The sequence below is a fragment of the Anastrepha obliqua genome, chromosome 5 (assembly GCF_027943255.1).
Source record: "Anastrepha obliqua isolate idAnaObli1 chromosome 5, idAnaObli1_1.0, whole genome shotgun sequence".
Taxonomy (NCBI): Eukaryota; Metazoa; Arthropoda; class Insecta; order Diptera; family Tephritidae; genus Anastrepha; species Anastrepha obliqua.
The window spans coordinates 35,142,351-35,251,404 of record NC_072896.1 but is presented as its reverse complement, the minus strand read 5'-3'; the positions used below and the strand labels follow the sequence as shown (position 1 = coordinate 35,251,404).

The 109,054-nt window shown below is 37.2% G+C and overlaps 2 protein-coding genes across 3 annotated transcripts; both read right to left on the bottom strand.

Annotated features, from left to right (window-relative positions):
• Positions 1-1,704: 1,704 nt before the first annotated feature.
• Positions 1,705-10,572, bottom strand: LOC129248356 (uncharacterized). The gene is made up of 5 exons (XM_054887882.1): positions 10,351-10,572; positions 10,095-10,233; positions 2,589-2,674; positions 2,326-2,479; positions 1,705-2,232 (listed from the first exon to the last, which is right to left on the bottom strand). Exons 1-5 carry the CDS (start codon positions 10,423-10,425, stop codon positions 1,778-1,780), a joined length of 909 nt encoding a protein of 302 aa, XP_054743857.1. The 5' UTR covers positions 10,426-10,572; the 3' UTR covers positions 1,705-1,777.
• A 33,260-nt stretch (positions 10,573-43,832) lies between these two features.
• LOC129247835 (cyclin-dependent kinase-like 1) lies at positions 43,833-106,314 on the bottom strand. 2 transcript variants are annotated; one of them, XM_054887168.1, is made up of 8 exons: positions 106,177-106,314; positions 55,457-55,512; positions 55,268-55,398; positions 49,761-50,046; positions 49,234-49,484; positions 45,005-45,100; positions 44,515-44,853; positions 43,833-44,333 (listed from the first exon to the last, which is right to left on the bottom strand). In XM_054887168.1, the coding sequence occupies exons 2-8, from the start codon at positions 55,491-55,493 to the stop codon at positions 44,199-44,201; spliced, it is 1,275 nt and encodes a 424-aa protein (XP_054743143.1). In that variant the 5' UTR covers positions 55,494-55,512; positions 106,177-106,314; the 3' UTR covers positions 43,833-44,198. The 2 variants fall into 2 exon arrangements, with proteins under 2 accessions (XP_054743143.1, XP_054743142.1); XM_054887167.1 differs by lacking the exon at positions 106,177-106,314 and adding an exon at positions 74,232-74,436.
• Positions 106,315-109,054: the final 2,740 nt, after the last annotated feature.

Sequence of the window (109,054 nt, the reverse complement as noted above, 5' to 3'; positions counted from 1 at the left end):
GAAAGGGAGAGAGAGAGCTATACCTTATATATTTTCTAGTAATTTCTTGTGAGAAATAACACTGCCTACTTTTTGGTGCAAGCTTGTTGGAAATTTATTTGTGGTGCCTACTTTTTGGCGATCTATTTCCTTGGTGCCTACTGGTTGAGGCGTTTTGTGGCCCCAATTTTTTTGGCGGTTTTTTGGTGCCTACTTTTTGGCGCTTTTTTCCGTTTCCTGGCTAGTGCTTGTGCGTACTATAAAGTGCTATCCATTTCGGCGTCGGATATATTGGTATTGCCTTGCGGTAACTTGTGCCGTTGCTGCAGTCCTAGAATCGCTGCGTTTGTGCGGATGGTAAACGATCAGAGTAGTGCGCGTTGTTGCCACGGTTCGTGTCCGGCGTTTACCTGCACCGTTCAATCCTCCTCCTCGGTTTTTTTTAATTTTGTCTATGTGTATTCTCTGCAAATGTTGTGAAATTATTTAGATATGTATTCTTTCTCTCTCTCTCTCTCTCATTCGTACTACGCTACACGCACTTTTTTTTTATGTTTCAGATAAATAGAAGAGCCAAAATGGACAACACCGTCCAGGTCCAATTTTTCGGGAGGGTCAACTTCAGCGCCATTTTTTAAATTATTTAAACTGAAAAAAGTTAGGTTACAAGAAAAAAAAATGAAAAAATATATTTAAATTTTTTATGCTTTTTTGTTAACTTCTTTGACATACAAAAATTTTTTTTTTTAAGTTGGGGGATTTTCAGGAAATTTTTTTTAAATAAAAAAAAAAATGAAAAACGATGTTTAAATTTTTTAGGCTTATTAATTATATTTTTGTTTTTTAAATTTTGTTTTTTAAATATCGTTTTTTTATTTTTTTGTGTTGTACAAAAAAATTCCTGAAAATACCCTTACTTTTCGAGCTCTAGACCATCCTAATGTTTCCAACTATAAGCCCATTTCCCAAATAGTCAGTTAGGTCGTTCAGGTACAGTATTGTAGGGTTCATAAATTTTATTATTTTAGTTGTATTTTATTTATTTTAATTTTGAAATTATGAATTCAATCTGTTTCCGCTTTTGGTTTTGATTGTCAAGGTGGCCTGTTTCTTTGCTGCTGCTTGTTTTTTTATATTCTCATGGAAATTTTGACATTGGGACTTACTTTTAAGCAAATAAAATACTTGTGAAAGTTGTTGTTGCTCAAGTACTATCAGGGCATTTAATAGATTTGCTTCGTTTTAAATCAAATACAAAATATTTTTATTATAATTTTACTTTATTTTTTGGGACTGTTGAATATTTCTAAATACTCTTCTAATTTGTATAAATTCTTATTTATATAAATTAATAATACCTGCATTTTACAGTGCAAGCGCATAGTAATATTTTCGAGGTGAAAAGTAATCTATAACCGACTCAGGAAATTCCTTTGCCTGCTAGTGAAAGTCTGAAAGTTAAATTTAGTTCAACTATTTTGCAGATTACCGAGCCTGTGAAGAGACGGAAACGGTATTAAAAATGGTCAGCTTATGATCTCTTCCACTCCCTACAATATTCGAAAATAATTATTATTTTTTTAATATTTTCAATTTATAGACTGCGGGACCGAGTCTATCATAGAAATGATAGGTAAATTGTTATTAATTAACAATAAATTTTATTCTGCTTACACTATCGCATAATATGTATTATTCACTTAAGTATAATTATCATACAAAACACTTAGAACCCTGTTAACATCCGTAACAGTCTTAAACTTTCCTTGTATGCCAATTTCTGCCTCTCATCAATTCCCTACAACAGCGCCTTTCGCTGTCTACCAACCATCAATTCCGACCACTGCCAATTACCGAATTCTGCATTGTATTCATTTTGCTCTTTTTCACTTCTCTGATATTGCTGTTGTTGTTGGAAACTATTCATCTGCTTGCTTTGCAAATGTGGTCCATTATTATTTACATAATTTGCCGGTAAAACCGCGATCACTGGCTGAGTTGGAGCCTTTACCGCTGTGCGCTGTGTTTGTCGTTGTTTTTGCTCATCAATATCCCCACTACGCGGTGTGACCAGCACACGCACATTCTCCACAGTACCGTAACTATATTGTGGTGGTGAAGTGTATGAGTAGTTCGGTGGTAGTTGCGGGTGAAAGGGATCATCGCCGTAGAGTTTGCGATAGCGTTCGGTGTGCACGAGTTCGATAATTTGAAATAGAGCAACGCTGGTGGCCCAATTGTAGGCTAAGTATACTTGGTGATGAAGAGAAAATGGGAATGTTTTAATTACTCGAAGTGAATGAGTTATTCATTATTAAAAGTGAAAGAAATGAAAGGAAAACTTACGTAATATGAAACCGCCCAACAAGGTGACGGCTATCAGGAGGCCTAAATTAAGTTTCTTCTTTAAAATAATCATAAGGATTATATGGGCAGCAAAGTAGAAGCTCACGCGTATGAACTCGTGGATTATGTAGGGGAGCAAAAGCCACTTTTTGAGCTGCGGATGGAAGAAAATATTTCAGTGTTAGAGGTTTGTTTTTTAATATTGCTTTAATAGGTGCTCCATGCAACAACAATGCGTAAGTAGATACAAACACATAGCCCACCTTCAACGCCCCGAGTATGGCAAGGCCGCAGCAAATCAAATGTATCGCCAAAGAAGTCAGTAGTGTAGCTATAAATGCTTGGGAATCTGCAATGAAATAAATAAAAGAAAATGTTCGTATACGTACAGTCAAAATAAAAGAAGCGTGACCGGAAAACTTCAAACTTAGAGTTTCGTTATAAAAAAAAAATCTAAGTAGGAATATACTTTTCGCAATATGCGTTGTGCAATTTGTAATTTAGTTTTGTAAGCAACTTAGAAAGCGTACATTGCTTTTACAAGAGGAATTCCGCGTATAAAAAATGATTTCAAACTGTGTTCCTATGTACACACCATAAAGGTTCAAAAATATCACGTGCACTTGCAGCAAAATATTTCAACCAGTTGAAGACGTTCATAGATAAATGGGTGCAACGGTATAACGAAGTTAACAGCGTTGACGATTTCCTCGGACGAGACCCGAAAAAAGTACCTCTCAAAGCAAGATCATTGATTTTTTTGTGAAAAAGTCGAACTTATCGGTGCGTGAAGCTGAGGCAGTTTTAAGAAAAGTAGTGTTAATATATCTAAAAACACGATTTGAGAACGTGGCCTGCTCGTAAGACCTCACAATTGAAAAAAAACCGCTCCTCTCATTATCACACATTGAAGATGGCCTAAGCAAACTCAGAACGGAATTGGGCAAACGTAATATTCACGGCTGAACCTTTCTTTTCGGCGAATAGTTGAATATGTACATCGATTCTGGTCTACAATTTCAACTAACTGCTAAGCATCCAGTTAAGGTTCAAGTTTGGGGCTGTTTCTCCGAAAAAGGATTAGGCACTTCATTAGTACCTACCGTCACTGGGAATGCAGTAATGATGCATACAGTTTACCAAAAAATAGTATTACCGTTAGCTACAAAGATGTTTGGAAGATTTAGCACACCTTGGATTTTATAAGAAAGCAACAATTCCACTCATCGAAGTCGAAGTTGTGTAGAGTGGAAACAGCAAAATGGGATTGAAATGTTGGATTGGTCTTCACTGTTGCGACACTGTTATTTTAGCTAACATTTCGGCTGGAATAGCGGCTATTTCCTCACGAATGTTATTTTTGAGCTCTTCTATGGTCTTTGGCTTATTAATATAAACCTTTGATTTTAAATATCCCCACAAGAAGAAGTCAGGTGGCGTTAAATCGGGCGAACGCGGTTTCCAGTCAAAATCGCCATTATTCGACATCAAACGACGAGGAAACAATTTCTTCAATAAATCGATTGTGGTGCGAGCTGCGTGTGGTGGAGCGCCGTCTTGTTGAAACCAGAACTGCCTCATACGCTTTCGACGAATAATTGGCATCACAAAAGTGGTTATCATATCGCGATAACGCTCCCGATTGACGGTAGCAGCTTGATAATCTTCATTTTCGAAGAAATCGTTTCGCATTAACGCCGCACCAAACAGTGACTTTTTCGTCGTAAAGAGGTACCTCTTGAATTTCGTGAGGATTTTTAGTGGCGTAAATACGGCAATTTTGCTTGCTTACCGTCCCATTCAATAAGAAATGAGCCTCATCGGACATGATGATTTTGTTCCGAAATTGCTCGTCATCTTCAGCCATTTCGATGACTCTTTGGGCCCATTCCAATCGACGAGGCCTGTCCGCAGGCAAAAATATTTGCGTCAATTGAATTTTATGCGGGAATAAATGCAAATCAATGCAGATAATTCGTTGTAAAGTGGTTCGAGCAATGCCCAACTGCTGAGAACGGCGATTTTGGGATGTCCTTGGCGACGCCTTGGTCGGTTTTGATTTGGCCTCTTTGGATTAGAAAAAGCATCACCAGTCGAAAACCTTTCGCCCAAACGTTTAATGGTTTTTTTTTAGAAGGCGCACTTTCCACATTATTTAATTTTTTATACACACGTTGAGTTTTCACAATTGAACACAATTCAACTTTTGTTGAATGCAAATTTCAACAATTTGGGAGCGCTCGCGTGGCGTATACTGTTCCATGGTAAAAATCTGCTTGGACTGTAGAATAGCCTGTAGAATAGGTTGTTTAAAAAGTTCGGTAAGAAATTGTCAATTTACAAATATTTGTTGTAATGTAAGAAAGGAATCTATTTTCCCAAAAAAATTTATTTAGCCATCTATGTACATTAGGGTGGTCCAAAAAAAATTTGTATGCTGCCGCCCCCCAAAATAGTAAAGAATGAAAAATAAAAAGACCCGTATTTTTTTTTTTTTAATCAGACCACATTTAATGGTGCCGCCGGGGCTTTGAAATATCCCATGTATTTTGCATGGGAAAAAAATACTTTTTCGTAGATTTTATGTAAAAACCTGGAAAATGAATATATTTTAACCGGATAACTCAGTTTCTCTTCATAATTGGTCAGGGAATAACAACCAATTGTGAAATAATTAATTTTTTTTGTATTAACTATTTTCATAAAAGTAATATAAAATATTGTTTTTCGATTTTTTCTTAGATTTTCGTTTTATGGGGGCTTTTTGGGGTTCTATAAAAAATAGTTAATACAAAAAAATTAATTATTTCATAATTGGTTGTTATTCCCTGACCAATTATGAAGAGAAACTGAGGTATCCGGTTAAAATATATTCATTTTCCAGGTTTTTACATGAAATCTACGAAAAAGTATTTTTTTCCCATGCAAAATACATGGGATATTTCAAAGCCCCGGCGGCACCATTAAATATGGTCTGATTAAAAAAAAAAAAATACGGGTCTTTTTATTTTTCATTCTTTACTATTTTGGGGGGCGGCAGCATAAAAATTTTAATATAAATTTTTTCCCATGCATTTTTGGACCACCCTAATGTACATCTATAGTACATATTCCAGTCCTGGGACTCCGTCATCCCGGTGTTTTCCAGACCCCGAGATTTTGCTTGTGTCAAATATGAAATATATTTGTAGCGGCTTGAAAGATGTAACGACTTTCTTATTGGAAATTTTGATTAAAATTCAGTAGTAGGGGTAACATAGGAAAAGGTGACGAATCTTGGATTTGTCCATGTATGAGTATTCCAAGACGAGCTTAAAACCAGGCAATTCTGAGTGGTACAGAGCTACTGGTTTTCCTGAAGTTTTCAGAGTTTCGGTTTAAGGCAAACTAACCGCCAAAGACGAACCATCCTTCACTAAATCAATGCGAGCCGTCACGTATCGGCTCACACAAGAGAGTTTTTGAGTACTCAAAAGATCGAATTAATGAGCCAGCGGCCTTACAGACATCATTTTGCATTTAATGATTTCTTATTGTTTTCGAACATTAAAAATATAAACCGAGGTGAACGTCTCTAAAGTGGCCAGTTTGGATTTTCCGACGCCTGATGAAACTGTTGAAGCCTTCAAACTGCTCATTATAGGGGTATCCCCTTCTGAGTGGTAAAATTGCTTTAAAACTTGGAGGTGTCCGATTAAGCAAGGTGTCCATTAGGACAAAGTAAACTGCATATGTAAGATTGATAGAATATCAGTTTGTGCCTAATTTCTGTATTGATGTCGCTGGTTGGATGGTTTTCGGAAGGCGCCACCTTCTGTATAATTTACACCTTGCTGTATGCATGTACATATAATATATGAACAGAAAGCAAAGATGTAACCAACCTTAAACGGCAAATTGACTCTCCTCGACTTTGAAGGAATCAGCTGAGTTGCTACCGTAATAAGGGAGATGTTTGTTATGTTTACAATATACGGCAATATAATCCTAAGCATCTCGCAGATGTTATAATTATGAAGGAGAAAGTTGTATGGGCTTTCAAATCTTTTTCACCTTTTAAATCACCGGGCCTTGATGGGATCATTCTAAAGATGTTACAGGAAGCCCTAGCTAGTGGAAATGTTCAAAATGTGTTTAAACTTAGGCCATATTCCAGATAATTGGAGGCAAGTCAAGGCCGTCTTCATAATCAAAAGTAGGTAGAAGGGGACATGAATCAGAGAAGGATTTTAGACCGATTAGTCTTTCGTCCTTCTTTTTAAAAACTTTCAAAGGGCTTTTAGATATACACCTAAGAAAGTTAGGTAAGCTCAACTCTTCTGCTATAGGCTGTGGCTTCAGTTTGAACTCACGTAAAACAGAACTCATGCTTTTTACCACTAGATACATGGTACCCAATTTTACCCTACCACTAATTAATGAACTATCTCTCTCAATACCATCCAGCGTAAAGTAGCAGTAATCTTGGACTCCAAATTTAGCAGGAAAATGAACATTGAAGAACGGGTCAAGAAAGCAGAAATTGCTCTGTATGCCTGCAAACGTATAAATAAAATAAATAATATGCGCGTACATTTCTGTTAGGTGTTTGGCCGAGCTCCTCCTCCTATTTGTGGTGTGCGTCTTGATGTTGTTCCACAAATGGAGGGACCTACCGTTTCAAACCGACTCCGAACGGCAGATATTTTTATGAGGAGCTTTTTCATTGCAGAAATACACTCGGAGGTTTGCCATTGCCTGCCGAGGGGCGACCGCTATTACAAAAATGTTTTTATTAAATTTGCTTTCACCGAGATTCGAACCAACGACCTCTCTGTGAATTCCGAATGGTAATCACGCACCAACCCATTCGGCTACGGCGGCCGCCTGCAAACGTATGCTTGGAAGAATATGGGGTCTTCATCTTAAATGTACTCAATGGCTGTATAAGACGCTTATACGGCTCGGTAGATATTCTGCGCGTTTAGCATTGGGAGTTTGCCACATTTGTCGGCCGATTTTGCAGTATGGCTCGTTAATCTAACTTTCGTTACAACGTTACTTACAAATTTCGAAAAAATAAGTAGCTTCCTATCTGTCTACGTACTCGTTAGGCAGATTCAAGCAGAGTCTCCTTAGTTTATCGGCCCTAAAATTCCCTTCGATGTCACAATGGTCGGGTACCTATGTTAGGTTAAATTAGGTTAAGCTGGTTGGCATTAAGGGATCTTTTGGTCCCTAGCAATACCAGATAGAGACTGACCTCTATGAATACTGAAAGTAGACATCATGTATGATGCCAAACCTTTTGGTGAATCTAAGCGGAGCTAGGGGATCCACTCTGTGGGGCTCCCAGGCATTTTAAACGCGTTTTTGATAATGCCAGACAAACGCACAGAAGGTGTTCTAAAGTTTCCTCAACATCCTCTCTGCATTTCCTGCATTTGTCCCTGCTAGCAATTTCTATTTTATGAGCATGTGCGGCCAACATATTATGACCTGTCAGTATACCTATGATAGTTCTGTAGTCCTTTCGCGAGAGCGTAAGTACGAATTGAGTCAGTTTTTTGTCGTTAGCTCTACACATGACTTTTGCTGTTTTGCTTGTGGTCAGATTGGTCCACCTGGCTTCCCTTTGTTTTTTCATGTAGTCGTCCATTTCGCGGTTTTTGTGTGTCGTTCTCTTGCTCAAAAGTAGTCTAACAGCCCTTTTTACTTTCTCATCTACTATTTCGTTTCCCATAATGCCTTTGTGACCAGGTACCCAATAGATGTGCAGCCTTCTGTTTGCGGCTAGCCTTTCTATGGTCTCCCTGCTCTGTTGAATATTTTTTGACTGCCCAAATCTATATTAATTATTGAGTTATTTCTTGTTTATGTGTAGGTCAGTTCCGCGGCTTTCCTCACAGCAAAAACTTCCGCTTGGAAAATACTGCTGTGGTCTGACAGCTTGATCCCTAGTTTTGCGCAGTAAATGCTCGCTCCCACTCCGTCTAAAGTTTTAGAGCCGTCTGTAAAGATGTGAAAAGTTCTATGGCCAGGCTTCATGCCTTTGTGGCATCTCTCCTCTTCGATTGTGGTGCGAAGCCTTCTCTCCCAACTTAAGTACGGAGTCATGTAGTCTGTGTAACCTGCGCTTCACTTTCCTATTGACCTGTGACTGAAGTTTCTGCAGGTGAATACTCCAGCAGCCACCAACTTCCTCGCGGTTTTCGCTGCCAGGTTTTCCGCCATAAGGTAAATAGGTGGCATGCTGAGAATCATTTCCAGCGCCGCCGTTGGATTGGTTTTCATTGCTCTTGTTATGCACAGTCCACCATACTTAAGACCTCATACAGCAATATCGGTCTAACTACTGCCGTGTAGCACCAACGCATTAGTGCAGGCGATAGACCCGAAGTACCGCCCAGCATTATTTTACATGCGTACAACGCAGTAATGGCTTTTTTCACCCTTTCCTCAACATTCTACAGCAATTTACTGTCCAGTATTATTCTGAGGTACCTCGCATGATCTTTGAGAAGTAGTTCGTTGTTGTGTAGCTTCGGGAGGTTCCACGGCGGGACCTTATACTTCCTAGTGAAAAGTATCATACCCGTTGTTTCCGCGTTGATCCCTAACCCTGCGCGAGATGTCCATTGGTGTATAGTTTTAAGTGTGTTGTTTGTCACATTAGTGATGGTGTTGTCCAGGTACTTTCCTGTAACTGCTATAGCCATGTTATTTGCATACGCTTCTAGTTTTGGTGCCCCTCCGTCAAATTAATTAGGCAATTACCAATGATAGCGGTCATAGTACTCCACATTGCGGAGTACCTCTGCATGCATATATGGTAAGGCTTGTATCGTGCACTCCGCTTTTATGTTCCTGCTAGCTCCACAAATAGGAGGAGGAGCTCAGCCAAACACCCAAAAAAGGTGTAGCTTACCTGCTTTATCCATTGATAAACCGTAGGTTGCACATTAAGTGACTCTAAGCTATTTAAAATAGCCTATTTCGTCACGTTGTTAAAGGAACCTCTGCTACATTTGGGCGAAATAACTCAGCCATTTCGTTAAGAGATGTGCGGCATTTCGTGGTTACCTTGGAGATTGTCGACTGCTTTGTGATGGATTGCATAGCTTTCTGGCTGTCAGTGGCAATTGTAGTTATCATTTCACGGTTTCGCATCACATTTTACCAGTGTCAGGGCTTTTATTTACTAATGGCGACTTAGCCTGAAAAGCACAGCAGTAGTCGGACAACCGAAAGCTGAAGGAATATGCGCCTCCGCTCAACCAGCCATCGAGCTTTGAGCCATCTGTGTAAATCTTTTACAATTTCCTGTTGCCACTCTTCCCTTGAGTGTAGGTGGGTCGCATATGTTGTGCTGGCAGTTGCAGGTGGGAGTGCATAGACCACCATTCCTTGGAGCTCAAAAATATCGGTCAGGATTTTTACGTGCATGCAAGCCAAAAAATGAAAAAATTTTGTGAATAGTTGACTTTAGATAACGTCCAAAAAAACTTGGATCACTTGAATCACATGAAATTACTGCAAAAGGCGTAAACATTTTTGGGCCACGGAAAATTGATATTGTGAAAATTAACAAAGAAAATGCCGTATATTTTAAACAATTTCGATAATCCGAACTATAGTCAACTTTTCATAATAGAAGTAGAAGGAAAAAAAAGAAAAAAATAAATAAAAAAAGTAAAAAAAAATAAATTAAAAAACGTAAAAAAAAGTATTCAGAACTTTTCACTTCAACTATTACTTATAAATATTATTTTCTCAGCTATTGGACTTACGATTCTCAATCCAGTTCAAAGTTGTTTGCACTGTAAGCATTTTGCCATATTCGTCATCATTTTTGAAGAGTTTTATTATTGGATCCAGTGCGTCCATACCCATTGAAATTAACAAAATTGCCGCTATGAATACACGAACCTACAGAAATATACAATGCACACATACAAACATATGTATATAAAAGTGTATATGTATTCGTAACGTAAACATTTGACCTTCAATATTTGTTTACAGAAGAAAAAAAAAGTCACTCACGAGTCCCAAAGCTGCCACTACAATGAGGCCCAAACGCACTGAAAAGCAGGAAAGATATGTTTCCATCCATAGCATTTCGATTTGTTTATAAAATTTTGGTTTTTAAAAGAACCGGTACAAATTGCAATAAATTTTCTTCGTACACATTTTATTTACATTTATGTTCATATTTTTTGCTTATTTAAATTTCCGGGCTCATTTCTTTTCTTCGCGTTCTATAGATTTTACGCGCTCCCTTAACTTTACTCAACTAAAACGAAATCAAGCTCGGAGTTACACCAGCGCCAAGTTCGGAGATTGGAATACCTGCACTCCTACATATGTGCATGTGTGTGTAATATGTTTGTATGTGTATACTGATTGATTAAGTGAATGAATGAATATCCGCTAACGGTACAATACTATGCATGCGCTGTTACGCGAGATAAAGATCAGCTGGGAGTTTGTTGGCCATTCGTGAAAAACATGGAAAATTCATTTGGCTTCGAATTGTTTGTATATCTGTATGTAATATACTTTTTTTATTATTCTTGTACGTACGGCGGCCGCTGTAGCCGAATGGGTTGGTGTGTGATTAACATTCGGAATTCATAGAGAGACCGTTGGTTCGAATCTCCGTGAATCACCAAATTTAATAAAAACATTTTTGTAATAGCGGTCGTCCCTCGGCAGGTAATAGCCAACCTCCGAGTGTATTTCTGCTATGAAAAAGCTCCTCATAAAAATATCTGCCGTTCGGAGTCGGCTTGAAACTGTAGGTCCCCCCATTTGTGGGACAACACCAAGACGCACACCACAAATAGGAGGAGGAGCTCGGCCAAATACCTAAAAATGGTGTACACGCCAATTATTTATATATATATATATATGTACATATGTGTGTATAAATATGTATGTGTGAAAAGTTTGTCTCATAATTATTTTCACAATGTAATATTGAATAGTGTCATTACTTCCTTAGTACATTCTGTCAAAAAAATATCGGGAATTGTTCATTTACAAAGCGCGTGTTATACATACTTCAATGTCTAAATTTTTTTTCTGGAATGTTGGTACAACTGTCTTCTATAGTGTCGCAGAGCTTGAGCGCGATTTGTCAATTAGCTTGTTTTTGGCATTTCATTATATCAGTCAACCGCAGGTGTGCTCTGCGCTTTTCACTATGGATAAAAATACCGAACAAAGAATTTGTCTTAAATTTTGTGTTTGGGACAGGATTTCGTATGTCGAATCGTTGAAAATGTTGCAGAAAGCCTATGGCGAATGTGCTTTATCAAAAACATGGGTCTACGAGTGGTATAAGGCTTTTGCAGAGGGCCGAGAAGTGGTAGAAAATTTGACCCGATCTGGTCTCCCATCAACGTCTCCAACGGATGAAAACGTCGACAAAGTCAAGGAAATGGTGCTGAAAAATCATTATTTAAGTTTGAGGGAGGTAGCTCGTGACCCTAGTGTGTCTAATGCATCAATTCGCAACATTTTACACCATCAATTGGACATAAAAGGCCAAGACGCTTGGCTGCTCGACTTGTTTCAAGAGCGTTGAATTCCTTTCCTGGCTGAAGACAAGGCTTGAGCAAGTGAATATGGACACAACGTTTATACTGCGCATCATAATAGGTGATGAGACGTGGGTGACAATGGCTTTTTTCAGCGCCTCGAGACTGGTGAATCTTTTAATTCGGACTTTGCTCTCCAAAATGGCCCAAAGAGAATAATTCATCGGATTCGAGTATGGTGAATTTCAGAGCCAATTTGTGGACGTGGAAGTTCGGAACGTTGCTTTTTAGCCATTCTTGGTTCACTCGAGCTTTGTGAGACGGTGCCGAGTCCTGTTGAAACGTCCATGGTCTGCCACCGAAATGTTTGTCTGCCCACGGCTACAAATCAACCTCCAAAATACTCTCCCGATCATATTTCACATTTACCTTGACGCCAGGCTCGATGAAAACGAGTACCATCCATACATCCAATAACAAAATGGAATTTTCTCGGATCATTTGGAAATTTTCCATCACGGTTTGCTGATCAGTAACACTGGAGCAAGAAATTTTACTTCTGAATCTGTCCGAATTGCCTTTATAGTTTTAGGAAAGAATTTATGAGTTGTTCCTGTGCCCTTACCGATGCGTTCAGAAAGGTGTCGTTAAGTTACCCACCTTGAATTTGCTAAGTTGCCACAAAGTAATGTTTAAGGACAGCTGCCTTGTATACTTAATACACATCGTGTTCGCAAAACGGGATTAAGCGTCTTGTAACTCCTAAATAAATTTAGTTTTAAGTTATTAAACAAACACATCTATACACTCGAAGTTATTAGCTTACAACAAATGAGTGCCGAAAGTTGGGGAAAAGGTGTCATTAGCATATAACTCGAGAGTTTATGAAAATGTTGCATATTTTTACAGCTCTTCACTTACAGCCTTATTCAAGTAAACATCTTTTGATCTGGTATATTTTTTTTCTACTTTTGCCCATATTTATCAAAAAAAAAAAAAATTATTACGGCGTGCACGCCCATAAATTTGTTATTAGCACTTTTAGTATTGTATTTTATTAATTTTTTTTTAACTTCCACATCTGTTCCCTTAATTCTAACCGGTAAGACTTGAATAGTAATTTCTATACAAAAAATAACTAAAAACTAAACAACTTGAAAGAACTTTTCCAAATAATTAGATTTCTGATTATTGCAGGCAGACTATGCAAGTTTCCGTTTCGATTGATTGGAAGAATTTTGTTTTTGCCAGTTGGCCGTCGCCGGGAAAGTAAAAAAGTTTGTCAGCAAAATGTATTGTAAAAGCACTTTTCTTGTCATGTCTGAGCGCACCTTAAACCTTTGTATCGTTTTGTGGAAAAAAGCTTGGAAAAGCTCCTGCACCATTGACTTATACCCGCCGTAAAGCTTTTTTACTATTTCTTAAAACAGTTTGAAAGGCACTGAACAGCCTACACAGGCTTTACGCTGGAACTGCATACGCTTTTATATTATTTACGAGCGCAATGCTTCGAGATACAGTTGAAAGCAGTTTAAGACAGTTTACAAAGCATTTAATTTTATAATCAAAACAAGTACGGAAGACTAAATTCGGTACGAAATATCTCGCAATGTTAGGTAAAAGCCCTTCGTGAGTAGTGTCAATCGGAGTAAACGGATTTCGCAAAAAATCATGAGAAATATGACCAAACGTTTTGGAACCAAGTCATACTTTCTGTCTGATTAGTGTAAGTTCAGTATCTGTGGATCTGATGGCTGTGAAAAAGTTTGGAGAAAAGTTAACGCGGAATTGGATCCAAACAATATGACCGGCATTGTGAAGCATGGAGGGGGGTTTGTGATGGTTGGGGATGTATGGCTTCGACCGGGGTTGAAAACTTGTTATTTATCGAAACTATTAGGGACCGATATGGTTATTTAAATATTTTGAAAAATATTTTAAAAGAAAGCACTGCGAAATTGGGCCTTGGAGGAACGTTTATCTTCCGGCAGGATAATTACCCCAAGCACACATCCAACATTGTACGAGAGTGGCTGTTATACAATGTGCGAAAACAACTGAAAACACCGCCACAGTCCACGGATACCAACCTAATCGAACATTTATAGGAACATTTAAAGCAGCAAATACGTAAACATCCGATTAGAAATAAGGAACAACTGAAAAATATCCTTCAAGGGAAATGGAATAAAATACTATATAAGTTAACACCACAGTTAACTCGCTCACCTGCAGCAGAAGCACACCCGTGTATTGAAATATGCTGACAGTGCGTCTGCTTAATGCAACGTGATCCACACGCGCATCCGGCAGACAGCAACTTCACCCGAAATACACAACATCGTGGGAACCGCTGTGTCAACAGAGTTAGGGTAGGAATAAGGCTAGTTTTAGTATAAAAGGTTCTGAGTGTGCCGCCGCGCGGGCAGTCTTGAACCAGTGGGCATTAACCGGTAATCTTCAACCAGCTAGTATACAATAAAGTAACTGTAAAACACTAAGAACAGACAATTAATTCCAGGATCCCGAAAGTAAGTATAACTTAACGGGCCAAGTGGTTGGCCCGCAACTTTAATTTTTTCAACGATGTCCTGCGGGACACGTTAACTGGCGCCCGAGCAGGGACCCCTCTTTTTTCAAAAAGATGGGGTACCTAACAAGGATCTCCACAAAGGAGTCCTTGTAAGTGTAAAGGATCCGCAAGGAGTCCTTGTAAGTGTAAAGGATCTCCCCAAAGGAATCCTTGTAGTGTAAAGGATCCGCAAAGGAATCCTTATGGTGTAGTGGAAAGGGAAAAAAAGTGAAAATAAAAAAGTGAGTGCGCCGTGTCATAAAAAAAAAAAATGTAAAATAAAATTTAACTTGATGAAATAAAATAAATCAAATTGTAACTAAAATTAAAATAAAATTAGACAAGAAACCAAAATTGAAATCATAGCAAAATTTTTTAATATAAATTAACACAAAATAAATTAAGTTCAAATGAAATTAAATTTAATAAATATATTAAAAATCGGAGTTAACGAAATAAACTAAAATTAAAAGTGAATTTGAAATAAATTCAAACTAAATCAAATTAAGTGTTTGAAAAGATTCACGGCGCAAAACGAAAAATCACTTGAAAATTCCCTTCCACAATGTGAAGCCGCACTTGTGCAAAGTAACAGCCGCAATGCGAGCTTCACAAAGGATTCCCTTGTTCAGTAAGGGAATACCCGGCAAAATGGAGCGGAGTGCGACGATAGTTTTGTGAGGTGCAGTGAAAAGTGAATGCTTAAATAAAAAATTAATTGTAAAACGAATATGAATCTCGAAGTAAATTGCTCAGCGATTCACCACCTACGGGGGGACCCTCCTGGCAATTTACTCACGAGGATGAAAAAATTTTTCTAAAAATTTGTAAATTAAATAAAACATTATTTATAACTGCACTACTGCGATAAATAAATATAAAACTCGGAGGATATTGCTCAGCGATTCACTACCTACGGGGGGACCCTCCTGGCAATTCACTCACGAGGATAAAAGCAGATGGCTAAAATTTGTCAAAGAAATAAAACAAAATGTTACTTGTTACTGCACCACAGCAATTTTTCGTCCGCGCTCGGTGACATTAGAATTGCCACAGGAGGCCGTATGCCTACGCCTACGAGGACGGTCTCCTACGACTATAATGTCGGTCGGTTACAGTCTTGTGTGCCCGCAATAGTAGTCATGCTACACCTTCCACATTGGAGATTGCATGGGACCAAGTACTTGTTAATTAACTAAATGCCTTATTTAATAAAAAAGGCTGCAAAAATAAAAAAAAAAAAATTTTTAAAGATAATAACGCAGAAAATTATATTAAAATCCCTGACAAATTGGTGGGCACTGTGAAACATTCATAGTGCAAGGTTCGACTCCTCGTCAGAAGGAAAGAATATAAAAAGAATAAAAAAGAATACAAAAAAGATGCTTGAGAAAAATTACATATTTTAAATCTGTGGCGAATTGGTGGGTGCCATTGGCACAAGGTTCGACTCCTTGCCCGGATTCGTAAATATCAAAAAAAAAAAAAGAAGAAAAATGTTAATTGGCTAGTGTAATTACAGCCATGTTAGAATATAAAAAGAATAAAAAAGAATACAAAAAGATTCTTGAGAAAAATTACATATTTTAAATCTGTGGCGAATTGGTGGGTGCCATTGGCACAAGGTTCGACTCCTTGCCCGGATTCGCAAATATCAAAAGAAAAACAAAAAAAAGAGGAAAAATGTTAATTGGCTAGTGTAATTACAGCCATGTTTATAAGTAAATTGGGTAACGTCAACGATCTCGGCATGATAAAGCAGCTGCAGCCAGTGGACTAGATACGCCCTATCTGGGTGCACGTTGTCGTTCACATGGGAACACGCCAACTATTTCTGGCCTCTGGCAGCTAAATTAAAAGTTGTTTAGACTTTCGAGAATCGTGTGAAGGAAGCGTCCTAAGTAGGTTGCCTACAATCTGATTGTAGGACGACTAAAAAGGGTTCCCGCGTCCCTTCCGTGACCTTAACCAATAAAATAAAATAAAAAATAAAAAAATATTTTACAAAATACTAATACTTTCGCATTTCTAGCTCAACATTTTGGATATCTCGATGCAATCAATCAGCCTGTGAGTTGAATAAAGCAAAACAACAAGTGCGATAAAAATAAGCAGAAGAGAATAAATTGACAGAAGCAGCGAAGGAAGAGGTTTGAAAAGGAGTAAAAATAAAAGTCGGTGAGTCAATTTACTTAATTATGGATTCCTTAACCCAATCTGTTACTGAATTAAATGGCTCTGTGGGCGCGCTCATGGCTGAGCTGAAAAAAGCCGAATATCGCATTCGCCAGCTTGAGGCAGCGTCCGTGGGGGGACCCGTGGCAGCACCAATTGAAATTCCTCTACAGGGGCCGGTGAATGAGGACGACTTAAGGGAGATTGGTAGATTACCGGATTCAGTTAGGGATCTTCAGGTGTTTGAGGGAAACCCTTCCCAATACGTGTCCTGGGTGACATCAGTAGAGGGAATCCTTGATGATTATAAAATCATCAAGGCAAGACCTCTATATAGGGCCATCCTTAAAAGTATTAGGGGGAAAGTTAGGGGAAATGCTGACTCTGCTCTAATTTCGCACAATATTTCCGAGGTCGACTGGCCAGGGATTAAAAACTGCCTGTCGCTACATTATGCAGATAAAAGGGACATACGCACCTTGGAGCACCAGTTGGGCCAGTTGACGCAAGGTGGTCTCAGGTTAGACGAATTTTATGCACGCGTAAACCATCAGTTTTCTCTAATAATTAACAAATTAAAAACCGAGAATTACTCTGCCGAAACTGTGGGTGCTTTAATGGAAACGTACCGGAATCGAGCGCTGGATGTCTTCATAAGAGGGTTAAATGGCGACCTTTCTCGTATGATAATAGTCCAAAAACCGCGATCGCTGCCTGAAGCGTACACGGCTTGTTTAGACATACAAAATCTGAATTTCAGGAATCAACCTGTGCATGGAGCGGTAATTAGAAATACGGTGACTGTTCCCATGAATACCATGAGTGGGAATTCTAAGCCTCACCCATCTGTTTCGAAGTTTAGCGGTAACTTTCGACCCACAGGAAATAGTAATAAGTTCGGATTTAGGCCGCAGAGTGGTTCCTTCCAGAACCGCACATTTACCCGAAAACCGGAAATATATCGACCAGTGGAAAAAATGGAAGTGGATCCTTCTGCACAAACTCGTCGGAGTTTCCCGAATAAACCTCAGCAAGGATTCTCGTTAAAAAGGAAATTCGGCTCAGATAATTACCCCCAGAAACAGCAGAGGATGTTCCATATGGAGGCAATTGATGAAGAGTATGCTCAAGTAGCAGAGGATAATGTGGAAGACCAGGTGAATTTTATGACAGGAGCCTATCCAGCTTACCTTACATAGAGTACGTGAGTAACGACGGTACTCCCTTGAAATTTCTTGTAGACACTGGCGCAAATAAAAATTTCATTAATTCAACCCTTTCCCTAAATAGTAAGACACTTAGGAAGCCTTTTTTCGTATGTTCAGCCGGAGGGCGCATAAAAATCACTGAAGAAGTTACTGGCAGATTTTTCCAACGCGCGGGAAACGATACCTTTATAACATTTTACGTACTGCCGGGTCTCGTTTCCTTTGATGGTATTATTGGCGATGATACCCTAAAGGAACTGGAGGCTATAATAGACCGCAAGGAAAATGTGCTAATTTTGAAACCTAATATTAGAATTCCACTTTTAGAAAAACCTTCCGGACAAATTAACCAAATTTCCGATAACAACATTTCAACTAGGGCGCAGGAAAAACTGCAACAGATCATTAAAAATCACGAAAAACTTTTTGATCCAATAAGTGACAGGGAAATTGTGGATACTACAGTGAGGGCGGAGATTAGAACGACAACGGCAGAGGCAATTTACACCAAGAGTTACCCATATCCTGCCTGCATGAGAGAGGAGGTTGAAAGGCAGGTCGAGGAATTGCTTGAGGAAGGCATTATTCGTCCTTCGAAAAGTCCATACAATTCCCCAATCTGGATTGTCCCCAAAAAGCCAAAACCTTCGGGAGAAAGGCAATACAGAATGGTGGTTGACTTCAAGCGCCTAAACGCCGTAACAATTGCCGACACATACCCCATACCGGATATAAATGCAACTCTTGCCAGCTTAGGTGCTGCAAAATACTTTACAACGATTGATCTAACTTCCGGGTTCCACCAGGTTCCGATGAAAGAGTGTGACGTACCAAAAACTGCGTTCTCAACGATGAATGGAAAATTTGAATTTCTTAGGCTTCCATTCGGACTAAAGAACGCCCCTGCCATTTTTCAACGCATGATAGACGATGTTCTCAAAGAATATATTGGGAAGATCTGCTACGTGTATATTGACGACATCATAGTTTTTGGAAAAAGTGAAGAGGAGCACCTAGAAAATGTTAGCACGATCTTTGCAAGGCTGCTGAGTGCAAACCTAAAAGTTAATCTGGAAAAAACCCATTTCATGAAGACTAGCGTAGAATTCCTTGGTTATGTTATCACTCCTGACGGGATTAAGCCCGATGCAAAAAAAGTAAGAGCCATTCAGGAATTGGATCCTCCCGAAACGCTTAAGGATCTGAAGCGTTTTCTAGGAATGACGTCGTACTACCGAAAATTCATTCGGGACTATGCAAAGGTGGCTAAGCCATTGACAAGTCTAACCCGAGGAGAAAACGCCCAAATAAAGGCTAACCAGTCGAGAAAGGTAAAAATCAAGCTCGAATCCGCTGCGTTGAAGGCGTTTGCTGATCTAAAGGAGCTACTCGTTTCGGCTGATATTTTGGTTTTCCCGGACTTTCAGAAACCTTTTAATTTGACTACGGATGCTTCTAACTTTGCAATAGGCGCTGTCTTGTCCCAAGGTGAGGTTGGAAAGGACAGGCCAATCGCGTACATCTCTCGCTCGCTAAGCAAGACAGAAGAAAACTATGCTACAAATGAGAAGGAAATGCTGGCCATTGTATGGGCATTGGACAACCTGCGTTCCTACTTATATGGCGCAAAGAACATTAAAATTTATACCGATCATCAGCCGCTGACCTTCGCCCTAGGAAACCGAAACCATAACGCGAAGTTAAAAAGATGGAAGGCCCGGATAGAGGAATACAACCACGAGTTAATTTACACACCCGGTAAATCAAACTATGTGGCAGATGCCCTATCCAGGATCAAAGGTCGGAAACAGGACACAACAGGACTTCACGTGTTGGCTAGTGGCTCCGATACAGAAACGGCTAGTGAAGGAGCAACCGATACATCCAGAACAATGACTGCCGCTAGGGGCTCTACCACCGCGACCGCAAGTGAAATAGAAACTGTCCACAGCGCTGAACAAGACGCCTCCGATCTAATAATTCACGTCGAGGCACCCTTGAATGTTTTTAAGAATCAGCTCGTGATAAGAGAGGGACGGGAACTCCTTAGTGTTGAGAACCCACACGAGGGTTACACTCGCCATTATGTGACTCTAGCCGATATTAATCGGGACACCTTAGTAAGGATATTGAAAGAAAGGCTACGTCCAAATATAATCAACGGTGTCAAAATTCCCGAGAACCGGCTACAGCTTCTCCAAGATGTGTACCTCGAACACTTCCTTTATTACAAAATTAGGGTAACGCAAAGATTGGTAGAAGATGTGGCGAATGAGGAAAGAATTTGTAGAATAATAGAGGAAGAGCACAGGCGGGCTCATAGAAACCCGGTGGAGAATAAAGGACAAATTCTGGAAAGGTACTACTTCCCCAAAATGGCGAGCCTGATAAGAAACTTCACTAAAGCGTGCGAAATATGCCGGGTAAATAAATATGACAGACATCCTTTCGTCCCAAAATTAAAAGATACACCAATACCCAAACATCCGTGCGATATCCTGCACATTGATATTTTCGAAATTAGCGGGGAGAAATTTTTAAGTTGTCTAGATAAATTCTCCAAATTTGCGAAGTTTTTCCACATTAAGGACAGGTCGGCCGTACTTTTGCGAAAAAAATTTGCAAAAGTAATTCACTATTTTACGGTTCCGCGGATGATAGTTACAGACAACGAACGAGGATTCGTCACCCCTCTAGTATCCAATTATGTAAGAAGTTTGGGAATCAGGCTTTACCAGACCCCCATTCAAAAAAGTGAAGTAAATGGACAGGTCGAGAGGCTTCATTCCACTATTATTGAAATATACCGCTGTTTGCAAAAGGAACTACCCAACACCAGCCCCAAGGAGTTACTATACATAGCCGCTGATCGGTACAACAATTCAATTCATTCCATTACAAAGCATAAACCGAGCGACATATTTTTTAACAGGGTGCAAAGAATAAACTACCAGGGGATAAGAAATTTTCAGGAAAAGGTTTTCAATGAGGTAAGGGGTCAAATAAGGAAAAATCAGGAATCAAGAAATTCGCGAATTAATAGAAAAAGGGACCACCCTAGGGAATATTCGCAGGGCGACGTGGTGTACGTAAGAAATAAGCAAATAAAAGCAAAACAACGGCCACTGTACAAAAAGGAAGTCGTAGGAAAAGATAATAGGGTCACGGTAACAACGAACAATGGGAAAAGGATCCATAAGACTCAGGTAAAAAATATATGAAACCGATCTTTCCTTTCCTTTTTTGACGGATTTTTTCCTTCGCTGGCTCGTATAAAAATGGGGTGATAATTAAAACCCTTTAAAAAAAGAAGAAAAACAAATATTTTGAAACAATTTTTTATATTTACAAAAAAAAAAACAAATATTTTTATATGAAACAGAGAAAGAAACTGTTAATCAAAAAAGAAAAAAATACGCCATACGCCAAATATATTCATATAATCTAAGGCGTTGTAAATTGTACAAAAAAAAATATATTTTTTTGCCAATATTCAAATAATGTAAGGCATTGTAAATTGTAAAAAACAAAAAAAAAAAAATATTTTTTTGCCAATATTCAAATAATGTAAGGCATTGTAAATTGTACAAAAAAAAAAAATATTTTTTTGCCATATATGTAACGCTCCTCTTTTCCCGAAAGCCACTTGTTTTAATATAAACGATGAAATGCTTTTTCTCCCTTTTCCTTTCAAAGGATATTCTGATTAGGAACAGGTTGCTTTCAAGAAAAGAACACGCGCAACTGGCAATATTAGCTTAAGGCTGAAACAAGAAGTTACCGATTTTTGTTATGTTATTTTATTGCCACACTAAGAAAAATTTGTAAATTTTTATTGAAAATTTTATCAAGCTAGATTACTCGTAATCCCCTGCGTTTGCGGATTCAACATCTTCGGCTACGATGCCCCATTGGTAGCGATAAATCAGGGTCAAGGCTGGATAGTAAATGGCCATTTTAAATTGATACATAAGATTGATTTGAATCTCTTCAGTGAAGCATTGGAGAAATTCGAAAAAGCTGCAAAGGGCATGAGGAATGATGTCGCAAAATCCTTTGCGGCATACAACTTGAACCACATTAGCCAACGCCTCGCCGAACTTCGGGCCACTAAACCCCGTAAAATCCGGTCAATCAATTGGCTTGGATCGGCCTGGAAATGGGTTGCCGGATCGCCTGACGCAACAGACTGGGACACAATCCTCAGAAGTCAGGATGATGTAATCGCAAACAGCAACCACCAATTTAAAATAAATGAGGAACTCTTCAATGCCACTCGGGAATCTATGAACCAGATCAATCAGATGACACGTTACGTGAACACCATTGGGAAAGAGGTTGGCACTACGGCTGCTGAAACCGTACTGCTTAACCGCATACAGATCCTCAAGGAAGAAATAAGTGAGGTAGTACGCGCATGTCAAATGGCAAAGTCGGGCATAGTCAACACCAACCTCTTAAACCCGGTTGAGTTACATCAGCTAATTTCTGAAGAAGAGGCTTTACCCTATCAAAATGCCATTGAGGCAATTGAATATGCGAAGCCCTCCTTATTTTCAAACGGCTCTCTGCTGCTTTATGTACTCGCAATCCCTAAGGTCAGAACAGATGAATTCCGCTTTCTGATGACAAGAGCTGCGGTTCATGCAGGTATGAGGGTAGTGGCAAACTACACGAAAATGTTGGTCAGCAAGGAAGAAACGTACGGCATAATAAGTGAATGTCCTTCGATCAAAAATTCAACGATCTGCGAGATGAGCCATCTGCAAAGATTACCCGAAGATGGATGCCTGGCACGTCTAATTAAGGGAGGTGATGCTGAATGCCACTTCGAACCTGAAAATGGAGAAACTATCGAATTAATTAGTGAAGGTACATTATTTCTAACCAACTTTCAGGGGACTGTTCGTAATGATAATCGCAAGAGCGTCCTTAACGGCACATTCCTCATCCAGTTTAGCAATGAGACAATTTGGGTAAAGAACGAAACCTTTTCTAACAGAGCATCGCAGAGCTCGCAGGTATTGCCAGCAGCGGTTACCAACGTGAAAAGCCAAGGATTTAAACCAAGTCTAGAATACGTTCACGAGTTGAGCATGACGAATATCAACCATCTGGGCAAACTGGGCCAGAGATTCCATGTCTCTTTGGCTGTTGACGCTTTTTTTATTTGCATATTGGCCGTGGTCTCCTACTGGATTTGGAGAAAGATAACAGCAAGCCTTGACCTCCCTCCGATACGCCAACCTACCATTCCGATGCCTGTTGCTACCTACGCAAAGGAGACACCCGACGATTCCCGGAATACGCATGTCAATCTGCGGGACGCAGATATTTAGAGGGGGGGCAGTTAACACCACAGTTAACTCGCTCACCTGCAGCAGAAGCACACCCGTGTATTGAAATATGCTGACAGTGCGTCTGCTTAATGCAACGTGATCCACACGCGCATCCGGCAGACAGCAACTTCACCCGAAATACACAACATCGTGGGAACCGCTGTGTCAGCAGAGTTAGGGTAGGAATAAGGCTAGTTTTAGTATAAAAGGTTCTGAGTGTGCCGCCGCGCGGGCAGTCTTGAACCAGTGGGCATTAACCGGTAATCTTCAACCAGCTAGTATACAATAAAGTAACTGTAAAACACTAAGAACAGACAATTAATTCCAGGATCCCGAAAGTAAGTATAACTTAACGGGCCAAGTGGTTGGCCCGCAACTTTAATTTTTTCAACGATGTCCTGCGGGACACGTTAACTTATATATTTCAAGATGAAATAAAACGTATATAATTTAATGTTATGGCCAAGAATTTAGCTTTATTATAAAGATAAGGGTTTGCCATTATGTTTTAAAAATGATTTCGGGCAAGTGGCCGCCGCGGCTGGCTCGAATAAATTCCAGCCGAGAGGCCCAATTTTCGACCACTTTTTGCAGCAATTGGGGCCGTATGCCAGCAATAACGCGCCGAATATTCTCTTCCAAGACGTCAATCGTCTCGGGCTTATCTGCGTAGATAAGCGACTTCACATAGCCCCACAAGAAATAGTCCAGCGGTGTTATATCGCACGATCTTGGAGGCCACGCCACAGGTCCACAGCGCGAGATAATGCGCTTACCAAAAGTTTCCTTCAATAAATCGATTGTTGCGTTGGCTGTATGGCATGTAGCGCCGTCTTGTTGGAACCAAAGGTCGTCCACATCAACATCGTCCAATTCAGGCACGAAAAAGTCATTAATCATGGCTCTATAGCGCTATCCATTGACTGTAACATTATGGCCGGCTTCATTTTTAAAGAAATATGGACCAATGATTCCCTCTGCCCATAGAGCACACCAAACAGTGACTTTTTGAGGATGTAACGGCGTCTCAGCAATGGCTTGTGGATTGTGTTCACTCCAAATGCGACAATTTTGCTTATTGACATACCCATTCAACCAAAAGTGAGCTTCATCGCTGAACAAAATTTTCTTGTGATGCGTCGCGCGAACCGAACCATTATTTTCGTAATAAATTTGTACGATTTGCAAACGTTGTTCCGGTGTAAGTCTATTCATTATGAAATGGCAAACCAAACTGAGCATAAATCAAGTGACAGCTGTCAAAAAGACCATCTACGAAAAAAGTAGTGCCAACTTGAAAACCTAACCTCTAAAAAAAACACCGTTTACCAGCTGTAACTGAAAACTTGGTGAATTCAATGCCATCACGACTTAAGGGAGAACACAACTGTGACAACTTCAAAAAATCGATTTTTTGAAAACCATCTAGAAAAATTTAGAATACATTTAAGAATAGAATGCCGTTTGTCCCAGGTCGAAAAAATAATTATTTTCGGAGATATTAAATATTTTGTGGAGCGGTGCAGCGCAATTTATCGCATAACTTCAAACTTTGAACACGTTTTTCTCAAAACCACTTTTTTGAGTGCGGCACGCAGTAGAACTCGAGCAATTCTTATCCGATCGACTTCAAATTTGGACTGCATCGATAAAACTAGATTATCTAAAGAAGTACATAGGGTTTTTTCGATATCTAAAAAAAAAAAAAATTATACCCTTTTTTCGAAGAGAAATTTTGCTCGAAAATCGACCTTAAATTTGAAAAGCGTTCCAATTTTTTAAAAATCCATATTTTTTCAAATCCCTATGTACTTCTCTTCAAAATATCATATTATTAACGAAAACACTCGGTATTTTTTTTCAGATCGACTTTGAAGACAGTTCTGCTGCGTGCCGCGGATCACTGCAGAAGCCACAGCACCTGACGCGGGAGCTTCCCCAGCGCCACCATCGGGGTTGAAAATTTTGAAAAAGTTTGGTATGTATCTTTAATAAACAACAAACAAAACAAAACAAAAAAATTTGAAATATCTCTTTTTTTTCCCACAAAAAAAATTCTTGAAAAACGGCATAAAAAACAGGGGGTCACAGTGGTGTTCTCCCTTAAAGCGATTGTAAAGTCTAATGGTTATCCTACCAAATACTAGGATTTGATTTTATTCATATTTTTGATTTCACAAATTAATAACATGATGAACCGTATACTTACTTTTGAGACATGAATTTTTATAAAGTTTAATATAAAAAGCTATAATTTTGTTCCTTTTTAAAATTTTGTCATTATTTGGATTAAATATGATTTTTGTATTTCATTCATGTAAATACAACACAATTTTGTTATAACTTAGGTTGTTTGAAGGAATCGATTGGGGGTAAATTGAAAACGTATCCGGTGTATACTTACTTCTGTTACTAACTGTACATATAAGAGCTTTAGCTTCTCGTAGGCAATAAGAGTTATTTTCTCTAACATCAGACGGAGGGACGGAAAATTAGTCTTAATATATGTGCATGTAATTGCTAGAAAGTAGGCGTAAACCGGCCCATTTTTTACAGTTTCATTTGAGAATTGTTTTTTTTTTTTGGCCTTATTATTCGCAAAAATTTTTTTTTTTTTTTGAAGATTACCGTTATGGTAAATCGATTATTTTCATCATTCTGATATAAATGCAATTATATGTCTCAAGGCCAGTCCATATAGTATTTTTTGTTTTTAATAAAAAAATTCAAAGCGGATAATTTTTTTCATTATAACGGGTGATTTTTTAGCTATTATCTTTTTAAACGGTTATTTAAACAGCTGACGCACGTTTCGTGTTTTGTTTCACTGTCAAACATCTTCAGTTTGGTCTATAATTTAACCATGAATCGTCTTACAAACGAACAATGCTTGCAAATCATTGAATTTTATTATAAAAATGTGTGTTCTGTTAAGAAAGTTTCTCGCGCGCTTCTTCAAATTTATGGTCAGTTTAATCGACCCACTGAAGCGGCTATTCGAGCTATTGTGACTAAATTTAGAACCAAATTTACATAATTGGACATCAAACCACCAACCACCAACACGCTTACGTAGAGTGCGAACTGAAGCAAATATCGCAGCTGTATCGGCCAGTGTTAATGATGACCATCAATTATCGATTCGACGCCGTTCGCAGCAATTGGGCCACTATTACTCAACAACGTGGAAAATTTTGCGAAAGGATTTAGGTGTGAAGCTTTTCAAAATACAGCTGGTTCAAGAATAGAAGCCGAACGACCTACCGCAATGCAGAATTTTTGGTGAATGGGCTCGTGGAAAGTTGGCCGAAGATCCACTTTTTTATCGAAATATTGTGGTCAGCGACGAAGCTCATTTTTGAATCAAGGGTACGTAAATAAGCAGAATTGTCGATTTTGGAGTGCAGATCAGTCAGAAGAATTGCAAGAGCTACCAATGTATCCAGAAAAGGTTACAGTTTGGTGCAGTTTATGGGCTGGAGGTATCATTGGACCGTACTTCTTCAAAGATACTGCGAATCTTAACGTAACTATGAATGGTGAGCGCTACCGTGAAATGATATCCAACTTTTTTTGCCCAAAATGCAAAAGCTTGACTTGCATGACATGTGGTTTCAGCAAGACGGTCCCACATGCCACACAGCACGCGTAACAATGGACTTGTTGAGAGGCGAGTTCGGTGAACATTTTATTTCACGTTCGGGACCTGTCAATTGGCCACCCAGATCGTGCGATATAACGCCTTTATGTTATTTTTAGAGGCAAGCCTGCTTCAATTAATGCATTGGAAGACAACATTAAAGCATTTATATGTGAGATACCGGCCAGACATTGGAAAGAGTATGCCAAAATTGGACTAAGCGGATGGACCATTTGAAGCGCAGTCGCGGTCAACATTAGCATGAAATAATCTTCAAACATTAAATTATATGGACTGTACTATCGATTTAAATAAAAATTACATGAATTTTTCTGAATTTCGCGTGAGTTTTTTTTCAAAAACTTTCCTATAGCTTTTAAAAAATCACACTTTATTTTTTTTCGTAATAAAAAAAAATTACGGATAATTTTTTCATTATATTATTCGTTTGAGCCCTGCATGTCGAGCTTGGAGGTAAAAAACGTGTATAGAATTCAACGGGGTAGGCATGCACGCATTGAAAATTTTCGGAAATTTTGCTTTCATCGTATTTACATCTTCGTATGTTTATTCAAGCTCGGCGCTCAACAAACGACTGACCAAAGAAAAATGCCCGCTTAAATGTCAAAAACGCACAAGGAAAGCCGCAAACAAAAAGAGATCATGTAAATGCACGAAGATTTTCGAAGACTTCTGTAAGAGAGAATGTGCAAAAAAAAAAATTGGATCTTTGAAAATAAATTCTCTCAGGAAGCTGCCTCGGCTGACTTAGCTGTAGCCACCCAGTAAGCTCAATTTTCCAAGTCTTTGGAGACGGTTTCTGGCTCTATCTTATGCATGGCTTGCTCTTTATTCATTTCAAGAGTCATTTGCATCATAGTCTCATTAGAAAGATTGATTGGATTCGCCAAATAGATTGAAATGACTTGAAAAGAAATGCATAGTAATAGGACTGGGTAAAACTTTCCTGGGCACCAAATTGGAACTCTGTGACCAGCTAGGGAACTCATTGTAAGAGCGCCCAGTCTAAGTCAACCTAACCTTTCACTTCCAGTGCTCCAATACGCTGTTTTTATTCTAAAGCGAAATTTGGCTGCCAAGAAAACTATTTTTATGTAAAATATGCTTAAGGGGGGTTTCTTCCCTCATTCTTAGAAACATACGGTGTACTAGCGTTATTATTTCTTCTTACATGAGAAACTATCTCTCCCACTTTTCTTACATTAAATCGTTTTTGGCTGCCATGTGAGCTAAGAACTCTTAACCATTACCGACCATCACATTCAAAATTTTTTAAGGCATGCAGTTCTTCCTAGCATGTGGAGAGGAGGATGAGACGGTGGACCACTTTCTATGCATCTGCCCTGATGTGTTAAGAAGCGACCACCTTGGCCCTTTGGCCCCACAAGATCTAGTCAGATTTCTTTGGATGCCGGGTAGATATAAAGAAAATTAAAAAAGGAATCCGAGAGCAGTAAAACGGACTTAATGTTGTCTGAATGCTGTACCTGCTAGTCTGTTTCGACAAAAAAAAGTCTTTTAGTCTTAAAAATTCAATTTCGTGTTATTTTTCAAAAAGGCCAAGGGAAAAGTCCAGACATTATTCGGTAAAGAAACCATATATATTGCTCTCTCAGCTATGGAGAAATCGACAAAGGAAAGGTGTTTCGGGCTGTTGCCAGAATACCCAAAGGTCAAACGCCGCGCCCAACAAACTTTAACCGTCCGGTTTTGGAAAAAAATCAAGACAAACCGGTACCCTTTCTGGAAGCATTGGCCTTGTGGCAGTTGGTGGAGGAGTCACTTAAGAGCGTCAGTGTCAGTGTCTCGTGAATAATTACTTTTCAACCCCCCTTCTACATATTGAAACTAAAGGGTTTTTCAATAATAGATGTTATTTTGAATAGCCCGCTATTTCGGTAGATGTCACTTTTGAAGCTGTCATTTTTTGATATTTCACAAGTAGAAACTACGCCATTAACAAAAATGGAACCATACACTCTTAAACAACGCATTCAAACTATGAAAATTCACTATAAAAATGGTGAAAATTTGGCAGAGACGGTTCGTAAAACTCGGAAGCTCGAACATTTTTGGGTCATCGTGAAGGCCTTGTGGGACGCAATAAAGAAATTGGTGAAAAAATTCGAGCTGTGAAAGAATATTGCTGTTGTAGCCGAAAGTGTTGAAGAACACCCAGGTGTGTCCATTACTTGTCGTTCTTTGGAATTAGGCATTCTACAAATACCGTATTTTGGATAAAGATTTGAGTTTAAAGGCTTATAAAGTCCAGTTAACACAAGAACTCAAGTCGGCCGATCATCAACAACGTTGTGTCTTTGCTGATTGGATCGTTGAAATGCGTGAAAATGATCCGGAATTCCATAGAAAAATCATCTTGAATGATGAGGCCCATTTCCACCTCGGAGGCTTCGCCAACAAGCAAAGCCTCTCTATCCTCAAAGTGTGACTGCTTGGTGCGGTTTATGGTCCGGCGGAGTCATTGGACCTTACCTTTTCGAAAATGAAGCTTAAGCAACAGTTACGGTGAATGGATTGCGCTATCGAGAGATGATTAACAATTTTTATGGCCGTAATTGGATGGTATTGATCCGGAGCTACGTGCCACACAAGCAGCGAAACCATTCTTTGAATATAAAAATAACACCTCTTATTGGAAAACCCTTTATTTTGGATATTCTATGAATTTACAGATTTCTTCCATTGCAATTCCTAATAAGTGTGTTAGCTGTCGTAACATATGCTAGGGCCCTGGACATACACAAAGCAAATACTGACAAGTTTTCTCTCTATCTTCCAAGTGATAGCTGCATTAATTTTTTTTAATAAGAAAAAAAAACCAGCAATGCACTCACAAAAGCGGAACTAAATATCGAATGACATCAAGCAACTATTGCAGAAACGCTCTATAAATTTGACGACTTCACTTAAGTAAATAAAAATTTAAGTTGATACTCGTAAATCTTTTCTTTTTAAATACTCAACTCATGCGCCTATCAATTTAGCAATCCATTGCAGAGCGCCAACAACTACAACTACATGCCAACTACTCTCAAATAAAAGGAAATCATAACCAATTTGTAGGTAAACATTTCATAACTGAATGATTCGATAAGGAGAATCGTCTACGAACACTCGATGAATAGCCTCAAAGGACCATCTCGTCCGTTGGTGTATTTCACCCATTGAATTTATGCACTGATGCGAAATGGCGCTTGAAGAAAGGGATCGGCGTGAGGGTAGAAGCTCGTTGCCATTGAAAAGCGATTTGGATATAATAACAGCAGTCACTAGAATTCTCACGAAGGGTTCCCAAACGGCCATTGAGCGCTGAGTTGCATTCACACATACATATGCACCTAAGTGTATACCCAATTTGCATTGTATTGCCTACTTACAGGCACCTTATGTGACCGGTCAAGCAGCTTATCGGCCTGCTTGGAGTGCAATAACTTCGCCCATTTGCATAATGCTTTTAAAGGCAACCATATTTTAAGTGGCTTGAAATGGTGTACGGGAGAGATGAGTTAATTCTAATGCAGTAAATTAAATTGTATGCAATTTCGGCAATAGATTTGACGTTTTTCGTGTTTTTAAATAAACAAAAAATAAAAAAAATAAAAATAAAAAAATATTAATATTTTTATATTTTATTTTTACCTTAATAGAAAAAAGGATTTACCGACTGTTAGTATCAGGATAAATAAATAAAAAAATTTCGGTGGTCAGTCGTCAAAATGAAGAGCGATTTTATGTCAGGTGAACCAAGTTTTTGAAATGTTTTTTATGGTACGCAGTAAATTGGCTTATAAAATTTTAGTAAAATAAACGCAACTTTTCGCCGGCTAAAAAATCGTTTGAATTTTTAATGATTTCCTTTTCTGACGGCTGTTTGCATTTAACTCATAGCAAAAAAAAAATTTATTTAAATTTTCATAAATGCGCTCATTATATGAAATAAACAGCAAAAGAAGTAAAAAAAAACCAAAACACTTTTTTCAAAAATATCAAAAAAACAAAAATTTTGCCAAAATATTTTACATACTTTTCCAATACATTTTTTTAAATTTATTTTATCTAAAAACATAAAATACAAGTTTTTATAAGCAAATGGAATCGCACCTATTTAACTTTCGAAGCCCCTAATACAAAAAAATAAATAAAATAAAAAAATGATTTTAATAAAAAATAAAAAATGTATTGCGTATTAAAAAATGAAAAAATATTTATATAAAAAACTTAAAAAGAACCGCAGATACTTCATTTTGAAAACCTTATAGCAAAATTTTCAACGTTAAAGAAATCTAAAAGTTAGAAAAATCGACGACAAACGCAAGCGCCTAAGAAATCGATTGGATTTTTAGTCATTTTCCTGCGTTTTATTTTCCATTTTTTTGCATTTTATTCCTTACTAAAATTAGTTTTTCCTTGTGGAAGAAAATGAGAAAGCGCCAGAGCAAAAAAAAAAAAATTGAAAAAGCAGCAACAATTTGCATAAATTGAGCTTATTGTAGAAGCAAAAGAAGACATAAAAATTTTTTTATTGTAAATTTTTTTATTGTAAAAAATTTTTGCCATAAAACTTTAACAAACAAATAAAATTAAAAAAAGTGGTTTAATAAAAATAAAATATTTTTGCAATATTTTTGTTTACTTATTTTGTCCTAAAGAATTAAAAGAAAAAATTATACAAAATTTAAAAGAATCGCAGATATTCTCTTTCTACATCAAAAATTTCAACATTTAATAAATTTTTAAACTTTTTGCAGTTTTCTTTATACCAAAATTTTGAACATTGAATAAATTTTAACATTTTTAAATTTTTTTTCGAAACGTTCTCAGTTTACTTCTTATTTCACTCAATCCCACAAAATAAACCAAATTTCAAAAAATCGACGAAAAGCGTAAGCGGCTAAAAAACCTCTTGGAGTCTTAATATTTTCCTGTTTTGACGTGTTTTTGCATTTATTTCACACAAAAATGAATTTCTTGTGAAGGAAAACAAGCTTAAACTGCGCCTATTATATGAAAAAAAAAAACACCAAAGGAAGCCAAACAAGAAAAAAACAAATTTTTATAATTACAAATGACGAAAGAAAAATTTTCCCGCTAAAATTTTTAACAAAACAAAAAGAAAAAAAAAATTAATAATATAAAAAAAGTTATTTAATAAATAAAAAAATGTATCCTATATATTTATAAAAAATGAAAAGCATCGCACTTTAAAAACCTCTAACAAAAAAAATGATAAAAAAGAAAATAAAAATAACAATAAAAAAGGTTATATAAAATTTTTTTTAATAAAAAATGTATTTAATAAATTTTTATTTTAAAATATGTAAAAAAATAAAAAAAACCGCATATATTTCACTTTAAAGACCTTTAACAAAAAAAAAGATTTAAATTAAAAAGAAAATAAAAAAATATGTTTAATAAAAAAAAAAAATTTGGAATGAATTTTTATTTGAATTTTTAATTTATGTAAAAAAAATTAAAAAGAACATCAGATATTTCACTTTAAAGCAAATAAAATATAAAATAAATAAACAAATTGTTTAATAAAAAAAATTTTTTATTAAAAAAAATTGTAAAAATACTAAAAAGTACCGCAGATACTTCTCTTTAAAAAACTCTACATCAAAATTTACAGCAGAGAATAAATCTCAAAATTATTAAATTTTCTTCAAAATTCTATTACACCCAATCCTACATTTAAGCCAACTTTCAGAAAAATCGACGACAATGTCTACGATACTTGGAGCTCCTTATAATCCATATTCCTCATATTCTATATTCTATATTCAATATTCTATATTTCATATTCTGGGGTTCAGTTTGTTTATACGTTTAACCAAAGTCTTCTTTTTTTCGAGGTATCTGTACAATGATAAATTTCCACTTTCCCCCTAGATTTTGTTTGCTTTTCGTGACATTGTTCTCTTGTGTCTATCATAGACGAAGTTTGTTGTTGTTCCAGCTATTATTTTACTTATTGCCTCTATTACACACTTTCTTATTGCTCTTTTCGATTGCCCTCCACTTGCATTTTTGCTTGGAACTAATAGTCCGAAGAATTGTACACGAAATTTGAAATTTGAAATTATATTTGTTGGCACTTTTGCTGTGCTTGGGCAAGTATACGAGTAGAATATCCTTCCAGCAGTATTGCGGTTCTATTTTTCTTTTATTTCTTAAAATTCTTTGCTTTTTTGCTATATATCCATCCAAGTAGTTGCAAGACTTTTGCTTCACATATCCTTCTGACCAATACCAAGTGTCTTATGATGTTGGTTGCATGCTTTTGATATCCCAGCAGGAAAATTTTGTGGGATCGTTGACTTAGGTTTAACTTTTCTCTCTACGTATGCATGTAGGGATATGCAATAAAATAAATATATAAATATTTACCATATGTGTGTATGCCACTCATGTACTAAAATCTCGGTTTAGTTCTGGTTTCACACAAGCAATCCAAATTACATAGATTGCCTGCAGCCACATTTGCTTTTGAGCTGAACAAATTTATTGGTTGTTTTATTCAGCTGCTTACTGTTCGTGGCTACATATTTTTGTTGTTGTGTACTAGCAATTGCTTTTTATGTCGATCACCTGCAAGTGTTAGAAAGCAGAAAAATTCCAACTAGGGACTGGTGAAAAAAAATTAGCAACCGAATACGCTTGTAATATCTACATATGTATGTGTGTTTGTGTCTACGCACAGATGAGCATAAGTGTATGTATATGTGTTCTTACGACAAAAGAAGAAATTAAATTAGCAAAACTTTTTGCAATAAGCTGGGGAATGGTGTTGGAAGAGCAATCATTGCCTCGAGTGAGAACGAATTGTGAGTAATCGGAAGTGTATACATATATACATACGAGTACCTCAATTTCTTGATTTGATATACTTGCACAATGAATTTTCGTTATAGTTTTATGATAGATGTTTCCCACTTGAACAAAACAAGAGACATATGAGCTAAGGGGCAGAATGTTTAATTGAAAATTTCAACAGTGCACAAGGGGAAGAGCGGTACAAAATTGTTCAAATTTTTTAAGAGTTTATGTTCCTGTTTGTATATGTATCTGCTTCCACGAACTGCGTCGAATATTTTTAGTTTTCGATGTCATAAAAAAAACACACAACACATCAACTAAAATTTAATGTCGAGCAAAACTCATTCATCGCCTGATATGGTTATTCTAACTAGTGCCTTAGACTATCCAATGGATATTCTGATGGAGTTGTTGTTTTTGAAGTGGTTGAATATTTCTACTGAAATAATCTAATTGGCGACCAGCACCGTTTTACTTCCATGCTCTCGTGTGATGATGCCTTCTGTTTTTTTATATAGCAGCAAATTCTTTATCTCGATGTCTGAAATCTCATTAATTCGCTGTAAGAAAGGCTTACCAAAGGAGCAGAGTCGTGCCCTGTACATTCACATAAGTAGTGGAAAGACTTTCCTGAGTCTAGCTGCATGATCCCTACTTTTCAATGACCTGTAAGGGTTGCAGTGATGCGTGAAATGTTTGGTCGAAAACATCCTAACGGGTGATTCGCCCTTTGGATTTTGTACGACGACCATGTGTTTTTTGTTGTAATACATGTAGTTAATTGCTTCCATCTTATTTCGGCTAAAGCAAGATAGTGTGAAGTTGTGGATGCTTTTAATGTGTTCAGTAGGGTGGAGACTGCCACCGCAAGGCAATGACTAAGCAATTCTAGTTCCTCTCTACACTGTGAGACTTGTTTGGATGAGATGGAATTGGAATCTAAGGCCTTGATAGCTGCTTGACTGTCTTGGTCCCACTTCCTTGTAGAGTTTTAGTAATTTACATGCTTCTTTGATCACTAAAAGTTCTACCTGCAACACGCTGGCATAGTCAGGAAGTCGAATTGACTGAGATAGGTTGAGCGGCTCCGAATGGAAGCCAGCTCCCACACCACAGTTAAACTTAGAACCATCAGTGTAGATTCCGATATCGTGTATTTCAATCCCCTTCCTTTTGCCCCATTCGGCTTTCGATGGATAACGTCTAGTAAGGTCTCTCTTGAGGTTAAGGTCTGATTTGTTTCTGAGCAGTGAGGATCCCTGTAGAAGGATCTTGCTGTGACCGTACGATCTTGTTGTGTCAGCTTCCTATATCTCTGCGTCTCACCGCGCTGTAAGTCTACTGGTAATAGATGTGTTAGGACATGAAGCGCTTCAATAGGACTGATGCTAAGTGCTCCAGTGGTGAAGATACACGCTGTTCTTTGTATCTTGTTCAGCTTGAATTGATCGTATTTATTTTCTATTGCGGGCCACCAGACTAGTAGCACATATCTGATGGAGTTAGTGAAAATGCTTTAATATTCTATGAGTACGAAGTTTGTGGCACACCAAAGTTAGTCATATTAGGTGACACTTTCTCTCAGTGCTAAGGAAAGTTACTTTAAGCATCCGTTGGACACCGTTTTTAAAACCTTCGGTTTGATCCGAGCCAACTAATGCAACGTTATTTATATGCAAGAAAGTTGATGGGCTCAGAAAAAGTGATGCGTGATGAAATTTTTTGACGACCTTATCGAACACATTGGACCTTGCAAACATCGACCACCACCTTTCACCACTCGTTTGGGTATTTGAAATCATTTTTCAGCAAACCAATCACTTTCGCTCGGAATATTGTAGTCAACCAACCAACCGGAGCCAATACACTCACAGCGAAGAGAGATTGTCGTCTTTATCTACAAGGAGGCGAAAAGCTTCGTCGAAAAACTCGTTTCTGTTGTACGGTATGTAAGAATCCAGTATATCAACAGCACTCACAAATCTCTTATAAATTGTTTGCTTGCCTTCCACCGAATCCATAAATAAATATCATTTCATATTTTACCATGAATTTCATTGTAATCATGTTTTTTGCTTCAACCTTCTTCGAAATTAGTCAAAATAAAGAACAAAACAAAAAAAGTATTCAGAAAGTCATTAAAAAGATTATATCCATAAATCGATAGCAAATTAATTTTTGGGAAACTACCTGGAAGCTCAAATCGTTAGATATAATTGAAATATATTAAATTTACGTCCAAAGAAGAAAAGATCTGGCCAGACCTGGGTTAAAAGCCCTTCTATAAATAATCGTGTGCGTCGTCCCTTTGGAGCGATTCCAAGTTATGTGATTCAAGTTTTGGACAATGTTCGTAAATTTCTCTGAAAGTAAAAGAAGAAAGTTTTGAAAAAAAAAAATGTTGAGATTTATTAATTGTCGAAAGTTTTTTGAAATTAAATATTCTCACGATTTTTTTCATTTTTATAATAAAATTTTATTATTATATTATAACAAAATTAGCGAAAAAAATTTATAAAAAAATATTACAAGAAAAAAAAACAATAATAAAATAATTAATTTTTTTCAATATGTTTTTCAGTATTTAAAATTACGGTACAGAGTTTTTTAAAATGAAGTATTTTCATGCTTTTTTACATTTTTTTAATTTTTTCGTTATTTTTTAGGATAGAATAAATTTTCCAATTTCCACTGTATTTGAGAAATAAATGGAATAATTTTTTTGCTCAAAATTTTTTTAAATATTAAAATGTATAGAGTATATAGAGTTTTTTTGAAAAGAAATATTTTCATGACATTTAACATTTTTAAATTTTTTTTTCACTTTCATAAGATAGAAGAAATTTTCCAAAAAAATGTATTCGAAAAAAAATTGTGTTTTTCAAAACAGAAAGTTAAAGTAGAGAGTTTTTGAAATGCAATTTTTTCAAGACTTTTAACATTTCCATTTTTTTTTAATTTATAGGATAGAAACAATTTTCCAAAAAATTTCATTTGAGAAATAAAATTTTTGTTGTGCTCAATATTTTTTTCAATACTGAATTTTATGATATACAGAGTTTTGAAATGAAATTTTCATGACATTTTATATTTTTGTACGTTTATAGGACAGAAAAAATTTAAAAAAAAATTATTTGAGAAAAAATTGTGTTTTTCAATACTGAAATTTAAGGCAGAGAGTTTTTTGAAGTGAAATATTTCGATAACTTTTCACATTAAAAAATTTTTTTTAGGATAGAATAAATTTTCCAAAAAAATTCGTTTAGAGAAAAAAAATTATTTTTGATATTTAACTTTCTTTTAATATTGAATTTTATGTTACAGAGGTTTTTGAAATGAAATATTTCCACGATTTTCTACAATTTTATAAACTTTTTTTACGCTTTACAGGATAAAATACATTTTCTCCAACAAATTCTTTAAGAAAAAAATTTTATTTTTCTGTTCAACATTTTTTTTTAATATTCAAATTTACGGAAGAGAGTTTTTTGCAATTACTTTTTTTTTTAAGATTTTCTACACTTTTATACATTAAATATTAAGTTTGAAAGAATAGAATAAATTTTCCAAAATAAATTCATTTGAGAAAAAATTCTTCAAAATGTTTTTTCAATATTGAGATTTATGCTATAAAGTGTTCTGAAATGAAGTATCTTCTTGACTGTAAAACATTTTTATAATTTTAATTTTTAACATTTTTTAGGTTAAAATAAAGTTTCCACAAAAACTTCATTTGAGAAAAATTTATTTTTTTGTTCATTTTTAGAACAAAGAATTTATTTCATTAATCGTTTTTGTTTTTTATAACAGCTTGGATTATGCTCTTTAAAAGAACTAGTACGACTTAGGGATCCATGTGTTATTAATTCGATCTAACCTAGGAATAACGGTACCACTTCTGAAGTACTTATATATTATATATGCATATATTATTAATTACTGTCCCCTGATAATTCAACATTTTTACTAAAAAAATTCTTTTTTTTATTTTTTCTATACTTTCCTATGCCATATTCCTCCTACTTGATTGCCTACAAGAACAGATCTCATGACCTCTCCCATGCCTATTTAGACATACTTACCCTACTTAACCCTATAAGTTTTCCTCCTTTTCAGTTAAATTTAAATCCATCCACACATTGGCATAAATACTTACTACTTAATATAATAATCTACTTTTTATGTTCTACCTTGGTACGCGACATCATTTACCATAAAAAATGCGACGTCACTTCGCTCACACATTACGTGCTGGTGATTATCACACCACACTTAACAGTATGCCAACATACTTTTAGGCGCTGTCAACACTGTTGATACCAACATTTTTGCTCTTGCCATCTCTCCTTGTTCTCGCTTAGCCTGGCGCATGGCGTACGTGTAGGCATTTATGCTAAGCATTTAAGTATGTAAAAGTGGATATGAATAGTTGGTTGAGTGGTGCGGTTGACTTAAAAGGATTTACTGGATATTACTTTTTCAACTACACTGCCATTTGTAAGTGAAGCACTTGAGATTAATGTTGGAATGACAGAGGAAGTAAAGATATTAAGGAGGTTTATAAAAAAAAAACTCAAAATGTCACAGAGGCAATAAAACAAAGTAGAACTCTTGTCAGTGAGTGGTTTAGATCATAAAAGGAAGGAGTGCGAAATCTGATTTGAATTGAATTGAATCGTTCGAATGAAGGGATTAGCGCACGGAATAGTTAAAATATTTTTTAAAATAGTTCATGGATTAGAAAAAAAGAAAAGTTTTGTCACAAAAGTTCAATGAGTGCTTACATTGATTAAAAAATTTTTCCAGATTAACGAATTTTGTACAAACAGTTAAATTTTTTTTAATAGCAGGTGGCACAAAATTAATCATCCAATTTTGTTTTTGAATATCTGTCTTATTAAATAAAAAAATTTTGAGTGATGAACAGCTTTATTTTGATCTTTACGCGCTCCATTGCTTGTCTGTTTGTACATATACAACAGCTCTTTAGTTCACAAGTGTCAAATATGATGCCATCTGCAAAAATTTATATTTAAAATTTATCTTCCGATAGGGAGTTTAATTTTGCGCTACATGGAAGAATTATAAATCTATGGAAAGGGTAATTAATTTTGCGCCGCCTCGAAAAATTATAAAAATTTCTTGCGCCACCTGAGAAAATTATACATTTTTCGATAGGGTGAAAAATTTGGCGCCATCTGCAAGGATTATAAATCTTTCGAAAGGGTGATTAATTTTGCGCCACTTGGAAAAATTATGAATCTTTCGAAAGGGTGATGAATTTTGCGCCACCTGGAAAAATTATAAATCTTCAGACGGGGTGAATAATTTTGCGCAACCTGGACAAATTATAAAACTTTCGAAAGGGTGATTACTTTTGCGCTACCTGGAAAAATTATAAATTTTTCGAGAGGGTGATTAATTTTGCGCATGGAAAAACTATAAATTTTTCGATAGGGTGAAAAATTTGGCGCCATCTGCAAGGATTATAAATCTTTCGAAAGGGTGATTAATTTTCCGCCACTTGGAAAAATTATGAATCTTTCGAAAGGGTGATGAATTTTGTGCCACCTGAAAAAATTATAAATCTTCAGATGGGATGAATAATTTTGCGCAACCTGGACAAATTATAAATCTTTCGAAAGAGTGATTACTTTTGCGCCACCACATTATACATTTTTCGAGAGGGTGATTAATTTGGCGCATGGAAAAATTATAAATTTTTCGATAGGGTGAAAAATTTGGCGCCATCTGGAAAAATTATAAATCTTTCGAAAGGGTGATTAATTTTGGGCCACCTGGAAAAATTATAAATTTTTCAATATTTTGAATTAATTCTCGCCACACTCTCAGCCTCTCAGCGTCAGAATGAAGTGTATGCCTCTTATTGAAAAATTTGGATTATTTATTTATAAATTCTTTGGTTTTAAATATAGTGCATACTACCACTAAAAAAGACTAACGCAAAGTTTCATGCGTCGTCTGAAACTTTTTAAAATTTGGAAAATTCTAACTAGAAAATAAATTCTCCAAGTTCTCCTTATTGTTTTAAATGGCAGAAAATGCGCATCACCTCTGCGAAAAAAGGTGTCAAAAAACAAAGCGAATATTTGGCCTCATAAAACTTGTACTTTAATGCAATAAAATTTAATGGGGATTAATACTAAATAGCCAGGATTTCTCTAGAAATTCTGACTAAAAGGTTGAAACTTTAATGAAAATTTGCCGACATTTTGAAAATTTTGCTATAATAAAAGTTTTAAACTTTCCATTATATGATTATTGTTGTGGTATGAATAATATTTTTATTGATTTCTTGACGCTGACAGTGCGAGGCTCGTTTGAAAAGTCACTGTAAAGTTAAAGCGATGGCACTACTGGCACATATCGAGGTTATATTTTGTTTTTGTTAGTAGCATTTCTTGGAAGAACAAACACCAAATTTCAACCAGATCGGTATATTTCTTTATGATTGGCAGTCATTTGAATCGTGAAAGTCGAGTGATTTTCCTTTTCCAAAATTAATGGAAATAGAGTTCCAACTCATTTCACTCCCCCATATTCTCCAGAAATCGCTTCATCTGATCCCTCGGACTATTCATTTGTTCACACGTTTGAAATGCTTGGCAGAAAAATTATTTTATTCAAACGAGGAGGTGATTGCAGAAACGAGTGGCTATTTTTCAGACTTGGACACATCCTATTATTCGAAAGGGATCAACAAACTAACACAGCGTTAGAGGAAGTGTATAAGCCAAAAAAAAAGACCATGTCGAAAAATAAAAAGGATTTACGATCCTTGTATTCGGAAAGCGTTGCCATAGCGCAACCTTTAAATCATGCCAAATGTATGCAAATTAATAAAAAAACAATTATTAAAATACTGGCTCAGTTCTGAATTTCGTCGTGAGACCTTCGTGGCTTCAGTGCGTAGGCAATTCGTCGCAACGAGGAAAAGCTTGAACGTGAATATACTACAATATTTTTTGCCCTAAATTACCAACTATATAGAGATAAATGTGAAGTAAAGACAATATAGCCGCCATCGCAGAAAACCCGGCGATTTCGCTGCGGCGCTATCAGCTGAGCTGACCATCGCTAGGGAAACGATCCGGTTTATTTTGAGATTGAATTTAAGCCAAGATGGTGTTGGCGCAAGAATAAGAACGAAGTGACCATAGCCTCAACGCAGTGAGTTCGCTAATTAATTACAATATATAATTGGCCGAGCTCCTCCTCTTATTTGTGGCGCGTGTCCCCGATGTTCCACAAATGGAAGAACCTACAGATTTTGGCAAAACAGAGTTTGACAAAAAAAAAAAAATCATCTGCTCATATGAATCCCATTTTTGGTTCAGCAGCACAAGCGTCATTTTAAAGTGACTGTTTGATGCGGTGTATGGCATGGCGTCATCATAAGAAGTTACTATTTTAGAAATGAAGAAGAAGACACCGTTACAGTCAAAACTCTACGGCCACAGGCCGCAGCGATTTAAACAAATTTTCTGTGGCTAGAGCTCGACGACATCGATATATACAAGCTGCGGTTGTAATAAGGTGGTGGGCTGCGTGCCACACAAGCAACGAAAGGCTTAAAGTTGAGAAGCTGAAATTTGATGATTGGGCCATCTCACGGTGAGCATTCGACAATTGGTCTCCGCGATCGTGCAACTTGACATCCCTCAATTGCTTTATTTGTGATTACGTCAAGCCTCTTTGACTTGGTCTACGCAAGGAACCCAACCACTATCATGCATCAGCATTCGAAAGACTATTACCAGAATAATGGCGCACAAATTACATTGGAGGGAGACTTCAAAAATTGAATCGCTTAAAACACAACCAACGAAACCACAGGGGTCATGAATGTAGCTTCAAAATAAAGATGGTAAAAAATGTTGGTCTCTCTCTTTGTATAAACTTATTTTCCCATTGTTATTATCTGGTCCCTCATCATGCTGGTCTCCTTGCCGCGGGTATGAGGATTGAGTGTTGAGATAACCCTCATATCATGGGCATTAATTCCGCCGAACGGCTGAATTGGCAATCCAAACCCCATGCGGAGATCACCGTAACGACGATAGTCCCCCTATTGTTCCTAATCCTGGCATCACATCATATCCTTCCCTTACTCCCCCCCTAATCCAGGGAGTTATGCGTTACCATGTCCACTGGATGGTTTGCGGCCAGAGATATCAGGCTGTATTTTAACGACGTTCTCCGGAAATCGGGTCACCTCAGGAGGTAAAATGACCTTGCCATGGTCGATGTTTCCCTTTTACCTCCTAAAAAGTTTAGTCCACCACGCTTGCCATGTCGAGCAGCGCGGACGATCATGAATAATGAACAAAAAAATCGTAGCCTCGCATAAAGGCACAAACAAAACAAGACCTAATCCTACGGGAAGGTCAGGTCTTTCGTCAAGAAAGGCCACAAGAAGTGGTGTCAAGCCTGTGGCTAAGCCAGGGTCCAGCTCTCACTCCGTCCCTTCGGGAACTGCCACCACGGCATCGAGGCCTATTACTGGTTACCATCCCAATCCTGTCTCAAGACAAGTTGGTGATGACATCCCATCAACGTCTGGTGCCAGAAGTAGACTCCTTCGCAACTAAACCCTCGAGAAGCAAGGACGGCCCTGTCCTAAGACAAGTTGAGCTTGCTGTATCCGTCACTTCAGATGACACGGGAACTCTAGAAGGAGTAACACCCCTGATAAGTCTGGCGGCATAGGACCACATGGCTCAGCCAATGATTTCTGGAGCTCGCTCTTCTGACATAATCACTGCTGTGTTTCAGAAAGGTACTACCGTAACAAGCGTTCAGCCTTCAGGATCCTGGAGAGACTGAAGGATACCAAACTAGAGGATCTGACGGAGGAACAGCCAGACTCCAAGGCGTGGGCTGAAGCTTTCATAGCCGAGACCGGGAGAAGGCTAAAATGGATTCTGTGCAAGGGAAGCGCAAAAGATCGAGTGAGGGGACATCAGCAGAAGCCAAAAGCACTAAGGCGTTCGCCACGAAGGCATTTTTTTGCGAAAGTAGCGAAAGTAAGCCGCACATAGGCGGTGATTGATCGCAATTCCCCTGACGGTGCGATCACGCAAGCAAACTGGGACCTGATAAACAGGAGTATCTGGAAAGTTTACACAGACATCCGGCAAGAAAATCCTTGACATCCAGCCAGTTGCTCGGACGCGGGTTGGTTTCAATCACGCGTCAAATTAATTAGGTACGCTGATCAACGATCGGTGGACCTATATAACCTGGCGAGAAGACATCCCCATCGGCCAATATCTAAAGACTGGATACAAGACTTCCTCAACGACCCAGAGGAAGTGTTGGAACTGCTCAAACTAGGCAACCCTGAGCTACTTACCAATGATTGGATAGTAGCAAAAATTGGTGAAGTGGGTAGCAAGAGAAGGCTAGCGGTGATCATCTTGAATGAGAAATCACTGGATCCACTCGCCAACCAGAAATGGTGCATGGTGCACTGGGAAACGCTCGAACAAAGAATGCCACGATCAACAAGGAGCTCTAAATAGCCCAGCTACACCGCGTGAATGAGGCTATTTCACTGAAAAGACCTGATAGATATGGTCAAATCGTACTTCTTCACGACAAGCCGCACCCCAAGAGCTCGAATGGGAGGTCTTTCAGCAACCGCCGTATTCTCCGGACCTTGCACTGACTGATTACTATCTCTTCTGCTCTCTCAAATCATATGAAGGGTGTCTCCTCCGATAACAAAGAGGTCCTTAAAAACTGACTAAGCAACTTCTTTGACACCAGACCAGCCGATTTTTGGTGGACCGGCATCAACAAATGGGTCGAGAGATGGGAAGAGGTTGGAAACAGCAACGGCGAATATATAATTGATTCACTTATTGATATAATTATTTTTTTTTTTTAATAAAAGTCCTCGAGAAAAACGCTATTTATTCCCCAACAAAATAAAACAGCTATAGACGAAATGTATAAGCCAAAAAAAGGAAACTATGTCGAAAAATAAGAAAGGTTTCCCCTAAACACTTAAGAGGTTTTTATTTTTGCACGAATCCTCGTACATAACCAACTCAAAATTTCAAACTATGCAGGTTTTAAATTTATAGAGTATTTTTGAATTTTATTTTTTACCACTTAATATTACATTTTATAATATTATCTTTGTATTATTTTATTATTATTAGTGACATATACAGTTTTTGTTTTAATAAAAAAAAAAATACACATACATATGAATTTAAATTATAATTAATTAAATAAATGAACGTAATTAGTAAAAATAAAATTTCGTTCAAAAAACTTAGCTCCATTCCCTTTGCCTTTAAATTCCCCAATTAAGCTCTGCGGCACCACGGATATTCTTATCAATCACAAAAGAGTGCAGTTGCAACAGGCTGATGGTCGCCCACCGTCCAGCATGAGCATTGTGCCACATTTGCCACACCAGTATTACCACAGCAGCCTGCCAATCAGCCAAACAATCGAACGGCCAGCCAACCAACCAGCCAGCCTAGTTGTCACTTATTTGCTACTAAGTCACGTTGCGCCACACTATATCGTTGGCAAATGGTGTTCGGTGCGATGGAGCAATGTGGCATTCTTATTAATCGGTTGCAGCTTCACGTAGTCCTGATGATGGTGCGACAACTGAGTGTTGGTCAGCAATGGAAGCGATGTATTTGAAGTCTAGAAAAGAGAGATATGAAGGGCGTTAAAGGAAAATTAAAAAAGATGAACAAAAGAAAACATAGTTGAGGCAAGAAGAGCCAACAGCCAAATGCATGCAAATATTTCGAGAAGTGCGCAAAATTGGCAGTTAGAGTTGGAATGTGGCGTTGTTGCTGTTGTTGCGAAATTGTTTTACTACCTTTGATTTGTCACGCGCCGCTTGCGCTGCCAGCAGCAGTGGTGTGTGTTGTTGTTGTGATAACTGCTGTTGTTGTTGCTGCTGCTGCTGCTGCTGCGCCTGCAGTGGTGTGTGCTGTTGTGATTGTGGCTGCAATTGTTGGCTATGCGGTTGCAGCATCAAATGTTGCTGCAACTGTTGCTGTTGCTGCACAAATTGCTGTTGACGTTGGAGTGCGGCCGCCTCTAGGCTATTAACATGCTCCAGTTCACGCTGTTTGGCAACGTAATCATCGAAGTATGAGTGTTTGATGAGCTTTTCGCAGGACCAACGCTTGGCCGGATCTTTGTCCAAGCATTTCTGCAAAGGCAAATCAAAGCAATTGTTGGTTAACAGGGCTTGTTTCTCTTCTACGTCTTCTTCGTCGACTTTGCTTTCTTCTGAATTTCATTTACTACTACTGTGTGTGTGTGTGAGTGTCGGTGGATGCATGTATGTTTGTGCTACTCACTTTGAGAAAGTCAATGGTGAGCGGATTTTGTAGGGATTTAGCGGGCATTTTGTCTTCTAGCGGTTCGAGCGTTGGCGGTACCGGCAATGTGATACCCTAGAGGTAAAAGAAAATTTTCAATTTATTTTCAAGTTACACATAATAAAGTTTTAGGTATGACCGAATGTAATACAGAATTATTAAAAATATTACGAGCACAAAATGTATGAAATAATAGAAGGGCTTCAGGTTCGAATTTTCCTTTCAGATTTTCTACGAGGGACAGTCAAAATGAGCCTAGCTACCTACAGTAAATAGATTTCAACCTTAAAAGGAATCACTGTAAAAACTTATATAATTACGTCATATTTTGTGGAAGCCACATTTTTTTCAATACATGCATTTGACGAGTTAAAATTAGAATGGATAAAAATTAAGGAAGCGCCATCATTGAGTGCCTCTACTGCAAAAGAATTTCAACGAAAGAAACACATACCGACTTAGTGTAAGCATTGCGGAACTCTGCCCTATATCATTCAGAAGTTTCAAGGTGACTCAAGTAGCTTAAGCTAGACAGAAGATCGACTCAAGGCGAACATCACTCCGAGAACTCATCCACGTCCCATAGAGCATAACTAAAAATAACCGAAAAATGGTACTAACCAAATGGCGAATGACCAACAAACATTTGATTGATATCTCAGGGATCCCACGTGGTAGGTGTCTTCACCGAAAATTTTGGAGTATATTTTCGCGCGGTGGGTACAGAAAGGCTCTCATCATGACCGTCCCAACGTATCGCGCAGAAGATTGGACGATGACAATATCTGACGAGGCATCCCTTGGAGTTTGAGAGAAAGATTTTGCGGAAGATTTTTGGACCTTTGAGATTGAGAGTTATTTCCGCAATTAAATGGTTTAGGTGCGATTCTTCTCTTCTACTTAATTGGCGCGATAACCGCTTACGCGATTTTGGCCGAGTTTAACAAGGCACACCAGTCGTTTCTTTCACCACGTGAAGCCAAGTCCTTCTCCACCTGATCTTTCCAACGCAGAGGAGGCTTTCCTTTTCCTCTACTACCACCAGCTGGTACCGCATCCAATACTTTCAGAGCCGGCGCGTTTGTATCCATTCGAACGACATGACCCAGCCAATGTAGCCGCTGGATCTTTATTCGCTGTGCTACGTCTATGCCGTCGTAAAGCTCATACAGCTCATCGTTCCAACGCCTGCGATATTCGCCGTTGCCAAGGTGCAAAGGTCCAAAAATCTTGCGCAGAATCTTTCTCTCAAACACTCCAAGTAAAAAATATGTGAAAATAATACGAAATTAAGAATCACTTTACTTTTGCTCGATAGAACCTTCATTTGTTTTGACTATGGCCTTGAGACGGTCCAGAAACAAATCGTACGCTGCCCGAATGTGACTTGCAGGTATTTTGGCTCACACGCGGACAATGGCTTTTTCAGCGCCTCGAGACTGGTGAATCTTTTAGTTCGTACCTTGCTCCCAAAATGGTCTAAAGAGAGTAATTTATCGGATTCATGTCTGGTGAATTTCAGAGCTCTTGTGTGGACGTTATGATGTTCGGAATGTTGTTTTCTAGCCATTCTTGGTCCACTCACGCTTTGTGAGACGGTGCCGAGCCCTGTTGAAATGTCCATAGCCTGCCACCGAAATGTTTGTCTGCCCACGGCTTTAAAGCAACATGCAGAATACTTTCCCGATAATATTTCGCATTTACCTTGACGCTAGGCACGATGAAAACGATTGGAGAGCGGCCATCTGGGGTTACAGCGCCCCAAACGGGCGGATGCTGCCTCCTGGCAGCCAATCGATGACTTGAATTTTCGTGTGACCGCTCGGTCAAATAAACCCCATCGTTTTGGGAGTTCACGAATTGCTCAATTTGAAAAATTTTCTCGTCAGAAAACACAATGTTCGGAAATTGACCGTTTTCGGCCAAGCGATCAACTCTTTCGCTCTCTCAAATCTGACTTGTTGCTGCTTTGGTGTGAGATCATGCGCCTCTTGGATCTTGTAAGGCTTGACTTTGACATTATTTTTCAGTATGCCGTGGACGCCACGAGCAGATATTTTCAGTTCTTTCGGTTCAGTTTTCAGTTCTTTGATTGGTACTTCGTCGGGGAGTTGCCTCAAGTCGCTTCTTCACTTTTTGAACCATTTCACGTAACGAACCTCTATGACGTTTCGCGATGCTACCAGTGCCATTGTAACGAGTAATGTTGCGGTAACCAAAACTTTATTTACTTTAAGGTTTTCGAGCTCACGAACACTGGCTGGTTGTGATTTTCCAGCCAAATATAATGCAAACACACTATTACGTTTGAAATCCATTACTGATTTTCTTTTTTCGAGTTTACTCTCGGCAAAATGCTTCTGCGCGCTTGTAAACAATACTCTGGACTGTCATTTAGCCAACTAACAGACAGCTGATGTCCGTTTTTATTTCTTGAGCTATTGTGGGAAATTTGAGCTCACGGTGGTAGGTAAGTTCTCTTCCATTAGAAGGTTGGTAAGAACTGCCTGAAAGTGGGTTTCCCACATTTCCAACTGCTCTTCATCTTACATTAGAAGTTTCCCATTGGTGTCTCTCACTCGTCGTTCCTTGGTCGTCTTATTCTCCGAAAGCTGCTTTGAGCTTTTCTGTAAGGTTCTGGTGTCGCCATTCATCGCATACGCCTCTGTCGCAAGTTCAATCCGGTCTATAAGGTTCCTTTTACCGCTCTTAACACTCCGCTTTACCTCACCTTGTTTTTCGCGGTAAATTGATAGTACTTTGCATTTCGGGTAGGAGTCTTATATCGTAGTCAATTGAGTTTTAATTTCGGAGCGGTCATTGACCAATGTCCAGGTCTCCTCTGACATCCACGGCCTGTATCCTTGCGAAGGCTTTCCCACTTCCGCATTACCTGCTTTCGGATATGATTCCTTGATACGCTCCCATTGTTGGGAGGCATTATTTGAAGGTGTTAAATCCATTGTTGGCTTACGCTACGAGCTGCATGAACTAGTCCGCTACTTCGGGATTTTCAATCGTTCAGTAAAATAGGTGTTTGAGCGCATCATTCGGCTTGCGTTATTTTTAATGGTTGCGGTCCGAAATCGTAACTGGGCAATCAACAGATGATGGTCGCAACACTACCCAATATCCGCACATCTTTTGTTACGTACATCTGAAAGGCATCCACGAAAACGTTGAGTGATTGCAAAATGATCGATTTGATTTTGAGTTCGACCTGTCAGCGATACCCAGCTGACACGATGTCCGAGGCTTAGTTGATGCTTCGTTGGCGTAAAGATTTTGTGGAAAACTGGACACCAGCCTATCACCTATATTCTGGTGGATGAACTTGTCTTCCTTATATACTCCAGGCAAAAAGAGATTAGGGTTGGGAGCTTCATTAGTAAGGTACTGTTGTTGAGTGTGTCAACAAATATTGGGGGGCGTTTTAGAGTTTTCTTCACGGGGTTTAAATTTTTAGAGCAGAAAATCTATTCTGGGTGGGCTCAAAGCTATCCAGCCAATATTCATTCGATTTAATTTGCTTTTGAGAGGCTTTGAGCTGAACTTACCTAGGCTATCGAGTTGTCTCTTTTTCGACTTTATAGTTGGTCAATCGTTACCTTCTAAAGATTTGCTTGTTGAAGGTCGTGGGGAGTAAGTAATTAATAAACAAAATTTTTTGACAAATCTTCTTCTTATATATCATATATCTTTTACAAAATAAATCGAAAATTCTTACAATATATATTTACAAAAACAAAAAAAATTAAATTATTTTTATTAACTTTCAGATATTTGAAGTTTTTTTTCATCCACTTTCTTTTCTTTGATTTAAAACCATCATCTGGTATCTGGAAAACCACAAAACAGAAAAAAAATTATGTCGATTTTCGGACTCAGCGACCGATTTTACAAAGGAATTAGATGGTCAGGCTCTTGCGTAAAAAACATTAATCACTTGTAAACCAGTGATACTGAACCACAAAACTTTGATTGTCACGCAAATCACCCATTTCGAGGCCGATGAAAGATTTACATACTTGAAACACAAATCAAATGGGCTAACGACTTCAAAACTCGACTAGAATGAGGAGACAGTCTGCTCTTTAAAGACAACTTAGTGTGGCCTGAGTCGCGGAAACTGAATTACCACATCTCCTAGTTATTGAACGACGCCATATGAATATTTATGTTCATTTCTTCTTCTCACTAACACTCACCTTGAAATACTCATTTTGTGAGAAAATTTGTATGTGCCTTGACAGCAGGTCGCCCAATGTCTTGCGTATCAAATACAGCTGATCCACATCGCTGCGACCCGGCCACAACGCCTCGCCGCGCACCAATTCCGCAAAGAGGCAGCCAATTGCCCACACATCCACTGCAGTGCCATATTGCGTATCGCCGACTAGCAGCTCAGGCGCACGATACCAGCGGGTGGCCACATAGTCTGTGTAATTCTCGCCAGGACCTGCAGGTGTCAAAGTACAAAAAAATCAACAAAGCCCAGTTATGTTGTTAAAAAGAATAGACTGAAATAAATAATGGAAAATATCGAAAGTGTATGTATGTATGTATGTGTGTAAAACAGGGAAAGATAGCAACAATAACAAAAGCAATAGCCCCTAAATAACAAGGGAATGCACTGCTTTGCAGTTTGGGAATTTTGTCTTTAATGCTATTATTTGCTTTCCTTCACTATTTTCGTTGCTCGTTAGTGTAAATTTGCCCTCTTCCTTTTACTCACTCAACATGCGCGCAAAACCGAAATCGCACAGCTTCACTTGTCCCTGCGCTGTCAACAGTATATTCTCTGGTTTGATGTCACGATGCAGGCAACCCTGTTTGTGGCAATAAGCCACCCCCTGCAATGTCTGGTAGACGATCTGTTTGGTTAAATGCTCCGGACAGCCTTGTGGATGTCGCTCCAATTCGTGCAACACTGTCAGCTCACAAAATTCAAATACCAAATGCAAACGTCGTTTGCGCCGGAATACCTCCAGTAGTGAGACCAGATTTGGATGTTTCAGATTCTGGACAAAAAAAAAACAAAAAACACCAAGAAGAAATAAACAAAAAATTAGAGGAAAGTGTAAAATAGAGTTGAGTAAAAAATAGAAATCTGAAAATGTTCAGATGGCAAACATGTGGCGCTGCTCCAAGATGAATGTGACTTCGTGAATGCAAGTGTGTGCGTGTGTGTGTGTGTTGGTATGGGTTAGTAAAATGCGTACATATGTGTAGCTGCGTATGCAAAACTACGGCCTAACAGCCACTTTCGGCAGTTATCTGTAGATTTTCAGCCGAAATTTGCCATCACAGCTTTTATGTGACTTATATGTCTTCAGAGCTTTGGTTTTGTATGCGAAAATTTGCCTCACCGTTTATGCTCGCACAGAGCGCATAAGCTCTAAAAGGCACTGGCGATGATTTGTATCACTTTTCCTCATCGGCAATTTCGAATAGTAACGTTGCACAGCGGCAAGTCTGTAGATGAGTTTTGGCAATTAATTGGTGCAGGTTGCTTTAAAGTGGAGACGCAAATTTGTTTCTGAGTATGAAAATTTAACACTGGCGGACAAATTTCGATCACAAAATTGCATAAAGAATCACAAAAATAAATTCCCCAAAGGGGTTTGTGGATTTAAGATTTTAGAATATTTATAAAAATTATTCTATTTATTTATTGAAAAAAGTATTAGGTTCTCGCTATTTTTTGATGAAAATAAAACTTTATTCTGAAAAAATGGTTACAAGTGAATCCTTGAAAGTATTGCCCATCGCTGGCTACTACTTTTTTCCATCTTTCTGGTAGATCTCATATACCGTCGTGGTAGAACTGCTCATATTTTGAGGCTACACACATATCAAGCTATTTTTTGATGTCTTCGTATGAATGGAACTGCTGGTCAGCTAGACCATGTGCCATCGAACGCAACAGGTGATAATCGGACGGCGCAATATCTAGAGATTATGGTGGGTGGGTGGGATTTCCCATTTCAGTATTTCCAGGTAGGTTTTAACGGGGTTGGCAACGTGAGACCGAGCGTTGTTATGCTGTAGAATCACTTTTTCATGCCTCTCCGCGTATTGCGGCCGCTTCTGGCGCAGTGCTCGGCTCAATCGCATCAATTGAAGTCAATACCGATCCCCAGTAATGGTTTCGCTTGTTTTTAAAAGTTCATAATAAATAACACCAACTGGGTCCCACCAAATATATAGCATAACCTTCGCAGCGTGAATATTCGGACAAGACGACGACGTAGAAGCATGACCGGGCAGTCCCCATGATTTTCTTTTCTTTGGATTGCTGTAATGAATCCATTTTTCATCACCTGTCACGATGCGGGGAAGAAAACTCTTCCTTTTTGGCCGCTGGAGCAGTTGTTCACAGGCGAAAAAACGACATTCAACATCCCTTGGTTTTAACTCATAAAGAACCCAAGTCCCCTGTTTCTGAATCATTCCCAATGCGTGCAATCGCTTGGAAATGGATTGGCGGGTAACTCCTAATATTGAAGAAAGCTCTCCTTGCGTTTGACACGGATACTCATTGAGCAATGCCTCCAATTCAGCGTCTTCCGAGGTTTTTGGCCTTCCTGCACGCGGACGGTTGTCATTATTAAAATCGCCGCCTTTGAAGCGACGGAACCAATCTCGGCACGTTGTTTCACTTAAACCAGCATCTCCATAAACTTTTTGTAGCTCTCGATGCGCTTCAGCCGCCGTTTTTTTCGAATGTAAGAGGAAACTGACGATTATTCGGCACAAAATCAGACATTTTCACAAAACCAAAAGTATATGATACCAAAACAAAATCACTAATGTGTCGAAGCAGTTTGTTTACCATATGTCTAAGCTCGGTTTATGATGTTTAAGTTATGCTAGAATCGACTAACACACATTGCTGGCGGCATCTATTGACAAACAGCGGCAACTTAGTTGCGCACCTAATAATAATTCGGCTATATAGTATAAAAAAATTAAGTTTCTAGAACTTGCAAATCTCCCCTAATTTTTAATCTTAAAAAATAATAATAATAATAACCATGTTTTCGGCATAAATTACTTAACTCGAAAGATTGGAATTGTCATTGGTGTGCTAAGCATAACGTCTTTCTACCGTGCAAGTATTGCGTGCCTCCATCAGGTGAAGTTAGGTTGATGTGGTCGTCGATACGACCAACTGACTTAGACCGTGCAGGTACGTTATGATACCACTGTGCGACACGCGAACCTATTTTTTTCTTTGTGAAACCATTTGGTGGCTCTTATGTAGCGCGGGCTTGGTCCAATACCTCCGCCAGGCAGTTCTCTATGATAATTGAAAAAGTTTCTATCTAGAAAACCTGCTCTGATTTTAGCTAAAGCTGGACAATTTCAAAAGAAATGCCCAACTGTTTCTTCCTTCTTCTCATCCCTGCTACTTCTACAATATTCATGGCAGAGAATTTCTAGTCTCAAGTAATCACAGCCAAATAGTCAATGACCGGTTATACAAGCCACGATCTTCAGGATATCCTCTCTTGAAAGGCTGAGCAGTTCCTTTGTATTTTTCTTATTTATTTGCGGCCATCGTTGTCTAGCTGTTACGTATTTGTCTTCATACGTCCATGCCCTATTGGCCTCTTGGATGAAATTGAAATTTGAAAAGCACCGAAGCACCCAGACATTTGGTAACTCCTAAAGCACTCAGCCTGAAAAACCCATTGTATGTAAAGGTATGGAAAGTGCAAGACTAAATAGTCAAGGAGGAAAGGAGAGAAGTACCAGAAGAAAAAATATAGGATAGAATAGAGAAATAGAGGTAGTTAGAGCTGTGGAAATTTTCCAGTTTCTTTGGTAAATCTGAAAATATCCTCCAGTTTGAGAGAACAAATTTTACTCGTACTCATGACATTGGAACCCAAAATTCGCAGCCTTGTTCTACCAAATATAGGAAACTCACAGCAAAAAATGTTTAGTGCTATCCGCCTCCTCTAAGCAAGGCAGGCAAATTGGGTACTCAATGATTCCAATGGTTGACATATGCTGGCCTCATGTGATGTGTCCTGTAATAATGCTGACCATCAACCGAACGGCTTTCCTTCCAAGTTTTAGTAGAAAGTTTAACAGTTTTCTATTCGGACTTGCCACAAAACACTTTGCAGTTCTACAGAGTTCTAGACCAGGCCATTGATATCTATGTAAATTGCGTAAATAATTAGCCTCTTAGATAATGTTTTTCTTAATTATTAGTTTTCTCGTGGCCTTAGGTATCCCAATGGTACTTCTATCACTGGCTAGCTCATCGGCTGTACAATTTCCTTCAATATCTCTGTGCCTTGGAACCCAAATAAGGCAGACATTGAATACGACACTAATATCACTTAGGGCTGCTGGGCATTCCTGTGCAATCTTTGACCTTAGTATAGCCGCATTCATTGATTAAACGGTTGCTATCCGATAACATATTTCTTTGTAGTTTTTGTTACAGGATACATACGTAGCCACTTCTTGTTTAGGTAGAGCTTCTGCCTGATAGACGCTTCAGTAGTTTACTAGTCTAACGGATAGTTCAAGTTCTATTTCTTCCATAAGCAACCATATCATCTAGCCTGGAAGCATCTGTATAGGTATTTAATTCCCCCCCCTTATCCATGAGCTTGGTGTTTGCCAGTTTCTTCTTGACGGTGTGCTTGCCTTGAAGAGGCTGTCGAAGGTTAGTCTAGAAATAGAGTAGTCCATTCCTTGTTTGTGACTATTCAGACTAGCGTGTGGCCACACCGCCAGTCTTTCCATAGCGCCATACATTTAAGTCTAGGCGTCGAGGCGGCGGCGACATGCTTCTCTACAAACTCATACTTGGATTAGTCGAGGTTTACACTCTGCCATACTTTTATGTAGATACATTTTCTGGAGTTGGAATGAAACCAATCTAAAATGAAAGTGCTAGGGTCATATACATAGTAAAACCCTCACAGCCGTTTTGGGGGAATCTTTTTGTATGGCCTAAATAGCTTTTAAATAAAGTACGTTAGGAAAAAGTGTAAAAACGCTTAAAACACCTATATGTGCAAAATACCTAGCTTGCTCATATGAAGTAGAATTTCACAAGAAATGTTTCTGTAGAACATTTTAACCCATTATTTCCTACAAAATATTGCCGTTTCGACCCTTTTTCGAAGAAGTTTGCATAACAACGCACTTAGAAGGTCGCTAGAGGGTTAAAATCTTTTAGAAAATTATTCCTCGGAAAATTTCATTAGGAGTCTTCCCAGACAAAATCTGCACGAAAAGAACATATAAGAGTACATGGAGTAAATTATCAAATATTTATTACCAAAGTTGCCTTAAGATATGCAACACTTTTTAGCCTTTCTCTCCTATTCACTTATATGGCCAATAAGAATTGCACTTTTAAGTGACTTAGAGAAGGGTTTGCTTGTTGTTAACACCTTTTTCAGAATGTTTGTTTTTTTGTGCCCAAATTCACATAACTACTGGATCCCAGAGCTACTGGACTTAGCTTGGCTACTGGCAAGGCTTGTTGCAACGCAATTCGTTTGGAAGCAACTCAGCTCTAGAGATATTTAGAGTTGCACTCTGGAAAAGTCTGGAAACTAGAATTTGGAAATTGGAATTTTAAAAGTAACTGGTATTTGAAGAAGTAGGTTTGGAAATAAGCAATGAAGACACTACTTTAAGGCTAGTACTAACTTCACAGCTGTGGAACTTTGCCAGTAATGTGAATTGTCAAATGAGAAGCAACGTCAGAATGAAAATTGAAGAAATGTAAACAAACAAATTTATGAGAACCGCCCAGAAGCAATTGGCAAATTTTGGTTAGAAAAGTGTTTTTAAACAAATTTTTCAATTGATGTAAAAAAACGATGCTGGCTTGTTGCGTGAGGTTTTCGTGGCGTGAACTGAGTACTCTTTTGCGGTGAGAAACATATGAAATTTCACGCATATTTCACGGCAATACAGTTTGTATGAATATTAACAGCCATTTCACGTGAAACGTGAACTAAGTATTATACTTTATGCAGAAGAATACGACGCCTGAGACAGTATGCCTCCAATTTAAAGTGGGGTCCATTGCAGAAATATAGAAGGAAGAAGTTTGATAAGATTTGCAGCAGATGTGCATCTTCATATTGTAAGTTATTGTTATTAAGTTTCCATCTCAGTATTTGATCATTAATTATACTCTATTTTTAGAAAGATATTCTAAAAATAATTAATCAGTAGTTAATCAATTTTCTCACCCACCTTTAACAGCCGAATTTCACGTAAAGCTATTTTTCTAATGGCCGGATCATCTTCGGATTCCACAAAACGTTTGACTGCTACCAAGGCACCTGTTTCGCGATCACGACATTTGTATACGACTCCATAGGAACCTGGGAGAAAAATTGTATTATTTTATTGGCTTTTGAAAATTCTCAAAAAATTGCATACCCTCGCCAAGCCGACTTAACTTCTCATAGCGATCCATTTTGCTGCTGCCCTGAGGTCTGCAAAAAAAAAGTTCAATTAAATTATTCAAATTATTAGAAAAACTAGCTTTTATACGGCTTGCGAGAAGTATCTCGAACATCTATTATAATTCAGTTACACATTTGTATCTTAATGCTACTAAAAGGATGAAGCAAAATGAGGTGTGAATGGCTAATGCAACGGTGCCTCATGAATCACGTGTGGATTGCTTTCTGCCCAGTAACACATATTTTGCTTGTTGACAAAGCCATTGAGCCAAAAGTGAGCTTCATCACCGAAGATGATTTTTTGGAAAATCATGCTCATAAAGTAGCAGCAACAGAACGATTATTTTCATACAAAATTTGCACGATTTGCAATCGTTGCTCAAGTGTGTAGCGTTCCATGATGAAATGTATACTAATGAAGTTTACAAATGACAAGCGAAAAATAAAAAATATTACGTCGTTCGCCCTCCCTATCGGAAAAAAGTTGAAGCGCACCTATTGAAAAACGCTTTACTATTGACGACATCAGTAACAGATAGGCACAATTCCGAAAAGAAAAACTAATAGAGGGAAAACTTGAATTCAAGTCCAGGGTCAGTCCAAAAAAGTCAGCAAATAAATTGATGGAGTCTATGGCTGAATTCGTACATTTACTGTTAAAAAACATTATTTGGCAATGTCGATTAAGACTTTTCTGATTTCAAGAATTGCCTTCGAGCTCAAAATAATATTTTCAAAATTCAAAATGTAATTTCTGTATAAGAACTTAAATTCATTTAAAAGGCACTTAAATTTAGAACAATGAGTTGGGCCACCAGACCTTTTATATAGTTTGCAACATTTGTTTTTCTGATTCCTTAGATACCTTAGCAGTTTAGTATGCCAAAGTGTCTATAAGTTGTTTAATATCTTATAATAAATTAGAATGTGCCTCGAGCACCGCTCAAAAACGTTAGTTTTAAAGAAATAAAACACGAGGTAACATCATTGTCATGGAAGGCATTATCTCAATCAATACTATATCAATAATATAATTAATTAAGTCTCACCACTCCACGAATACTATTGGTTTGTTAAGAGTTTATTTCAATAAAATTTTTATGCTTTTCTTTGGCCTGTTTTTTCTACTTTGGTTTCATTAACCCTAAATAGCATAAATTCACTAATGAACTAAAACATTTGAAATAGTATCATATGTGAATATATATATATATATATATATTGAATATTGAAGACCGCGTAGATATCATAAAAAAGATATTATTTTTATCCAAGTAAGTCAATTTTTATTTCCCTAGTGGTCAAGCGCATAATCTGCGTACAAGCTTAGAATTGTCTCGCTCTGACAAGGCCAATGATTTTTCGCGGTTTTTCTAATTACTCATTTGTCATCTAACGTATTACATTTCGATTAGCGCATGGTCTTCAGTTATCGTACAATTTCAAAAATTACTGTAGCGTATTTCAAGTTGAGAACCACAATTATAGCCTCAGTTCTATTGTGAAAAACTTTCGGTAGTAATGGCAGCGATGATTCACTTGCTTTGAGTGCGGCAGCGCATAATGTAACTAAATGGTTAGAGACGGATCACTATCTACTGTAAGCCTCGGCAGTGTAAGCTTTCTTTTGCCCGAAGTACTAAAATCATGCTCCGCGCAGAGCATACTTAATAAACATAAGCTTGTGCATTGCGAATAAAATCTAGGGCCTCCCTCCTAACAGAATTTCTTGCTAGCATTAGGGACTCTAAAATTCAATTCTGTTTCTTCTTTGCTGCCACACGCTTATAAATATTTATAACAAGAAAACGTATTGCTTTTGGCGCCCATGGCACTCTTTTCAGAAGTAATGGGAAATATTTATGATTATATTATTAATATTTAGTAATACATGATTTACTTTAAATGACTGCCTAAACTTGTCCACCTACGCAGCAATAAATCTAATAGAAACCTTAAATAGTGGGCGCGCTGTTAAGCACTATGGATCACATCAGAGATCCCAGTGCATTATGAACCAATAAAAGTAATCTATAACTGCATAGATTTTGCGAGCATGTACCATACACATTTTGTAAATAAATGAAGCAATTAATTAATTTTGATTTCGTTATATACATGGCACAAAATTAATCACCCTGGCGGAAGATTTATAATTTTTGCATGCACATGGCGTAGTACGTCAATCATATTTGACACGTTTGCACTAAACAGCTGCAGTGGAGCGCGTAAAGGTCAAAATGAAGATTTCCATCACTCAGAATCATTTTGTTTTTATTTAGTCGAAAAGTTATTTCAAAACAAAATGAAATGATTAGTCCTTGGCTGGGTGTTTGGCAGAGCTTCTCCTCTATTTGTCGTGTGCGTTTTGATGCTGTTCCACTACAGTTTTTAGCTGACTCGGAACGGCAGATGATTTTTATGATAAGCTTTTTCGTGGAAAAAATACTCTTGGAGGCTTGCCACTGCCTGCCGAAATTTGAATGTTATTAGAAAACCACTTAGTTTTTCGTGCCCGAGGTTGTAAGTAATGCTTTTCATGTTTATGCCAGCCTAAATATTAACCTAACCTATTAATTTGTACCCATATGAATTCTTTTCATTTAAATTTGCATTTCAAATTAAAAATACTGCAAAATTGTAAACACACCATTGTTATTTTATGAAATTATATGTATATAAGTAATTTATATTACAACAAAGGGTTTCAAGCTTTGTAAAATTAAAAAAAAATTCCAAATTCCATAACAACTTACAGCTTTTTAACCAGATTTTTTATAATTTTTCTGGGTAAGAAATTTAATAGCACATTGAATTTTAGCATAAAAAAATGCATATTTCAAGTGACTACAAAATACCGTTGATTTTCGACAACTGTTTTTGGCTGAGGTGACACGGATTTTCTTCCATATACAGCACCTGGTTGAATTTTTTATATGAATGAAAAGGCCACAAAAAAAAAAAATTGTCAAAAATCTACGATATTTTTTAGTTACTTAAAACTTGCAATTATCTCTTTAAAAAGTTGAAAGTTTGGATGAAATTTTGAGAATTCTAATTAATTCAAATCAAGCACCTTTTTTGAAAAAAAAGACACTATAAGAATTTTTTCACTGCACAATGGGATTTGAATTCAAGTCCAACGAAATATCCAATGAAATTTCTAGTTAATATGCCATTTAAAAAAATATGACCTTAATTACCTTAAACTTAAATTTGGGCCACGTAGCAAATTGGCACGCCGGGTAGGAAACTCTTTGCGTGGCAGCATTTCAAAAGGACTCATTAATTAATTTTATTTATTTTTGTTTGCGAATTTTTTTTTTAAATATGTGAAACTTTCGTTTAAAAAGCGATTGATGCAAATATGTATATTAAGGTGAAAAAAAGAATACTCATGCATTCCAAGCGTTTTTGTGTATATACAGCTGATTTAAATGGCTTCAAAGTAATGAATAAAATGTGCCAGTTGAAGCGTTGATCTGGATGAGCGCAAGGCGTGATTATGCATCTGAGTGAAAATAAGTCAATTTTGTTTGTATCGGAAAACGTAAAAAAATATTTATATACATACAAATAGGAGATGAGAGAAAAATCTGGTTAAGTGTTTGGCGAAGAAAAAATGTGTGGTTGCAAAAGTTGAAAAGTATTGCATATTCAATTTTTATGTGCTGCTCCGAAAAGCTTGAGAGCTTTTGTTAACTTTCATTTTTTAAAAATGCATCGAAAATATTGTAATCCGCTTTCGTGAATTAATTCCTAGTTAATACTTTGGCTTACACATGCACAAAAGCGGGCGCACACCTACATAAAGACAGACGAGAGCAGACGCTGCCTTTTATATATTATAATATGTATGAAAATACAACAACAATAATCACACTTATGCTAGTACTAAGTATTTTTGGTTTTTTGTTGTTTTATTAACACAAACAGCTGCTAGCTAAAAAATCGATAAATGCTTTTGCTTTTTTTTGTTTTTTCTTCTTTTTCATCGGCACCACGCAATTCGTGAATCACATATGGCTTTTCGGCATTTCAATGTCGTTGCTTTATATCGAACCTTCGAAAGGTTATTGAACTACGCGCACTGCCCATTGCGCACTGCCCACTGTAACCGCAGTGGTAAGCAATAAAATAATTCTATTTTAATTGCGCGCTCCTCTTGCGCTCTTCAGCGTCACTTTGGTTCACTTGTCCACTTCACTTGGGTCTACTGCACGACAGTAAAGTTTTTCTTTCTTCTCGAAGTCGATAAACTAAGTTGTATTCGCAACTACACCACACAGCTGTTGTTTGATTTGTACTGCTGCTACTTTTGCGCCTGCATGTATGCTACACCTTTGCCTTTACCAGCTGCGGTCGCTGTAATATTCAACCCATTTTATTGTGTACATAAGTATTATCTAATATATATGCTTTTATTGCTATTGTCCTTTATTTTACTGTTATGTTTTTGCTTTGTTTTGTTTGTTTCACTCGCCAGCGACGCGTATCATAGCAATCGTTGCTGTGATCGCTAAAACCACAACAAAACGTTTGCATTGGGCGGTGGCGCGGTAAAGTGAATTTTTGTGACATGTGTGTGTGTTTTAGTGTTAGTGTGCCCTGCTGTATGTGTTTAACTTAGAGCTATTATGTTCGTATTTACTGCTTGGTTAAATGTGTTAAATATTTCGACGAAATGCGCAGTTGTTTAATGGAAAATGTGGGCAACTTTAACAGATAGATTTTTAGGGTAATGGTAATTTGTTAGAATTATAATTTTTTTCATAATCTTCATAAATCTCGTGCATTCATAATTTTCTATGTATTTGTCACTAGACTTTGGAAAAGTTAAGGGGCTTTGCTTAAAATTTTTATTTGACTATTAAAAACTGAAAATGCATTCAAATGTACTTTAACTAATACAGGAATAAACTTCAATTAAGATTCGTGAAATCATACTGTAATTTACTTCCTTTACTTTTGCAACTTTAGTTGTTAAGTTCATTTCAGATGGATGATATCATCATCATCATCAAGTAGTAATTACAGCTCAGAGTGAGCTTTAGCTTCGTCCACTATACTCTTCCAATCTGCACGGTTCATTGCAATAGACTTGCAGCGCTTAACTCGTAACTTTTTCCAGTCGGCTATGACTTGGGTAAGCCATGTTAACCTTGGACGACGTCGGACCTGCGTCGTTAGAGAGTTTATTGTTAAAAAGGATTTTTGAGGGCAGCTATCCTCCATGCGCACAGTGTGTCCTAACTATCGAAGCCTTTGGGACTTAATGTGTTTAACGACATCTTCTCCTCGGCATAAGTATTGGCGTAAGCAGCGGTATAAGTAGTGTATTTGGAACTTTCCATCGTGACAGCGTATGGGGCCAAACACCCTTCGGAGCACTTTCACTAGAACGCACTTCAGATTATTTTATCCTTGCTTGTCATTGTCCAGCACTCGCAGCCTTACGACAGCACCGGCAATATTATTGACTTGTAGAGGCGGAATTTACAGTCGCGTATTAGCAGCTTAGACTTCCGCAATTTAGTGTGGGCATAATATGCTTTATTGGCTACCAATATTCTGTCTTGTATTGCGTCATGACTATTCTTGTCATTTTTGTCTTTTTTTTTCCTTGTTCACTCCTCTCGAGAGCATAGGGCCTTGACAATACTCTTCTATCGTACAAGGTTCTGTGTTGTTGTTGTTTTTGCACCGTTAATATGATGTCGGGATCTGCAAGTTCGCGCAACATCGACCTTCTCCAAGTGTTTTTTGGTCGACCACGACCTATGCTCCCTTGCGGGTTCCAGTCAAGTGTCATCCTCGTGATGCTATCTGGTGGTTTTCTTAATGTGTGGCCTATCCATCGTCACTTTCTGCATTGGATTTGCCTAAGGATGGGTTCCTCGTTTGTTAATCTCCACAGTACCTCGTTACTGATGGTGTTTGACCAGAATATTCTGCAGATGATGCGGAAGCATTTGTTGATGAAGGATTGTAGCCTCTGTGTGATGGTGAGAGAGACCAGCCATGTTTTACTTCCGTACAACATACGAATTTCACGCATGAGCAGAATATTCGTAGTTTAGTGCGCCTGGAGATTTGCGAACTCCCCCATGCTGTATGCATTCGTCCGAATGCCGTCCTTGCTTTGGTTAGCCTGCAGCTGACATCTTCATCTGCTCCACCATCTGTCGTGATACTGCAGCCGAGGTGGCAAAAGCTTTCGATAAACTCCACCAGGCACCCGTCAACCTTTAGATGTCTTGCTTTATTCTGGTTGACTCTCATATCCTTCGTGTTGGCTATGTTGACCTCCAGTCCGACAGTGCGTGCCAGCGCGACTAGTTTGTCCGCCTTCGCTTGCATGCCAGAGAGTTTGTGAGAGAGGAGGCAGATGTCATCGGTGAAGTCCAGGTCCACAAGATGTCTGATGAAACTCCATACGATGCCTTTTTTGTGCAGGGTCAGTCGGCTCATGACGTCATCAAGGGCGAAGGCGAAGGGACGGAGCGACAGAGAGCGATCTTGCCTTACTCCTGCGTTGGTAGTGAACGGATCGCTAATATCGACTTTGTGAAGCCATGCCAGTTCAAAGTTCTCGTAGAGGCGTGGTTATCTTGGCGGAAACTCCCTTTCTACTCAGTGCTAGCCATTTTGCCTATCGGTTGATAGTGTCAAACGCTCTCCTAAAGTCTACGAACAGCATGTAGAGCGGGGAGCGCCACTCAACTGATTGTTCTACTATAATTCGAAGTGTGTTGGCGTGGTCAACATACCTTCGGTGAGGTCGAAAACAAGCTTGCTCGTCTCGTCGATATCTTTTAGCCTGTTTTGTATGGTTACGGCTACAATTTTGTAGATGGTGTTAAGTAGGGTTATTCCCCACCAGTTGCCGCAGTCACGCAGGTCGCTTGTCTTGAGCAGCTTCACTATGATGTCTTTTGTGCAGGATGGAGGCAATTTTTCATTGTTCCAGACGGCGGTGATGTGGGGATGAAGAATTTCCGCATTTTAATTAACACTCCCAAATATTTGAAGTTTGGAGGTCCCTCAAAGGTAAATGCCCCGATTTCGTTGGTTTTAGGATTTCGCCTCCCCTCGCTGCGCGAGATCTTTAGATATTCAGTTTTGCCTTCATTTATTCTAAGACCTACTGCTTTTGCACGACTTTCATTCGTACAAATAGATACCTTATGTTCCTTGCCACCAATGCGATATCGTCCGCATACGCGATTGTTATTCCTGAGCGACTAAGAAGATTTCCAAACTTGACTTCATTTCTTATCGCATAGTGAAGAAGAAGATTATAGACAAATGTAAAAAGCGAGGCGCCTTGTTTTACGCCACAGAAAATTTCAAAGGGCTTTGACACGGTTTGATGCACAACTACTTTTCCTTAGAGTTAGTCAGACTTGCCATTACCGACTAAATGAGTTTTCCGTTGACGCCAAAGTCGGCAAGCGCTTCTGGGATTTTGTCTCGGAGAACACTGTCAAAAGTTTGCTTGGAATCGACGAGTAGGATGTGCACGTCTAAGTTGCATTCATAGCATTTTTTAATATTTTGCTTTAGCATACAGATTTGGCCTGCTGTTGATCGACTTTGGCAAAAGCCGCCTTAGTATTCCCCCACGATTTTTTCTGCTGCCGCAGTTAGCCGGGAAGCAAAGATGATTTGGTATGCCTTTCGAATTATTAAAATTTCTAAGGTATAAGCTTTTTGGCTTATCCAAATACTTCTTTATTTTAATAATAGGAATGAATTTTTATTTAATTGCGGATTTATGTATGAAAAGGAAAAAATGAACAAAAACGAATACTCAATCTAAATATTACAAATAATCCTAATTATATCAGTGTCAATGTTTGATAAAAAAGAAGAAAAAACGGTCAGAAATGGACCTTAAAAAATATAATAATTGTTTAGACTTTTACTTAGTAGATTCCCAAAGTTGAAAACATTGAAATATCCTTAAACTGGAGCTGTTAACAGCAGAGCTCCGCATTAAATGTTCAACCCGATGAGATTAACTTATACTGACTTCCCTTGTAATGCCCATAGCAAAACCTAATTGGTCGTCATCCCAGACTTGGCCACGATTTAGGTTGCTGCACAATGATTTAATCACAACCTCTTTCGGTTTTTGTTCTCATATGCAGCCCATTTTTCCCCCATCGGTTATCATCCGTTTTAGAAATGTCAACTTCAATGCGTTTCATTAATGGATCATCATTAGATATCGAAATTCTTTCTGAGAACAGCCGGCTCGAATTTTTTTCCAATTGCCTTTGAAACTAATCTTTAGTTCCTTGACGTGCTTGTTGACATGCTGATCCACATTTTTGGTGATTCATTGACAGAACGTGGGTCTAAAAAAGACACAAGAAAAAAATTTTGGACAAATTACCAAACCGATACATTTGTGGAAGTCTTGAAATCTCGTCGACTAAGCAAAAAATACAAGAGAACCGTCTTCGCTGGTATGTTCGCGTCCAGAGGAAGTCTGAATCCGATATGACAAAGACATCGTTAAGGCGTTGAGGAATCTAGGGCAACCCCAACATATTATATGTAAGTACATAAACGAAGCAGATCGAAGGCGACATCAGACGTGCGAATTTAAACAACGAGACGAGACGAGATCGAAAATTTTGGCAATTACGAACCAGGAGAGCTGACTCCAAGTAAGACGAGACAGAATCAAGGAAGAAGAAGAATAAGAACGTGTCTCAAACTCTATGTCCATATTAGTAGACTGGAATCATTGGAACCATTGCGGAAACTGTCAAAGAGCTTCCTTAGAAAATTGACCAATGCGTATGACTCGATTCAATTTATATATGATGAGAAATAAAAAAGGATGGTTCCATGTGTAGAAGTCCACGCAAGTGGGGAAAGTTACTGATCGCCATTCACTTGGGAGTGGCCAGGACGATTCTTCTACATATGGTTCAAGCAGCTCACAACGTCCGGGATTAGCCCACGTATCCTCTGGTTAGCTTCCGAACACCCGTTCGGGAGTGAGCTAAAGTGAGAAGGCGAAGCATCCCAGCATAGCTGGTTGTGCGCTGGGTTTGGGACCCGCCATTTAAAAAGCCCCCCCAATGAAAACAGCAACAAAGCCTCGGATGAGAACTTCCAACACTGATGACGACCCCTGCAAACGAAATAAGGAATACGATTTGAGGGCATGCACCTGGAATGTCCGGTCCCTTAATGGGGAAGGTGCCTCTGCCCGGCTGGTTGATGTCCTCGTGAGAGTAAAGGCTGACATCACTGCCATCCAAGAGATGCGATGGACGGGGCAAGGTAAGAAAAACATAGGACCTTGCGACGTCTACTACAGCTGCCATGTAAAGGAGCGCAAATTCGGTGTCGGATTTGTTGTGGGAGAGAGACTTTGTCGCCAAGTACTGTCGTTCACTCCGGTGGACGAGCGTCTCGCAACAATCCGCATCAAAGCGCGATTTTTTAACATCTCGCTAATTTGCGCCCACGCCCCGACGGAAGAGAAGGACGATGCGACCAAGGATTCTTTCTATGAGCGCTTGGAACGTTCCTATGAGCGCTGCCCCCGCCACGACATAAAAATCGTGCTTGGCGACTTCAACGCCAGGGTGGGCAAGGAGGGAATTTTTGGTCCCACAGTCGGAAAATTCAGCCTGCACAACGAAACATCCGGTAACGGACAGAGGCTGATCGACTTCGCCGGGGCCCGAAACATGGTAGTCTGTAGCACCAGATTCCAGCATAAGAAGATTCACCAAGCTACCTGGCTGTCTCCAGATCGAAAAACGCGAAACCAGATCGATCATGTTGTGATAGATGGAAGACACGCTTCTAGTGTATTAGATGTACGTACGATCCGAGGACCCAACATCGACTCGGATCATTACCTTGTTGCAGCCAAACTGCGCACACGCCTCTGTGCAGCAAAAAACGTACATCTACCTACGCAAAGAATGTTCGACATCGAAAAGCTGCAATCACAACAGACAGCCAGAAGATTCGCCACTCGACTCTCACTCCTGCTCTCGGAGAGCACTGCCCAACACACCGGCATGTGCGAGTAATGGAGCAACATTTCTCGTTCCCTACGTACCGCCGCCGAAGAAGAAATCGGATTCCGGCGAGCCCGAAAAAACAATTGGTACGACGAGGAATGTCATGCTGCCGCCGAAAGAAAAGATGCCGCCTATAGAGCCACGCTGCGATCGGGCGCAACGCGAGCCGTGTGGGATCGTTACAGAGAGCTAAAAAAGGAAGAGAGACGTATTATCCGACAGAAGAAACGAGAGGCCGAAATACGTGAGTGCGAAGAGCTTGAGATGCTGGCCAACAGGAACAACGCCCGAAAATTTTACCAGAAAGTTCGACGGCTTACAGAAGGTTTTAAGACCGGGGCGTTGTCCTGTAAGAACAAAGACGGCGATCTGGTGACTGACGTACAGAGCAATCTTAAATTATGGAGGGAACACTTCTCGAACCTGTTAAACGGTGACAGCTGCGCATGTCATAGAGAATGTGAAGATCCCGATACCCCAATCGTTGACGACGGAATTGTCGTTCCGCTACCCGATCATGACGAGGTGAGAATAGCGATATTGCGGCTAAAGAACAACAAAGCCGCGGGCGCCGACGTACTGCCGGCTGAGCTATTCAAACATGGCGGCGAGGAGCTGGTAAGGTGCATGCATCAGCTCCTATGCAGAATATGGTCGGATGAAAGCATGCCTGCCGATTGGAATTTAAGTGTGCTCTGCCCAATCCATAAGAAGAGCGATCCTGCAATTTGTGCCAATTACCGCGGGATTAGTCTTCTAAATATCGCCTATAAGGTTCTAGCGAGCGTATTGTGTGAAAGGCTGAAGCCCACCGTCAACCAACTGATTGGACCTTATCAGTGTGGCTTCAGACCTGGAAAGTCTACCATCGACCAAATATTCTCAATACGCCAAATCTTGGAAAAGACCCATGAAAGGAGAATCGACACACACCACCTTTTCGTCGACTTCAAAGCTGCATTCGACAGTACGGAAAGGAGTTACCTGTATGCCGCTATGTCTGAATTTGGTATCCCCGCAAAACTAATACGGCTATGTAAGATGACGTTGCTCAACACCAGCAGCGCCGTCAGAATTGGGAAGGACCTCTCCGAGCCGTTTGATACCAAACGAGGTTTCAGACAGGGTGACTCGCTGTCGTGTGACTTCTTTAACCTGATGTTGGAGAGCATCGTGCGAGCCGCAGAACTTAATCGCTCAGGCACAATTTTTTATAAGAGCGTACAATTGTTGGCGTATGCCGATGATATTGACATCATCGGCCTTAACAACCGCGCTGTTAGTTCTGCCTTCTCCAAACTGGACAAAGAGGCAAAGCGAATGGGTTTGGTGGTGAACGAGGACAAAACGAAGTACCTCCTGCTTCAAACAAACAGTCGGCGCTCTCGCGTATCGGCACCCACGTCACTGTAGACAGTTATAATTTTGAGGTTGTAAAAGACTTCGTGTATTTAGGAACCAGCATTAACACCGATAACAATGTCAGCCTTGAAATCCAACGTAGAATCTCTCTTGCCAACAAGTGCTACTTTGGACTAAGTAGGCAATTGAGCAGTAAAGTCCTCTCTCGACGAACAAAATTAACACTCTACAAGACTCTCATCATGCCCGTCCTAACGTATGGCGCAGAAGCTTGGACGATGACAACATCCGATGAAGCGACGCTTGGAGTGTTCGAGAGAAAGATTCTGCGTAAGATTTTTGGACCTTTGCACGTTGGCAACGGCGAATATCGCAGACGATGGAACGATGAGCTGTGTGAGCTTTACGACGACATAGGCATAGCGCAGCGAATAAAGATCCAGCGGCTTCGTTGGCTGGGTCATGTCGTCCGAATGGATACAAACGCTCCGGCCTTGAAAGTATTCGATGCGGTACCAGCTGGTGGTAGCAGAGGAAGAGGAAGGCCTCCTCTGCGTTGGAAAGATCAGGTGGAGAAGGACTTGGCTTCACTTGGTGTGTCCAATTGGCGCCGGTTAGCACGAGAAAGAAACGACTGGCGCGCTTTGTTAATCTCGGCCAAAATCGCGTAAGCGGTTATCGCGCCAATTAAGAAGAAGAAGAGAAATAAAAAAAATTGACTGTTAGGAACAGAGAAAACTATGGACTAAAAGATTAATTGTAGCTCCCTCTTGGAAGTCGCATTCTGAACAGTCATAGAATTCGCTATTTTTATTCTTTAATATTGCTTCAGCTCCAGCAAATGAGGGAGATTCATATTAAATGTATTGAGATACCTAAAAACTTCAGAAGTATTCCGTCTCAGTTCGCGGAACCATCTGACGTAGATGCAAGTGCTTCGATTATGTATGGTGTGGTTACCTGTGAGCAGTCTAAGGTCGTCCTACTCAACCAGGACTGCCTATTCGCACTTCAATACCTACACTGCTCTGATTATATATAATTGGCTCTTACATACTGTCTTGGATGTTTGGCCAACCGCCTCCTCGAATTTGTGCTGTGATCGGTTTGATGATCCTCAATGAGTCCCTCCATAAATGGAGACCTGCAATTTTATGCTGCCTTCGAAAGGAAAATGATTTGAAGAAAATTTCTAGGGCAGAAATAAACTCGGAGGTTTGCCATTATCTGCCTATTAGCGAAAACCTTTCTATGATTTTGTGTTTCCTGCCCATAGTGAGTTTCAAGACCGGGCCCTGCCGGATGGTAGTCACGCCACGGTAGCAGACTTACTCTTAGTATATCCACTCAGTTATTCGTCTCCTAGGCTTAGCCAACTAAGACTATAAAGTTGTTCCGGTCCCAGAGGTTGAATGGTTGATTCTCTGGTATAAATGAAAGAAGGCGTTAAGATGTACCTTAAAGTATAACTTAAGGTATTCGGCCGCCGTAACCGAATGAGTTGGTGGGTGACTACTATTCGGAATTCAGGGAGAACGTAGGTTGGAATCTCAGTGAAAGACCAAAATGAAGAAAAAGCCTTTTCTAATAGCGGTCGCCCCTCAGCAGGCAATGACAAACCTCCGAGTATATTTCTGCCATGAAAAACCTCCTCATAAAAAATATCTGTTGTAGTTTCAAAATTAATTGTATGAATTTTTAACATATTTTAACTTAGAGACACACCAGTTTTGAAAATGTGTGTAATTTATGACAAAAAAAACCTTCTAGAAAAGATTAGTTACAAAATACAAAGAATCGAATGCAATTTAGAGCGACTGGTGGCCGAAGTAGCGAGCGAGGCTATTAATAGGACAGGTGGAACATCCGGTGCTATGAAATACTGCGCTGTAATAACGCTGAACATAATGAATGCTTTCGACTCAGCAAATTGGACGCTAATTCTTTCAGCACTCAGCAGTCTTGAAGTGCCTTCGTACTTGCTTCGGATTATCCGGAGCTATTTCGATGGTAGGGTCGTTGAATACGACACCGACAACGGACCTCAGAAATACACAGTGACTTTGTGGAACGCAATGTATGATATATATAAATATATAATTGGCGCGTATACCCCTTTTGGGTGTTTGGCCGAGCTTCTCCTCCTATTTGTGGTGTGCGTCTTGATGTTGTTCCACAAATGGAGCGACCTACAGTTCAAGTCAACTCCGAACGGCAGATATTTTTATGAGGAGCTTTTTCATGGCAGAAATACACTCGGAGGTTTGCCATTGCCTTCCGAGGAGCGACCGCTATTAGAAAAAACTTTTTCTTCATTTTAGTGTTTCACTGAAATTCGATGCTACGTTCTCTTTGAATTCCGAATGGTAGTCATGCACCAACCAATTCGGCTACGGCAGCCGCCTCAAAATGGACCGCATCCCCAAAATGGGGCTGTTCATGAATACAACACTGGTGGGGTACGCAGACGATATTGCGCTGGTTGTACGGGGGAACCATGTCATTGATGTGGAACTCACCTGCAACGATGCGATAGCGAGCACTGGATATCCGAGCACTTGAACTAAATCGTCTCTATCCAAGGTAAGGCGCAAAACCAGCAAGGTACTAAAAGTTGGAACAGCAAATTGCGTCACTTAAGGATTGGCAGCGAAGATGGAATCCTTTTTCTAAAGGCCGCTGGACACACGAACTTATCCCTAACCTTGCTATGTGGTTACGACGAATACACGGATAAGAGGATTACTTCTTCTCTCAGATGCTGAGCGGACACGGCTGTTTCCAGTATTATCCACACTGTCCTACCTGCCCAGAGAAGTTTGAAGATTCGCTGCACGTACTCTTCTATTGTCTAAAATTCGCAAGAGAACGTGAAGAGTTCGCCACGATCCTTGGAAGCCAAATGAGACAAATTTAACTGGCAGTATGTGGATTTCAAAACATTCTTGGGCTGCTGCATGCAAGTTTGCCAAGCAAGTATTGCGTACACTACGCAAGCAGTAGCGGTAGACAGAGAAAAATGATATCAATGTTCTGGGTTGCGTCTGATTCCATCGAACTTCTCAACAAGTGCTAAATTTAATATGAAACAGTGTTCCAGAATAGATATACTGACGTCGTTAGACATACTGACGACAATTACAGACGCTTGAGTTCACGACTCACGACCATATCATACTCAGGCAAGACATCACATTACTTTAAAAGTTCTATTTACTTCATAACGAAACTAATGGTGACTATCAGCAACGTATAACCTTCATACGTTTTAGGTAGAGAGCCTGGATGCAGATTTATTTTGTGATTGATATCCACAATCACGTCTCCAATCTCGATTTTGTGCAAATGCCATTCCGGCGTGGAAGTTAGCCGGAGTGAGGGGATCTGTTTTAGTGGGTGAATGCCCCACAAATCATTGGCGCGACGGCATCAATCGAATGTTTCCGACATTTTTAACCTCCCTATCGCCAATAAATCTGAATATCATATCTAAATGAGCCCAATTAGCAAAGCCACATAAATGACGGTCATTTGGCTCCAATTCTTGCACGAGCTCTATTTTATAGACACGTCAGTCAAGATCTTTCCAGAAAATTTTCCACATGAAAAATCCTTAATTCCTTTTAAGGCTGCCATGTGACACTTCAACTAATCACATTCAATCCGGAAACGTTGCTTTTTAGGTTGTAAGGTAAAAGTTTACAAATAATATATTCTAGCATACCTTCTTCCAGCTCAGCTCAACTTTCGTCCAAGCCAAGGAGGATTTTGTCGCATTATTTCTCAAATTTGGAATCTGCCAGCAACGGGTTAACTATTTGCATGCCAATCTAAGGCATATAAAGACTCCGTCTTTTTCCTCGCTACGTTTCCTCCGCGGTCAAAAACTTCAGTGCTTTGAGCTTTTTAGTCGTACATAAATTATTTTGCCTTCAATAGCTATAGAATATGGACTTATTGAGAAGTTTTGACAATTTATTTAATTTTCATTTAATTGTAATAATTTTTTTTGGAAATATAGTTTATTATACCAAAAATACTACACACACTACAAACCATTTAAGATTTGCACAGGTTTGAAAAAAATTCAAAAAATGTTCATCAAAATTTCACACCTTCTATTCCGAATTTTTATAAAAATTTTGGGTATAGAATTTTATAAAAAAAAAAAAATAAATAATTGGCGCGTACACTTCTGTTAGGTGCTTGGCCGAGCTCCTCCTCCTATTTGTGGTGTGCGTGTTGATGTTGTTCCACAAATGGAGGGACCTACAGTTTTAAACCGACTCCGAACGGCAGATATTTTTATGAGGAGCTTTTTCATGGCAGAAATACACTCGGAGGTTTGCCATTGCCTGCCGAGGGGCGACCGCTATTAGAAAAATGTTTTTATTAATTTTGCTTTCACTGAGATTCGAACCGACGTCTCTCTGTGAATTCCGAATGGTAATCACGCACCAACCCACTCGGCTACGGCGGCCGAATTTTATAGTTCATTGAATTTTGGTACAGTGAAGCGCAAGTTTCAAAACGTTCACCATTTTTATTTACTTAAAAAGAAGCAGTTTACGATGTTCATAGACAGAAGTGTTGAAAAAAACCAAAATGCGGATTTGTCGTCTTTTTCAACTTGTTGGCCTTTGTCATTCGACTACGTTAAAAATTTTACGGATCTTGGCTTAAAAATCGTGCAAGAATTGAAGAAAAGGGACACTCCTTTGCAACGATGCATTTTGCTGACAATTTTTTTTACTGACGGTGTTGGGTGTTTTCCAATTACAAAAAAATGTTACATGGAAAAAATACACCAAAAAGCCAGGAAAAAACAAAATGCTAAAACTCAAAGCGATTTTTGAATCACTTGAAACTTGCAGCTTGTTTTTTGAAAATTTATTAGGCTATAAAACTGCATTGTCGAAATTTTTCTGATCAAAATATATAAACTTTTATTGGAAATTTGTTGAGTTCTTCTTAAAGCTACATATTGCTTGACCCTCGAACTTATATTGTTTTTATAGGAGAATGGACTTTTAAGTTCCACAAATATTGCGTTGATTTTTTACATTTTTTTCCTGAGTGTTGGGTGTTTTCCCTATAAAAAACTTCTTGAGCATTCGTTATATGAAGAAAATGCCAGAAAAAAAATGTCCAAAATAAACTTGAAACTTGCAGCTTGTTATCGTAAAATGTAATAGACAATAAAATTGCATTCTTGAAGATTCGGTAAAAAGTTGTATTAAAAATTTTGATTTTTTTGAAGAAAATTTGTTGATTTTCATTGTTTTTTTAATTTGCAGCTTAGTAGCTCAAAAGTAAATAGACTTAAACTACATTCCCCAATTTTTTCCAAAAATTGTGTATATCATTAACTTTTAAAGGACTTCCGTGTAAATTTACGTTATGTTTGAACCTTGAATTTGTATAGTTTTTCAAGGAGAAAGAATTAAATTTGCAAAAAAATTACTAAAATTAACTAAGAAACGAATAAATTTTCAAACTTGTCGGGTATTCTTAGTGTTAGAGATATTTAACGCAGGGTATGACAGAATTGTTTAGAACTTTGACTTTTCAAAATTCTTAAATTTGAATAAATTAAATTATAAACCTAAAAAAAGTTGTAAATTTAAATAAATTTAATTATAAATTTACTTTAAATTTATTATTAAATTTATTTAAATTTTAAGAAATTTAAAAATTTTTAAGAATTAAATTAAAAAAAAAAATTAAATTTTAAAATTTATTTGAATTTAAAAATTTCAAAAAGTTAAAAGTTTAATTTAATTTGTTTAAATTTTTAAAAACTAAATTAAATTAAATTAATTTAAATTCTTAAATTTTTGAAAGTTTTAAATTCAAATAAATTTTAAATTTTTAAATAAATTAATTAAAATGGTATAATTTTTAGGTAATTAAATTAAATGAATGTAAATAAATAATAATTTTTTTATTAAAATCTAAATTTAGACTGTGTCGAGCCTGAGTGCTTAACAAAATTTTCAAATTTTAAATAATTTAATTAAATTATTATAATTTATTAGATAATTAAATTAAATTAATGTAAATAAATTATAGTTTTTTTTATTAAAATCTAAATTTAAAATTAAAAAAATAAAAATTTTACTTAAAAAAAATTTTAATTTTAAATAATTAAATTTAATTATTATAATTTATTAGATAATGAAATTAAATTAACATAAGTGAATTATAATTTCTTCTTATTAAAATATGAATTTAAAATTAAAAAAATAAAAATTTTAATTAAAAGAAATTTTAAATAATTAAATTAAATGAATTTAAATTAATTAATTTTGTTTTTATTAAAATCTAAATTTAGACTGTATCGAGCCTGAGTATTCAGCAGGACCTCACTTGCCCGTAGAATTTCTCCAATTCCCTGCGGCTACCCAGGTTCTGCAGCAAATTGCACAGCAAAATTGAGGCACTTTTTGCTTTGTAGTAACAGTTAATAATCTTGCGAAATTCCCTTTTTTTGAAACTTCACTGTCTCCATAGGAAATTCAAGAAAATAATAATAGATATTCCTCATAAATACATGTAACTGCATCAGCAAAGCAAAACAGGTATCTAAAAACTTCAGTAAGCGGCTTTTTTTCTATAAGGCAGCCGATTGTTAGAGAATATAAAAGTAAAGATTCGCGGGAAATATAAAAAAAATTTCAGCAGATTTTCCTCATAAATATGTACATGTAACTTCATCAGCAAAGCAAAAAAAAGAAACTTCAACAAGCGGCATTTTTTCTATGAAGCAGCCGATTCTCAGATAATATAAAAGTAAAGCTGCCCACTTACTTCACCTGTTTATTACTAAGCTGATAGATTTGCTCTTATATGCAATCAATTTTCCGAGTAAAAAAAAAACAAAAACAAAAAAAAACAAATTGCATGAATCTGATTTTGTTGCAGCACATTCCACACACTACAAAACATAGGCACATAATACGTGATTTTATATTGCATATAAATCTTCGATTGCACAACCTTTTCTTTTTGCACTGGCGAACTTGTGTCATTAGTGGCAAATATTTTTATGCTGACAGCTTTTCAAATAGTCACTAAATCACACTAAATTAATTATGCACGTAATTACAGATGAAAAAAATCTATTCAACACTGATTATGTCAATCAAGATCGGAACGATAAGTTCTAGCTCTGCCACGGGTTAAACGGTAACTGTGAAAGTCAGCTGGCTTATTACCTCATTATATTACGGCATAAATTAGGCACTAACTAAGTGAGCACATATGGCAAGTAAAAAGTATATGTAAGCATACGCATGTTATGTGATTTATAAATAGCTATTTGCTTACCGTCTCAGCGAAAATAGTTTCGAGAGCTCAAACATTTTTCGAAATTTGGAACTTAACAAAGTGTCTTATTACAAGCGTGCGCCTACGCAAATTACACCGAAAATAACAATTGCACCACCGTCACCAAAAATTTAAGCAAACTTGCGACGTCAGAATTAGTATAGCATATAGCATAAAAATATTTATAGAACGCCCGACAACGCAACCCAACGACCGATCAACTCAAGACGACTGCATAGAATGTCCTTTTTGTAAAAGTCCAAGTGTGCTGACGTCGTTTGTGGTGCTGCCGCGCACTTAGGTAAACACCTTCATACACTTATATATGTACATATATATACGTACAAATGTACCTACACACACAAACATAAATGTAATAAAATATATTACATTTTTTTTTCTAAATTGAAGTGAGAGTGGTGGACACACAGCGCGTGGCATGTTGCGAACGTTGTGGCATGTGCGGCGTGTAAGGTTTTGTAGCGGTGATATTGGGATGTGTGCATCATACCCATGTGCATGTGTGTGTTTGTTTGTGTGTATTTGGTGTGGTGGCGGTATGCCGCATACATGAAATTGTTGAATTTCAATTAGTACAAGTTACTCATACGCTATGTAGCACCATGTTGTGGATGGCCGCTTACGTACGGCGTGCATACGAGTACATACATATATGCATGCGTACATACATGCATATGTACATATAATAATCTACTTACATAAACATGCATGCTCGTACATGTAGGTATTTGTGTACTTTAAGACAATTTTGTGCCGCCACTGTTGCAATCGAAAACGCAGTGGTAGTTGGCTACAATTATAGGTAGCGGTTGGCGTTCACATGCGTGACTGGCATTAAATACACATTAAAAACATAATGCGAAAGTTTAAGATGCGTGTTTCTGCTTTGTATTTAGACTTTCTTCTTACTTTTTTTGCCTCTTTGTTTTCTTCTGCCTCATTACAAGTTGAAAGCGTGAGAAAGTGCATGCGATATTTAATGGTTGCACGCATGTGAACTAACTTGGTGTGCTTAATTACAAATGGGGGAAGTGAGGTTTGAAATTCAAATGCAAGTTAAGTTAGCTGTAATAATAACTAAAAAACTCTCTGTTCCGCCCAAGCGGAGTTATTTTGCGCCAATACGAATTTTAGAGATAAATCAACTTCAGCGCCACCTGCTGGTTCTGTTTTATTCAAACGTAATGCATAGTGAGTTAGTTAAATTCCCTATATAAAATTTATAAATAATAGGTATATATATACTCAATCGTCACCCTCCTCTTGCTTAGTCAATAGAAAGGACGTAGTTCGCAAGGCGTATAAATTCTAATTCGGTTTAGAGTCGAAGCATGAAAGGCAAGAATTTGCTAGGCATTGAGATCTAAAATTGTTCAGAAACCGAAAAAGTGGCTTTGTGTTTTTTATTCGGTATTTGGCCGAGCTCCTTCTCCAATTTGTAGCAAGCGTATTGGTGTTTTTCCAAAAAGGGAGGGACCTATAGTTTTATGCCGCCTCTGAACGGTAGATGCTTTTCTATGTGTGGTTTTCTCATGGCAGAAATGCATGCGGAAGCTTGTCATTGCCTGCCGAGATGCCAGCGCTATTGGATAAAACGTTTTCTATCATTTGGTGTTTCATGGCCAAGCGTTGAACCATGCACTACTCACTCACCAACCCATTCAGCTGCAGTAGCCGCAATAAAGAACCTAAAACTTAAGTAAAATTTAGGGCACTTCATTGTACCTACATCATCAATTATTTCAAAGGCGAGTCGCTTAAATTCACAAATATTTCGACTTTTTCTGCTCATGAGAATTACTAGGCCACACTTTTATTGCTAAAGTCTGTGAGATCGATTTCGAATCCTATTCTGGCAGAAGTCAATCTTAATGTCCTCTCTTGAAAAACTAAGCACTTCAGGCCTTGATTTCATAAAACAATGTAAGCTGAGACCTATGATTAGAAATAAAAATGCGTGGAAAACTTTAGTTTCTAAAGAAGTATGGAATAAATAATAAAATAATAATGTAAAATTAATTACGATATGAATGAACAATTTTAATGTTTCATGATTTTAATTTTCATTCCAGTACTTCTGATATATCGAAGTCGCCTCATATCGCTAAGAAAAGTATAAAAGTATACCAGCACGTTTGACGAGAGATCTTCCCTCATAAATATAGGCCTCGAATTTTTTATTCTGATGATAAATCTTTCTAGGTAAGATCACAAAAGTTATTAAATGTCAACAGCAAATGATTTAAACAATTACACATGCACATACTATTAAATTTTCGCTCTAGTTACTTTTTTCATGAGTTGGCAGCACTGTTAATAACATCTGGGCCAACTTTCATGTGAATATCATTATCAGTAATATATTTACGCTTGTGTTTATCAAACGACCATGAGTGCATTTTTCGATTTTTACAATGTCTGATTTGATTGAGCAGAGAAGTGCCATCAAATTTTGTTTGCGGAATGAAATTTCGGCTGCGGAAACGTTTAGCATGTTGCAGAAGGCATTTGGTGATTCGACCATGTCGCAGAAAAATGTTTATAAGTGGTACAAAGACTTCAAAGAGGGTCGAGCACGTGTTGATGACTTGGAGCGCTCCGGACGACCATCGACGTCAACAGATGACCAATACGTCAATAAAGTGAAGGAGTTAGTGCTCAAAAATCGTCGGTTGACTGTTAAAGACCTTACTGATACGATCGGAATATCAGAAGGATCTATGAAAACCATTTTGAAAAACCATTTGGGCCTACGAAAAGTCAAATCTCGTTTGGTACCGAAAACTCTCAATTTCTTGGAAAAAAGTCGTCGCGTTGATGTGTGTAAAACAATGCTTTCAGACTATCAGGACAAGCTCAAATGCATCATTACGGGAGATGAGACTTGGATTTATGCTTACGACCCTGAAACAACCGACCAATCAAGCGAATATCGAGCTAAAGGCGAAGCCAGACCGAAAAGAGCACGTCAAAGTCGTTCAAAAATAAAGGTCATAATGACAGTTTTTTTCGATTTTCGTGGTGTGGTGCACTATGAATTCCTTCCTCCTGGCCAAACTGTTAATAAGGAATGTTATTTGAGCGTTATGCGTCGTTTACGTGAAGCAATTCGTCTGAAAAGACCAGAATTATGGGCCAACAACTCTTGGTTTTTGCATCACGATAATGCACCGTCTCACACTACACTCGTTCTTCGTGACCATTTCGCAAAAAACTTCCACGCATATCGTTCCGCAACCAGCGTATTCGCCTGATTTGGCTCCGTGTGACTTCTGGCTCTTCTCAAAACTCAAGAGACCACTCCGGGGAACGCGTTTGGAGTCGATTGAGGAGATAAAAGCTGAATCGAAGAAGGTGCTGATGGCTATACCGGAAATGGACTGTTTGGCATGTTTCGGGGATTGGAAAAATCGTTGGCATAAGTGTATTTCATCGAGAGGGGATTATTTTGAAGGGGATGAAATTGATTTACAATAATAAATAAAGATTTTTCATTTTACAACCAAATTCGCCTTACTTTTTGCCCACAGTATATACAAATTTTTGTTTGTTAAGAGTTTTCCAGACAAAAAGAAAAACGAGATGCATCGTTACGTGTGCTTTTAATTATTAATATATATATATTTTTGAAATTAGAAGGTTTTTCGGGGCCTCTATGCAAAATTGTTTTATTGCATTTTTTTAACATTCGTGTACAGAAATCAAACGACGAGATTAACTAGTATCGATATGTAGCAGTGAGAGATTTTATAAAAAAAAAAAAAATAAATAATTGGCGCGTACACTTCTGTTAGGTGTTTGGCCGAGCTCCTCCTCCTATTTGTGGTGTGCGTCTTGATGTTGTTCCACAAATGGAGGGACCTACAGTTTCAAGCCGACTCCGAACGGCAGATATTTTTATGAGGAGCTTTTTCATGGCAGAAATACACTCGGAGGTTTGCCATTGCCTGCCGAGGGGCGACCGCTATTAGAAAAATGTTTTTATTAATTTTGCTTTCACCGAGATTCGAACCAACGACCTCTCAGTGAATTCCGAATGGTGATCACGCACCAACCCATTCGGCTACGGCGGCCGCCGTATCGCCGTACTATCAGGAAAACGCAAGTCGGATATTCCACCAAAAAGATGGCGCAAAAGCTGGCGCAAAAGCTGGCTTTCAAAATCAACAGAAGTGCAATAATAAAAATATTTTATAATGTTCATAATATTATATGTACATATGTATGTAAATATTTAAATTATATCTGTAAATTGTGTGAAGAAAAATAGGTGCAAATCTATAATGAAAGGCTAAGAACAGGAAGAAGATGTAAGACTTGTGACCCAAATTTGCGGTAAAGTTCATATTTCCACGGGAATTCAAAGCGTTGAAGGCACAGGTAAATTTAAAAAAAATCAAGATTAGGGGTAGTCAGGGGCTCGAAAATATGATGATTTTCAATAATTTTTGTTTGCTAGTCAGTTGCTTTATTTTACAAAATAAAAACATAGCACTAGTACATCATATTTCGACTTGACTTCAGCAAAATTTCAACAAAAAAAAAAAATATATTAATTGTAAGAGTTATCGCTGTTTATGTGGAGCTCGTTGTAGTCGCTGTAGAAGTCCTTTGCGGTGATCATCACAAGCCCTTGTAGAGTCATCTAAAATCCATCGGACAAGAGAAATTAGTTTTATTAATATATAATCTTCAGCCTGATCGAAGCTTTTTTTTCAAAATTAATAGTGTGGCGGTCTCAGGAAATATTTTTCAGATTTTCGAAAAAACCGTCAGTCAATTATTTAAAAAATCGAAATCCTTGGATCAATCACGACTGTTTTTTGTGTTTTTCAAAAGCAGTATAAATTTTATTGAAATCTATGAAGCGGTTTTATCAGGTTAGTCCATAAGTTCGTGCGGTTTTTAAAGGTGGTTTTAAATTTAATAAAAAAATATTTAAAGTATTTATTAATCAATAATATATTTTCCTTCATTATTGACAATGTCTTCCCAACGTTTAGGCAAATTTTAAATTCCCTGCTCAAAAAATTTTTTGCCCTTGGAGACCAAAATACGCTTCGATAGCCCTTTTTATAGAGATTTTTTTCATATGAGAATGAAGGCCACGAAAAAGGTGATAATCACAAGGCGCAATATCCCATCCGAGCTCGTTTAGCTTACCTAATGTTTGCCTTGCAGTATGAGGTCTTGCGTTGTCGTGGTAAAACAAAACTTTGCGTCTATTCACTAAAGACGGTCGATTTTTTTTAAGTGCCTCATTCAGGTTTGATAGCTGATGGGAATAATAATCAACAGTTCTCGTCTGGTTTGGTTCCAGAAGTTCATAATAAACAATACCGGCCATATCCTACCAAATAGACAGGAGAACCTTCTTGGGGTGAAGGCCATCTCAAGGTGTCGGTTCTGGTGTTTCATCTTTATCTAACCATTGGCGTTTGCGAACAGGATTATTGTCAAGGACCCATTTTTTATCACCAGTAACGATACGGTTCAAAAGACTTTACTTTTCAAGCCGTTGCAGCAGCTGAGAACACACATTCACTCTCTGCTGAAGGTTGGCGACGGAAAGTCTATACAGAACCCATTTTCCCATTTTTTAAGTTACAGTGAGTATATTTCCCTAAACATTTGCTCTCAGACAACCCCATTCACGACGTTTGCTATTGAAATCACCACAGAATACTACACTTTCTTTAACATTAAAAATACGTGTTAAATCTTTTTTATAAAATTTACGCAGATCATTTGTTGGTGAACCTCCCGGATAGTATGCGCTAAAAATCTTAATTTTGCTCTTATTTTCACCAACAATTTCAATTCCTACGTTTTCAATTACTTTAGTTTTGATATTTTCTATTTCATAATAATTAATTATTTTCCTGACTAAGATGGCAACCTCACCTCCAGCGATCCCTACATATGACCGAATAGTGTGGATGATTTTAGTATTTAATATTTTTCTTCACTTAACTATTATTTGGGAATATTGATTGCTTTAGCGAGTTAACGTTTAGGTTGGCAACCATTTTGAAAGCTGATAGCCCAGCTTTATTCAGTAGTTTAGGGTAATTCTATTGCTTAATTTTTCTTTTCAAAATCAATCAATTTCCGACAGCTACAAATATTTTTTGGTTCATACAATTCAGCTTTCAAGCAACTATTAAATGTTTTCTCTAGAATCCCATTAATTGGCCTTGCCACTCAAGCAATTCCATTTCATGGCTTATTTTACAGCGAAAAAGTAATACTGGTTCTTGCAGTTTCAACTCAGCCCTGAATGGGGAGGCATTTTGCAAAAAGGAATATATATAATAGTAAACGTAATTCCATTGCACTATATTTGCATAAATGGGAACTGGAAAATTGATATGCGTGTAGTTGCGAGTGAATGAAGGAAGTGGCCTTAAGTGGCGCAGGAATTTCCTTAGAACTGTGAACGAAGAACGGCCTCACTTACCGATAAGTTGAGAGCTTCCAAAGTTTGCATGCGGCTTAATAGATACCTTTCACCCGTATTTGGTTGCTTGTACACGTACATGTTAGGGGTGCTAGTCCTGGGATCGCATAATCCACGGTCCCGTGAGGTTAGTATCGGGATTTTGGGATACCGTAATACTATAATGAGTATACAAAATTAGCTAATATGATTCCGCGAAGATTTTTTGGTTAAGTTAAGTTAAGTTTCTTTTGTTAAAGACAGACTTGTTAAAGGGACAGATTAGGATTGAAATATTATTGAAATTAGTACTTTTAGCCAAAAGTGAAATTAGGTTGGTATGGTTACCCAATGAATGAGCACAATTGGATGAAGAAAGATTCGTCCTTGGTGATACCATTATGAAGGAGGTGAGGTGAAAGAGAAATACCGATGAGATGCAGCGAGAGGGCGGGGAGAGGCGATGACTATGTTTGCGTCAACCGCTTTATGCCGCTGATGAAATTCGTCAGATTTTTAATGTCAGCGCCAGCTATATCAGCAGACGTGGCAAAGAAGTAAGAGCCAAGATGCCTGGCTCTTAGCCCCGCCAGAGCGGGGCAGCTAAGGAGAAGGTGCTGAGATGATTCCACCTCATCCTCCATACATCCAGCGCAAAAAGGACTCGAGGTTATTTCAAGTCTCACAGCATTGTGCCCTGTTAAGGAACCCACGAGATTATTGAGCTAATATTTTGTCAGCCTCAGAAGCTCGCCCGTGTGCCTCCGGTCCACATGTGGCCAGAAGAATTTCGCGACCTTGCACGTTTGAGCACTTGGCTAGCGCTCGCTGAGTTGGCGCGATGCCCATCTTTCCAGGAGCAGACCGCAGGTAGTCAGGGGGATCCCAATTCTTTCCCTTCGCGGGGAAATCACCTCTCATGTCCCTTGTGTGGCCAGCTCATCCGCCTCACAGTTTCCCGCAATGTCGCTGTGACCAGGAACCCAGATGAGGCTGGTGCCAAAGAATTCGGACGCAGTCGAAAGTGAGGTCAAGCATTCCATGATCAGTTCCGAATTCACTGTCATAGACCCGAGGGCCCTTATTGCCGCTTGGCTGTCGGAGTAAATATTTACTTTCTTAACTGTTAGTACGCATGTGAGCAGCTAATCAGCTGCCTCCTTGATTGCGGCTACCTCTGCCTGGAACACACTGCAGTAGTCCGGTAACCTGAATTTGAGTCTGATGAGAAGCTCCCCGCAAGAGAGGAGCCGTGAACAAGTTCACCAGGCCCTGCCCCCAAGTGTAGCCCTCCGTCCACTCTTCCCTTGACGGAATATGAGAGGAGAAGGTTCCGGTTGGACTACACGAGGGTATACACTGATCCGTTGACAAAGGGATGAACTCGAAGTTTCTAAGAATGCTTGAGTGCCCATAAGTCAGGTTAAGCTCGTAGCTTCCCCTCAGTCTGATTGCGGTACGTGTAGCGGCAATTCTGCCTGCGATGTCTACGGGTACCACATTTAACATTACGTTGAACACCAGAGTAGGAGTCGTTCGAAGCGCCCCACTAATTCCAATGAGTGCCGACCTCTGAACTCTCTCCATCTTCTTCACCAATGTCGTCTTCTCTAGTGAGTTCCACAAGACTATTACTCCATATAACAAGATAGACTTTACAATAGTTTTATGTAGCCAGAAAACAACTCTAGCCGAAAGGCGTCATCTTTTGCCAATAGCGCCCTTGCTCCCATATAAGGCGATTGTTGCCTTCGTTACTCTTTCCTCAATATTGCGCTTCCATGTAAGCTTGCTGTCAAGGATAATACCTAGGTACTTCACCTTGTCAGAAAGCATCAGAGGAGCGCCCCCAGTGAGGAAAGTTGAGCTCTGGGTATTTTATATTTCCTCGTAAATAGGACGAGCTCCGCCTTAAGAGGATTCACCGACAGGCCGCAATCCGTTGCCCACCTAACAACTACGTTCAGATATCCCTGTATCAAGTTGTACAGAGTATCTACAAATTTTCCTCTAACGATTAGTGGCACGTCATCCGCGGAGGCAACCACCCTGCAGCCCCCTTTCACCAGTTCCTCCAGCAAGTCATTTACGACAACAACCCAGAGGAAAGGCGTGAGAACACCACCTTGCGGAGTGGAGTGAATTCTGTCTATACTAAAAATTCTCAGAGAAATTTTACAAATATTTGAATTCATTCGAAAACTAACATTGATTGATTTCCTGTGAATTATTATTTCTAGTAAACAAATTTAACATTGCTTATCTATCTTAGATGAGCTGGATAGGAGACGTCTTGGACTCATCTGTATACCATTTTTTCGAGTCATTATGTAGCCAAGTTGGGCTAGTGTTGCACTCTTCCATAGATATGTAGTCCTCAGTAAATATCTGCTTTACAGATATTTTTAATACAATCCCGATATGTTATTATAATATAACCGCGAAATTTTGGGATTTGTCCCGAGGCATACCTGCCTAAATTCTTAAATTGCCGATTTTATTTTACTTAATAACAAACACGCAATTCCAATAAGTTTTTGTATAGTCCCGAAATTTCGGGATTCCTCCCGGACCATAAATTCCTAAACTCTTAAATTGTCGATTGTGTTTTTTAAACAAACACGCAATCCCGAAATATTGCAGCATAATCTCGCCATTTCGCGACTTGTCCCCGACAATAATTACTTAAATTGATGATTCCGGTACATTTCGAAATTACGTAGAAAATATCCCGAAATTTCGGTATTAAAATTCATATTAACTTTCCTAGTGCATCCATATGTATGTATATATATGTACAGGTATACTTGTATGTATAGTATATTACATTTGTATTTATATTTTCATTTTGCGTCCTGCACAAATGGCTTTGTAATCATTTGCTTTGCGGTCGCTTTACATTTATAGCTCTTTAGCATGCGGCCGCATTCCTTCCTTGTGCACAACATAAGCATACACACGCACATGCAACGCCATATAACAATACTCGTATACCAAACGGAAAACTCACGCCATTTAATGCAAATAACCAAATATCCATATCAGCTAAGACATATCTAATGTCTTGTGGTCGGCTTTTGACCTTTGTGTGGTAATGCTGGCGCTATTGTTTACATACAATTTGATCGTTGTGCGTGTGTTGTTGCTGTTACTGGTTTTTGACGCTAAAATATTATACAGCAATACGAGTTGGTTTTATTGAAAATTGCTTTTCTATTAGTATTAGTATTCTTGCTTTTCTTTGCACTCGCGCTAATTGTAATTCCTCTTACACTTTTTCGTTGCCAGCCTTTAGGCGCTCACACACTTGCTGTGGTGTGCCGTGGCAGGTTCTTGCTTTATTCCACCTTGTTTTAGTTGCTTAGTAAAGATTTACCTGATTTCCCTTACAAGTAAGTGCTTATTTGTATATTTACGTGTTTGGCTCGCATTCTTGCGCCACGTCTAAGAACTATTTGGGTAGCTTAAATTTGCATAATTACTACTTTTATCCGTGTGTTTTTTTCTTTGGACTTCCTTGAATAGTCTGTTTCTTTTTTTGTATTTGCATTGTACAATACCTTGACGATTGTTTGCTATAAAAGTAATGAACAGAACTTGTTTGTTTCTTGGATTCTTGTTGTGATAATCTGGGGGTGCCAAAAAATTTTATTCATTACCTCAAGTGGTGCCTTCTGAACTAATTGCGTGGCAAGTGGATTGCCTAATTAACATCTCTTGGTAGGGGAATTGGTAGTGAGTTGGTTGCATGTAACGAAGTAGGAATTCAGACTTCTGTCAATGCAGGTAAATGTACTTATTCGATGGGGTGTAGGTGGAGCTATGATTTCTTTGTTAAGGAAAAATATTAGTAGCTCCTAATTTGTGAAGTGTGTGAAATTTATTTATTGATGCAAGGCATCATGTGCGCATATATGTATTTAGTTTGATAAATGTAAATGTCATTAAACATAGCTACGACATCGACTTAATGCGCAGTCTGCCTTAAAAAAAAAATGATAGTAGTTTTAATGTTATAATCGTCTAATAAAGTCCATAATGAAAAAGAGAATTCAAATGCTTTAGTTAGTTGGGGTTTTAAAGGGCACAAAAGTATTGATGTATTTACGTCCTGGCAGCGAGATTGATGATATAACGCTTGAAAGGAAAAGCATTGAAAGCGATCTAATGTAGACAATTAACTGACGTTCACATTGAAACATGAAACGTATCAGAATCCATTTTCATTTCATTGATGGATTGACAACAACATTCCCAGTAAGAATAAATTTGTGATATCCTGGAGCAATTTTGCTACCCAGATAGCCTGATTGAATGCTTTTCGACTAATTTCTGAGACACATACGCTCAGCCCAACCCAGCTCCATTCTATGTTTATTGAGGGAACATTTTTTCTGAAAACTTCAAATATCAGGTAAAATTTTCAATCTAATTTGGACTTTTCCAAATTAAAAAGGGTATTAAGGGGTTATTAATCTGTTCTTAGATGTTTTTAAGAATTTCCGCTCAATTGGCCTGCGACGATTAGAAGAGGATCAGTTTTTTTGCTTATAAGTGAAAAGTTAAGTGTGAATTAATACGATCTTGTGTGAGGAGCATAAAGAAACTTGAGATCGTCTGAAAAATGAAAGAATTGAACAGTGAATATTCATATATCTAAAATATAACAACAGTAAATACAAAATATACATATATTTTGAATTTGGCACGTGGATTATCCTTGTTTTTAAATTTATCCAGTTTTTTTTAGAAAACGGGCCGAAAGTCGAATTTGACAGTGGGACAAAAGCAACAAATTGCAGTTCTTTTGAAAGCCAAGAACCTGGGCTAGGCAGGCATAGCAAGAACCGTTGGAATATCCAAGGCGTCTGTGGTAAATGTTGCCAAAAAGTTGAAAAATACCACAAACATTTTAGCGGTAACTTCAAACAATCGCCAAAATTGTGGCCGAGAACGCATCACCTCAACCAGGCAGGATCACAAAATCATCCAAACAGTTCTCTGGAACAGAAATGCTTCAAGTCGGATGATTGTTAGAGAGGTTCAGGAATCTGGAGTAAATATTTCGGAAAGAACGTTATGACGACGCTTATACGAAAATGGGCTTTTTTGCAGACGACCAGTAAAAAGCCAAATCTGACACCGTGTATGCGAAATCGGCGGAAACTTTGGGCACAACTTCACAGAGACTTCAACGCGGAATATTGGAAAAAAGTGAGTTAAAAAAAAATATTTTTTTCCTTTGTCAAATAGCAGTAGTAAGAAGATGTGAACATTCACACTTTTTTGTGGTTGTGTTTTTCTTCTTACAGATCATCTTCAGCGATGAACGCCGATTGGAAGCGGTTACAAAAACAGCAAATTTTGTTCGCAGAAGAGCCGGAGAACGACATTCTGAAGATTGTGTGCTTGCAAGGGTCAAACAACCCCCAGTGTTATGGTTTGCGGCTGTATAACCTACAGGTCCGCTATATTTTGTTGAGGGAACAATGAGCTCTGTCCAATACGTGGATGTGCTGGAAAACGTTTTGCTACCATATTTAGAAACCCTGTGCGAGAGACCAATACACCTTTATGCAAGATGGAGCTTTATGGCACACATCCAGGATGCGTAGCCAGTATGACTCAACAAATTACGGCCGTCTTAACAGCAAGGGGAGGAGCCACGAAATATTAGTTTAAAACAAATTTTTTTAATGCAAAAATGCCAAGAAGCTTTTAATAAAAACAAATATATAAACTTTTTTAATGTTTTAAAACCGTTTGATTTTTATTCGCTCTCAAAGCCATAAATATGTGATTTTTATCATCGGCCAAAAATGACAAAACATAGCCACACTGCACTATAGGTACCTCCTCGTTCCCGGAACAACCGCTAGATGGCGCTCTAAGTCAGCTGATTTGAGCTTTGATTTTTTATTTGTTAGGTTGCCACATCTATCATACCAACATTTTTATGTTTAACATTTGCAAAATTTACGGCGTTTTGAGAAAATCTACCCCTGTGCGAGTTTTCGACCTTTACAGTTTTAAAAATGGATTAGAGTTTGCAACAACAAGTTTGTATTAAATTTGTTAAAAATGGGGAAAATGGACCGGAATTTCATGCAAAAAAGGGACAGCGTTGATATCACCAAAGAAATGATTTCCAAGGCTGAGCCTAACCAAATATTTCTCAAACGCTTCATTACTGGAGACGACGAGACCGGGTTTACGGGTGTGAGTAGAGAGCCCTGGGGGAATCACGACCAAAAAACCGCGTCGTTTTCAGTCAAATAAGAAAACGATCCACATAGTTTTTTGGATTATAACGGTATTGTTTATCACGAATTTTCACCAGAAGGTCAGACAGTTAATAAGGACTATTATTTAGGCGTTATGAGACGTTTTCAAAAAGCAATTCGCCATAAAAGAAAGGATTTTGTATGGGAACACCACTCGTGGAATTTGGACAATGATAATGCACCGTCGGACAGTGCCAACATTATCAGTGAATTTTTGACCGAAACGAATACCATCCAACAGCCATCGAATTCAACTGATATGACTCCATTTTTGCCCCAAATTTTTTTTTTATTTGAACGAGTCAAGAAACCATTGTGGGGAACGCGTTTTAACAGCCGAAAGGAAGTAATAGAAAATCGAGCCCAACTCTGCTAGCTATACAGAAACTAGAAAACCAGGAATTTTTTTCGAGTTGCTGTTGATGGGAAGTACTTTGAAGCTGATGATTTCACTTTTGATTAATAAAATTGTATTTTGATTTTTGGGAATGCATTTCGGGAGTTTATTGGCGGCCGCCGTGGTCGAGTCTGTAAGTGCCCTACTACCACTCTGCAAAGGCCGCTTTCTAAACCCACTGAGGATTGTTATTGCCTGTCGAGGGTCGAGCCTTATACAAAAAAAACAAAACGTTTTCTATCATTTGGTCCAAGGTTTCGAACCTGCGTATAACCGAATGGTAGTCACACATCAACAAATTCGACTAAGGATACCTGGATGCGAAGTTAAAGGGCAAAATATGTAAAAAATAACTCAAATAAATTAAACATGAAATAAAAAATAAAAAAATTAAATGGAAAATTTTAATAGAGATGATCGAAGATGAAAAACTCGTACGGTTTAAGGAAAAAAATAGACTTTAATTCAACATATAAAAATTAAAAGGAGCGATAGAAAAAACCTTGTGGAGTTTGACTATCGCGCATGAATACTAAACTTTGGTGTCAGATTGGCTTAGGGCCATAACAACAACTTTTTCTTTTACACAGTGCAACCAAGTGATTCCTGGGGTCTCATAGTATTTTGTTGATAGGTTATAAGAAATAGAAGACCCATTTTTACTAAATATTTGCATAAATAATTTTTTTTTACAATCTTTGCAGTTCTCATTTTACATGAGAAATACGTAAATTTGTTTTTTTATCATTTTGTTGAACAGTGTTATCAAATACTTTGCATGCATAGAGCAACACCGCGCCTACATTCTGTAATGCAGTAAAAATAATATCAGAACTTCTCAAATATTCAAGTACTCCTTTTTATTCAAATCTCAAATTGAGTGAACTTAATGGAACACCCTATATTTTTTATTTTTAATAAAATACATGTGATTGCTGCTGTTACGCTTTTCTTTTGTGGCATTATTTTTAAAAAATACAACACCAAAAACTCCAACTAAAAGTTGCTGTAAACCCACAAAGTAACGACTTTTCGAGACTGAAGGCGAGGGCGAGGACAAAGGCATTGTCACCATAACAACAACATAATGAAAGGACACGCAAATAACAATGTAGACAGAAAAGCACAAATAAATAAGTTTAACGAGCAAATAGTAGTACATAGAAGGGGAATGCTATAAAATGCCAGGAAAATATATTCAAGAGAAGAGACACGATAAACAAAGAATTGATAAGTGGAACACATACTGGCTTGTTGGGTGAGTATTTAAAATATTGTATATTTCTACACGCATATGTAAACAGTTACAAGTGCCCATATGTCATATAATATAGGAATGTGCTTATCCTATCTTAATAGTCTTCCACATGCAATGCGAATTTATATACGTCCCATGCGTAGCTGTCGAAAAACTGTTGCATATTTCAAGGCACATTTGCGCGTTTTGCAAATACTTACTTACATATGTAGGTACCTGTAATATTGCTGGCATTGGTGAGAGGCCAAGGTTGAAACAATAAACCTCACACAATACCAGATAAATGATTTGTTTGCACTTCAACTGCGATATTTAGAGAGTATGGAAAGTAGAGGGAGAGAGGGTGAGAGAGACGGAAGAGGTATATATATATCAAGGTCGCTGAGTAAAGGTAATGGCAGCGGTAATAACTACGCAATAGCTTTCACTGTATTTTTGTCTATATATGCGCAAAAACTGTTTATTTACGGATACCGTAGACAAACTTTTTGCAATTCAACTTTTTTGAAATGCTTGCAACTTGTGTTTGTGCAATTATAGAACGCCAATGGTTGGTTGTAAATACAAATAGCAGTAGATTCTAATATGTACATTATATTTGTGAAATTCTAAGCATGAGTAAGTATTGTAATTTAGGGTAAACTATTTAGAGTGGAAGCATCGAGCAAGCCTTTGAATTTTGATGGCCCTCTTCGATCTATCTACCAAAGTACGACCTATTATTATTATTAGAAGACCATTACGCACTGCGACAACAGCTGATCTATTGTGAAAGGCCTATTTTGTAACCCTAGAGTTCTAGGCTTTTTAAAAATTTTAGCACAATTTTAGGTTTGTTGTTTCAAAGATTGCATGGAGATACTACGATACCACCAAGGTGATGAAGTCTCTGTCTGCCCAACGCAGGACATTCACAAAACACATGTTCTGAGCTCTCTAAGTCCATTTCGCAAAAGCGGCAGACATTGGTCTCAGATAGACCAATATTATTTCGATGATACCTCAGGCTGCAGTGACCTGTAAGATATCCTGTTAAAAGACGCAGATCTACTCTGCTTAGTGAGAGTAGCTTGTCAGATATTCCTTTGTTGGGACTTAGAAATAGTTTGGCTTTACGCTGAGCGGCACAGTTGCAGTAAATTTCCTTTCTTCCCATTTCCTAAGGAATTCATTAATGTGGCTTTTTGTGAGTCCACAGAAAGGCTCAGGACCAGTAAGTTGCATATTTGCTCCTTGTTTTGCAAGGTCATCAGCCATTTCATTTCCCTTATGTCCTTCATGTCCCGGAATCCAGGAATCCAGCCTAGTGTTACTATGTTGAGATTTCCTAACGTGTTGAGAAGGTTTAGGCAATCATTTACCAATTTAGAGGTGATAGTTGTTGATCGAAGGGCTTTCAGAGCCGCTTGACTATCTGAAAGTATGAAGATGTGAGTACCTCTCATTTTTCTGCTAAGGCATTCTCTCACACATATTTCAATGACATGTATTTCTGCCTGGAATATTGTTGGGTAGAGTCAGATCGGAATCGATTTTTTGAATTTAGGCCCATTGATTCCTGCCCCTGTTCTACCATTTTCCAATTGGGACCCATCAGTAAGCCATAGCTGAGAGCCAGGTTTGAAAGTGATAGAATTAGTTCTCCAGTCTGTGCGTTCATTAATTATAACTTGGAAGTTCCTGAAGAGTACTGGTTTGGGTGATAGTATATCATCCCTATGAAGGATGCGACTATGTAGGAAGTCTTCTAAGATCTTTAAATGTCCTTTCATATCCCCACTTTTAAGTTCAGATATACCTTTTAATCTTTTCGTAAATATCAACAAAAACTAGGAGCCTTGGAGCTAACCAGTCTCGTGTAGTAGGTAATACCTCCTTGACAGTTCCGCGGGGAAAGTGGTAGATTGTGGAGAGGTGTTTAGTATGTAGGTGTAGGTATGATTACAAGCCGTGAGGTTGCAAGTCGTGCATACTGCTTTGCTCGTATAGCCATACTCATGAGAGTTTCCTCTTCACGGCCGTCATCCCAGAAAAAACAGTCCTCTTAGATCAACTTATGTTGTACCTCGTTGGAAGACTTATTCGCAGCAGATTTATTTACCTTCGGTACTTCTAAGGAACCCGTTGAAATTATTAACTGAAAAATTATAAAATTAAACACGCGAAATACTTCACCTCAAACGGAGGTGGCAAAAAGGGAAATTGTCAGTTTTACGCCATTGAAAATTCTCACTGCAGTTACAAATTGATGCGGTATTTACGCGGATGTGATTGGCCGAGTATCGCTTCAATTTGAAGTGTAAATCTAGATGGAAGGCCTATAGATTTATTTAGACCCCCACGGGTAAATGGCTGAGAAGCTTTTTATATACACTGGAAGTTCGTCATTGCCTGCTGTGGAACGACATACATATATTGAAAAAAAAAAACCTTTTTTATGATTTGATATTTTATACCTACAGTGTTTTTCGAGCCAGGGCACTGCTGAATAATATTCACGAACAAAAACATTTGGCTACCGCGGCCGCCGTACATGCCAGATATGACTATCGGGTCGGATTTTTTTTAAGGTGTTGTGTGAGCGACTATAAGCGTCAATGGCGCGTGCTGTCGAACCATGACAACGACTGTTATGAAGATTAATTCACATTTTAAGAAAATTTATGACCTTTCATTAAAAACAAAAATTTCAAAAAACAAATATTAAATTACTTCATATTTGAAGAGAATTTATGACCTTAAAAATTAAAAACAAAAAATTAAAAAAAAACAACAAAATGTAAGATTACTTCATTTTTTAAGAAAATGTATAAAAAACAAAAAAATTCAAAAAAAAAAAATATTAAATTACTTCATATTTGAAGAGAATTTATGATCTTAAAAAGTAAAAACAAAAAATTTCAAAAAAAAAAAATTAAATTACTTTATATTTGAAGACAATTTATGATCTTAAGAATTAAAAACAAAAAATTACAAAAAACAAAAAAAGTACTGAAACCAAAAAAATGTAAGATTACTTCATATTTTACGAAAATTTATGACTTTAAAAAATTAAAAACCAAAAATAAAAAAAAAAAAAACTAAAACCAAAAAAGGATTACTTCATATTTTAAGAGAATTTAATTAACGAAAAAAAAACAAAAATTTAAATATTAAAAAAATAAAATAAAATAAAATAAAATTATTTAAAAAAAATTTTCATCCAATTGGCCAATTGGGTTTAGAAAACATTGATTTTAAAATTCCTTATTATAAGCTTTCTTATATTCATAAAAAATTGTATCGGCCTAAAACTTCCGCAAATGGAATAGTTATTCCGGTGCACGATTAGAACCTCAAAACTTGCACCCAAATCCTAGTAGTCACTAACCACTACTGTTACTTTCTTCCTTCTAAAGCAAGGGAACTTTTATAAGAAATGCGTGCAGCTATTAAAAACAAAAACCAAATCGAATATCTTATGATGACAACTTTGATCACAGACCTACAGTTTTACAGTCAGAACTGCATCTACAATTCTGCGCTCGCTTAGAATTTTTTCAGTTCTTTCAATTATTGTGCGAATTGAGTTGCTTGTAACGCTGCCTTACATTCTATAACCAAGTTTAAATGCGGAAACTTTATAATTGTTTCATTTATCCACGAAGTTGCATTGGAGTTTTTCAAAAATGTCATTGCATGTGACCTTGACAATATTTTTTCAGTCAACGCCGCATATACAATTGGGGCAATTAAGTGGTGTGATTATCTGTGCGATTGCGAATATGAGTGTGTGTGCGTGATTATTTATTGTTGTTTTTTTTTGTTTCTGCTATTATTTCAGTTTTTCTTTTATTTATTTTTTCTTTTATTAATATTTATTTTTTGAAATATTTATTATGGCTTAGCGCACGCTGTTGCTTTGCAATTTTTTTTTTTCCAACTCTTAGCACACTTTTGCTAAACTTTTGACCTTTAAAGAAACTTAAAATTTGCGTGTCTACAACGCATAAATATTTGTAATTTTTCTTTGTTTGTTTATTTTTTGCTACCACTGTGAGTGGCAAACTTCATTTATATACTACATTTCCTCAATATCATATCTACGATTTGCATTGCATACCTACGGGCGTTGCGAAATTGCACTTTTTGTAGGAAACGCGATAGCAACGATTGTTGTTGTGACCACATTCTCACTTCCGGCAACTCGACTTTGACTCGCACAACGACGTATATGAAGGAGTGGCCTCATTAAAAACTCATTCGCATTCGCTAAAATTTTATGATTATTCTACGATAATTTTACGGTAACTTTGTAGTTGCTGAAAAGTTCGTCTCACTCAGTTTTCGTTTTGTATGGCGAAATCATAACGACATATTTCGAATGCGTTGGCGTTATTTTGGCGCAATTCGCCTTGGCACTGACTAACCGACTGACAAGTGAATGTTATTAGGCGGCGTGTGACAATGGCGACAGCCATAGACAGTTGAATACATATGTCCTTGTGCTTTTGTTATTCCTGGTGTTGTTACTGTTGTCGTTGTTATTGGCTAGTTGTTTGCCTTTGGTAATGCATTGTTACCAAAGCTGTCATTACTTTGCGTTAACCTTCCATGCCTTGTCCCACTCAACTGACCGCTGCCTCATGGCGCCCTATTGACAAGGGAGGCGATTGGGTAGCATTACGTAATACATACATGTGTACATACATACATACATACATACATACATACATACATACATAGGTACACACATACATACACATATCTCTGCTTCCGCGTTCGCAGTTGATGGTCAGGAGAATCAACTGAGTTAATAAGAGTAGAGGTAACAACTTGATTGATTTTTCCCATTTCTTTTTATTCAATTTGAAAAATTTATGTGATCAGTCATTAAAGAAGTGCAGCAGACAGCAAAGTGTTGACTGCCGTTGTGCAAACTACACTGTACAATAAAATTCAAGTTCGCTGAAAATAATAAGACGGAATATTGGCCTTCATATTCATTCAGTGTATGACTTAAAATCTTACAGAATAAATTACATATTTATATAGAAAAAAAGAAGTACAAAATGCAGGCTGAGAATGAAAATTCAAGAAAGGATACAAAATTAATCAGCTTTGAGATGTTAAGAAATATCGTAGGTGTTTTGAAACTTGATCGTTATGAAAAGCAGCTTGCTATGCCGACAAGCTAAAGAGGAGAGACTCTAAGGCAATCACTTAACCCTATCAGCTAATTAGTGCTTATTCCCATCTTGGACGTTTGGCTGGGCTCCATCTCCTATTTGGGGTGTGCGTCTTTATGTTGTTCCACAAATAGAGGGACCTACAGTTTAATCAGGGGATTCCGGATGGCAAATGTTTTTTTTATGGGGGAAATACTCTCGGAGGTTTGCCATTGAAAACTTCTCTATCATTTGATGTTTCATATCCTGTATTTTCAGTGTCTATTTCACAGAATCGGCAGAAGAAGGTCTGAAGGTTGTTTAAGTGATATCTCAGGCTACAGTGGCCTGTGAAGTAACCAGTTAAAAGTCTTAAGTCTGCTCTGCTAAGTGAAAGTAGCCTATCAGAAATTCCTTTGTTCGGCGTTAGGAATTGTTTCGCTTGTCACCGACCGATAGAGTTTCGCCAGTGTTGAACGAACTTTTTCACCTCCCACCTCCTGAGAATTTCGTTGATGTGGCCCTATGTAAGTCTTCAAAAAGGTTAAGGACTAATTAAAGGCATGCTTGCCTTGTTTTTGCTAGTTGGTCCACTATTTCGTTATTTCCTCGTCTCCCTCGTGTCCCGGAATTCAACCCAGTAATAATGCGTTGAAGTTCGCTAACATATTAAAAAGGCCCAGGAGTCACGTACCATTTTCAGGGGATTGTAGTTGATATAAGGGCTTTTAAAGCCGCCTGACTATCTGAAGGTATGGGAATGTGAGTTCCTCTCATTTTTCTGCAGAGAAATTCCCTCACACACATCTCAATGGCATGTATTTCGCCCTGGAAGATAGACCTATTGGAATCGATTTTCTTAATTTAGACCCTTTTATTCCCGCCCCTATTCTACCATCTTCTAATTTCGATCCATCAGTGTCCCATATCTGGGATTCGGGTTAGAAAGTGCATCCACCCTGTAAGGAACAGCAGTGTGTCGGAAATCTTCTAAGGTCTTTAGATGACCTCCCATATTTCAACTTTTTAGGTCAGAGTTGCCTTTTAGTCTTAAAAAAAGCAGCGGGTCAAAAATATGTGGAATGAATCGAACAGAATTGTGGATGGCCGAAAAATTTTTGCCAAGCACTCAGGCGTTATTCCCCATTGCACGTAAGGCTAAGCGAGAGTATTTAAAGGATAGCGAGAAACAGGAGGACTCATTACTTCTCTGTGAGCTTCACAGATTTGTTTGAGAAATTTTGGCAGTTTTACGATAGAAAGATAATGTCGCTTGTCCAGTCTCAAAACATCCGACCATAAATGCATCATTTAAGGTTGCCGAAAGTCGAACAGCGGCCGAGATACAGCTGCAATCCTTCTTCAAACAAGATATACCCAATGGATCGTCGATGGGGCTTGTTGGAACCATTTGTCGATTCCATGGATAGTGCGCCGTAATTAGCAATCAATCAGGATTTGTAGTTCACTGTTCCTCTCTCCTTTTGCAACCACTCTGCCAAAAGTTTTCAAGAAAAAACCTGGCTGTTTTGCGGGTATCAGAGCTGCAACAACGCTTCCCATGAGATTTATTAATGAAAGCCTCGTTGTAGCCGACTTTTCTCCGTATGCTTGACACTAAAATTGGCTCCGGAGAAATTGGGCGCTCCAAAGAACAGCAGTTCGTCGGTCGGAGACTAGAGTGCACCTGCACCCTTATAAGTTCCAGCATCTTGTACCTTGAAAGAGAGCTTAGCTTCAAACTTACATTCTTCAACTAGATAGATAGATAGAAAGATAGATTTGTGGTTTGCGCTTCGACCTCATAGCCGATTTGTGCCCTCTACTCGTCACAGTTCGCCTCATCTAAATCCAGCTTACCAAACTTAAGATATAGCTGAGTTGGACTGAGCGTAGGTGTCTTTATTCTGGGTGCAATTGGTCGAGATGTCTCAACCTTCTCCGCTCTATTGTGCCGCAGTCAATGAGAGGGGTATTAGAGTCTCTTGTGAATAGTCGCACAAATGACCAGAGTCAGTGATTGGGATTGGGATATTCCTATGCAGATGGCTGCAATGTGCTATGCTTGAAGACGTGGGAGCAGCTTGAATGTCATTACTGACTCTGATTCTGGTTCCTCGTTCTATAGTAAAATATCTGAAGTTACTGATCAAATGCCACCCCGTTCCCGTGAAGAAAGTTCTTTCCGAGTTTTACAAGAGAGTGCCTGCATCTTTCAGGAAAGCAATCGTCATACTCTCTTCGAGCTTCTGGAAGCTACGCTGTCGTGCTGTAACATATTTCGCAGCAAAATGACAGCACAGTTTTGGTTTTTTGGTGTTGCTTTGCTTCCACAGCGGCAGCTTCAAAGTACAACCGAAGCAAATAAAATGAACAACTGACAGCAGCTTCAAACGTTGACTACAATATTTGTTATACAAAGTTGAAGTTATTGACATGCGGCACGAGTTAGGGTTAAACTCTTAGTCATTTACTGTCGAGTTTATGTTCTATAGTGGTTCTATAGAGTACAAGGCTAGTAGAAAAAGGAGGAAATCCGAGGATCCGAATTGTCGTCAGGAATTTATAAAACGTATCGCATTTCATTGAAAAAAAGCTGCGAAAACCAAAGAGCGCTTGAATGAAGATGAGTATTTTCACAGAAAAATCACGTTTTCGGTTGAAGCTCATTTTCACTTCCTTGTCTATGTTAACACACAGAATTATCGCATTTGACAGCCGGGAAATCCTCACGTAATCATGGATAGCGAGTGAATATTTGGTGCAGATTTTAAGATTCACTTTCGGAACATCATTGAACCACTAGTTGTCTTTTTTTACAATGAAAGTAAGAAGCCGCTCTTAGACTCAACTGGAGCGTTATCGCGCCAGGATATCCCATTTTTGTTTCCTCAAATTGAAGAGGATGACATAGACGATGAGGATGAATAGGATGGTTTTAACAGAACGTCAAATCTGGATGCTTAAGTCTCAGGATTTGACTCTCTTGGACTATTTTTTGTCGGTTTCCGTTAATGATAGATATTTCGCCAAATGTCCAGCAGCGGTTCAATAGTTGAAACATGAAACTGAATTTGACATTTTGGTAATTTAATATCTAAATTTGGATTAAGGAGCACCAAAATGTATAACTTTTTATGATGAGAAGGCAACCGAAATCATTATAATCTCATACCTCAGGTGTAAAGTATGACCAAAATTCTAAGCAAAATTAGTCATCCCATCATAAAGTTTTTGCAAATAGCGTCATATGACAATCAGATTTGAAACTGAGAAATTCGACAGCCACAGTATACAAACAGACAAGTAATGGAGCGCGTAATGGTCAAAATAAAGATTTTCGTAATTAAAAATAATTCTTTTATTTCCAAAAATTATTAAAAAATTGATGATTAATTATGCGCCACCTTGACTATCACCTTGATTATTTTCTCTCGGTCCGTCAAGTCCTTAAGTTTGCGGTATGACGCCTACCACATTGGACGAGCTCGAAGTCAACATTGAACATCTGCTGGAGTAAGGCCGCCCATTTGAGACAAGACAGATCCGATGTACAGGCGGTAGACGGCCAATATATATGTGACATATATAAATGTGAAATTTAATATTGAAAATATTTTCATACCACATTTTAAGTCTTCATGAACCATTTTTATATGTTTTTTTACTATTTTCTCTCAAAGCTTCAAAAAAGTCTTATAAGGAAGGGACGAGAAAGGGACGTAGAGGGTTGATATGTTCCAAAAAAGTTACTCTTTCAGTAGCTCACATTAAATTGTACACGAAATCATACGGTCGTTTAAAAAGTCTGTGCAAAAATAAAAACTACTCAATTGTTTGGGGTAAGCCTCTTTTGCTTTTCCAAATAGTCTCAACATAGTTTTAGGCTTATGCACTTCATCAGCGTTTGTTCAAGCCTGAAAAATAGTCATTTGCTTCTCCAATTACCTTCACGTTTGAAAAGAATCAAAAAAATTACTAGTCCAAGGGAGTCAAGTCTCGATAATAGAAGGATGAGAAACGAGTTCCAAACACGAATAAATATACCGGTTTGGCTGAAACTTGGTGTGTGTTCTTCCAAGAGAAATATTCATAAAATTAAAAAAAACACATGTCTACAACAAAAATTTAATTCAATTTAAATCAATAAAAGAATTGTAAGAAAGAAAATACTAACAACAATATCAAAAAAATGTATAAATATTAAAAAAAATATGAAAATTCAAAGCAAAGTATTACAAAAAATTTATAAAAATTAAAAAAAAGTTTATAAAAATTAAAAAAAGTTCAGAAAAATTAATTTAAAAAGTTTAATTTCAATTAAGGGAAATTTATAAAAAAAATATACTAACAAAAATATTAAACAAAAATTAAAAAAAGAATAATAAAATAAAAAAAACATTTATTAAAATTAAAACAATATATATACAAAAATTTAAAAAAAATTAATAAAGATTAAAAAATATATAAAAGTAAAAAAACAAATGCACAAAGTTAAAAAATAAATTTAAAAAGTTCAATTTCAATTAATGAAAAATTTATAAGGAAAAAATAGCAAACAAAAATTAAAAAAATGAAAAAATAGTTTATAAAATTAAAAAAAGCTTTTTAATCATTCCACAAAAAAATTGAAAAAATCTCAAATACATATATACATAAAAGTTAAAAAAACACACAACAAAACTTATAAGAAAGAAAATACTAACCGGTGAATGAGCCTTGTGGTTTCGTATGCCATTTGATTCTAAGAAGGAAGAAACTTGACCGCCACTGTTCCCTTTCCTAAAAATTAGCATTGACAACTATTTACGGTAGATTTAATTTCATGGTGCAATTTACCATAAGACAATGCCAGAAATCGATTAAATTTTTTGTTTTTGTTGAAAACTGCATATCTCGTACTTGTGTGCGCGCTCGCGTGCTTTTATTGGTGCAAGGACGACTGCTCATTAATCGTTAATTTGTTTATTCACTAGAGAAAAGATTTTACGATGAAACTTTCTTTCTATACAATTTGAGCTCCGGCTCCTACCTGGTGGTTACGAGTAGTACAAAATTATTGAACCAATTAAATTATTGAACAAAAAATATTAGATGTTGCCTTACAAGTTTAATGATATAAAAACTGAACCCATTCATAATTTTGCAACCCATTCTTTTGCCACTTCCTTAGATTTTCTTTTTAAGATTTTATTAAAGTTGCTTGAACCACTTTGAGTTCCCCTCATATAAGTTTCATAGAAGAAAGTTTCGACTAACAGTTGGCATCAATATTGATTAGCCTCATAATTTTCCAACATAGTGTAGGAGTACTTTTAATGCAATTATGTGTGTATAAAATAATTAGGCAGCTCACAAGGTGTCATAATTGTCACTTTTGGTGTGTGTGCTAAAGTTTTATGTCAGTCATCAAAATACAATTTTCGTTTCGTAATGAAGAAGTAAACATGACGGTGCAACTTTGTATCGTAAGAGGATATTCAATGGGTTATGTGGTGAGCTGTTTTTGTTAATATTCTTTTTATCTTAAAGCTTGAATAAAGCCAAAAAAAATTATGTGATAGTCTCGGATCCCTCGGACTACTATTTGTTCCCCAATTTAATAAAATGGCTGGTAGGCAAAGGATTTTATTCAAATGAGGAGGTGCATGTAGAAGGGACTGGCTATTTTCAGACTGGGACAAACCCTATTATTCCGAAAAGATCAACAAACTAGAACTGCGTTGGTTAAAGTATATAAACCTAAAAGAAGACTATGTCCAAAAATAGAAAAGGTTTACCCTAAACAATTAAGTAGGATTTTATTTTGAGCAGGTTTTAATAATGCGATTGCGTTATATTTGGCAGGGCACAACCAGGGCACAACCAGCAATTATTCGTGAGCTCAGTCACCTCAAAGTGAATAAAATGTTTGTGTATCTCACTATAAAACATTACAATGATACTATTAACATTGCAAAACGCTATGGAGGTGGACCAAAAAAAACCGCAACAACGCCAAAAATGGTTCGGAAGGTGAAGGCTCGACTTGAACGAAATCCACGTCGCAGTGGAAGAAAAATGGCAAAAGAACTGAAAATATCGCAAGACAGCATTCGACGCATATTGAAATATGAGCTCAAGGCCATGGCTTACAAGTTCCAAAAAGCACACGATCTTTCACCTCAGCAAAAAAAAGTTCGGTGCAAAAGAGCAAAGGAGTTGTTGCATTTGCACGAACATGGCGAATTTCCTAACATTGTGTTTTAGAAGCTGCTTTAGAGCCGTGGACACACAAACGTTTCGGTCGTAGACCATGGACGTCCCAACAGGGCTCGGCACCGTCTCATAAAGTTTGTGTGAACCCAGAATGGTTAAAAAATCATGTTCCACACTTCATTTCGTCCACGCAATGGCTTTCGATTTCGCCAGACGCAAATCCGATGGACTATTCCATCTGGTTCATTTTGGAGAGCAAGGCGAGGACTAAAAAATATGCCAGTATGGATGCGCTGAAAAAAAAGCGATTATACGATAATGGGCCAAAATACCTCAAGATCACATTCGTGCAGCATGCAACTCATTTTTTTACCGTTTGAAGGCTATAGTCAATATATGTTAAAATTGTAATAATTTTTGAACAATTTTGTCTTTGAAATCAATAAAAACTATTTTCACACAAAAAAGTTGTGGTGTTTTTAATAGTCCACCCTGTAAATATAAGGCTCAAAGCCTCACTTGAAATGGCGTTTTTTGAGTGTTTCTTTAAAAGCATGTAAAACGGAAGCGAAAGAAAATTTTTTTGTTTTTGTTTTGAGTATTTTGTTTCTTGATCCATTGTTAAAAAATAAAATTTTTCTCTGGCCATACGAGGTTCGTTCAAAAAGTTGTCAGCCTTCAAAAATGGTCTTCCAAAAAAAGGTATGTCGCTGACGACAAGGAATCCGGGACTTACAGGTGTCTGAAATCAAAAACACAAAAAGATTCTTGTTCAGTATTAATGTCGTATTAGTGTGAACTACGACCATTCGAAAAAAAGGAAATATAACATTTTTTTCATACTTTTAAAGTAAAATAAATGAACAAAAATCGGTTTTTCATTTGTGAATGTCGTAGTTCACATGATAACGACATTCATACTGAACAAGAACCTTTTTGAAAGGTTTATGTGGAAGAAATGTGCCACAGCGTCATAACAAAAAAATTATAAAAAATCTACGCGATACTTCAGCTACTTCAAACGTTCCTTTTCTTACACTAAAATTTAATAATCAATAAAACTGCATACCAAAAATCTTTCTAGAAATATTAATTAAAAATCATGGAATTGCGAAGAAAAACTATGGAATTTTTGTAATTTTTATATAAAATTTGTAATGGCTATTTATGTAATTTTTGTCAGATAATGAGCTATACTTTAATAAAAAATATGGAATAATCAACACAAAAAAAAACCAGAAAAAAATTAAATAGTTAAACCCGATGGAAATATTGAGGTGCTATCGTTTTTTCACGGGGTGCATATAACAAGGGACGCCTTTAATTCATATACTGGAAGATATTACTGTTATAAAATAAACTTTATCTCCGATGGTCGATTGTCTTCAATGGACGAACGGAACGGAAAGATATACATAACTAATTCTACTCCTCTCATCATTCTAATCATTTTGTTAACTTCCAGTTATTATAGTTAAATGACATGATATCCAAAGTTAACCGTTTTACTTCCTTACTTAAGTTTTTTTGTTTAATTTTTTTGTTCAAAATTTTTGACCAAAAACATTTTAGTTAAAAAACTAACTTAAAAAAATGTTTTTTGTCAAAAATTTTGAACAAAAAATGGAATAAAAAAAATTTTATAAAAAAAACTTTTACCAAAAGAAAATTGTTACGAAATTTTATTGAACAAAAAAATGAAGTTAAAAAAAAAATTGTTATGAAAAATATTTTTCATTATCTTGTTAATTTTTTTATGAAAAGTATGTTTAATGCCGAAAAAAATAATCAATAATTTTTTTAATTTTTTTTTATTTATTATATTTCAATAATTTTTTTAATTTTTTTTTATTTGTTCCAAAAAACAATAAAATTAAGTTGAAAAAGAAAATTGTTATGAGAAATATTTTTTATTATGCAGTTCATATTGAATTAGTTCAGCAATTCGTAGTTAAAGGGTATATTAAAAATCATCTATATTTTTTTGTTTTTTTACAAAAAATATTTTTCGTCAAAAATTTTGAAACAAAATTATATAAAAGAAAAATTGTTACGAAAACAAAAATTAAATAAAAAAAAAATGGTTAGGCAATTTTGTTGAACAAAAAAAATAAGTTAAAAAAGAGAATTTTTATGAAATAGATTTTGTATTAACTTGTTACATTTTTTATGAAAATTATGTTTTATTCTAAAGAATAAAAATAAAATCGAAAATGAATCCAAAAAAACCAATTAATAAATTTTTTTATTTATTCTGTTTTTTCCAAAAAATTTTGACCAAAAAAATTAAGTAAAAATGAAGATTGTTATGAAAAATATTTGTTATTAATTTGTTAAATTTTTTATGTAAAGTATGTTTTATCATAAAGAATAAAACACCATATCAAATTGAATCGAAAAAATCAGACAATATATTTTTATATTTCTTTTCTAATATATTTTTTCTAAAAAAATTTTTCGTCAAAAGTTTTGAAGAAAAAAATTAAGTTAAAATCGAGAATTCTTATGAAAAATATTTTTCATTAATTTGGTAAATTTTTTATGAAAAATAGGTTTTATCCTAAAGAATAAAAAAAAATCTAAAATGTTAATATAAAATTAATCGAAAATAATTTTTTTGTTAAAAGCTCTATACCAAAATTTTCAACATTCAATAAATCTCAAAATTATGAGTTTTTTTAAATTTTTTGCGCTGACTTCTTATTTGCCTACTTCTCTGGTCTACAAATAAACCAATTTTCGAAAAATGTAAGTTTATGTCCAAATCACTATGATTATTTGATTATTTGTTTCCTACTGCCGGCGTCGTCGCTATCCTTGAGGCTTTAATTAAGTTTTTGTTGTTCGGCTGGATTTTCGCCTGACTAACTATTGCTCAGGTGTTGCCTTTATTGTCACCGTTGTTGTTTTTGTTATTGTCACGCGCAAATTAGCTGACATATCGCGAGCTCTTTACATGGGACTGGAATGCTTGGCCGGAGGGTAATGGCTGGCATTAATTTATATTATCAGCTCTACTTCCTAGCCAAAGGATTGATTTTGATCTCTATTGCCAGCAGTTAATGAAGTTAAAGCAAGGAATTCAATTGTGGAGGGCAGAATTGATTAACGGAAAAGGCGTCGTGTTCCATAATATATAATAATAACAACGCCAGGTTATAGGAAATTTATTAGATGATCTGGCAAAAACTGGTGGTGCTTGGATGGTTTGTTTGTATTCAATTTTCTGAACTGGCATATGTCATTTTACTTTTAGAGTGGGTTTTACTAACCGAGACGGCAAATTGTTCCTCAATCTAATCTGCTTTTTGACCCTTTTCGTTTTCTCAGCAATGCGGCAAACCAAAATTACAACTCGAGCTAAAACAGTTGGAACACAATTTTTAAAGAGAACACCAACTGGCCTTTAAATATTATATATTGAACCGAGAATTTAGTAAGCAATTGAGAAAAAGAAAATGCATTTACTGGAGGTTAGTAGAGAAAACGGCCCTTAGTTTCTAATATGTTTCGACCTCCACAAAATGTGTTCAGTGGGCTAAAATTTAATTCAATGTAGGGACTCCAAAAATATAAAAAAAAACATGAAGGAAATCAAAATACAAATCATAAACACTGAGATGCGGACTTTCGATTAAAAAATCGCCTACGTTGTAGACAATCAGGCTGCGAAAATGCGTTTTGGCCAGTAACTACTACCTCGAAGTACAGGGTTGGCCATATTAAACTGACCCATTGAGTAACCCTATAACTTTTTACTGTAATTTGAAATCTAAGGTTTACGTCAACAAGCCAAAGACACTAGGCGCACTTAAGGCCAATATCCGACGGGAAATAGCCGCCATATCGGCCGAGACGCTGGCCAAAACTATGGAAAACGCCGAAAAACGGGCACATTACGCTATACGAGCTAAGGGCGACCACTTGCGCGATATTATATTCAAAAAGTGATGTAAACGAATCTCCTTGAACTAAATTAAATGTTTTTCACAATGAAACACAAAAAAATGTTTCTTTTTCCATATTTTTTTAATAATCACATGGGTCAGTTTAAGATGGCCAACCCTGTAGGTTCAATAATATTGAATATACCTAAATTTTTTTGGAATACACAACGCCAATCTGTTCCACGAATCGAAGAAGCAGGCGCGTGTGTGAGGAAAGATTCTTAGGTTCTAAGAGCTCCGGCAAATGAAATGTAAAGCAAAGATTCTGGTTGAGTATTCAGAATTGACTAGAAAGCTGATAGGAGCAGTTGGAGTACTATTGGCAACTACCCGTATACACTCGGGGAAGGAAGACTATGCGATTTACTGAGACTATCTAAAATGAACATCCGGGAATACTAACGTACCAGTAGCCTACTTGTCATATGGCGCCAAGTTCTGGCAGCTCATATGGTTAAAAGACTATCTGCAGGCACTGTAGAGCTAAAAAAAGGATAGAATTAGTTCAGGACTTGCGATACAAATGACCTGATTTTTACCTGATTCAGATTTCAGCGATAGTTTGGGTTATGACCCACCTACAACCTCAAAAAACGAAACATTGATAAACATGAAACGACGGGCCAAAGGATGTTCAAATAGCGCTTACACCCGTTATGTAACTGTTTATTGCAATAATTAAATTACACAACTCACTAATAAATTTCAACGATACCGAGAATATATTGAGCAATGCACGCAGTTATCAAAATATGAGTAAGAGATGGGATATCCATCACTATTTTCATAGCCATAACCTTGAAGCTCCGTCGAAAGATTTTGGTATAAGCAGCTGATATAATGAAAATAGCAATAGTAAAGAACAATGAAAAAAAAATTGCAATTTTCCACTAAGTGAATAAATTTACGTCACCCATTTTTTAATTTGGAAATTTTTATCAAAAATATCGAAATGGTTTTGCGTCTTTACGAAAAACTAAAATTCAGCAGATACCAAGGGCTATGATTATGGCAATGGCGTTATATGTGTAACAGCACTTTTTTTTCTAACTGGAGGAATGCGTCAAACACGCATTAACCTCCTCTTGTCCAAACGGTTGCTCCTCCCGGAGCCTCCCCGAAAAGTAATGCCAGTCAGTTTATGTCTATGCCAGTAATTGCCCGGTGCTCACACTGCGACGGCTCTTCGCCATTTTCTGTAGCCTGCTGCGCCAGTTGTTGTCTAAAGTCTGCTTTTTAGGCCTATTCCTTCTCACGAAACATTTTTGTTATACGCGCTGCAGCTAAGCTAAACCACGTGCCTTTCTGTCTTATCGCTATGAGGTTCACTTGTGTTGTAATTTCTTTTGTTGTCAAAATGTGGGCAAATAAATTGTACTTTCTAGTGCGTCAGGACAGACAGGTCAAAAAGGGTCGTTTTCCAAATGAAAGCGGTGCAAATATTCCTTGAAACGTCCATGGCCGCTCGGCAATTACATTACATAAAAGTCAACCTTTCTGTGCTTTCTACTAAACCATTTCGCCGGGTCCAGCAACACTCATCATCCGAAATCGTTAAAATGTTAAATAAGCGGACGCAACTCTTAACGCGCTAAGTCTGTTTGTCGCTTTTATTTACTTTATAAACGAATTTTCACATCGGTCCATATCGGATGTGTGCGCCATATTATAACAGACGTGGTTACTAAGGAGAGCAAATGACGTATTTCTTCGCGTGACCCTCCTATGTTTGGCATAAGTCTCGATGGAGCACTACGCACTCGTTGCGCCCTCTTACTAACTGCTGCAAGATAATCTTTAAGTCAAGGACAACTCCCAAATACTTTAGGTACGGTGCGATTATATGTGACACTCGTCCACAGTGATAATCAACTCCTCGTGTGTCTCCATCCAGGTAAGCAGGGCCACTTTCGTCTTCTGCGGTGCAAGCTCTAATTTTGCGATATCAGCAGCTTTCATGTGCGTGAAGTATATCACCACTAAATGGTGATACATAAATATGTACATACCTTACACTGATTTAACTAATACTCAATTGAAACCCTTTTCAGCTTATTTTATTCACTTTAAAACAAAGCTTAGGAGCGATCTAGCTTAGCTGTTTTTAGATATTTTAGAGCTCTTCTACTTTGAAATAATTTCTAAAATTATTTCCGCACTTATCCAATACATAAATGTATTACTCTTTATTAAAACCCGTTACTCACACAAGGAGAGGACATTTTCCAAGCACTCAGCTATAATTTTTCCTTACCAAACAATTCAAATTCATAAAAAAGTTACTTTTATTGCATCTCCTCTTGCAATGTAATTGATTTGCTTTGAAAACATCCAAGTGGTACAGACGAATTGTAAAACTTTTATTTCAATTTCACCATCGAGTCGTTTAGTATACACTATTCAAATGAAAATTTCATACTGCATTTTAATTTACGATCAACCGCGATTGCTACCGTAAAAGTGTCAACAAATATGCAAAATATGGAAAATTGCGACAGCTCGAAATGGCAGCAAACCAGTAGACGCATTTGATAAATTGCATTTGGGCTTTGGGCATTGAACATTTGGGCGTTGTGAGCAAATACAAGCAAATGTGTGCATGTGTGTATGCGTGCATGCACATGGATGTATGTATGCAATAATTCAATTGTGTTTAAATAATAAGTCACGTTAGGGAGAGAGATAATGACGGTTGCAATTTAGTTGACACAAATGAATGCTCGTTTTATCCATCTGCGCATATATGCATGCTTCGGTACGAGGGTGTGCTTAAAAGTTATTTGTTAACGCAGGAATAAGCCAATTTTTTTGGTAAAATGCAAACATTTTGAAAAAACTTATTAAAAGTAATCAAACATTTTGAGACTTATTTCATGTTAAAAATTTTGGCACAGAATTTTTGTGAAATATTTTCTGTTTTTTTTTAATTTTTTATATTATTTTGTTTTGCTTTAATAAACACTTTATCACATTTTTGTGGATTGAAACATTTTTGAAAAAAAAACATTGTTTTGGTTCAAAATTAAAACAAAAATTGTTTTTAGTTCAAAATTAAAAAAAAAAAGTTATTATTTCAAAACTATTTTTAGTTCAGAACTCAAAAAAAAATATTTTTGGTTCAAAATAAAAAAAAAAAATTGAAAAAAAACATTGTTTTGGTTCAAAATTAAAAAAAAAATATTGTTATTTCAAAACTATTTTTAGTTCAGAATTCAAAAAAAATATTTTTGGTTCAAAATAAAAAAAAAATTCAGTTCAAAATTAAACAAAAAAATATTTTTATTTCTAAATTATTTTAAGTTCAAAATTAAAAACAAATATTTTTATTTCAAAATTAGTTTTAGTTCAAAATTCAAAAAAAAAATATTTTTGGTTCAAGATTAAAAAGAAAATATTTTTAGTTCAAAATTAAAATAGAAAAAAAATATTTCTATTTCAAAATTATATTTAGTTCAGTATTAAAAAAACAAAACTATTTTTGGCTCAAAACTTAAAACAAAATATTTAAAAAAATATTTTCAGTTCCAAATTAAACCAAAAAATATTTTTATTTCAAAATTATTTTAAGTTCAAAATTACAATAAAAAAAAAATTGAAGTGGAAAAAGTTTTAGTTTTAGTCTATTGTAATATTACCAAAAAAGCTTAAAGTTAAAAAGAGAATATATATTTTTAGTTCAAAATTAAAAAAAAAAGTATTTTGTTAAAAAAATGTTCAATAAAATTTTTTTATTAATCTTACATTAAAAAATATTTATTTAGAAAATATTTTAAATGTTTAGTTTAAAATTAAAACAAAAACATAATTTAATTTTAGTACAAAATTATGAAATAAAATTTATTTTTAGCTCAAAATTAAAAACAAAAAACAATTTAATTTTAGTCCAAAATAAAAAAAATTATTTGCAGTTCAAAATTAAAAGAAAAGTGCGTGTAGCGAGTACACATAACAGAAGTGAAACTTTCAAGGCAGACAAAGAAAGAGGGAGAGAACCGAGAGAGAATGAGAAAGAGAGAGAGAGAAAGAATATATGTGTGATTAAATTCACAACATTTGCAGAGAATACAAATAGACAAAATTTTCAAAGAAGGGTCGACCGGTATAGGTAAACGCCGGACACAAACCGTGGCAACAACGCGCATTACTCCGAGCGTTTATCACGCCGGAATGGATATCACTTTATAGTACGCACAAGCACTAGCCAGGAAAAGGAAATAAGCGACAAAAAGTAGGCACCACAAAAACAAAACGCAAAAAAAAAATTGGAACCAAAAAAACGCCCCAAACAGTAGGCACCAAGAAAATATAACACCAAGAAGTAGGCACCAAAAATACAAATTTGCACCAACAAACAAGTGCCAAAAAGTAGGCAGTGTTATTTCTTATTAGAAATTAGCAATCATAAGGAAAAGCTCAGGAAAATAGCCTAAAGTGTATCTAAGACATATAAAGTATAGATCTCTCTCCTTTTCCTCTACTTTATATCTTTTTTCTCTCTCGCGGAACGAAAATGCCCAAAGCGTTGCATGGCCTTGAAATTTTACTCTCCATTCTGGCTCATTCATCAACACGTAAGAAGTTTCACTTCAAAAACTTATTTTAAGTTTAAAAAGTTTTCCAAAAAAATGTATGTTTAGGTAAAAATTAAAACGAAACTTATTTTTAGTTCAAAATAAAAAAAAAAATCATTTTTAATTCAAAAGTAAAAAAAAAAACAATTATTTTTAGTTCAAAGTAAAAAAGAAAATCAAAATGTATTTTAAGCCAAAATATTTTTATTTTTAGTCCAAAACTTTCTACAAAATTTATTATTAGTTCAAAATTAACTCAAAAATATATTTTTAGCTAAAAATTAAAGCAAAAATTTATTTTTACTTGAAAATTAAAAAAAATTAGTTTTAGGTTAAAATTAAAGAAAAAATAATTTTAACTTCAAAACTAAAATAAAAAGTGAGTATTTATAGGCTACGAACGGATATTGATTTGTGGTTGTGTTAGCCGCTTTACGCTGCTTATGAAGTTCATCAGATTTTTTATATCAATGCCTGCTATATCAGCAGGCATAGCAAAGATGTGAGAGCAAAGATGCTTAAATCTTAGCCCCGCGAGGGCAGAGCACCTAGGCAGAAGGT

What these genes read in the sequence shown, in the direction of transcription:
- LOC129248356 (XM_054887882.1), bottom strand. Translation starts at nt 10,425, where the DNA reads ATGCTATGGATGGAAACATATCTTTCCTGCTTTTCAGTGCGTTTGGGC. An exon ending in TTTGAACTGGATTGAGAATC is followed by an intron (nt 2,675 to 10,094) that starts GTAAGTCCAATA and finishes ATTTCATTGCAG; the next exon opens with ATTCCCAAGCATTTATAGCT. An exon ending in GTTGGGCGGTTTCATATTAC is followed by an intron (nt 2,233 to 2,325) that starts GTAAGTTTTCCT and finishes TTCATCACCAAG; the next exon opens with TATACTTAGCCTACAATTGG.
- LOC129247835 (XM_054887167.1), bottom strand. Translation starts at nt 74,266, where the DNA reads ATGTTTGAGCTCTCGAAACTATTTTCGCTGAGACG. An exon ending in CACAAAATGAGTATTTCAAG is followed by an intron (nt 45,101 to 49,233) that starts GTGAGTGTTAGT and finishes TTTTACCTCTAG; the next exon opens with GGTATCACATTGCCGGTACC. An exon ending in TCACCATTGACTTTCTCAAA is followed by an intron (nt 44,854 to 45,004) that starts GTGAGTAGCACA and finishes TTGCCTTTGCAG; the next exon opens with AAATGCTTGGACAAAGATCC.